Raw genomic sequence first — 144,179 nt, 5'->3', positions numbered from 1 at the left:
TTGAGGTGAGTGCATTACTTGATGTTGGTGATGCCTCGGCAGTGTATCAAATTTTCATATGCTGTGATAAAGTTCAGCTAGTGGATGACTGTGACTGTGATGTAAGTTTTGATAAAATGATTTTTGTATTTCATTCATTTACATTCTTCATTGAGTGCATTCTGGCCATTTCTGGGCCAATGCATGATTGACCACTATGTAGAGTTTGGTTCTATTCTTTCCTCACCTTGATTGATACTTCTATAGGCCTGCAAGTAGGGATAGAAAACAAAGTGACAAAAAGAGTATCTGATCCTGTCCTGAATAGAGAGTTAAGAATAGTGCCTTGACTTGTGTGTTCTATGAAGGAGGTTAAAAAGAGAGAGTGAGAGAGAGAGATTGCATTGACATTAAGATATAAATTAATAGACAGGGGGAGTGGATGCTTTGCTCCTAAAAAATTGACAGTACATTTATAAATTAATGTTTTGCTTTATTGGAAAAAAGAGAGAAAAAAAAAATGTTCAACAGGCAGAAAGAGGAGCAAAATCAGATAGAGTAGTCCCTATTAAGTATTTCAATTCTTGAGTAATTCTCGAATATTATAAAGTTGTACTAAATTTGATATAATTTCATATTTTACTTTCACTTTTATAACTGAATTGAGAGGGGAAGGGAGAGATTGTGGAGAAAAGAGGGAAAAATAGGGATAATTAAATAAACAATTGTATTTCACTAACATGTTTGTCTATCATGGAAAAAGTCCACTGTTAAAATATGTTACCAATGAGCACTATTGGTATGTGTAAGAGAGATATTGCCTCGGTGAAGCATCCATGCAAACAATAGAGATCAATATCAAAGTTTTATGCTGCCTAAAGATTAATTACAATCCATCCAGGCGATCCAGCAATACATATCAATGTTGACACAGCTTTTCAGAGCAAGTATGCAGAAATGACAATGTTATGAACTCTTAATTTGCCTTATGTGGCATTTTTATCTTTTTATTTGTAACTAGCTAGAAAAAAAGAGACTTTGATTTATACTAGTCAAGTATATAGGAACTTCACAGATTAATTTCTCAAACAATTTTATAATTTAACATGTTTGATTTATATCACTTGAAATAGAATCTTTTTCATTATATAAATGAACGGTTTAGTTCCAATTCGTCTAATGCCAAATCATCCTATTGCCAACTCGTCTACTATCATTTGGTCTACCATCAGTTCATCCCCTATCCACATGGTCTAATTGCGAATTTGTCCACTCATCATTTCGTCTAATAACCAGTTGGTCCAATAGCCATTTACATGTAGTCCATATACCATTTCCAGATAAACATTTTATGACATAGAAAGAACAAGGGCAATTGGACAGTCATGAGAAAAAAAAACATTATTGTGAAGACCAAGGAGCTTCTACATGCTACAGATGAACATGTACTGTAGACCAATTCATTTTTATTTACAAACTTATCAAAGCTGATACATGGTGAATTTAATGTTGAAATATTTAAAATGTCATATTCTAGGTGTTTGGTTTCCAGATTTTCATTGGGGATTGTGTACATGTAACCCATATGAGGATGTTCATAACTCTCATAGAAAATTGGTATGTTTAATTTATAAGAAATGTGAAAAGTGATCTTTGACCAAGCAGAGTAATTGACCTCTAGTCAATCATTATCTTGTTTAAAATTAAGGTACATGAAATAGATTCAAATTCCTGAAGTACCATAGTAAAATGAAAGTGGAACCATCGGGAGATTGGTGTCTTTAATTAAGAATTACCCTTTATTCCATATGCCATTTGTCGTTTTCTTATATTATACAAAAGAAAACTTTCAATTAAAGAAAATGAGATCTCTAAAATGAAAAACCCTGCTCATTAAAAAAAAAGGGGGGGGGGGGGTTCTCTAATCTAACAGTCTCCTTTTTTAAGTGATTAGTTAACATTGGTTTGACTTTTAAAAAATCTGAGCTAGAAGGTCACACTTGTCACCTGTGTCTGTGATATGTTACAAAAATGAAGCCCAGAAAAAATTTTGTTCAAAAATAATTATTTAGTGCTTCAAAAATTGAAATATAAAGTGACCGGAAACACCATCTTAATTTTCATCCCATACACTTGTGTGTACTATTTTAGGCGTCTATAAGACACCTATTTGCAATATCAGGGTTTGCCTTGTAGTTTTAGCTTTTCATTCTCAATAATGGTTGTTTTCAGGGTTTATTAGTTCTGATACATGCACTTGTACACATGTTTCATCTTGGTTTGAGAATTTTTTAAATCGGCTGCTCACAAAGTTAAACAATACCTTTAATAAGCATTTGAATATTTGTCTAGTATGTTTACTGCATTGGATTATCAGCATGGTAATTTCATACAATGTACATTCATTCTATTCCTAATTATCACTCATTAGCATTTGTTAATGGTGTAATAATTAATTGATTGAAAGTTGTGCACATTTGAGTGGAAGTTCATATTCATGAGGACAATAACTCTCTAAAAAACAGAGCCAATTCAGCTCTTGAGGAGCGTGTATAGTGACTGCACTTCTGAGTGCTGATTTTTCTCATTCAAATTTGACTTAGACAAATCAGCACTCCGAAGTGCAGTCACTATACATGCTTTTTAAGAGCTCAATTTATCTCTCTTTTTTTTTTAGAGTGAATTAGTTTTTTATGATGGGAGGATGGGCCTGGTTTTTATTTATTTTTTTTGTGGGTGGGGGAATCAAATGCAGATCTCTAATAGACATCTTTACTCAGTCTTGTTGTTTTTTCTCTCCATTCTACAATTAAAAAAATGTTACTCTGAGTGTATTCAAATCCAACTGAATCAGGGACTTCTTGCAATGCAGTGACTAGTAGGAACTGTGTGTCTTTTATTCTGAAATCCAATGATTAATGGAAGGATAAGGGGAGATAGGGAGAGTAAAATGTGAAGTGGGATGACAACAAGTTTTTTTTTTAATTGATTGATTTAAAAAGTCAATAATATGTCTTTTTTACTTGTTTCAATGTTTTTCGTCTTCATTTTTTCTCATGAAAGCATTACAATTTTGTGTTTAACTTCCTTCTTGCAAGGAGACAGCAATATGAACTAGTAAATGATTATCCAACACAATAGTAATCAACACATATCAAGTTATTAAGACCATTGTGTGAAATTGATTATGAATTCCTTTGGTAATGAGTAGTAATTGCATTGCTATTGTTCTATTGAGGAATTCATCAGTTCTATCTCCTGTGGAATGCTAAAAAACTTCAATCACCATTGGCTTTATAATGTCACCCTGTCCTTGCCTATTGTGCACAATACATAATGAAAATTGAAATGATAATCATCAATGCACAATGTCAACAAATGTCACCTTAGCAACTGAGCACATCATATATTGCTCTTATTCTCAAGTCTTTGTGTTTCAATTCCTTATTGTGAACGATGAGCCTATAGTTTGCTGTTGATTATACAACACAATACTTTTTCTATGCATTAATTTGGTGAAGGTAGAGTTCTTGCTAAATGTTCATTGGTTTTCATTGATGCTGCTATTCCATAAATTGTGACAATACACTTCAATACTGAAGTTCAGTACCATCTTTTTCACTCTTTTATTGTAGAATTTAATTTCATCTGATGTTAATGGATTTCATTTGAGAGATTTTCATGGATGGGGTTGAGATCAATTCTATACTGAATTATAAATGAATATACTCAGTTCAACCCAATAGGCAATATACATATAGCCAAGTTGAACTCAATTCCATTTCAGGGGCCATATTGTTTTTGCAAAATAGTCGACCCCTCAAAACTATTGTCTAATCCAGCTGGATCTTTGCTTGAACAACTCATTTATACATATTCTGTTTATTTTGTTATTTCGAGTCTATATAAACATTGATTTTCCAGCAAAGCACACTGTATGAATCCATCTTCATAAGGATTGTTGTTAAAAATCAAGTGAGAAACTGCACCTAAAACAGTCTGTGCTACATCTTTGAGCAGGAGTCTCAACACCTTTCACTGTGACTTTCAGAGTTTGTCAAAATGCTGAAATTGGAGTAGTGGGAAGGAAAGGTTGAACTGGATGTGTGCATAATTGCATATTCATTGTCTTGTTCAAACTTGAAAATACATATGTTTTGTTATCGTTTTTCTCTTGCACTTTTGTTTTATACACAGAATCTTACATTTGTTATAGCTGAAGTGGATGCGAAAAGGAAAGCGTAGAAAATGAATCGTCGGGCCACCCTCCAAGTGGAGAGTATAAACATGCCTCAACGGTCAAGTTTGTTTGATCTGACGGCGCGGCGCCCCAACGAGATGGGAACGAGTTATTTGGCCTTGGGATGCGCTCCAAGTGACCATGAGATTGAAGAATACAACGTGAAACATACTGTGGAATATGAGAACACTTACCGTATGGAACCAAAGAAGAGGTTTGTTTAGATATGGGAACATTTTTGTTGTTTATATCACAATGTGTAAATATATTGTATTTTGTTTCATTATGTAATGTACCTGGAAATAGAAATCAACCCAATGCTGGACATCACTTACTCTTTGATTCTTTAGGTATTTGTGACAATGATGCAGTAACAATTACATGTATCTATCACGGTTCCCACAGTCATGGAAGATCCTGGAAAAATTTGTAGTCAGGGTAAAGTCAGGGAATTTGGAAAATTTGTGAAAAGTCATGGAATTGCATTTGTCTCTTGGCTATTGCAGCATTCCAGTTTGTTGTGTCTCGCAACTCTCATACTCTGCTATTATAATTGCTGTTCATGTTTTCCATTTTTCCCAGTTTTGTGACATCCCAAATTCTCCTGGGAAGTCATGGAAAGCAGCAATTTAGTCATGGAAAAGTCATGGAATTCTGTTCTGTGGGAACACTGTCTATATCAAATTGAATAGTCATTATGTATGAATAATGTCAGTAGTAATAAGTAGAGCTAAATCCCCTCTCCCCTTCACTGGAATTATTTGTCCAATGTATAGTGTAAGGAATTTCCTGACTGTGTAGTTCTTACAACTGATGAAACACTTCTTTTGATTGGTAAATAGATTTGTTGCAGAAAGGGTAGAACCAATCATGAATGATGTTCTAGAGAAGCATCTGGAGAAAGTCAGCTATGAGCCTATCCAATGCAGCATTTTAGCCAAGACCATTGTATCAGAGATCAAACTCCAAGTCAAAGAACTTGACTTTGAAAGATACAAGGTAAGACCCCAAGAAGACTCTGAAAACTCTGTGGGATGGATAGGAGCACCCCCTCCTCCCTCTCCTCCCTTTTCCCTCCTTCCCAGTGCGAGGTTACATCTTCATTAGATGTGAACGTAACATTTCGCATTTTAGATGTATTTATAAACATGTCTTGTATACAGTAGGTAGAAATGTGTTGGGTTTTCTTTCACTTATCCTCAAATTAAATGATAACAGAGATGGTGGTGGTGGTGGTGATTACGATGATGGGGGTGATGGTGATGATGATGATGGGGATGATGATGGTGGTGGTGGTGATGATGATGAGAATGGTAATGGTGATGATGATGGGGATGATGATGGTGATGAGGACGATAATGGTAATGGTGATGATTATGATGATAATGATGATTATGATGATGGTGATGATGATGATAATGGTAGTGGTGATGATGATGATGGGGATGATGATGATGATGATGGGGATGATGATGATGGGGATAATGATAATGGTAATGGTGATGATAATGATGATGATGGGGATGATGATGATGATGGTGATGACGATGATGGCATTGTAATGCTATGGTGGTGATGGTAAATGATATCAGAAGGTCAAATAACCCAAGATCAAACATTATTCAAGATAACTTTTTTTTTCTTTGTACAAAATATAGAGGACTTCATTGTACTATTTTATGTTTCTTCCCTTCCCACTCTGCCTCCAATTCTGCCAGATTATCTGCTTGGTTGACATTGGTGAGAAGCGAGACCAGGACATCCACATGGGAAGCCGTTGCCTCTGGGATCATCAGCGGGATACCTTCGCTTCAGCTACCTACGAGAACCATTCCCTCTTCGCTGCAGCTATTGTCTTTGCCATCTATTTCGAATAAACTATCCTATACAGCTGCCAATTAGCATAGCAGCGCCACACAGGAAACCGCTGGACAGGGAGGTAACGCGGGGTTAATTAAGTGCAGATACTCTGTTGATTGGGATAGCCAGGCAACCTCCCGCTAATGATGTTTTGATTAGATCTCCAGTGTATTTAAGCATTCCACTCAGTGCCTTGATACTTGAAAGCTTCAATAGATGATATTCATGTTGTTTATGATCTGAAGAAAAGGGGGTTGGCAGCATTAGTTTGCATAATGTGTATGGGACAGTGCACCTAATTACTATGTTTATCTCTGCCCCCCCCCTGTAAGTCTTTCTCTCTCCCACTCCTACTGCATTTCTTCCTCTCTCTCTTTCTCTCTACAACTCTCCTCTCACCTTGTATCCTTTCTCCTTCTCTCACCTACTCTCTCTGTATTCCATATTTCCATATCTCTTTCTTTTTCAGTTTCTGATATTTATTTTTAAATCTCCATCTGGAAAATTTACCAGAGTCCCATATCACAAAGTTTAGTTATTAATCATACACCTGATATTCACGATAGATTGTACATTGTAGTCAATGCAATCAATCATAGGAAAGTGTTCTACGATCATTGCTATTGCTTTGTTACGGCTTCTTATGTTTTTCCTCATGAGCCAAAGGTTATTTCATAGCTTATTTAAAGCTAGCATTAAAGATCAACTACAACCACTATGAACTTGTATTAAAATCCTTCTCAAACTATATACTTCATTTAAAAGTGGGTAGTACTTGAATGATATCATAGTTGATTCCATTTTTTACATCATATTCTTTATCTTAAAGACTGTTAATTGTTGTATTCATGTTTTTTTTTCTCTAGATAGGGTTTTTCTTTTCTTTTTATTGAAACTTGTTTTGTTTCCTTAATACCTTATCATTTTTGTGAATTTTAATGGAACTTATTATTTTTGAAAGTTTTTTTTTGGAAATTAGTAAAAAAAAATTATAAATGGTACTATTCCTCAAGTTTTAAACATTTTACAAATAAGTCTAAGTTAAATTTCTTGTGGACTTTATGATTACATGTCACCTTTATTTAGATATTTCTAAACTATTCTTGCCAGTCAAATATTCTTCTAATTACAGGAAACGTAATACAAAAGGTTTTTTTTTTCCTTTCAAATATTTAGCAATTAGAAAGATGCAATAGTGTTGGTAGTAGAATAGGAAACATAATACTCAAGTTTGGTTCTGTATGACTTTATTCTATAATGTAAGATAAAGATGCAATAGTGTGCTAATACTAACATTTTTCTTCATCCAGTGGGTCATTATTCACCAAGTGTATTGTTTGTATTGTATTTCTATTTTTTCCACTATTTTTTATGTCGTCAGGTGAAGTTGATATATTATTTTTGTAAAATGACATTACATACATTTTTCTGTCTGTTTTTTTTTCTTTCTTGCAAAACTTTGGGACTAATGGATCCATGCACATTCACTTGAAATAACAAGGAAATCTTTGGATAGCTCATTTAGCATTTCATAATGAAGTCATTAATAAACTTATAAGCAGCTATGATCCCATCAGAGTGTCATAGTTAAATTTTATGAACAGCTTTTCATATGAAACAGTCCCGATTACTAGAAGCATTGTAAATATTTAACATTTTGGATCAGAAGTCGTTTTCTCTACACTCTTTAGTCGTCTGTAAATGTTGTTGAAGTTTTATGTATTCATTTAATTTCATTTATTCATCAAATTTGAATGCCATTATTCAGTATATTATCCACTAGTTGCAATAGTGTGATTCTATTATCAGTTTTTGTAACCATCAAATAGTACTTATGTTAATAAATAATACTTTCATACAACTCACAATGCACAATATACAGTCGCAATAGTGTGTGTATTATCTCTTTAGTTTAGATGTTAATGTCATACAACTCACAATGATATACATGGTTGCAATAGTGTGTTTTACCATTTGTTTAGTTCATGTTTCATACCCAAATAGGTTAGATTGAGATTATTTATCTGTCTTCAGGGTTCTCATTATTTTTCGGAGACTGACCACCATTAGGCTTTCATACTGTACATTATGTATTTTCCAGTTAACTACAGAAACTGCTCATTAAAACAAACTAATGAAATAAGACAATGTTAAAAAAAAATCAAATACCTATTTTTACTTTGCAAGATCACAAGCCACATTACTTTAGGTCATTTATTGTGTCTGGGCAAGGAGACTACGCAGAGATTATATTGACAATTTGGATAGTATAGGTTTGCAACCTCAGATAAGGAGGGTTAATAAACACGAAAATGAAGTAAAGTAAACCTCTCCAATATCAAAATTATAGGGGTTTTCTCATGGATTTTTACATAATACTCGCCTATATGTATGTATATATTGTAAATTTATATAAAATGAAATGTACATTTATAATTAATGTACGGTGTAAATGAAATGTACATTTATGATTAATGTACGGTATGCAATGTTTATGAATTTTGTTTTCTGTTTTTACATGTATTTATTGGAAATATGTAAATGTTCACATACAAGTTTAGAGCCAGGCAAGTTTAAAGGACAAGTCTACCCCAGCAAAAACTTTATTTGAATAAAAAGAGAAAAATTCAAGAAGCATAACACTGAAAATGTCATCAAAATCGGATGTAAATAAGAAAGTTATGGCATTTTAAAGTTTAAATTCATTTCACAAAACAGTTATATGCACATCTCGGTCGGTATGTAAATGAGGAACTGATGACATCACTCACTATTTCTTTTGTATTTTATTATATGAAATCTGAAATATTTTTATTTTCTCGTCATTGTCATGTGAAATAAAGTTTCATTCCTCCCTGAACACGTGGAATTCCATTATTTTAACATTTTGTGCTTCAGGCAAGGAGGTCCTAATCATCAAATTCGTAAAAATTGAAATATTGTATAATTCAAACAATAAAAAACAAACGAAATGGTGAGGGAGTGACATTGACTCTCTCATTTGGATGTAACTGGCTCGTTCATATAACTATTTTGTTAAAAATAGGCGAAACTTTGAAATGTCATAACTTTCTTATTTTACATCCGATTTTGATGAAATTTTCAGCATTGTGCTTGTCTGATTTTTCTCTATTGATTCAAATCAACATTTTTCTGAGGTGGACTTGACCTTTAAAAGATGAAATACACATACTCTATATTCATGTCAGTAGCCTAACAAATAACTGTAAGTCAACAATAAATATATATTGTATCTTTAATCTCTCTGTAAATTGTATTATTATTCAATGGTGTATTACAATTTAGTGTTTCCATATATACCGGTATATATATATATATATATATATATATATATGAGAAAACAACAAAGATTTTATTCTGTAACTTTCAGCCTATTTAATTCTTCATGGGTTTCATACATAAAACAGAAGCACATTTCAGTTTTAGTCAGAATCCAAACTGATTTCCTTGTAAATTACAAAATAATCCTTTTCAATCAATTTTGTCTCATATCATCCGCTCAATAATAGTTTTAGGAAATACGTACGTAGTTAATGTAGTAATATAAAAAGCTGCAATAGTGAACATCAATTTTTGTGCGATTTACCATGATTTCACATCTATCTTCAGTAATGGTAAATCTCACAAAAGTCTATGTCACTATTCCATTTTATTACGAAGTGTGTGCCCTTAAAGCAAATATGTGTTGTATTTAATAAATTTACCGGTTTCACATGTACATCAAAATTTATTTATCCGGGAGCTGCATCAAAATGGAATATCTGCATATTTTTGTCTTTAAAAAAGTGCAATTAAGTCATTCGAAATTAGAAAGGTAAAAGTAGGAAATCTTGATTTCTTTTAGCCGAATCGATGCTTGAGAAGAAGTTTCAACTTTCAAGCATGGATTTGGGCTAAAAAACAAAATTCAGGATATACTACTTGTACCCTTCTAATTTCAAAGGACTTCAAAATGACTTCAAATGACTTGTAAATTTGTTTAAAGGAAAGCAAAACCCAAGAAGTGAAGCAGTCTTATTGGAAATAGTAAAACAAGAAAAACAATTTAAAACAAGTTTCATCAAAATCAGTTGTGAAATAGGCAAGTTATGGATGTTTAAAAAGTTTTGTACTTTCTGTGGGGATCCTCAAATTGGCAAAAATGCTTCAAAATGGCTGATTTTGTGGACAACCCTCCATTTGTTTTGTACACAAATTTTCAGATTTCCCTCTTTATTTTACATATTTCACATTATTTCCTCCTGACCTTGACATATGTGGTGTGAATTATATTTTCCTATGACATACATTATGCTCAGAATGAGGCAATATGCAATTTGAAAGATAATGGGGAAAATCTAAAAAAAATGTGTACAAAACAAATGGAGAATTGTCCACAAAATTAGCCATTTTGAAGCATGTTTGCAAATTTGAGGATCCCCATAGAAAGTATGAGACCTTTTACACGCACATAACTTGCTTATTTCAAAACCGATTTTGATGAAACTTGTTTTAAATTGTTCCTTTCCTTTTATTCTTTCCAATAAGATTGCTTCTCTTCTTAGGTTTTGATTTCCTTTAAGTTAATGCTCAAAGGGTAAACACATTGCAGGGTAAAGTTACTAAAAAAGTAAGGCTGAAAAAAATGACCCACTACACTTCTGCAATATTCTACTGTTAGAATATAACCAATTATAATTCATGTTACAAAACCTTTACCAAACATTAAGACAGGCTTTAAGAGAGGCTTCTAAGTAGAGAAAGATCACAAAAATGTAAAAGTGAAAATATGATAAGACATTTCAGGATAATATACATGTATGTATAACATTGGCAAATGAGTTATCTGAGGATTCCATTCACTTAACATTGAAACTGGAAATGTTGAAATAGGAATTTCAAATATTCAATCTCTATAGATGTGATAATAAAATTGCTATTTGGTTTGTCACACAAAAAGGGTTACAATAATAATTTCACATGTTCAATGAGTAGTAAATATCCATGTATGTTATAGATTATTAGAATGGAAAATTGAACTCTGTAATTATAGGTCAAGTCTACCCCAGAAAAAATGTTGATTTGAATAAATGAGAGAAAAATCAAACTAGCATAACATTGAAACTTTCATCAAAATTGGATTATGTAAAATAAGAAAGTAAATGACCTTATAAAATTGTGCTTGTTTTTCACAAGACAGTTATATGCACAATCCAGTGACATGCAAATGAGACAGACAATGATGTCCCTCACTCAATATTTTTTTGTTTTCTAATGTTTGAATTATATAATAAGTCAGATTTGACATTAAGGACCAACTTGAATGAAAGATATAGTATTAAACAATGCTAATTCCACATGTTCAGGGAGGAATTGTTGTTTCACTAGAAAATTAAAAATTATAATATTTCATATATTAAAATACAAAAGAAATAGTGAGTTGATGTCATCAGTCTCCTCATTTGCATACCAACCAGGATGTGCATACAACTGTTCTGTGAAATTAAGCAAAACTTTGAAATGTCATAACTTTCTTTATTCTACATCATATTTTGATGAAATTTTCAGTGTTCTGCTTGTTGGATTTGTCTCCTTTTATTCATATCAACTTTTTGTTGGGGTAGACTTGAAAAAAAAAGGAAAGATATGAAATTAGGAATAGAGAGTGACGTCATTAGCACATTCATTTACGTACCCCCGTTTATATATATATATATATATATATATATATATATATATATCACCTTTACATGACCTGTACAATGATATGCTTGTTTATTTTTTCTTTATTTATATCACCTTGATGTTAGCATTGGCTTTGGCTTTTCATAATTAATGAATGACAAAAATGTCATTTCTTGGGCAAGAAACTGGAAAAAATGAAACAGTTTTGAAAAGTGATCTATTCATAAAAAGATACCGGTAAGTCTTTATTAAGTCATTTTCAAAATGCTTTCAGATTTTCATACATACATCAACATCAACGTATACCAAGTAATGACCTTCACATTGCACTTCAAGAGTGACTTTAAGAATGACTGGTGATCCTTTCTCACACCCTAAAACATTGCCAATGAACATTTTGGTGTATACCATACCACATGAAAGGATCACCAGTGGTTCTTAAAATTGCTCTTAACTTACGAACAGCTTTATGCAATGAAACGGCCCCCAGAATGAAAAGTGCATTATCATATGGGCCAAATTGTGGTTTCGGGAACCACTCGTCGATTTGTATATGCGCATTTGTGTACAAAGTGAATGGAGGTGCAAATAGGGAACCTTGCCTGTGACTGAATAAAGCGCTGCTGTATGAAGTGAACGGTGGTTCCCAATATCACAATAATGGCATATGTGTAAGAATAGACCAGACATACATACATGCATGCTTGTCCAACCTAGCAACCAGTATCAAAATCTAATTTGCATTTCCATTACTGTAATTTATAATCATTCAATACCTGTAATGCAATTCTCCTGTTACATTTAAATTCAGTACTACTTAATACAGGGCTGCCAAGTCTCTCTGATTGTGAGAAAGGCTCTCTGAAAATTAACTAATTTACAAGAGAAAAAGCACAGATTTTCAACATCTCCCTCATTCATACATTGATTTCTTTCATTGGACTGTGTGTTAGTGGGAAAGATCTCCCTTCTCCTTCAGTAAATTTCCCTGAAAGATGAATTTTTCAGTTGGCATCACTGCTTAATAGATAAAATCATCTGCTAGTGATGAATGTCAATTCGTCGCACGCACCACGAACCGTCCTCGTGGAATAGATACAGTGCGCTATCGCGCCTTGCGATTTCACCACGAATCGTCCTCTCTGTTACGATGCCAACTGTGGCATAAATAATTCACTTCAAGAAAATATAAAGATACAGGATGAAACTTTGGAACCTAAACGATCGAACGAAGACACCGGCAAATTATTTGCTTTTCTTGTAGGTGCACTTATTGTTGGTTTTAAAAAGGCTTCTCTTTAAATGCGTTTTCTGCGAAACTAACTTTCGCATCGAAGTGCGCAGAGAGGACGGTTCGTGGTGCGTGCAACGAATTGTTACATTAGGAGAACTGTAAGGGAAATCATCTTCATTTATTTGGTTGTTCATTAATCAAGAGATTGAATACAGATGAGAAATTGCCAGTTTGATAAGTTAAGAATTGTTCTGCTAGATAAATGGTTTATTAATAAAAATCAAGACATCATCGCGGCTAAGGCCGAATTGCGATGTATAATTACAGAGTAATAATGACACAAAAAATTTCAAACCATAACACAGATAATAATTACAAAATAAATAATACGGATAAAGTATGGAATTGAAACTACTTGTGTTGTAGAATTCTAGAAATGAATATTAACTGAAAGTAAATTGTGTGTCTGGGAAATGACTTTGCAGTATTAAACTTTATCATAATAAAATCGGAAATAATCAACAAATTAACAGATACATTAAACAAATTGGCAGAAGGTATTTTAAATGACGAAAACATTAAGAGATAAAAGATATGAAAACTAAATGATTCATGCATGTGCTATGATATGAGTAGTAGAAAAGCAAATTCTAGATGTCACAATTAAGTCTTATTAAAACACTCCATTCAATGGCATGTGATAGTAGCATATTTAATGAGGCAGTAGAACTTTAGCTATTCTGAAATGTACTTTGACCTTGTGTTAATCTCAGTAGAAAATAGTGATCACTGGAAAGGAAAAGGACAATAGAGAAGGTATGTTGTTTAAATGTGTTAATTTCACTGAGGTCAATCAAGATTTTTATATCACATGTAGAAGTGGAATTTCCAAGAAGAAAGAATGATATTATGACAAATAAAATTGGAAGCTTCGAGAATACTGGAAATTTATATAAAAGGCTGGGAGATTTTTCAGGAGAATCAGAACTTATCAGAGCCCAGAATTTATCTCTGTGCACATCAAGTTTACCTCCATGTGGAATTCCACATTATTAATGTGGAATTTCAAATTCTGAGGAATTATTCTCACTTCATTAACGACCTGTTTGCAACTCTTCTTAGAGGAATTCCTAGTTCTCATCAATATCATCAACCTATTGTCGAGAACATTCTTCAAATAATGGATTGTTGTATGCCCATGCAAGTAATACAAACAACAAAGATGTGTTTAGACTTGGAGCATATAATGTATTTTTATTACCACAAGTGCGGCAAATCATCATGTCCCAACTGAATATGAACTCAATATTGCAGTTGAGCATTGTCACATTAGTTATTTACATGGTCTACAAATCTCAGATAGTCAAATATGAACTTAAACATTTGGTCCTTAATCAATTTGGTCTAATTACCATTTGGCCTTATACCCATTCAGTCTTATTCTCACAGGCCTGTATTCCGGAGTTGGGTTTAACTTGGACCATGGTCTGACTTTGTGCTAAAATTATGGGAAGCCAAATGTGTAAAATTTGTTTAAATTACATGATTCTTTTGTTTACTATGCTGTTCTCTAATTCTTTAATGCTGAAGGCAATTTATCTTATTAATCTTTCCAAGACAGTTATGAATGATTTGAGTGTGTAATTAGCTGATACATTGAACCTCTAGTGTTAGAGATTTATGTCACGATTGGCTGTCCACAGTTAAACCCCAACTTTGAACCAGAGATTAAATCAAACCCCATTTCAGAATACATGCCATACAGCGCGTCCCAAAAAAAATGTCCCTCTGTCATAGGACTGGATTAATTCTAAAATGTGGAAGGATTCTCAAATAAATGTTCATGAGTAGAAAGCTCATTTCATGATCTAACTTCTATGAAAATTTCATTGGTCGCGCTTCAGCGGTTTTGAATACACACTCTGTTACGTAACAGTGGTGCATTTTAGCCCATTCCAAGTTTGCAGTATTGATGCATTTCTTCATTTTCTGTAGCATGTTAACCCCCATTCTTACATCCAGGATCTGAGCAGGGATATTTCCCTAATCATATCCAGGCTCATTAAATCATAAACTTTAGCATGTTCAGAAGGACAAGAAACTTAAAAATTAAATTTGTTTGATGATTAATAAGGGGAATCAGTGCACCAATTTGAAAGAAAATGTGAATGATGGATGAGTAAAATAAGCTGAAAAAAGGGGGAAATCCACAAGTTAATCACCCTTTGCGTTTACAAACAAACTTTACCATAGAAAATTTTGACTTGTCCTCAGTAGCTTATTAACTAAAAAAATAAATTAAAACAAAAATGCAGTATTGTTGGAATTATGCATGAAACAGACATGACCTGTTGTCTCAATCATTGTGCATATCCCGTTTATCAAACATGAAACGTACTGTCAAATACTGTTTTTGCCCTTCTGAACATGCTCCAGGTTGTGATTTGACGAGCCTGGTTAGATCATGGAGATTTCCCTGGTCAGATCAGGGAATTCCTTGGTCAGAACATGGAGATAGAGTTAATATCTCCTTGGTCAGAATGGTCAAAGGGGGTTGATATGCAAGAAAATGCAGAACACAGAGCAGTGCTGCATGCATGCAAACTTGGAATGGGCTGAAAAGCACCACTGTTACATAATAGGCTGTGTATTCAAAACCACTGAAGCGAGACCAATGAAATTTTCATAGAAGTTAGAACAAGAGATGGGCTTCCTATATCCATACATTTCATTGAGAATAATTTTTATTTTTGGAAGTTATTCAGCCGCATATCAGAGGGACATTTTTTTTGGGACGCGCTGTATAGTCTAATGATAAGTTAGTCTAATAAGTACTTTGTGTATTTATTACATTTCAATTTTTCTCCAATCAAAATATGGTTCATATACAGTTTATCTAACCAAATAGATTAAGTAGTGTTAGACCATGTGGATATTAGTCATAAAGTTATAGCTGAACTGGAAATCATATGAAATTGTAAATGGGCTAAATATCAATTAGAATAAATGGTTTCATAAAACTTGTTATAACAAATTTGACTTAACAGTTAAAAGCTACTGAAATCCTTCAATCTGATTGGCTGATCATAAATTTGTAAATATAACATGCCTTTATGAAACATGACCCAGGTGGGAGGAGACCACATGTTAAGTAGACAAAGTGGGTGAAAACTAATTGGCAATTAGCCGTCACATTATTCATATCTGGGCCCTGTCTTACAAAGAGTTACAATTGATCCAATCAATCATAACTATGGAAATCCATCAGTGTCACGATTTTTTCTACAGGAAATTTCCACAATGTCATTTGTAAACAAAGAGAAGCACAGTGAATTTTCAAGAAGACAATGAATGCATGAATATAAATCACAGATTGAAAATATTTTGAACAAGCATGCATAATAGATGTTGACGTTGCTGGCCGTCCATAGTTGCGATTGATCAGATCAATCACAACTCTGCGTAAGACGGGGTTGAAACAAGTTTTAAAGGTTGCATGATCCCAGAAATCTTGCTATGGTTGTAAAGTATAAATAAAAAAAATTGATATGGAATTGGATCAATCAAAACTTTTCCTAAGGCAGGAAAAGGGGCCTGTTTCATAAAACTTGTTATAATAACAAACTTGCAATAACAGTTTAAGCTAAGCAATTAACAGTTAAAAGCTATTGATATCATTCAATTTGATTGGATAGTAGCAAATTTGTTATAGAAATGGTGAATCTATTATTATTACAAATCTTTATGACACAGGACACTTGATCTTTACCTCGTCTATGATTGCATTAAAAAAATCCTACAGACATTGGCACAATTCTATAGGACAATTCGCTACCCTACTAAACATTACTGTTACCTCTCTCTTTTATGTCTCTTCTTTGATTTATGTTTCATGTCTTTATGGTGTTTTTTCTCTTTCCTATGCTTCTTATGGTGTCTTGACTCTTTCTTGCGCTTTCTTCTTTCCTCCTCCTCACTGTCTTCCGAAGAACTATCTTCGTCTTCTTCTTCACTGGAACTAGTTTCCTGGCGCGAGTGCTTTTTGTGTTTCTTTTTCTTCTTGTGTCGCCTATGTCTTTCGTCTTCTGATGTATCTTCATCTTCACTTGAGGTCTCTTGTCTCGATCTTTTCTTGTGCTTGCGTCTTTTGTGGCGATGATACCTTTCGTCTTCGGAAGAACTCTCGCTGTCATCATCTAAGGAGTGTGTTGCTTTGGAATGACTTCTTCTGCAATGAATGTAATCACATTTCAGAAAGAAATATTAGTGATAATATTCCCTCCATATTGTATATTTCAATTTAAACATGTCCATTTTTATTCATATTATTTCCAGGCAAAAGACAAAAATATGTACAAGAGGAAGAAATTACCACATATTGTATATTTCAATTTAAACATGTCCATTTTTTGAAATTTATATTATGTCTAGGCAAAAGACAAAAATATGTACAAGAGTGCCTGAGGATGACTAAAAGAAAAACTGGTTTCTGTTTTGAAGCTCTCCTAACTAGTTTAGGCTTACAAATATACAAATAATGGTATAAAATGGCAATATATGTTTAGATGCATTACTTATTAAACATAGAACTTAATAATAAAAAAGTGTTTGTTTCCAAGTGCAATTACAATATCCAGCCATTATGAAATGTTTATGCATTCAAATAACCAACATTTTGCTATTATCAGATAGTAAAGCCTAGTCAGAAAACATAATAATCATTTACATATAGTAAAAATGTGAGAACTTCATTTACAATCTTTCACATTTTCCCTGTTACACAAGTCTGTACAGATGCAGTGTCTATCTTAGCTCAATGGTAGTAAAAATGGAGCATATGGCCTAAATTTTGGAGTTCAAGGGTAGGAAAGCAATAGTGTCAAAGACAAAAGAGAAAACCTGAAAATATGTACACAAAACGCATGTGAAGTTCTCCCTAAAACTATATCATTAAAGTATTTCATTTCGTCACAGATTTCCAGTTCTCGAATTAACTGCTTTTGACCAGAATTTTACTTTTCTGCCGAAGTTTTACCCTCCCTTGATCTTTCATTTTGATGGGAAAATTTTGGTAAGAAAATTGTTGATACCAAATGAAGGACTTTAAACCAAGCAAGAGCTTTCAAGATAAAAACTGATGGAGTTGAATGATGAGAGGACAAAGGCGGATGGGAAAAGTTTTAATTTGGATTAGAAACATAACTACTCCCTAAAAAACACTTACCTTTCCCGTTTCTTCCTCTTTTTATGTTTCCTCTTTTCACTTCTATCGTTTTTATGTGCATCTTCATCTGTCATAAAGATATATTCAAGAGTTTGACCATTACTACTTCAAACCATTTTCCTCATCCACAAGCAAGTCATTTCATTTTTCAGTGTCTTTTTCTTAAAAAAAAGGTTTTCAATGGCCAGTAACAAGCTACATCTAGGCCCCGCAACACCAAGGTTAGGGATTAATGGCTAAATTAAAAGGCCAGTCAAGTTCTTTGTTGCATGCGTATTTTGTTCAGTAGACTAACTAGGAACCAATCAGAATTGTTCTTTCAAATCAGCAATTAATCGCTAACCTTTGTGTTACAGGGACAAGGTAGTGTATTTTATTGGCCAATTCATCTCCAGTTCGCATATAATTTTGATTCTTGTATATTATATTCAATTAACAAATTAACAATTTACATGTAGCACAAGTGATAATGTTGCATTGTTTACATCAAAATTTAAGCCACACAATGATTATCAACATAACATCAACAATCAAAATGACAAAGAAAAATTTTAATTATGCCTTATAGGTTTCATTAAATTGGTGGCGAGTCTTGCTGTAAGCTTCCTAACAAATGCAAAAACTATGCTGGAGACAAAGTCCACTGCAATGACTTACCCCCTCCTTCGTATTGTAATTTCTTTATGAAGTCAAACTATATTAAAGTAAAATGTTGTCCAAGACCATCCAAGGGTTCATTACATGCAGCCGCACACAGAAAAATCAAGCAATACATGTAGAAGTCGTGTGTTGTGGACACCAGAAGTGGGATCGCAGCACGCGCGACCCACTAGTTAGAAATTGGTGCGAGGTTTGTTTACTAATACTAACCTTGCAATACCTGTGAGTGGTCTGAGACAAAGATATTTGATCAATTCCTGCAGAATCAACTGCTCAGGCAATGCCGAATGTATTGTGGTTGTACTTACCTTTTGGTTTTGGTGGTAAAGCCGGCATCATAGCCGCATCCTCTTCGCTGTCATCACTGCTGGTGCTACTGATGTCAAGGGTCACATCACGCTCTGGGTCGACCCTCACAAAGTTACGGCACTGGAAGGTGAGATGACCCGTGTAGCCGCATCTCTTACAAGCAATGCGCGAGTTCTCCTTGCTGGGATTCAACAGACCTGAAATAATATTGTACAGTCAATTCATCATTGTATGACACTGTCCATTTCTCACAGACTGCATATTATCTCAAAATTATCATCTAAAAATCATGTTATCGTTCTTATCAATTGACCTGAGATTACAATAATTTTCCAGAGAATCAGATCAGTGATTTAGGAAATATTGAGAGAACATCATTAGCACATTGTGTTTCTGTTCCATCTAAGCATACTCTCAAGCAACATTAACAATCTTAATCTTTCCATTTTCAATTTACTTTTTGCATAGATGCCGACTTTATATGGATCGGCAAGTGAAATGAAACAATATGATTAGATTTTAGATTTTGTTAGAAATAATTTATTTTGTGCAATCGCATGGAAATTGGAAGTATTTTATCTCGACTCCAGGAATCTCAAAAGAAGTGGAAGGATCAGCTCATAGAGCGAGCTGCTAGTTGCATGTGTCATGTCTTGATTTCATGAAATGAACCCCGGCTTGACTGAGTGAGTGGGGTGCCTGGCCCCGGGAGCTGGGATTGGGTCTACCTTTAGAATCCAATGTCATGAATCGCTCATATGAGTGATGCCTCAGGAAAGACTAAGAAGAGGGCGCTTGGCATGGGTAGTGCATTTTTTTCTAGCTTGCAGATTTTTGGTATCAAACTTCGTTTTTTCACAGGAAGGATTCCATTTTTTTACTTCATGTTGGGATATTTTGAGGATTTTAACATACATTTACCAATAATGTGATTTTCAACGTTTGATGATTGTGGATGTTAGAGATGTTTTTGGATTCAAATTTCAACAAGAAAGCTTCAGCCTCAATGCCTTCCAGGATGTGTGTGTGGGACTAGGTTTAGTCAGAGTCTCAAAGAGCCCATAGACTTTGTACATGTATGTAATCACACTCAGTCTCATTCAGATAATGTAAGTCACCCTACTTCAGTATTGATTTTCCAAACCTGAGATTTTCAACCTATGCAGATGCTACTTATGAGATTGTGCAAATGGAATTTTACTGTCAATTACTTACATTTAGCTTGATTTTGGTTGAGTTTTGAGAATGAGACAACCTATCCTTTGAAGTTTGAACTTTGATTTTTTTTAAGCTTGGCCTTGAGTTTGAACTGTAAGGGACATTTACAGGCTTACGGTTAAAACATTTCCTAGCCTAACTTAGGAGTGAAGCTGATTAAGTAATTTTGTCTGAGATATTCAGTTGCTAATAGTATACTGCAGTACTGTCACCAGCTTTACAATACAGTCTCAGACTCAGAGATGGAGGATAGAGGAAGGGTGAAGGACAGAAGTCAGCGAAGTAGTGGTGGCAGCCCTGAGAAACGTTCCCAGAGTGCTCCTTTGACAGGATCAATAATTCCTAGTATCAGTAGTTCGGAAACAAAATCCAAAAAGAATAAGAAAGGAACATTATCAGGACTTGAAAAGAGCAAAACTAGGAAAAACTCAACTAAAACAAATGATCTTTCTCATCAAAGTGAATCAGCCTCTACTTCTGGATGTAGTAAATGTAAATTACCATTCATAGATACCAACTCTGACTGTATAGAATGTGAACGTTGTGAAGGATGGTTTTGCATGAATTGTAGCAGATTGTCATCTTCGGATTTCCGATTATTTCAAGAAGTTAGAGCTGCACACTGGTTTTGTGCTCAATGCGAATCAAGAGCGATTGAAGCCATTAAAACCGATCAAGTTGTTGAAGAAAGATGTAGCAAATTCTTAGGCGAAGCAAATGATAGAATTTCAAAACTGGAGTTAGAGAGTGTAAAGTGGAGCTCAGTACAGGATCACTGTTATGAATTAGACCATAAACTCAAGATTTTGACTGAATCAGTCAATGAAGTACAAGCTGATCTCTCTCAAGGTTTGATGTCAGCTTCAGCCAGTGCTAAGAGATACAGTCCAGATGATCTGAAACTGTCACAATCTGACGTTGTGTCTATTTGTAAAGGCTGTATGGAGGAAGAGAGAGAAAAGGCTCGAAGGCGAAATAATGTGATACTACAGGGGATACCAGAAGTAGATTCGGATGATTCGTCTACAAGAAAGGATCAAGATACTGGTTTTGTAAAAGACATTCTAAAGCAGCTTGACATGTCTGATGCTCAGTATGTAAGAGTTATCAGGTTAGGGAAAAGAGACCCTGAGAAAGAAAAGTCTCGACCTGTACTTATGGAGTTTAAAGAGGCGAAAACAAGAGATACTCTACTGAAACAGGCAGCAAATCTAGCTAAGGCTCCTGATCGCTTCAAGAATATCTACATTCAACCTGACAGAACTAAAAAGGAGAGAGAGGAAAGGAGTAAACTTGTGAAGGAACTGAAATCACGTCAATCAGAAGGTGATTTAAGATGGAAGATTGCTAGAAATAAACTAGTGTTACGTGAGACTCAGAGCACAACAGGTTCTAATCCAGTTGAGAACCAGCCCTTTCGGAAATAGTGAAGGGAGAAGGAGCACTGTAAATACATGCACAACAACAGCACAAGCACCTATTTGCACCAGTGATGCACCATCAGTAGTTGATTTAGATAATATACAATCATCATTTTCTGAATGCGAGGTGGATTCATCAGCAGGAACTTTAAGAGAAATTTCTTCCTCCACACACACTGTTCGGTCTGACGCTACTTCTTCGGCACGTGTTTTTTACAGTAATGTTGACTCATTGTTAAATAAAAGAGATGAACTGCTTATCAGAGTTTCAGCAGAAAAGCCAGATATCATAGCCTTGACGGAAATACTCCCTAAGAATGTTCATAGTACCATAGACAATTCTGAATTCTACTTACCTGGCTACAATATGTTCTTGTCTAAGGAACCAAAGCGTGGAGTAATAATTTATGTCAAACACGGATTGTATGCAAAACAAGTTGAGTTTCCTGACATGAACTTTGTGGAGAGTGTATGGTGTTCAATTGTAAATGACTCTGGTTCTACACTATTTGGCTGTATATACCGCAGTCCAAATAGCGATTCCAGGAATGATGAGGCGCTGATATCACTTATGAAGAAAGCAGAGAATTTAAGGTACGATAATCTGGTTATTACAGGAGACTTTAATCTTCCTACAATTGCTTGGGATTCGCTGGATGTTACACGGCCAGATCAACAATTTGCACAGAGATTTCTAGACACAACTTTAGACTTGTTTCTTTTCCAACTGGTGAATCAGCCTACAAGATTTAGAGATGGCCAGCAGGCAAACATTCTGGACCTGATACTGACAAATTCTGAAAATTCGGTGGATAATGTGTCATATAAAGCCGCACTAGGAAAAAGTGACCACATTGTGATTCAGTTCAATTTGAGTCTGGAGTTTAAGCAGGCTATGTCACACCCTCGATATGCCTATTTCAGAGGAAGATACAATGATATGAGAAACTTTGTTCAGGACCATCAGATTTTCGACTTTGAAGAGGATCAAGATGTGGAAGACAAATATAACTTGTTTAAAGACAATATTGACAAATTAACCGAGGAGTTTGTACCCAAGTCAACTGCATCTTCAACTACTAAAGCAGAACCATTATGGATGAACTCAGAAGTCAAATCTGCAATTAAGAGGAAGCACAAGGCATGGAATGTTCATCAAAGTCAAAGGTCGGCTCAATCTAGATGTGTTTTCAATCGAATTAGAAATGAGACTACAAGAGTTATCAATCAAGCCAAAAGAAAGTTTGAGTCCAAGTTAATCTCAGAATTGAAGACTAATTCCAAGAGTTTCTGGAAATATGTTCAGAGTAAACTAAAAATAAAGCACGACATCAGTCTTCTTTCAAGACCTGATGGATCCTTGACGTCTGATGATGAGGAGAAGGCAGTACTTTTGAACAATTTTTTCAGCGGACACCGTTGGCTCTGTGTTTACGAAGGAGGATTTGATGACCATGCCAGATATTTCTGACAGAAGTTATGCCAAACCTTTGACATCTATCAACATTGACACTGACAAAGTCCTTAAAGTGTTACAATCACTGGACCAGTCCAAGTCTCCAGGCCCAGATAGGGTACACATCAAAGTACTCAAGGAACTCGGTGAAATGTCACCCCAATACTCTCAAATGTGTTCAATGCATCTCTAGAGGAAGGAAAAGTTCCCTCTAAGTGGAAGCTAGCAGATGTAGTTCCATTGCACAAGAAGGGAGATAAGACAGCTCCAGGAAATTACCGTCCAGTTAGTTTGACGAGTGTGGTGAGCAAAATAATGGAAACCATGGTGAGGGAAGAAATAGTGCAGCATATGAATGAAAATAGTCTGTGGTCAGAGCACCAGCACGGTTTTCGCAAAGGAAGATCTTGTTCATCTCAACTTCTCGAAGTGATTGAAGATTGGAGTAATATTCTGGACAATGGTGGTAATGTGGACTGCATTTACCTCGACTACCAAAAGGCTTTCGATAGTGTTCCGCATGAAAGACTGCTGAAGAAATTGCATGCTTATGGTATCCAAGGGAAGATTCTGCTTTGGATTAAAGCATTTATATCTAATAGGAGCCAGAGAGTAAATGTCAATGGATCATTTTCACATCATGTACCTGTTACCAGCGGAATTCCTCAAGGGAGTGTGCTCGGCCCCGTTCTCTTCATTATTTACATTAATGATCTCCCCGAGGTTATATCTGGTAACTCATCGACAGTCAAAATGTTTGCAGATGATACCAAACTCTACTCTTCTGTTAACAATAACAATGATGGTGAGGTGTTGCAGCAAGACTTGGACAGTCTTTCAAATTGGTCCAATACATGGCAACTCCCCTTTAATACGTCAAAATGTAAAGTGATGCACTTAGGTAGAAAAAGTTCAGACAGGATTTATAAAGTGCAGAAAGATGGTATGATTTCCGACATCGCATCAGTATCGGAGGAAAAGGACTTGGGAGTCACTTTCGATGATAAACTCAAGTTTAATCAGCAAGTCGGAAGAGTTGTCGCTGCAGCAAACAGAAAACTTGGAATGATCAGACGTACCTTTTCATCTTTTGATCAAGAAGGATTCCTACTTCTGTACAAGACACTAATAAGGCCTGTCTTAGAATATTCCTCATGTGTATGGCATCCTATCTACAAAAAAGATATTGAGAAGCTTGAAAAGGTGCAACGAAGAGCAACTAAACTTCTGACTCCATTAAGGGACCTCAGCTACCCTGCACGCCTCCAAAGCCTGAAACTGCCTACACTTGCCTATAGGAGACACCGAACAGACATGTTGCAGATCTTCAAATTATTGACCGGTATTGACGACTTCTGTGCAGACCAATTCTTTACACTGTCTAGATCAGAGAGAACACGTGGACACAAATTAAAAATTCATAAGAATCGGGTTCGTTCAAAGCTGAGACAAGGTGTATTCTCTCAGAGAGTTGTCACTCAATGGAACAATCTACCAGATGAAGTTGTGAACAGTCAAACTGTCAACATGTTCAAATCACGTTTGGAAAAGGTGTGGAAAAGGTCCTTGAACATGTACAATCCAGATGAAAATTTTCTTTGTCCATGCTCTACCCATGCCACTCAACGCCAAATAAGTTTTAGGTACCAACGTTTGGATACAGAGGGGCAAATAAGTTGTGTATAACTTTATGCCTACTTCCAAGGTAAATTCCAAGGTAAATTGAGTTATGTCCCTTCCACTAATTAAAAAAAACCACTTCTCCAAAACTCCCTTCTTTGGTTCTCTTTTTCTTCTTTTTTTTCTTCTTACTTCAAGTTCTGGTTGGAACTTAGATTCGAACCTCTCCCTGCAAGACGAGGCATTTCCAGTCTGTCGCCTTATTCACTGAGCTACTCAGCTAGCACTTTGTTGGAAGACATGGCATGCCCATGGTTATCATCCGATATTACGACCACTCATTCAATGAACAAGTTTATAATATAACCTTGATTACGACTAGGTCTAGTCTACTAAAAATATTTAATTGGGTATTTACTTTTCTGACTAAATACACCAATGCCACTTGGAATTACACACACTCGAAATTTTGACAGAATGAAGCCATATTAATGTATTCAACATTTCCTTCTTCTTAACTTCTACTTAGAATATAGATTATAGTAAATCTCTATCTAATGACTAAACCTCCATATTTTTGTTTTCAATTTTACTTTAGTGGAGGGAAAATATGGAAGTCTTGCCATGCCTCTTTCTAAATTCTATTATTACCATGATTACAGTTGGTATCCATGCTCTCATAATCAATGAATAGATGACACTGGATAGTAAAGTTTACTTTAAAAAAAAACACAAAACAAAACCGAGAATTCAGCTTAAGAACTTACAGTAGTTACACAAAACCCTTTATGTGGGGCAATGACATTAAAAATGCTATATTATTTCAAAATCCGTCAAAAATTTATAGCTATCGCTATCTTAAAATGAAACAAAAATACAGTGAGCATGCGAAAATATCAAAAATACAAACGTAGTAGACCAGAAATTATTACCTTGTGCTTGGAGCATTTTTCCTCAATTTTTTATCGTTGACGTTGGTTGACGTTGTCGTCGATTGTTTTCTTCGTTGTAATTGTACGCAGGCTCTTGAATTAAAATTAAAACGCCATCAACGACAATGGACTGTATATCTCTGTCATTGTTGTTTTGTTCTGCAAAAAAAAAGTTATTTAATTTATTGGGACATAAACATGATAAAACACCAATAAATCAAACAATATTAAATAGATGGAACATAACAAGAGTCTTTGTTCCATCCTGCAAATGCACTTTTTAATTGAACAGTCCCTTTCAAATGTGTTTGTGGCTTTTGTGTTTTTTTTTTCGAATTCAAATTCCCCCTTTTTTGGCAGTGTGTCCCTATTTACCTCTGACCAAGTGTTATGAATATGCCTTATTTGTATGTGATAGATGTACCTTTTCTTTTCTAGTGTGTTTAAAGTTTTCAGTCAGTTGTAAGGTATTTTCATTAAGCGCCTTTTCCTTGGCCGGGGCGGTGGGAGCAGCCCCCCCAAAAAATAATAATATTAATAATAATTTTTTTAAGAAATAATAAAAATATTAATAATAGCAATCATGAAATCCCTTAGGAACAAAATAAGAACAAAAAAACTATTTTTCGTGAAAGAACTTCCCATGCTCACTTTCTCTTCAACATGTTCAACTCGGAACAAAATCATTTCAAGGGAGGAATTTCATTCACCTTTATAACAAGAAGACACGCAGTCTGATGGTGAAAATAATTTGTATGTACCCGATTCCACTTGTGACTTAAATAAGTGCTTTTTCTGCTTCGAAAAAGCGAAAAAGAAAAAAAAAGTTGACGAGATGCATAGTATAATATGTTGCGGTTTTAATCACGTTTACTTAAAAAAATGACGACTGAAGCCCCTTAGCCCCCCCCCCCCCCCCCCCCCCCCTGCATACATGGTCTGCATCCTCTGGGCTTCGATGTCACTACACACTACAGGAAATAATAAAATGTCTTTTCTTTCTTTTCATTTTGTGGAACAGGCACTTCTGATGCCCGATCCTGAAGATGACTCTTCATTATATAAAATGCATGCCCATGCATCGCCTGTAATAGTTCATATAGTTTTCGGATATTTTTTCCACTCTATATAGGCCTAACCTCAGGAGCTGAAGAACTCAACTCTGCAACATCCTCTAAAGGCAACCTAAAATTGCATTTGTTCACCAGCAGGTAGCAGGTTTGAAGACAGACATTTTTTCTCATTTGCAATTTACCCTTTCCTGTACTTCTCTTAGTTCTCTTTACTTTTATGTTTTGCTCTCTTCTAAGCGCCTTGAGCATTTAATTTAAAAGACACTAAATAAATCATATGTAATATGATCATTATTGTTATTCACATGCTAAATAATGAGCTAGATTAACTCATCTGCACACAAAGCATGCCGGACAGGCGTAAGTAAAGATCACATGACTTTATTGATTAAAATAATTCATTAAAAATAGATCAAATGTTTTTATATCAAAAATGAAAAGCGATAGAGATAATGCTATGTTCATACTCTCATAATCAAGGCGTTTGGGGTGGCTAGACTGCATTTCTGGATTCTGGTTTTTCTGGCAATAGTGACCTGGCCGAAATTATGGTTAGTCCTATTTCAGGCCATTTAACCTTTGATTGAGCTGGGCAAGTACCTGATTAACATATCAAGTCTTAATGTACTGTTAATTGTGACTAATGTCAGTGAATCTATTGAGGGATTGATTTTTAATGATTTTTTGATGAGCTATGATATAACACGTGAGTGAATGGGGGTCTGTAATACTCAAGATCATCCCATCTATGCGATTGACCACAATTTATCGCTAATCTCCGAAGACTGGAGGATTAAAACAGAGACCCCATTCAGATCCGCGAGCATTCAAATTTAATATTTCCCGGAAACCTATTCTTGCATATTTTTTTTCCACTGTAAATGTGAGATCCTGGCTTGACTTGCGCGCTTTTCATCACCCAAACCACGCGGGAAAACACGTCACCCTAAACACAAGGGTTATATATCCATTTTTATTTCTTTTCATTTTTTGTTGTTGATTGTTTTTTACTTTTCTGAAAAGATTTTAATAGCATGATGCTTACACTCTCATTTGTTTTAAATTAACCTATGAGTTAGTTAGAATATGCACGTACTAACTGTTGGCTAAAACAATTTGCATGTTATATACTAAATGAATTGGATTTTTTTTAACGTAAAGATCGTATCATATTTGAACCAACTTTTGGGTTTAGTTGGTTCAACCAAGTCTTAGAGTGCATATTTATTAGTGTAGTGATCGAGCAAAGAACAATAGTTCCAAAAATTCTGGTCAATTCATACTAATAATATCTCAGGAAAGGGAATGTGAAGAAAAAAAAGAAATGAATGCCCGGGAATGAATGTCAATTTATAGATGTTAACGAACACAAATATTTGATTTACTAAGTCAGTTATAAGCAAATTATTGTGTTCAGATTTCTAATTTATTTTACTTGAGCAGTTTATAGAAAATAGATCTTTATCTTTGAGTTGTGCAAGATTGTTGACCTTTTTTAAAGTGCATCCATTTTTTTGTGTAAAAGTGAACTACAGATTGTGCAGATTTCTTTTTACAACTATATTTTTTTGTTCAGTTACATAACTATCACCGTAGAGGGAGACTGCTAAGTTTACACGACCAAACAACGTTCTCTTCCCCCAACAAGTTTTTATCGACAGCAGGGCAGCAAATAACCAGCCGACACCCACGTCGAATTGAGGGGCTTTCATCGGACCACACACATCGTTTCTACCCAAACTCTCTGGGTGGGCTGTGTTCGACATGACGGGGGCCACCCCGCGCGTTTGCTGGTGTTGATGTTTTTGCTGGTGGTACTGTCCATTTTCTCGCTGTTTTATGCCTCCTATCTCAATCCCAATTAAACACCATTTGGCATGTTTGGTTCGCTTTATATCGAACCATATACCAAAAAAGTTAACAACCATCGAAAATGGTTGAGTGGGATTTTAAAGCTCTTCGAACATGTTCTTTCGTATTTTTTCACGTCCTTGCTAAGTGTTTGTACGCTCATTAACGCAGAATAGGCCTATGGTGCAAGCGAACAACATTTCGTTGCCAAAGCTGTTCTTATAGTAAAATTACTAAAAGATAAAGGGTGTAGTGATCACTTCAAATGATTGTGCATTTTGTTCGCTTTATCAAAAATAATAACTCTGAAGAAAAATAGAGAAAAACGTGGTCAGTGTAGAAAACAAAGGCCCGTATAAAGACACAAGAGATATTTAAATAAATGTTATAACTTTATAAAAACTATTACAAAACAAAAACAAACTTTGGCGCAAATATTCACTACTGAATGACACGCGCCATATAAGCCAAAACAACAACAACTGTACAACAAACTCGAAGTAATTAGATTATCCGCAGAGATTTTGGATGCGCATGATTACTTTTATAACAAATCAGTCATTTGTAATTGTAATTCCTTCATTTTTGTTTTAGTGAAGCTATGGATAAATATATTATTTTGATGCCTTTTAATTATCTGGAAAATATACCGTTACAAAAATATAACAGCAAAATAAAATCAACTAAAAAATCGGTTTAGCAGCTGATACATGTATTCCAAAAGAAAAACACACACGATTCTTTCGATTCTCTGTTTTATATAGTTCCTTTAATTCAAATTTACGCCATTACAGTATATTTGAGCTGACAAGATATTCCTGAATTTGACTACTCGTGGATTGAAAGTGAAGATTTCGATTAATGAAGAGCCAAGCATGGGGGAAATATGACGACTTTTATTGTTTGTTTTGTAACTTATACTGCCAAGAAATTATGGAAGAAATGATGACAAGGAATTATATCTGCGAGAAATAAAAATAATAGTAAAGTCAATCATGTATGCATGCCACCCTGAATATGATTACAATAAACGTGATAAGGTCATAAGTCTATCTCACAGCATGCTATTATTTTATTCAACCTAATTTTTTTTCTCCTTTCCTTCATTGATACACTTTTAAGTCGGCAGTATCTCTGGAATCTTTGCATTACTATATCTTTTGACTTCCACATAATATTATAAACTCAATTCAAACTTTCTCAAATGTTAAGATAATGTATTAATCTTACATCGACTTACACTCAAACAAATCAGTCAAATTGACTAGACCAGTAGTCAGCTGGGAGCAACTGATATGGCAATCACTGATATTCACATTTCTGACATATATTCTAGTCAGAAATAACTCTTTTCTAGTAAAATATGACTAGAAAATAGTTAAATATGACTAGAATAACAGTTGCTCCCAGCTGACCCTATTAACCAGTCATTTTTGACTGATATAGGCCTCAATTGTTTTTTTTTTTGTATATAGCACGTCAACTTAATGAATTCACGTCTTCATGCATCGCGTTGTGAGTTTCAAAACATGATGAAAAATGACGACTTATCACCAATATCATTGACTAATTCCTGCAAGTATTATTTTTTCCATTTTTTAATCTATTTATTCAGTGACTTGATAATTTATCCAGATTGATTAATCAATTAATTAATTCATTTATATATTTACTTATTTGTTTATTTCATTTATTCATTCCATTTATTTATTCATTCATTATCTATTTTTTATCAATTAATTCATTTATTCATTATGTATACAATGTTTATCTGAAATTAGCGAATACCCATAACTTTCAATTTTCCATTGGATTTCTATGAAATTTTCAGCATTAATGCTTGTTGAATTAATAGATTTATTTATATATTTACTTATTTGTTTATTTCATTTATTCTTTCATTCATTTATCTATTTATCAATCAATTAATTTATTGATTTTGTATACAATGTATGTTTTTACTGCAATTAGTGAATACGCACAACTTTAAATTTTCCATTGGATTTCTATGAAATTTTCAGCATCAATGCTGGGGGCGGGGGTTAGGGAGAGAAAGAGACAGTAAGGAAAAGATAATATATCCCGACCTTTCGAAGCCCCCATGAGATAGTTGAAATAGAAACTGTTTATCTCGTTACCCTAGATTACCAACAGGGTCAATATTAACCTAGATCGAAATGGGTTTCTGGATCAAACGGGGGTACATGTGATGGAAAGGTAAACGGAAGATAGAAAAGAAAACGTAAAGAGAAATAAAAACATCGAAAGGGAGTAAGGGGAAGAAAAATAAACAAGGATAAACGATTAAAACGCGCAAAATGATATAGAATGTTCCAATTATTGCTTTTAATCAAATCGCATTCATAACATTGTTTTAATCAAATCGCCTTCATAACATCGACAGGAACAGCACTATTTATGTAAATGACTTCTTACTGAGGGAAATCGATCATGTCGATAAAGGACTTATCTCTGGTGCTTTATTCCTGGACTTAAAACGCGCATTTGACTCAGTAAATCATAAAATTTTGCTGTATAAATTAAGAAAATATAAAGGACAGAGAATTTGAATGGTTTGAAAGTGATCGAGTACAATGTAATGGTGCTCAGTCTGGGTTTCGATCTATTAATTCTGGAATTCCACAGGGATCAATATTAGAGCCCCTTTTGTTTACAATTTTTATCAATGACCTTTGTAATTTGCCCTACTGTGAAAATACTAAAATTTGTTTGTACGCTGATGATGCAGCAATATTTTGCCAAGGCAAGGAAATTGCAACTGTTGAAAAAACACTTAAACATGAGTTCAAAAAGATAGTTGATCACATTGAAAAGGATGATTTAACATTGAATATCAAAAAGTGCAAGCTTATGCTATTTGGAACTAGAAATCGCATAAGAAATAAAACTGTTTCTCTGACCTATAGAGAAAGTGTTATTGAGGTTTGATAATTATTTGATAACTGTCTAAAGTGGGATTCACATAATCGAAAATTGTCTCTAAAATATCGAGAACCATCATGTATAAAACGTATTAGATTTTATTTACCAAAAAGAATTTTAAAATTGCTATATGATAGTTTGATATTATCACATATTGATTATGGTATAATTTTATGGGGCTTCAGCAAAGTGCCATCTGGATAAATTACAAAAGCTTCAAAACCGGTATATATGCACGTCTGATACTTAACGCACATTATTTAACTCTCCGAATAACATTATTATCATCTTTAGGATGGCAATCCGTCACAGATAGAGTTGATTACCAATTTAAAATATGGATGTATAAAGTGATGCACAATATAACCCCCAAATATATTCAGGATATAGTGCGCCATAGAACAATACATTTCGAAAATAGATATTCAATAATTAACTGTCCCCTTTTTATTGAGAAACCCCAAACCGAATATTATAAAAGATCATTTTGTTATCATGGCTCTAAAATATGGAATACGTTATCCCCTTCTCTCCGTTTAGCAAATTCACTTAATTCTTTTAAAAAACAATGTAAATCGATATCCCTCACACAAATATGTTTTTAAGATATCCATGAATACTTTTTGTTATTATAAGTTTATAGTGAATTTGATTTTTTTAAACTTTTATATATTACATTTTTTTTTCTCATATTATGTTCATTTTGTTGACGATTTTTTTATGTGATATTGTTTTGTCATGTTTTTAATTTATGTTGATACAGGGCCCCTTGGTCGAGCAGTTCTTGTAACTGAAAGGCTATACCCTGTTAAAATAAAACGACAAATAAATAAATAAATTGTTCTCACTGGTGACTGGTGTCATCTATGATTTTGCGGTGGAATACTAAGTTTTGGACATGGTATAGCACTTACAAGTCCCCCCCCCAAAAAAAAAAAAAAAATCAAAATAAGTAAATTTTGATGAGAAGAGAAAAAAAATGAAAAAAAACATAACGCTGAAAAAATCATAAAATGAATTTCATTTCATGACATTTTGAATTTTCGTTTAGTTATAATGAAATAATAATATTATTATTATGCACATGTTTGATATGCAAATAAGAGAGCCGATGATACCACTTTTTGTCTTGGTGAACTTGCCCTTTGAAATAGAACGCGAGTGAGGGAGGCAAACGAGTAAAAAAAACATTTACAGCATTTTGTGATAGATTTGGCATGTAAAAATTAGAACCAGATACACAATCTAAGAAATTTTGATGAAGAAAAGTTACATGATAAAATTAAAAAATGCACATATTGTAAAGAAAAAATATGAGAATCATCAGCTCCCATGAGTTCCACGAGTAAAAGTCTTGCTATCATAATTATGCATTCATCCAACATAGTTTACATATTATTTGGAGATTTGGGATAAAATATTATACCATGATGAACGAGACTTGTCATTAATCATTCTAAAATTAATTAATGATTAATGAAATAACATACGGAAAATCTGTTTTACCTCTTGTCCTCAGGCAGGAAAGGAAAAAAATACATCAAAATATAAATATTCTCAGTAGATAGAATAGTTTTATAGATTAATTTATCCTATATATGAATATCTTATTATCATAAGTTTGATAAGTATTTTTTTTGCAGGATTTTCTGCATTTATTTATAATATAAAAAACAAATTTACAACGCTTGAGACATAATCATAATATAGCATAAAGTACATAACCAAGTGACAGTCTTATTGTAGTGACTGGAGAAAGACATAAACAAATATGATGAGTACAATGCAGAGGCAAACTACTGTATATAAGCAAATATATGATTGAAGTATAACAGCCAAATAATATATATTTAATTAATATATATGTATAACTTCAGTCTGTTTTAAGAGAAATGCGTAAATGACCGAATCTGATCATAAACATATTTTTTTTACTTCAAAAGGTAATGCAGAAAAGCAACGTCGATATAAGTGGAATATCTTGACACGTCGACTTCTAAAAGGTCCTAAAAAGTTACATGTTGACATGGCAACACATAATTATCTTACCTAGTAGAAAGTATGTCGTTAAGACGACAAGTAACATTTAGAGGTTTATTTGTTAAGATACATTATCCTAATATGTCATAATCCCCCTTTATGTTTAGACAAAAATAATAATGATAATAATCGATAAAATAAAAATAGAAGTAACAGAAGCAAAAAAAAGTTTTATAAGAAAGAAAAGAGAATAAAGGAAGAAAAGACTAAGAAGCATATCGATTTTATTTATTTATTTATTTATTTTTATAAGGGGAGCCAAAGTAGTAAAAGAATAAAGAATAAAAATGAGTATAGGAGAGGAAAAAAAACACTCATAATCTCCATATCAATATGAATTAAGAAAGAAAAAGGATTTCAGATTGTTCACAGTCATCGCAAAATACCAGATGAACCCTTTTTGTTGGGGCGTTTTATCAAACTCTTCGTATAAGTTAAGAGCGACTTTATAAGAACGTCTGCATGGTGAACCTTTCTTACGCGCTCAACCATCGCCAATTATTTATCATTTACCACAAGAAGGGTGCAGAAAGGATCTGATTACCAGTCGTTATTAAAGTCGATCTTAACTTAAAGGTATTGTTTAATTTTGTGAGCAGCCGATTTTAAAAATTCTCAAACCAAGATGAAACATGTGTACAAGTGCATGTATTAGAACTAATAAACCCTGAAAACAACCATTATTGAGAATGAAAAGCTAAAACTACAAGGCAAACCCCGATTTTGTAAATAGGCGTCTTTATTATATAGACACCTAAATAGTACACATAAGTGTATGGGATGAAATTAAGATGGTGTTTCCGGTCACTTTATATTTCAATTTTTGAAGCACTAAATAATTATTTTCGAACGCAATTTTTCTGGGCTTTATTTTTGTAACATATCACAGACACAGGTGACAAGTGTGACCTTCTAGCTCAGATTTTTAAAAAGTCAAACCAATGTTAACCAATCACTTTATGAACAGCTTTTTGAAACACCCTCCTCAATGAGAACACACACGAATACAGGTGTTATGCATGTGTCATAGATTGAGATTCTCGTGCTATCAATGTTAAATCTTCTATCTTTCATCGCTTGCGAATAAACTGTCGATATTTTAATACAACATGTTCGAGACATCAAACCACAGGGGTTGCTTTGTTTCAAAATAAAAACAAATGAAGAAAAAATGCCTGGCGTAGGCCCTATTCAATAACAACAGTCATAATCAAGCAAAAATGAAGGTTTTTGATTGATTTTGTTCATTACATGTCGGTCTTCTTCGTTCATTAAGTATTATCGTTTTTTTTTCAAAGAGTCAAGTTATGCTCACATTAGTTTGTATTCATAATTTTTCATGATTATAATGTATATGTTTAGGATTATTTTGTATATTGCGTCACATTTGATATTGTATTATTTGAACGCAGACATAAACGCATGCAAACAAAATATATAGACAGCAAAAACTATGGTGTTAACCAGTGTACATAGAGGACCACACCAGTTATTTTACACCGGTGTTAAATTGGTGGTGTTAGTTTTACATCTATAGGTGTTATTTCAACACCTTTGGTTGTTACATTTACACTCTTTTGTGTTATGTTCAATCTTTAGGGTGTAACTTAGTAATTTTAACACATCATGGTGTGGTCCTCTATTAACACCAATTGATGTCAGTTTTAATACCACAGTTTTTACAGTGTACAATTCCAACCACGAAAGCTTTTCAATACCCGGCAACATTATAGTAGTTTATTTAAAAAATACGCAGTTGCTTTGATTTTTTTTTTGGGGGGGTCAGCCTCGATCCCAACTTAGAAAAGATCAAAATCACAAATGATATCACATCGACGCATACAATTTATTGTATTGTCATCCACATCATAATTTTTTTTTGACAAACATATTCATTACAATGTATATTAATAAACTTGAATAGCGATCATCGTCAATGGGGGACTTTATCGAATTATGTTACACCGGACATGGTGGCTCAGTGGTAGAGCGTCCGCCTCATGAACGGGAGGTCGTGGGTTCGATCCTCGGCCGAGTCATACCAAAGACTTATAAAAATGGGACCTTCTGCCTTCTTGCTAGGCGCTCAGCATTTAGATTGGAGAAGGGTAATAATAACATATGTTATGCAGGGCCCGCTGGTAGAGCAGTTTTCTAACTGAAGTGGCTACCCTGGGTAAATAAAACGTTATTATTATTTATTATTATTATTATGTTCTAAGCCCACCCAAATTTAAGTTTAGTTGAACAAATCAGACTAATAAAGAAAATTTATTCTAATTAGTTATATGTTTGTCTAAGTAATAACTCATCTCATCTGTTATAATTTGTGGAGCGTTGTGGCCCAGTGGATTAGTCTTCGGACTTTGAAACAGAGGGTCGTGGGTTCGAATCCCAGCCATGGCGTAATTTCCTTCAGCAAGAAATTTATCCACACTGTGCTGCACTCAACCCAGGTGAGATGAATGGGTACCCGGTAGGAAGAAATTCCTTGAATGCTTTGAGCACCTAGGCAGCCCAGCTAAAGCCGGGGTAATAATAATAGCAGGGCCCGCTGGGAGAACAGTTTTCGGAACTGAAGCGGCTTCCCTGGGTAAATATACCTATATTATTATTATTATTATTACAATTTGTATCTGATTAATAATACTTTGTATTTCGGTGACCCGGGTTCGATTCCCACTTGGTACACTATAGTGCCCTTTGGTAAGGCATTAATCCTCATTACCAGGTCCTTCAGAGAGGACCTTCAGCCGTCGGTCCTCTGGTTGCTTGCTTACAAGCATTCATGCTTTCTTGGCAATCAGGTAAAAAAAAATTGGAAACATTTGAAACAGATGACTTTCTTTCTTTATTTCTTTTGTATTTTTTATGGCGTCAATATGGTCATTTTGGACAACGAAAACTGTTGAATGCCTGCCAAAAGAAAGTGCCGAACAATATGTGAAAATGTTCTACCCCCCCCCCCCCCCCTCTTACCCCTCACGAAACCCTGGTACCGCCCATGCATCACGTCCCAAACAGATACATCTTTCGTCAAGGATAAGCTCCTTGACTTGTGTTTCAACCGGTCAGGTGTGTACGGAACGTATCATCTTTGCCTGGAGAATGTTACTCAATCCATGTGAAATGTCTGATGACAGAATAGTGCAGTGCAATTGCAAGAAGAAAACGATAGAAATAGAATGATAGATAGAAAGGAAGGAAGGAAGGAAGGAAGAAAAAAAGAAAGAAAGAAAGAAAGAGAAAAGGGAGGGGAGAGACAAACGGAGATAGACAGGCAGAGAGGGAGAGAGGGGGAGGAAGAAAGAAAGAAAGAAAAAAGCAAAGAAGAAAAAAAATAAGAAGATAAAATGGACGAATGTGGAACAGACATAGGCGGCGGAAGCAGGGGGACAGGTCCCCCCCTGAATTTGAGGTTGGGGGGGACGGTCCCCCCTGAAATGTTTGTTGAGAACCTTTTTTTTGGCTTGTCAGTTTGTCAGTTTTGTTTACCGTGTCCCCCCTGAAATTTAGACTGATGACCTTTTTTTTTTTTGCTTGTCAAATATTTTACCTGTGTCCATCACAAAATTTCAGTGAGACCCCCCCCCTAATTCTTTGGGCTTCCGCCGCCAATGGGAACCGAGAAAGACAGAAGCTGAAATAGAAAGCAAGAAGAAGGTAAATATAGGAAGTGTCTCCTTGTCCATGTTTTTAAATGAAAATATGGAAAAGAGTTACTTTGCCTTAAAAATGGGTCTGGGGAAGCTTTGATATTGAAATAAGAAATAAATCAGGAAGAGGGAAGGGAGAGCGAGAGGGAAATAAATTGAAACTTGTGTGGTCTTAGGCTATTGTAAACAAAATTATGATCTTCTTAAGTTCGGGGAGAAGAGTGGAGGGATAAAAGTTCTAGTCGAATACAAGATTGTTTTTCGAGTGAAATGGATAAACGCTAAAGAAAACAATTGATCTAAAAGAGAAATCGTTTTCTAAAAGTGAAATGTATAATTTATTAGAGTTATAATGTATATTTCGTTTGACTGCCCCTTTGCTTGTCATAGACCATGGTCGCTGGTTTACAGGGGTCGCGGGACGGTTTTCAAAGTGGGGGGGGGGGCTGACCATGCAAAAAATCACAATCCTATGGTATTTTTACGTTTTTGTACACTGGTTTTGGAAAAAAGTGGGGGGGGGGGCTGAGTTCCATTTCAGGAAGATTTGCTATAACACAATTATTTATATGATAGACATTATGAATAAAATTATTATAACAAGTTTTTTTTACGGGCACCAGAAGTATCTTGCTGAAGTCAATGTTTGATGGCAAGACTGGTTAGTATATATGCATGCCTACCCACTACATTAGACTAATGTGAACAAATAAATAACGAAAGTAACGCGCGAAAACATTTCCACGATGGTTTATTTGCGCATGCCCGGTGGTAGTAAATATTTGCATCGGCAGGAATGTTTGATATTGAAGCAATCTTTTTAATGGGGTATACGTGTTATCCCTCCATGCCAAGTCGAAAAAAATATGAAATAAGATTTTTGTTTAAATGCATACAATAATTTTTGCAATGTATTAATTTCTCTTTAAAAGACAAGGTGTAGACCTGATGTTTGATAAATTTTGAGGTATCTGCTATGCCATGCATCCATTTTCTGTCTTCGATTGATATGACAATGGATTGGTGTATCGTTTTTAATCCGATTCACTTTTAAATCATGGTAGAAGACAAAGTCTATGCCGTGGAAACTAGTTACCAGGGAAGAAAACTATATAACAGGGAAATCACGGGGTTAATAAAGTTATCAAGTTTTATAGGTAATATTTTGTGAAAGACTGGTCTCTGACTACATTTCGTTGTATTAAACGATTATCACAAAATGGTGACATTGATTTTTCTTGTTAAAACAGAATAATAGAAATAATGAAGGCCGACATATATTCTTGCGAAATTTGGCCTCTGAAAAAATAAATTTCCATTACGTTCAAATATAATCAATAAAAATAATGCAGTTAGTCAGCATGATATCGTTGATTTACATTGGCTTTCGTTATCATAAATATTCAATCCCAAACATCATTCATAGAAATATATCAAAATATTTTGTTTTTTTCAATCACTGTTATGAAATTGTCAATGTCGCCCTCATTGTTGAGATCGCTTATTTCTCTTTCTGATGTTGGATGTTCAAGATCCCTGGGTGAGAGATAGCGCTCAAGGGCGGACCTCGCTGATTTTTCCTGACACGTCAATTTTGTATTTCGATGAAAAGATAATAAAGCACGGCGATGTCCGGATATGGGAGTCATACGAGTCAATTTCGGAGCATTAATGTTTGATTTCTCATATTATTCCTCTCCTGTTTTCTCACATTCAGAATAGTTTTATGTCCCCGTGTTTTGTTTGATTTTTCCCTTCTCAATTAAGTTGATATTGAGAGTAATAGAGTGGGCATGAAAATCAAACGACACCTGGGTTGTAATACGCCCCTCTAGAAAATCATAATTTTTATTTTGTCCTTTGGGGATTCTTTTTTTTTAATAACTGTTCAACTCACTCGCGATCTTCGCAACGCTTACCAACCTCAGTAGATCGACGAAGAATACTTCTTCTTCTGTTTTGTAAAATCAAGGGAAGTTTGAAATGTCGTAACTTGCATATTAATCCAATTTTGGTGATGTTTTCATTGTTTAACTTTGTTTGATTTTTCCCTTTTCATGCAAATATACCTTTTTTTTGGGTGGTCCTGCCCCTCAAAATCTTGTCTAAATGATTAGATCGTCTTTGTATGAAAATGACATGATACTTGCATTTTGGGCAAGAAACCTATCAAATTTTTCATGGAAATCCCTTTTATATTTTCTTACAATATGGGAAGATTGTCCTAATACGTGGTACTACTACATAACTATGTGTGGAAATGGTTACTTGTTGGCAGTTGGCATCATTTACTCCACTGGGTGACAAACGTATAGGAGTTAAACGACCCAGACCAATTATTTCCATGTATTCTTCTCTTATGTCTTTCACTGCTTAAAAATCACAGAGGGTGGTACCCCCCTGGGTCGCCCTCTTACAACCAGCTACCTGAACCCAACCCAGGCTCGGATCCAGGGGATGGGGGGCAGGGGCATGTGCCCCCCCCCCCTTTGAGAAGAAAAATACAAAAAATTGTAATGTGTTTTTTTTTTGCTCGTCAATTTTTCTTCAGGTACGAAATATCCTTAATTTGTGGTTGAAATCCTTTTTTGTATGGCTTGTCAAAAATTCCCTCCGACAAATTCGACCCCCCCCCCTTGGAAAATCTTGGATCCGCCCCTGACCCAACCCCTGTCACAATGATCCTGACAGCAGTAAAATACCATTGCCCTTGATACAGGACGGCCAAGGCAAAGAATTAATTCGGACCTCCACCATAGAATGTCCGAGCGATTCCATTACCGTAATTCTTTCATTTTCCCTTGAACTTCAAGTTCAATTTCATTTTCATTTTCAATGAGTGCGAGGTATAGCCCCAGATTCATTTCAAATTTTTAACTAAAAATTCTAACTGTCGGCGAGCAGTCCATCTACTATTATTGTCAAAAGTGGTACAATTTTTATTTAAGTATACGAGACACCATTTTGCACTATAATTTGACCAAATCGCCGGATAATATTGGGCATAACAATAAACTCTTGATTAGATATTAGAGGGAATATGAGAAAAGTTTATTGAACAAGAACCCACCAACGTTATGTGGCAATACAACCTTCACTCGCTACGCTCGATCGCCAATTTAAAATAACTATTAATACTTCATTAATTTTTTGCTCGTTAGCCACACGTGCACGTTCCAGCTCGATTCATTCATGATCATAAAGTGGATGTGCTATCATGAACAATAATGGATATTGCTTATGAATAAACTATTTCTATCGAATATAAACCCACCACCGTCTCTCTTTCAAAATGTTTTTCGCTTGTCAGTAAGTCTAAACATCCAAATATTTCGAAAAACAAATATTGATGAGTGATTAATTGCATTTTCAAAATCAAAGTAGATCGAGAGTGACGAAAAACGAGACAAAACGTTTTAGGTGTGAGCTTACAGAAAGATCCCGGGCGAGTGAAGTAGACTAATCCCCCAAAATGTTAGATTTTTGCATTAAAAAGTTTTTAAAAAATTGCTCTCTCCTCGCTTTGCTCGCTCGTATCTTTTAAGAACTTTCGTTCCATTCGGCCCTCTCAAATGTTTTAAATTCATTACACCACTAAGAGAATGGAATCGGTCAACTATAAGTTCAATGACGGTACTGGTACAATGATTTATGTATATTAGCCGGGGTCTCCAGTATCCCCCCCCCCCCCCTCAAAAAAAAAACCTTTGAATTTTGAAAAAAACTTTGAAAAAATCTTGAATCATCGTTGTTATGATGATTCCAATTCGTCTGTAGAATCATCGGACCTTTCACACGCGCATTCGAAAACTGTGATTTGACTTTGATTCCCGTGCGAAGGCGGTATGTGTCAATGGTGACTTATCAATCAAAGCTCTGCATCGCAAATTCAAACTTCGAAGAGGGCATGACAATTGTCTTATCTACGGAAGTGCTTGAAAGGTCTATAAGCTCCGCCCTCCCCCCCCAAAAAAAAAAAATTGGAGGTCAAGCATATCACACGCAAAATTCGTACCGCAATTTGAGTGAAACTTAACTAGAATTCACATCCGGAGTAGAATTTGAATTCGTGATTGTGATAAGCGTTCGTGACTCTAATCATGTTCTAGTTTGGTTTCAACATGCTAAATATTCGTCATAAGCCTTATTTTTCACTGGAATCATCATTCAAATTACGATTTTTTCACCGTGTGAAAGGGCGGTTAGTCTCCTAATAAAACTATTCGTACCAGTTTGCAATGATGCCAATCCTCGGCCCTTTTGATGTGTATTATTTATCATTATGGTTTTTTTCAGTCCATCCATCGATATTATCAGTAAATTGGCTCGACCCCATCCCCTCCAGTGACTCTACCGTCTATCCCATCACCAAAAAATGGTTGACTTCAGTTTTATAATTTATCTTACATGCCTGGTGGGTGCGTCATAAAGTTGTTCGTTAGTTAAGAACGACTTTAAGAACGACTGCATGGTGATCCTTTCTTGTGGAAAATGGTATATTCAATAGTAATGAATAAGTGCGCAAGAAAGGTTCACCAGTCGTTCTTAAAGTCACTCTTAACTTACGAACAGCTTAAAGTGATTGGTTAACATTGGTTTGACTTTTAGAAAATCTGAGCTAGAAGGTCACACTTGTCACCTGTGTCTGTGATATGTTACAAAATGACGCCCAGAAAAAATTGCTTTCGAAAATAATTATTTAGCGCTTCATAAATTGAAATATAAAGTGACCGGAAACACCATCTTAATTTCATCCCATACACTATGTCTTATGTGTACTATTTAGGCGTCTATAAGACGCCTATTTACAAAATCGGTGTTCGCCTTGTAGTTTTAGTTTTCATTCTCAATAATGGTTGTTTTCAGGGTTTATTAGTTCTAATACATGCACTTGTACACCTGTTTCATCTTGATTTGAGAATTTTTTAAATCGGCTGCTCACAAAGTTAAACAATATACCTTTATGAAATTGTCGCGTACAGGAATTGGCAACAACCTAAAACGGATTCTTAACAAAAAAGTTCAAGCATCTTTTGAAAAACACAATAATATATTAAGTCTTTCAATATTGCTCATTACATTACACTTCAGAACTTAACAAAATATATTAATTCACACTTAAGGTTGTTGTTTGTTGCTGTTTATGATTTATTTCTAAATATGACATCGTGTTAGATTTTCTTTGTCATGTGTATCTTGTAGGTGATGCAGGGGTGGTTATACAATGTGGTAGGGCTCTGGGAACGATTTTTTAATGGGGGGCAGTTTTTAATGTGAAAAGCAAGAAGAAAAAAAAAAGAGTTTTCACTGCAAAATGGAGTGAAACTTAAATGGAATTCACGTCATCAGAAAAAAAATTGACAAGGGGGTGCAAATCTGCCCCCGCCCCCCCCCCCTTAGGTACGCTAGTGACCCTACCCCTCCCTCTCCCATGCATGCCCTTCGCCTGATTCGATCGGATTTGATCGATCTTGAACCAATTTCGCAGTGTGACTGCAACTGTGACAATGAGATTGGATTACATGTCTCGAGTACACTTTTCACTCGAGAATGAAAGAGTAATGGCAATATTTCGAAGAATTTTCAGGTTGAAAGAAAATAAACAGCCCAGGAAAATAGAGAATAGCCCTATAGCTAAGGGTATAGGCCTACATACGTCTAAACAAGGAGCTTCCATTTGGTCTAAACTTATCGTTTGAAAAGGGAGAAAAAACGCTCATTCAAGGGGAAAAGAGTTGAACAGTTCTGTGAAGAGCTTGGAAGAGATAGACATGGTTGAGAGAGACTTTGTTGGAAGTGCGGTGGAGGGGGGGGGGGCGACCCGAGTCTTGGCATTTTTTGTATTTATTCACCTGATCCCACATTGCATTAGACCCGCACAATCGAATTCATCTTCAATAATAAGTTTCAGAGATTCAATTTTGGTCTCGGGCTGTTATTTGTCAAGATCTCCGTGTAGAAAATAGAAGGGGAAGAGAAGAGAGGGAGAAAAAAAGTGGGAGGGAAATAAGCGACCCGCTGGTCTTCATCCCAAAACCTGCTCGCTCGGCATGCTCGGAGCATGTTGGAAGGTAACGGCTGTACTAACTGGCTCGGTATGGCAGCGGGGCGGTGGTGAAGACCACACGGGTAGAGTTCGGCTCAGGTCAGCTTGACGCGTCGCTATGACAAATTCGTGCCCGGTTGGTGTTCCGCGATTGTGAGTCGGGGGGTAAAAAATGTTCATGACATGACATGTCATGTTCTTAACAAATTTATGTTTATTATGTTCCTGAAGAAAAGGTTGATTTAATTCCCCTCCATCTGTTCCCGTTTAAAGAGGTGCTGCAGAGGAGACGAAATACCATCTTTGACTACACGACTCGCACTTTTAAAAATATTTTTAAAAATATTTGTTCTCTGGTGGGGAAGGGGGAGGGGCAGTGGTGTAAATCCATGACGTCATACTATTCACCCCCCCGAACAATAGTTCACCGCTTTGGATTTACGCCAGTAAGGGGGGGGGGGGGCTGATTCCTCATTAGCTTTATAGTATACATTCCGGCATAATATATATATATATATATATATATTATTCAGCTGCCCAATATTACAATTCGCGAAAGTCAGACATGAAAAACTTATTTTGAAGAAGTGGGAAAAAGATAAAAATGTTTTTCCAAGTTCTATCTATCGCCTATTCTTCGCCCCTGTCCAAACCACCTCGCCCTTCGTCCACGTGCTTCGGAACACAGGAAAAGCACGATTTCTGAGATAAAATATCTTCACTTTTCCATACGAACTTCCGAAAGAGAGTTATATTGTTGATTTCAAAAGTGAATTTATTGTGTAAATAAAATGAAACATTGCTGCTTCCTTTCAGTTGAGCTATATACCGACGGAGAATTTGAAAATAAGTTCATCCTAAAAACAATCTAACCAAATTGAAGAAATATGGCCTACGTCTTATGAATGTACGGAGGGGCACTTACTACATTCATCTAAAAGTTTATTAAAATTCTAGGAAAATAATGCCCCTTTGTTCATTTATGTGTGTATATATAAGAATGCTGTTTGTGTATGGTTTTATCAATATGCTTTATCAATGTAGTACAGATCAGATATAAATTTGGGAAACATGATGGATAAAGAGATATTGAGTTGAAAAAAACGAAACGAAATAATTCGATGTAATAAGGATCAATGAATCATATTCAAAATTTTTAATGGATTTATCATTCACTAAAAAGCGCTTATACTATTTTTTTTCACTATTATTTTTATTCATTTGGTGACCCGATTTCGGGGGGGGGGGGCAAGATGCCTTAAAAACCAGGGAAGTGTTATGTAGATAACACTTCCCTGTTAAAAACAATGGAAGATCTGGAAATCAAGGAAACGAATAGACCGAGCTTGTCATGAGACGCTTTTGCATTTTGTGAAATTGAAGGATATCGTGCAAAAGACACTTTTGGTTAGATTTGTGAACTTTTCAGTATCATATAATGTAAGTTTTCTCAATTTTCAGAGGGGGTAGGCGACTGCCCCTTGTCCCCACCCCGCTGCGTACGGCCATATACCTAACTATTTGGTACAATTAGCCATACACTCTGAGGATTTTTTGGGGGGTACCTTTCTTCTCTGATAGCTACAAAGTATATCAGTAGGTCCATGGTGTAACCTATGTAGTCCACCTACATAGCTATAATAAAAGTCCACTTTAATGGGTTGAGAAAAATTAAACGAGCCCAACCAACCACAAAAGGTTTATTCAAATTTGGACGCGGAATAAAAGTATGACAATTTCAGCTTTGTTTAATTAAAAAAAAATTGATATACATTAATATGAAGAAACCGATGATGTCACACATTATAACTTTAGTTACTTTATTATTAAAAATGAAATGCTTCCATTATTCTCAATATCTTAAAACTTTCCATCATTACCTCCACTTCAACTTCGACTCCTCACGAAAAAAAAACTACCAAAAAGGAAAATGTATAGTCTATGTGAATAAAAGCCTGAAAAGAATATAAAGACAGAATTCCAATAAAGCATTGTACAAAATAACATCAGGTTCTTTGTGAAAAAGTAAAATCTTTCTCGTCAATAGGAGAAATGGCAAGGATGTGCCATTGCATTGTCCACGCTATGTACTTGCTAGTAGGTCCATGGTACTTGTCACCAATCCTTTCTGCTGACACAACACTCGTCAAACCACCAAAGCGTATCACAGGCGGTCAATGCACTGATGAGCTCATAGCATCCCGGGTGTAGCATATCCCTGCCAAATTTACCACTTTTCAAAGAATGCCGGATAAAGGGCACTTGCAAGCAAAATCTTTCCCTCTTTCTTGTTCTTTTCACGGAGGAATGCAAAGAGGTTGTGGAGAGAGTGTCTAACACAAAATAACAAAAGGGAAACTGTTAAAATTGTGAGTTTGATGTTAGAAACGGCCTGTTATATAGGGAAAAGAATAGAAATATATTTGCAAGAAACAATACTGCTCTGTTCTGAAAATGTGTCGTCTTTCTTTTGATTCTTTACTTCAGTTTGAAAAACTTGATGTTATTTCACGTTCAAAAATCCTTAACTTTGCAAAATATGAGTTTGGTATCAAACTTAAACAAGTAAGGGATTTTAACGCAATTGTTGTATTTGGGGAACAAGATTAATTTGTGGAATAAAAAGACATCGCATAAAATATTCAATCAACATATTTTATCAACATATTTGTAAATGTTCTTGGCATGCAATCTAACACTCCACCGTTACACGGAAATCCAGACCAATATGAGGGAAGAGATAGCCTAAATGCATATCCAGAATACCACTTTCCCCTTTTCTAATGCCGCTTCTCTTATAAAAATTGCCCTTTTACCCTCTCGTATTGTTGGCACTCTATAGACTAAAGCATTTATGGGCCCATTCCTATTCTGATCGTATGTAACTGTACTAAATAGAAGTAATTAAATGTTTACTTGAATTGAACTGACATGTTTAAAGGGGGGGGGGGGATAGTGAGGTTACTCCAGTGCGCTTTTATGTTTCACGTGTTCGCAGTTGCTCGTTCGTTTTGCTCTCTCGCATGGTGTTACTGGACTGCTCATCATGCTCAATGCAGAAACGTATTGCGAGTCATACTTATACACAAAGACATACACAAAAAAGGCAAAAGCCAAATGCAATAATTGTAATAGTAGTCAATAATACTCGACTTGGACCTTATATACGAAAAATATTTTTTTAATATTCTATTTATTTATTTATTTATTCATTATTTTGATTGTGTTACACGTGGATGTTCCTTCAAAATAAGAATACGGGATATACATACAAAGCGGTCTTCACAAGATCGAGAGGGAGAGAGAGAGAGAGAGAGAGCAAGAGAAAAACAAAAAGGGTTAGAGGGGGAGAGTGGGGGGGGGGGTGAGGAAATGGCAGGACCTTTTACGATTTTCGCAGAGGTGGTGATTGTTTGGAAAAATAAAAAGGTTGTTACTAAAAAAAAAAAAAAATATATATATATATATATATATATTTTTTTTTTTCGGGGGAGGGGTCAAATTTCTACTTTTTAAAACATACCAACCTCCTTCCCATTGCCATGGAAATGGGAAAGGGGTCAGAAACGGTTCAGGGATGATAAATGTTATCAATGATCGCATTATTTGATCAAAAATGCAATTATGTACTTTGATAATGTGATAATAAGGACACTACAGGGAAGGAGAAAAGAAACCTTAGAATACGATTCTCAACAAGTTTGTTCTTCTTTGTAGTCGTTTGTTGAATGAAGGAAGTAAAAACCTCGATAATGATACATTTTCGACCTTAAATTTTTTATCCTATATTTATGTCTCTTACGCGATTTCCACCATTCGTTTTGAGGTGAGAAATTCAATGTGCGAGCAAGACAAATTATTGAAAATTCCCCTATTTGGAAGGGCTTCGATAGGATCGTCCAAGGAAGACCATGGAATATCTAGGAAAATTACAATTCCCTGGAATATTGTGAATTAAGAAGGACATACAAATTAGTGGTCTGGGAGAGAAACATGATGGGAAGACATCAATTTTGGGAAGAATCACATTGATGAATGAGTAGAGGGGCGGAGCCAAAGGGGGGGGGGGGGGGGGGCGGGGCGACCACTGTTCCTATGAGCTTTAAAGTAGCTGTTCTTCGTAGTAAATGTCATTTCATTTTTTTTTATATTTATATAATAGCATTCTTCTAAATTTATATCGCACGACGATGTCATTTGTGAACTTTAAATGGTCATAGCTTCTCTTGTTTGGACAGATTTTCTTCAAATCTTCACCAATACTTTTTCTCATTTTTCAGTTTTTATCAAAAGTACCTTATTATCAAAGTGAACTTGCCCTTTAACATACCCCTACTATTCAATTGAGAAAAACAGCCATGAACTTCTTTTATATCTATGTTTTTATTGTAAATCAACAAGAATTACAATATTTACAAAATATTGGCTGGATAACCCCCCCCCAAAAAAAAAAAATATAAGAATAAATAAAAAAGAAATCGGACAGAGTATACTATAAACAAAGTAATTAAGAGCTAACTTCGAGACTGACAAAAATGCAATGATCTTTTTTTGTGTTACACCCTTATTTTCTACATTTATTCAAATCAAGTTGATGTTGACTGGTGGCGCTGCTGGGTGCTCACCTCAGGTATGGAAGATCATGGGTTCGATCTCCGTCTGAGTCATTCGCAAAATACCTTTTTTTAAAGGTATTGTTTAACTTTGTGAGCAGCCGATTTAAAAAATTCTCAAACCAAGATGAAACATGTGTACAAGTGCATGTATTAGAACTAATAAACCCTGAAAACAACCATTATTGAGAATGAAAAGCTAAAACTACAAGGCAAACCCCGATTTTGTAAATAGGCGTCTTATAATAGACACCTAAATAGTACACATAAGTGTATGGGATGAAATTAAGATGGTGTTTCTGGTCACTTTATATTTCAATTTTTGAAGCACTAAATAATTATTTTCGAACGCAAATTTTTCTGGGTTTCATTTTTGTAACATATCGCAGACACAAGTGACAAGTGTGACCTTCTAGCTCAGATTTTTTAAAAGTCAAACCAATGTTAACCAATCACTTTAATGGAACCTTCTAGTTTCCACCTTCTGTTATGTACTAGACGTTTTTCAATGGAAGTAATGATATGGAGTTTTCGCAAGCACAGCGACATACGACGGATTCGAGAACACAGTAAATATATTGAAAATGCCCGTCAAATGACAATGAACAGCTGGGAGGACTTTGTCGAAAATTGGTGCACCGCGGAACAGCAGTTTCGTCCGAAGTTTCTGTGCTGACGAAAAAAATGGCAAGTCATAAGATTTCGAGTTGACGAAAAATTGTCGAACTCCTGGACGAAATTGCTGTGTTGATCCCCAAGGCCTTCGACAGACTTCTTGGCTGTTCATTGTCAAGAAAGACATTCGACAAAACAACCAGCATGAGAATAAGTAGAAATTCAATTAAAGTAAAAGGATTAGACAACACCCCCCATGATAAACAAAGTTAAGGTAAATAAATGTGGATATGCGAGGACAGTCTGTAATTGTGATAATGATAATGTAGCTACACTTTTAAAAATCATGTACCTTACAGAGAGATAATGCAATCCAATTATTCATAAAAATTAAATCTTATAAATAATATTGTACCAAAGGCTAAGGCGACTCGAACTTATAGACTAGACATGGACCACACATGTCGGCTTATGTTCTCATTCGACCATTTTTCTTTCCTTTCTTCGTTCCTTTTTCTTTCGTCTTTTTGTTTTGTTTGTGTGGCAGGGCGCTCACACAAGGCCATAAACATTTCTGACAAAGGCCAATAAATTACGCCCTATTTTCAAGAATAAGTCAAAATTTGGACGAGTATTCTTGCTCTTTCATGAGATATTCAAATCAAGGGATTTTTCCCGTTCGATTGATGGCCGAAAAACATTGTTAATTCCGTAATGTCCCTTATTGTGCTGAGGTTGAAGCTTTCTACTGATGATAAAATACATATATTTTGTCATTCATGTGCGAATCAAGCGATTGGGCACTCTATCATTGAACCACAAGATTTCATTATTTGTACGAACAATAATTCCATCTCCCTGTGAAATTTTATTCTAATGTCTCAATTTTTATCGTTATATTGCCATGTCAATTAATTATTATTGTTCAAAGAAATGCCTCCGTTAAAATATTTTTCTCAGCTTTGTATATATACATGTATATACATTTTCATTTCTTTACTTTTATCGTTATTATTTCCTTCATCCATTCTTTTTTCTCTCTTTACTTTTTTCCTTTCTTTCTTTCTTTCTTTCTATCTATCTTTCTTCTTTCGTTCTCTCTTTCTTTTGTCTTTTCCTTCTTTTTCTTTCAATCTCTCTCTTTCTTTCTTTTCTTAGTTACTTTTTTCTTTTATCTTTTCTTTCTTTCTTTCTTTCTTAAGAAAACACAGCGCCCGTGTGGCAAGCCGATTTAACATTAATACTGTTTCTTGATATTAAGAATTCAGTTCTTGATGTCAAGAAATCGAATTCGTGATATCAAGAAATAGGATTAAATGTTAAAACGGCTTGCCATAGGTCCTTATCCACATGTAAGCTCACCGTGTTCAATCGACAATACTTCCAACGGTAAACCGACCCATGAACAGTAGGCCTATTATTGCGCGCATGAAGCAGAGGGGGCCGGGGTGGCGAATGTATTCTAATACCCGGATCTGCAACACTTCTTGAAAAAAAAAGTAATTAGTACGGATGGGGTTCGAACCCATGCGGACATTGCGTCCATTGGAACTTAAGTCCAACGCCTTAACCACTCGGCCACCGTACTGGTTGATATTGCACATTTGTCTCAGTTATTTCATAATGTTTTGAAAATGCTCGTGCTGCTCTCCGGAACTGATAAATTATTTATGAACGATAAATTGATGAAAGGTATGTATCATCTCATACAATCTTAAAACAAATCAGTCAAATTGACTAGACCAGTAGTCAGCTGGGAGCAACTGATATGACAATCACTGATAGTCACATTTCTGACATTATATTCTAATCAGAAATAACTCTGTTCTAGTAAAATACGGTTATAAAATAGTCGAATATGACCAGAATAACAGGTGCACCCAGCTGACCCTATTAACTAGTCATTTTTGACTGATTTGTTTTCAGAGTGTATTGAGATGAAAAACACATTTGATTCTCCCTTTTTTTTGGGGGGGGGGGGCGGTATAAAAATCGATCTTCGGAAAATGAAATGAAAACCGTATACTATCATACATACAAATCAAATAAGATTTTAATTTTCCTAGTTCATTTTCATTCCCGAGATGAATTATCAAAATCGAGCGTTCACAAGCAGAAAAGTATTGTTTCTTTTTTAACCCATTTTTTCATAATTCTGTTGAATTTTCTCCGTATTGGAAGACATAAAACGCAAACGATCTAAATGATACGCCCCCTTTATTTCTGCAATCTTGTCTGAATAGCCAGACTAGCAACACCGTGGACCACCAAAGATGAGTATGATATTGGGAATCCTGGCCCGTTAATCAACGTCTCAATTAATTTTCATCTTTCTTTCTTATTTTTTACTCCTACCTACATAAACAGACGTGCTCTACGATCACCACTTCGGGGTGGCATGCGCTCGCACTACCGACTACTCGCTTTGGACATAAGAATCCAGAGGAAGGGGGCAAGGTCATTAATTTTGGTCTAATGTGTGGTTTGATAATCTGCGTAGCTGTCTAGAGTTTCCTTTGTTTTAATTCTATATTGCCCAATGAAAATTATATACCATATTTTTGCAATTTCTTCTTAAAATTCAAATTATTATTTTTTTCATTTCTTATCAATTTGTATACACAAGCCTTATTGCACCACGCTGGGGCTTTGCCTACTGTCCCCAAATCCTTCTCGCAATACAAACATGATAAGCAAACAAAAAAAAGCTTAAAAATTAGAAACTAAGAAATGAACAAATCTGTCGATAAAATTACATGATAAAACGATGTTATGATAATGAGAAACTGAACATCATCGATTATCCGAACAATCATAAACACACGAGTTAACAACATCAAAAACAACGAATCAAGAAGCACATAATGTCAACCAAAACCATCAAATAGTACACCCTTATCCACGTTAAAGGGATGGTCTAGGCTTGAGATATTTATATATCAATAAATAGAGTAAAATTCACAAAGCAAAATGCTGAAAATTTAATCAAAATCGGAAAAAAATAACGAAGTTACTGAATTTTAAAGATTTGCATTATTCTAGTGAAACAGATCTAGGCATGTCTTTACAAATATTCATTAGGTGGGCTGATAAAGTCATATCCCCAATTGTTCTTTTGTATTTTATTATATGAAATTAGGTTTATTCAAGTGTTTTCTTCCAAGAACTAAAACAATTGGATTGACAACTGATTAAGTGCATTAGTTATTCACTGTCGCAACTTATTTCATCATAAAGAAGACACATCATTTACACATGTAATACTATGAAAAAATTAAACATTTATGATTTCATGTAATAACATAAGAAAAAAGGAAAGTGGGGATGTGACATCATCAGCCCGTCTAATGAATATTCATGAAGATGTGCTTATAACGAAAGTATTGATTAATTTTAAAATTCATTAACTTCATTATTTATTATCCAATTTTGATGAAATTTTCACCATTTTGATATGTGAATTTCAGTCTACTTATATAGATATAAATATTTACCGCCCGAACCATTCCTTTAACAGAACATTAACAACATCAACCGTACTCCCACCCTCCATATAATAAACATTCGGGAGCAACTCCAGGGTATTTCGATTGGAGGGGGGGATGAACGAATACGAATTTCAAATTTTGAAGATTAAAAGAATGACCCAAAGGTAACTTAATTTTTTCTCAAATGGAAAACAAGAGTTATGAAGTACACCCTGAACTTTCTGGTCGTTACCCTGTCCGTATATCACCGACCATGTAACGATGCCCCAGACCCGGCCCCAGACGAAGTGTGGATAATCTATTTCCTCATGCATTGCCAATGGCTCAATATTATTGAGCCAACATTTCGAGGCCGCATGCCATCTTAGATAGCACATGAATTAGATAATCCACATTTTCATATATTATACAAACACCGCGTTATTTATTTTTTTTCCATTTCTCTGAAAAACAAAAATAGACACTACGTATTAGCAAATTTGTAGATTTTTTTTTAGATTTATTGATTTATTTCATTTATTTCTTTCCATTTTTCACATACAAATAAAAAAATACATAACAAAAATGAACAAAAGTAATGACCTTATACATTTGCAAAAATTGGGTAATGTAAATTATACGAACAGATACGGATACTTATATCATCATTTTTTAAAACTAAACATTCTTAAAGTATGAGTATTCGTGTGTATAGAATGTATTAAACATGACAAAGTCAAGATATTGGAGTGAATTATTTCGCTAGTATGTCCATGGTATTTGTAGAATGTATATTGTACATGATGTAAAATTATATAGGGTCTACTCTGAATTTTCGATATTTTAAGTTAGGAATTATCATTAGAATAAAATTGAAGTAAAGTTTCTGTGTCAGTATTTTAGTTAATGATTAAATCACATTTCCTTTGATTTAATCATCACAAAATACTTTACCATCATCTCCAAGGTCTTCATCATTGTCACCATCGTCCTAATCCTTATCATCTCATCAGACGGGTGTGTTGGCTCAGTTGGTAGAGCGTCCGTCTCATAACCGGGAGGTCGGGGGTTCAAACCCCGGCTGCGTCAGACCAAAAGAAGATGGGGGTTGCTGCTACCCCGTTTGGTGTTCAACAAAGGGATAGAGCCTTGTCGATCAGGCGGTGCACAGTGGCTGCCGGGCCCACGATCTATAGGGCAAAGCAAGTTTTCGGAGTATTTCAGTTCATGTCTATTTCGAACAATAAATTATGGATTTTCATCTCTTTCATTTTCATCTCCATCTTCATTATTGAAATTATGAACAAATATTACCATTCTGCTTAATAAATGTATTTAATAATTTAATCCAGGGTCGTCATTTTTTTCAAGCAATCTGCTTATAATGACAACCCTTCTCCTGCAAATTGTAAATGGTAGAATTATTTGGCAGAAGATCATATTTGATATGGAAGACATTTTATTTCAAGTTAGTCCATATTTTTTCTATGATTTATGCAAAGAAAGCAGTAACCAATATATTATGTTTATTATATGTGAAAATGTATATACGAATGTTATGAATGCAGATGAAAAATAAATGAAATGAAATCAAATCAAATAAAAAAAGATGCTTATTCATGTTATTATTTTGATGTACTCTCTCATTCGGCATAATCGACCATTTCACATTTTGTTTAGTAAAATTGCACTTGATTTGTATTGCTTCATATCACTTTGCATTATGTTTTGAATGGAAATGAACTAAAAAGAATTGAATTCATCCTCTACATGTATACTTTCAGCGCTCTTCCTGCATGTCCCGTGTTACTATATACTCTAGAATTTCTGACTAAAGAAAATCTGTACCAACCGCCATAATCAGGCCTAACAAAGTTTACTTTCTTTCATAAGCTCACTGGTTTTTACCAAATTAGAGCTATTTGGTGCTATTATGATTATAAACCAATGAAAAGGGTTATTGTGGAAGTGAAGAATAACCTGCCATTTAACCAGTCAAAACACTCCAACTCTCCTATTCGTATTATAAAGCTTTGCACCAGCGCCCTTTTTTTTGTTGGCTTTCATTTCTTTTTTCCTCATTCTCTATCATATCTCTCCCCTCTCGCTCTACATGCTCTGTTCGTTGCCCTTTCCCTTGCGTAACTCTTCTTTTACACCCCTCTTCTTCAATATTCTTTAGCTCCATGATTTTGAGATCAAATTATCATTGAATGAATGAAAAAAGTGAATAAACAATCAAACACATCCATACAACTCAAATCGTGCCGCCGCCGCCGCCACCATCACCACCACCACTTCTACCATGTACAAGAACCATAACCTGACACCTACCTACCACTATCCAAACTTGCATCATCAACTAGCACCACAATTCACCACAGTCATGTATACCAGCATGCAGAGAATGGTACCAGTACCTGTTATCACCACCGAAACAGTCTATTATTCAGTCACTACACCTCGGACCACCATACATGCAACTCAACCACCACCACCAAGCACCATCAAGCACCACTCAAACCCTCACACCACTCCCACCAACACTATACACGAATGTTATCATTTTAATATCAGCGACACCACCAAACATGCACCAGCACCATCATCTTCACCACCACCACCACCAGCAAAAACAATGAGAGTCATTACATCATGGCTGCTCTGTACACCAAGTACCAAATGATCAGCATCACCATTTTGTCTCCACAAACAGTGAAAACAGTTCTAGGCATGTCTTCATGAATATTCAATGAATAACTTGATGATGTCATATCCCCACATGTTCTTTTTTTTGTATTTTATTTATAACTAGAAATTAGGTTTATTCAATTTTTTTCTACCAAGAAGTGAAAAAATGGATTGACAACTGATTTAGTGCATTAGGTATTCATCGCTGTAACTTAATTCATTATAAAGGAGACACTTTTTTATATGTATGAAAAAATACGATTTCATGTAATAAAGTAAGAAAAAAGGAAAGTAATGAATACTCATGATGACGTGCATAAGAGCTATTTTCACAAAATATTGCTAAACTTTAAAATTCAATAACTTCGTTATTTGTTATCCGATTTTGATGAAATGTTCAGCAATTTGCTCTGTGAATTGAACTCTAGTTATCTAGATATGAGTAGTTTCAGCTAGGAGTGTCCCTTTAAAGGACAAGTCCACCCCAACATAAAGTTGATTTGAATAAAAAGAGAAAAGTCAAACAAGCATAACACTGAACATTTCAACAAAATCGGATTTAAAACAAGAAAGTTATGACATTATAAAGTTTCGCTTAATTTCACATAACAGTTATGCACATCTTGTTCGGTATGCAAATGAGGGAACTGATGACATCATCCACTCACTATTTCTTTTGTATTATATTTTATGAAACATTCTAATTTTCTCCACATTGTCCTTTGAAAAAAGTTGTATTTCTCCCTGAACATATGGAAGTACCATTGTTTAACATAGTCAAGTTGGTCCTTATGGTCAAATCTTTAAAAACTGATATATTGTATAATTAAAAAAAGAAAAGAAATAGTGAGTGAGAGACATCATTCATTCTCTCATTTGCATGTAACTTAATTGTGCATATGATTACATGTTTTTAAAAGGAAATACAAAACATTTTTATTGTCTAAGTCTTAGATTAATTTTTGCCCCCCATTCTCATTCGGTTAAGGTTTAGTTAGGTGTTTGCTTGTTTCTGTTTTTTTTTACATTGAATTTGTGATTATATGTTTTTGATATTTCTTTAAATACAATTTTTGCTATGGGTTGGCCTCACACAAGGTTTTTTCCTTTTTGCCCCCTGCCTTCCTCACTTTCTTTAAATTCGATGTTCATTGTATTCACATTGTCTATTTTTTATGTATTTTTATCTTGATCTCTTGAGGAAAAAATAAATGAAACATGATGTATTTTGGTAAAAGTAAGGGATTCTTTATAAAATGCCGTAAATTTCTTATCTTACATCCGATTTTGATAAAATTTTCGGCATTGTGCTTGTTGATTTCTCTCTTTTGATTCAAATCAACATTTTTCTGGGGTGGACTTGGCCTTTAAACTGTACAAGCAGCATCATCATCATGTGGCACCACTTTCAATCACAACTGTCACCGCTATCACCACCACACCTACCGGCACCATCAGGGGAGCGTTTCATCAACATTTTTGTCCGACAAGTGGTCAGATCTGACAACTTTCCTTGAAACTGATTGGCTAAGAGATACTGTTGCTATGGTGACTGTCGGATAAAACAGGACTTGTCGGATAAAACGTCCGACAAGTCATTTCATGAAACGCTCCCCTGTTCTACAACCAACATTACCAGCGCCAATTCTTCCATCACCACTCAACAACACATGAAACAATATTATGTGTGAAAACTTTGGGTCTGGTAAATTTTGTATGGCGCCAAACTCATACAGGGAAACGGCATTTACAAGGTTCTTGCAGAATTTCCTTCTCGGTGTTGGGGTTAGGGTTGGGAGTGTTTTTTTTCCTTCAAATTATAGCAGTTTGGTTGTATGTTTGCCAGAGTTATGATTCAGGATTAAAAAAAAAAAGTGTAATCATTGGTGTACTGAAGTCCTTGGGTGATTCGGGGAGGGAGGAAAATGCGATAACGAAAGTTTCGGGAAGATTCAAGATTCAACAGAAAGGAGAAAAAAGAGATAAGAGAAGGGAGAAAGGGGGAGGGGTGGAATAAAATATATAGAGTAAAAGAGAGAAACATAAGCAGAAACAAACGATCGAGCAGGGGTAGGAGGAGGAAAGCGGATGAAATATTCCTTGCTTGTTGACATAACGGTGAGAGTCAACTTCACAGCCAGTCTTTCCAACCTCCTCACAATATGTTAGACACCCATAATGTACACATCTCGATAGCCAGACCACACCTGAAGTGTATGTTTTTGCTTATAGGCCCGAAGGAACCAACCAGCTTGTAATCTCCTCGTAAAAAAATGAAGGGGCCGAAATAAAACGTGAAACGCACACACACACTACTATACACACACTCAAAAGCATATAAATGCTGTGAACGTTTTGATGTGTCGCCCACACCGATTGCGCTTCATTGGTTCCAAGTACGTCGTGTGACGAGGAATATAATATTTTCGCTCCACGCTGCGCAATCTGGCTCCAGTAAATTAGTCCAGGAATTCGGTCCTCTCTTCGCATGCTTTGTGTTTGATGATTTTAGCCATTTTAACAATTAACAAGAGACTGTATTTTTGTTTCTTAAGCCAAAACAAAACGTAACTCTTTTTTTCTTTCGAGCTCTGACAAAAAACTAAACTTGGTCTTGAGAACTGGAACTTGTGTCGAATTTTTAATCAAATATTATTTAACGAGATATCTTCTGACTTCTGTCAGCACTGCGCTACCTTTTTGTCATCACCATCATCATCATCAGCAGCAGCACTGAATCTTTGGTAAAAATATGACTGCTTGTGGAAATTAAGGAGAAAATATAACCATACCATAAGTGTTGAGATATAAACGCCTACCGACTCTTACTACACGAGAAACCAAGTGAAAGTGAGATTCATTGCTGTATGGGGATTTGAAGCTAAGCTCCACTTGCCCGATCTTCTATTCTTCATGCTCATGTTCAACAGTTCATTGACATTATTGATCGTTCTCACTTATAGTGCTTTGTGAAGTTGGAAATGCCCTTTGTGTTTTTTTTGGAGGGTAACTGAAGAATACTGAAGGAATACACTGAATGCAGAACACCCGAACAGGACCAAGGACACCTGATTTGAACGTAAAGAGGGCGAAAGACAAGACCAGAAAGACCATGACTGACTTTGTAAGTTTGTGCTTTTTGTGGTGAAAGTATGAGAGAGGAAGGACTTCATAACGTATCCTACAACATTTCAGTTTGGCGGGAACAAGAAATTTGATGTTCTTCTGGCTTCGTTTTAGTGTTGCCTGATCAGATGCCTTACTCGTCTGTGATTTGCAAGAGCATTTCCTAATTCCATTTATGTCATTGGGCATGTTAGGAAACACTGAATCAACCAATGACAGCCATACGCGATCCTCAGAAGTGGATCTTCCATGAACCGATGATCTGACTCGACACCAGTCAACAGTCAATCACCGAATAACCTATTGGATTTATTTTACTTGGGGAGTATCTCTTTGGCATGCTTTTGACTTGAGTGAAATCGTCTCTTCTTGATCTGTTCTTTAGCTAGCTCTACCAGGATGTATCCTAAATTTGATATACCCACGATTCGAGTGGCTGATGGAGTCAAGTTTCTCAAGAAACAGTTCGAACCGCCCGGCAAGGTGAGATAAAGGATTCCTCGAATTTTCATGCTCTTTAATATTCACGGAAATTCATGCTTTACTACAGTTGAAAATTATGGTGAAAACCCTTCCTTTTCAACATCCAAATGTCACAGGCACACCCTTTATAAATGATCATCTCGCTTTGCTCCCTCGCTTATGATTTTTAGGAATATTTTATGATTTTATCATGTTATTGAACGACCTTGAAGACCCGGAAATCATAATCACTCAGTTAATAACAAGTGGAGTGTTTTTTTTACGCATCATGCGTATATTGTTTGAAATTTCCACAAGAATTTTAATTCATTTCACCAAGGTTTTATAATTATAAAAATTTATTCAGTCAAGAATAATAAGGAGTCATTTTTGGGGGGATTTGATTTACGTAACAAATAATGTGGACAACTCGGTATAAGGCAGGGTGTAAATCGTGTATAATTTGTTGTAAACATTTTCGCCTTTTTTTCTCAAATTTTGTATTGAAATCTCCGTTCCTCCACTAACAAATAGCTAAATGTACAGAGAACAAATTTAAACCTAGGAGAAGAGGCATTTGCCTCTTCAGCTCCATCTCTCTGGAAGATGTGGCATTTTGAAGTTTGCACGGATTTATTTACTTTAATTCTATATGACAAAGAGCTTAAAGGTATTGTTTAACTTTGTGAGCAGCCGATTTAAAAAAATTATCAAACCAAGATGAGACATGTACAGGTGCATATATTAGAACTAATAAACCCTGAAAACAACCATTATTGAGAATGAAAAGCTAAAACGACAAGGCAAACCCCGATTTTGTAAATAGGCGTCTTACAGACACCTAAATAGTACACATAAGTGTATGAGATGAAATTAAGATGGTGTTTCCGGTCACTTTATATTTCAATTTTTGAAGCACTAAATAATTATTTTCGAACGCAATTTTTTCTGGGTTTCATTTTTGTAACATATCACAGAAACAGGTGGCAAGTGTGACCTTCTAGCTCAGATTTTTTAAAAGTCAAACCAATGTTAACCAATCACTTTAATGGAACCTATAGCTTCTACCTTCTGTTATGTACTAGACGTTTTTCAATGGAAGTAATGATATGGAGTTTTCGCAAGCACAGCGACATATACGTCCCAGTAATTTTCCGACACTAGACGTATATGAGATTGCAAATATTTTAACTTCTGCCCCAAGAAGTCTGAATATGTAAGAACATAATTTCTTCAACTCAATTCTGTTACAACTTACAAGTAGATTCTATATTAATAGGAAGGTCTTCATCAAAATACACTCTAAAAAAGTTTACCTAAATATTGGGTAAAATGGAAACATGCAAGTTTGTCGGGTAAAGAGATACCAAATATTTTGTAAATTTTACGCACTAGTGTTACGTTGAAATTTACCCTTCAAAGTTTTAACATGCATTTTTGCCCAATATGGGGGTGGGGTGGGAGAATTACCCCCGCAAACAAGCATGTTCCCTTTCTACCCAAGATTGGGTAAATGTTTACTCTCTGTTTTTAGAGTGTAGTAATACAAAAGGAAGGGCGAGGATAAGTGACAGAATTCAATAAGAATAATCATCCCTAAATAGGCCCATGTGTTTGTGAAAGCTGTATGTATGTGACAAATGATTCTTGAAGAAATTGTTTAATTATTAAAAAGGCAAGTAAAATAAGCATGGGATTTTTGCCCGGTGTAGAAAATTTTCTCCAAGCAATATAATAGTACGGGTTTAAGGAAATTTTAGCCTGTCTAAAAAGGGTATTAGATAGTGACACTTTCCCACATGTGCTAAGTTCGGTGATGATCTTTAGAGTTTAGCATGGATCCTACTAGCACTCATGAGTTTAGTGAGATCATTAATATGTGCATGGTGTTAAAGGTAAATGAAAGTAGTTGCAGCAAACAATTATTTCATGAGAAAATCTTTAAAACATGGTGAAATATTATCATCATAGATCTTATTGTGGTACATTGAAATAAACTTCTCTTTGTGAAATCATGAAATCTTAGCTGACAACCAATGATTCTGATGATCAATGCCACAAAAACTAGGCCTATGTGGTACAGGGTATTAATATAATATTGTTCGGAAAAATATCCGATATTTTATAGAATTCCTTGCTTATTTTGCTAATTTCTCAGCAATTACACATTTTTTCTGAGTCATTTGGCACATATTTTTTTTTATTTATGAATACAAACACTTGGGTGGTCATTTGAAGCCATTTTGAGATCGTTACTGCAACTGGTATTTATCATTAAGTAGATGACTTTGTTATTATTGGTAGACCTGTACTGCTGTAGTATTTAGCAAACGTGAAGATATATTTTAAGGTCTTTGAAACGTCGATTTGGTTTAAGTCTGAGTAAACTTTTTACCAATTTCAAATTAGGATTTATATGAAAGTGCATTGTCTAGATCTAGATTTTTGATGATGATAAATCTTTATTGTTTGCTGCAAATACATGGGTAAAGTTACTATTCCATTCCATGTTCACAAATGATAGTATGCCTACTGATTCGGGTTGCATTTTTGCCCCTCCGTGTACGTGCAAAATCATAATTGAAACTGCATGGGATTTCTCAAAATGGCGTCCTGATGACGTCACGGTTGTGTGACTTCGCCGTAGCAGCCGACAAACTTTCACAAATCTTTTCGTCAACACTATCCGGTATGGCGGTATGTCGAATTTCTTTGACAACCAGTCAAAGGTCACCTTTGTCAATTGAATATTGATAATAATATCCTAATTCTGATCGTGAAATTAGTTGAAGGGAAATGGTCCTTACCAGTGTTCATTTCACATGCTAATTGGTTGATCAGGGAGTTCCCTGTGTAAACTGACGAAGGTTTGGCGCTATACGCACTGAGCTTAGTGAGCTACTGTCTGGGCTATTGCTAGTTTTGAAAATGGCCCTGAGTGTAATGTGGGTGCGAGGGGATCTGGAGGTTGTTGGAATAGACGAGGTGTCATTCACTAACAGTTACCATAGTAACGGTATACTTCTCAGGTGATCCCAACCAATAATTTCACTGAAATTGTTCGTGAATGATAACATTCGTAAAACGCCATGGTGCCGTGTTCTCCAGATGAACTAGTAACAGGTGGCATCATAATTTTCAAAGCGTTTGATCCCCTTTTAGGTTTGAAACTTAACCCTTTGGAATTCGAAGTGAAACCCGCGCTTTCGTTCACGAATAAGTCTTATGGCGGAAGAGGGCGCTAGTGGTACTATCAAAGTTGTAAAGTGCTGAACATTGTCGAGGTAGTCCAGCGGGATCAGTTTTTCCAACGTTTTCCCCCATATTTTTTTTTATTCGTAGCACGTGCAGATACCTCTTTAATCAGCCAGCAATACGTGGACTTGTATTTTTAAAAGTCTCGCCTAAATTTTAAACAGAAAAAAAGACAATCTCCAAAATGAAAGGATTAGAATCTGCAGCTTTGTCAGTGAAGCGCAAGGATTTTTGTCGCACATTATAACTTCTTATACGATCTGTGTGTATGAATATTCAGAAGAGTATAGTCTTTAACGGAAATTGAAAAAAAAAAATCCGCTCAATAAAGTCGAAAACATTATAATTGCATTATGCGAACTTACGAAGCAGTCTCCTGCACGAGCTCTGTCACACTTTGTGGTATATTCAATATGTAAAAAAAATCCCGAGTCAAATTGACATTTAAACCAGGTCCGTTGGTGCCTCGGGTTTCCGGGTCGAAAACAAAATGACCGGAATGTGATCCGAAGTCTTACCGGGTCATGACCAGGGCTCCATAACACAAAGATTAGCGATCATTTGCTAAATGAACTGACCAATCAAGATCAAGTTTACACGCAAGATACTGACCAGGAACCAATCAGAAGTGTTATTTCATATTTGCAATTCATCGCAAACCTTTTGTGTTACGGAGCCCAGGAACGGAGTGTTGCACCAAGAGAACAGTGATCAATTGATTGCTTCATCTAGAAGGGTCCATGGATCGCTTTATTTCCGATTCGTCTAATGCCAATTCGTCAAATTGCCAACTCGTCTACTAACATTTGGTCTACCATCAGTTCGTCCATTCACCACACGGTCTACTTTCATTCAGACTAATGTAATTCCGTCTAATAACCAGTTGGTCCAATAGCCATTTAGTCTAATTGGACTAAGTGTTAAATTGTGCAAAATGAATGGAAATGAACCAATTGGTTTTTAGACGAAATGGTCATAGACGAAATGGTGATTAGATGTAGTGATAACTGGACCAAATGGTTGTTAGACGAAATGGTCATAGACGAAATGGTGATTAGATGTAGTGATAACTGGACCAAATGGTTGTTAGACGAAATGGTCATAGACGAAATGGTGATTAGATGTAGTGATAACTGGACCAAATGGTTGTTAGACGAAATGGTCATAGACGAAATGGTGATTAGATGTAGTGATAACTGGACCAAATGGTTGTTAGACGAAATGGTCGTAGACGAAATGGTGATTAGATGTAGTGATAACTGGACCAAATGGTTGTTAGACGAAATGGTCATAGACGAAATGGTGATTAGATGAAGTGATAACTGGACCAAATGGTTGTTAGACGAAATGGTCATAGACGAAATGGTGATTAGATGTAGTGATAACTGGACCAAATGGATGTTAGACGAAATGGTCATAGACGAAATGGTGATTAGATGTAGTGATAACTGGACCAAATGGTTGTTAGACGAAATGGTCATAGACGAAATGGTGATTAGATGTAGTGATAACTGGACCAAATGGATGTTAGACGAAATGGTCATAGACGAAATGGTGATTAGATGTAGTGATAACTGGACCAAATGGTTGTTAGACGAAATGGTCATAGACGAAATGGTGATTAGATGTAGTGATAACTGGACCAAATGGTTGTTAGACGAAATGGTCATAGACGAAATGGTGATTAGATGTAGTGATAACTGGACCAAATGGTTGTTAGACGAAATGGTCATAGACGAAATGGTGATTAGATGAAGTGATAACTGGACCAAATGGTTGTTAGACGAAATGGTCATAGACGAAATGGTGATTAGATGTAGTGATAACTGGACCAAATGGTTGTTAGACGAAATGGTCATAGACGAAATGGTGATTAGATGTAGTGATAACTGGACCAAATCGTTGTTAGACGAAATGTGTATGGACAGAATGGCATTAGACTAAATGAAAGTAGACCATGTTTGTTAGTGGACGAGTTGGCAGTAGACGAATTGGCAATTTACCCATGGATCGTGGACCCTATATTACAAAGTACACTCTTTAAATGTTGGGCAACATACTGACTGTCCACACAACCATTGGTTAAAAAGATTATCCAACTTTGGGTGATTTTCAACCAATACTGTGTAGTTTTCACCCAAAGCACACATTATTGTTTTAAAACTACCCGAAATTTAACCATCATGACCATTGTTGTGTGGACAGTATGTTGCCCAACATTTTTAATAGTGATAGGGTCCATGGTTCACGGACTCTACTACAAAGGGTTAATTGCCAATTTGTCTACTGCCAGCTCGTCCACTGACCACATGGTCTACTTTCATAGTCTAATGCCATTCTGTCCATCAACATTTCGTCTAACAAGCATTTGGTCCAATTTATGTCCAATCATCAATTCGTCTAGTCATAATTTCGTCTCTGACCATTTCATCTGGTAACCAGTTTAGTTGGTTTACTTTGTTTGCTAGATTAAATAAAAGCTATTGAAAAGTTTAGGCACGAACCAATGAAATCCACTCTACAATTCCTGTCAAAACAATCATACGATATCATTCTCGTTTTGATATGTAATCCTTCCAGTTTTATCGTGTGAAAAAATACGAGTCGATAAAGTAATAATATGGATAATGAAAGAAAGGAGTATTTTTTGCTAAATGCTTCTATAATGGTTTCACTCATTGTTTGCTACATTTGAAAAAAAAATATTGAAAACCCAAGTCACAAACCACTGAAATCCACACTACAATTACTGTCACAATAATCTGTTATAACATCATTCATTTAACATTTATCGTTTTGATACGATGCACTTTCAGTTTTCTCGTATCAAAAATACGAGTCGATGAAAATAAAATATGAATGCTGAAGAAGTCTTATTTCTTTTGAAAATTTTTTTCCCCAATGGTTTACCTCATTGTTGGCAACATTGAAATAATCTATCATGTCTATGGAAAAATCAAAGGTACAAACCATTGTCATCCGCGCTACAATCCCTGCCAAAATAGATCATACTACATTGATTTAAAATTTTCGTTTTCGGACGTTACAAACCTTTCAGTTTTATCGTGTGAAAAAAATATGAGCTGAAAAAAAACAAACGATATGGATACTGTAGAATAGATGTACTTTTTCTTTTGAACAATTCTTCCACCATTTACAATCTCCAAGGAAAACCCAAGGCACTTACTATTGTGTTCCTTGCTACAATTCCTGCCAAAATATATTACACGACATCATTTATAATTATTTTATTTAACATTTTTTTTTCTTTTTTGGGAACCTTTCAGTTTTATCGTGTGACAATATAAAAATAAAGATACTGCGTAAAAGAAGTCTTATTTATTTTCTACAACATTTGTACGTATCGTGCTATGGGGTCAAATAAATCATTATGTGCATTTATCGTTATTTTGATACAAAATGTATACAAACAAAGGCATGTTCAATTTTCATTTTTCAATTTGTGAATATCACGTGTTAACCTGCTTCCATCATCCCACACTGTCAGAAACATTTCGGTCATAATTTATTTTTCTTTTGAATGTTACTTTATATTCTCTTTTATTAAAAAAGAGAGTTTTGAAGTTCAAAGTTTTGCAGGTGTCAACTCGTGAATGGGGCACGGATCGCACGATAATTTTCTTTGACACGTCACATTTTGAATTGATCTTATAAAGCGACATAATTGAATTCGGCTTCCATATGAATTATGGATTAAGATGCCCTTTACTTTGGAATTTTTTTCTAAATCTAACTTTGAAAAATCATCACAGGTTTGTTCCCCATTCTTCAAATAATGCATTCAATCTCTTGAAAAGGAGAATTGGATACCTTTCTTTCTAATCGCTATGAAGTTCAACAATTCCTGATTGATTAACCAATATCGAGATTAACAATATACCCACAGATCGGAATGATGAAAGAGCATTCTTATTTTTTATTCGACCTAATGCAACGATTTAATGTCAACTTTATATCGAAAATTCTTTGTGACGTATTTTCTTTAGGAACGTTGAATAGAAAATAATGAATTGTAAGTGTTACTATAATCATGTGCAATGCGATAATCAGAAGCGTCACAACTATTCCAAAATTTTAAAAAGAAATAATAATGTATGGTTCATTGTTACAATGCATTTTCTCTAACAACAAAACACATGTTTGCGAAGAAAATATGGAAGAAACAAGCTATTGTGAAAATGTCACAACGGATTTAGTTGAATAAAGTAGTGATTATTGTTGCCGAATTCAGAATCAGACATCGGACTCCTTTGAAGTTATTTATTTGTCCGGATCATGGACCCCTCTTCCTAAAATATATAGTTCAATTCCATGGCCATGCCAGGCGGTTGGGGTTATTGGAGCGGTAATGTTGTCCGTTTCTTGCTACAATGTCCTAAATTACAAAATAAAAAAGTTCACCGAAATTGTCCTCTTGATTATATACAAAAGTTTTATCTTAATGATCTCGGTCGCCTTCCTCACTTACACTAGTAGATTTCATATACCCCCCCTGGAAATGACCCATGGGTCATCAGGGTCTGACCAAGGACCAAGAAGGGGAGTACGTGTGTGTTTTTAAACTCAATTTAGTGGAACTTTTAAAAAAAGAAAATGTTTCAAATTTAGTCTTTTTTGATGGAAAAAGGTAAAATAGTAAGATAGTGACGAAATAAGAAAAAAATGAATAAAATCAGCAACCAATATAAAACAACAAAAACATCAGAATTCCGTGGTTCTCAATGTCCTTTGACATTTTTGTTAGGAATTATATTTTTGGGTTTTTACTCGGAAAGTGGAGGATTCGAATGAGTTCGAATACAACCATACGAGTGAGCGAGCGAAGCGGCCATGTTGAATTTTATGGTAATTTGTATTTTTGGATTGAAATCGGATGATTTTATAGTCCTACACACTTTTGATGTATGATTGTGAGAATGTTTATGAATTATAATGGATTTGATTATAGGAAGCCCCCCCTCCCCTTTCCGTTGCTTGTATGGCCATGTTACTTTGTTTACAGACTAATATCCTTGATATGTTATTCGTGTGGACATGCAGGCTTATGCACTCAGTCTTGTCAGGTTATGTGGTGTTCTTGAGGATAGCTGATCTTTGCTCGAACTTGAGGTTTGGTTTTATCTTTTAATCGGATTTCAAACGTGTCGTCATGAATAGACACTGAACAATGGCGCGATCCAATAAACGCAGCCATTGTCAATTCTATTGCAGTGGGGAAACCCATATCAAACCCCTCCTTTTTGAAGAGGGGTAATAATCTACCCCCCCCCCATGAAGGAAGCTTTAGATTTAGCCATGGACGTAATCGTAAGTCCACGATTTAGCCATGATTTAGCGATGCCATCCTCTCTCTTCAGTAAACAATGAGCAAGGTTTCCCCCATTTTGATAAAATAATCAAGAGTCGACGGGGACAGGCGACCACCCGTGGCGAAGATGTCTTCTCGAGAATATTGTTTAGACTAAAAGATGAATTATTGCCAACACTGACAATAACTTATTATATAATGGGAAATCAGTTGATGGACTGACAGGATGGGAGGAAAGGACAGAGAGAGAGAGAGAGGGGGGAGGGTGAGAGAGGGAGGGAGAGGGGGATAATGTCTCTATGCGCTTCCTAAGGACTTGAATACTCTTACCCCAGCTGTAGCTTGGCAGCCGTAATTACTAAGATTACAGTAAACACGCATTTCAAGGAATACATTCCTGCTAGGTACCCATTCACCTCACCTGGGTTGAGTGCAGCACAATGTGGATAAATTATTTGCCGAAGGAAATTATACGCCATGTCTGGGATTCGAACCCACGGCCCTCTGTTTCAAAGTCCGGAGACTAATCCACTGGGCCACAACGCTCCACATTAAAATGGAATATTTGTATCATTTTGTGCAGTGAAAAAAATCCAACAACCCATATCATTCCCCCTCCCCTCCCCTTTAATGGTTTGCATGGCCGATTACAAGCCTCTCGGGAGGAGCGTCATAATTTCGATCTTTTCAATCTCGAACCGTAGAGGTCGCCTTTATACGAGCTGGCTGCAATGGTATTAATAAATTGTGTCACGCTGTGTCGTTGCATTACACAACGATTCCATGGTCGCTGCATGGACCCGGTCCATGATGGTCGCTGTGACAGTCAGGAGCTTTTGACGTTTTTGCAAGGATAATTTCAGGAACTGAAAAAAAAAATGATGTAGGTCTGTAATAGCTCTATGGTGAGAGAAAGAGAGAGAGCTATAGGATCGAGCAATATATAAATTTTTGATATTGATTCCTGACATTAATTTTGTCAAAATTGAAATGAGCAACAATGATATACTGAGCCCTATTTGTAGGATTTGTTTTTCATCGATTCACTGAATTTCGATCCACCCCAACAAAAAGTTGATTTGAATAAATCAGGAAAAATCAAACAAGCGTAACACTGCAAATTTCATGAAAATCGGATGTAAAATAAGAAAGTTATACGACATTTTAAAATTTCACTTAATTTCACAAAACAATTATATGCACATCCTGGCTGGTATGCAAATGAGGAGACTATGATGTCATCCACTCGCTATTTCTTTTGTATTTTATTATATGAAATATGAAGTATTCTAATTTTCCTCCTCATTGTCAAGTGAAACAATGATTATTTCCTCCATGAACATGTGAAATTAGCATTGTTTATATACTACATGGTTCAAGTCAAGTTGGTCCTTTATTCAAATCTGTAAAAAATGAAATATTCAATCAATAGAAAACAAAAGAAACAGTGAGTGAGGGACATCATCGACCGTCTCATTTGCATGTCACTGAGTTTTGTGAAAAAAAAATAAAAGTCATAACCTTCTTATTGTACATCCGATTTCGATGAAATTTTCAGCATTTATATGCTAATTTGATTTTTTCTCATTTATTCATATCAACATTTTTTCTGGGGTAGACTTGACCTTTAATTAAATCGGCAAAGTGGAAGTACGCGGCATTGATTCTATGATTTCCCATATTCCATATTTTTTTCATGAGCATGTACTGTAGGTCCATGGTATGAACAGTGATGCCACCTCCTTGGTATGACCATGCATATGACGATAATTTTGCATGTTTATCTTGGAAGACAGTCACCGCGTACAGACCTATATCTCATCTTCTCCTTTGTTTCCTGAAGCGCCCTGATTTTTATCTGGGTGTTTATATCATGATAAAAACGGGAATGAGAATATGGTGTAATCATGTTTACAATGCATATGGCGTACATAACTCCATGCAGGTCCCTTTTACTCGAAATTATCCTTCCACGGACACGCACCATAGAAAGCATGTGTTAATCCCAGCACACGTTTCAATGGGTGGACTCGTGAAACCGCTCCTTGCTTGTAAGAGCAGATTACGGTAAGGTATGGCTGCCATTCGTGGAATAACAAAGCTGAGACTGACCTCAGTAATTACCGAGGGGGACCACCCAGCTAGTGGACTCCTGGCTGAATCGTGGGGAGGCCGCCGGGTAATAATACCATCGATCCAAGGAGGAGTCAGCAAGAATGATCGTGGACTTGAAAACTATAAAGATCGGCGGATCTGGGCATGGGGAGGACAGACGTGTACAATGAGGGCTACGGGGAGGGCTACTAAAGAACAATAATAGATTAATTAGAGTTAGCCTATATTCATTCATTTTCGTTCTATGCTATATGCAGGGAAGTCTGTATATGCCATTAAGTATCAATGAACTGGTTTTAGAGTAAGTTTGGGCCTACACTTCTTAAAAAAATATTGAAGATAATTTTGAGCCTCGAGTTTACTCCTAAGCGTATACCAACATCGTTTCTAAAGATTTTTAGCAGTAATACCTGCAATGTCTATTCATCTTGGTGTTGACCGAGAGCCGAGTGCACTGGCCCTGCACAGTCTTACGAAGCTGTTTACCATTCTCTAATACCCCCAAGTTTCTACAAGTTTCTTTGCTCATCATCCAAATGACAAGAAAAAATTATGAAAACAAACTTCCCCTTCAAACTATTCCGGAAGAGGACAAACGATAGTTTCCGTGCTTGACCAAACTGTACCCAAATTCAAGGGACACGAGAAAATATTTACTCAAAAGTCAAGGAATTATTATTCTTTCTTCAAAATGGCAGCTCGTACTCCGGAAGCCTTCGCGCCATCTCACCGAGTCAACATTCATCGGGAGTGCAGGTGATATATGTCAAATCAAGGGGGTTTTCTTCCTATTTACTCTACTTTAGCAATCCTAGTCTTCTGTGCATTCCAGTACAAAAAAATACCAACCGCCAAAATGAATCAAACGCGTTTTGACTATTTAAAAGAGCACTCTTTGAACAACCAGTGTTTCACTTTCATATACATTTTACGTTATCAAATCAATTAATACAACATGCAGTTTAGATGTAATGTATGACGTCAGAAATGGAAATCAGAGTTATGTAAACTTCACAATGCCTGAATAGTGTAGACTAAGCTTTTGGTCAAAGTATTTGACGTCCATTCCAAAAAGGAGTTATGTCCACTTCTGATGATTTAGCTATCGTGCTGAACAGGGCGGATCCAGGATTTTCCAAGGGGGGGGGGCATATTTTCCCCGAGGGAAAATTTGACAAGCAAAAAAGGTGTAGTGTGTACTTTTGTATTCTAAATTGTGCAGAAATGATCACGGAAACTTGTACAGAATGGAGGCCCGACTTGTCTCCTTATTAAAAGGGCACGTCCATCCCTCCCCCGTAAATAATGATTTCAATAAAAAAGTCAAAGTGTCTAGTTATGACATTATGACATTATATTCCGTCGAAATCGGATGTCGAATAAGATTAAGAAAGAATATGATATTCAACAAACTACTTAATTTCACCAGTTTTATGTATAGGCCTACATCCTGCATGGTTCATCCTAGTATAGGTGATCGATGACGTCACTCATTCATTAAATATGTATTTTTCATGATATGATTTTTTTCTTCATAATGTGAAATAAAGTTTGATACCTATATTGCCATTGTAATAGTATATACAAAAGATAGAGTGAGTGTGTGACATCATCGGCGACTCTCTAATTTGCATGTACATGATTTTATCACATTAAACAAACTTTTAAAATGTCAATTTTTTTTTTAAATTTAGGATTTTAATGAAACTTTCAAAAACGATTGTGCTGATGGTTAGATTAAAAACTCCTTTCTTCAAATAAACATTTGGTTGGGAATCTTTCATTATTACATTTCGTAGACGTAGTGTATATACAATACATAATTTGCAAACAGATTGTGTATACTATTCTCTATAAACGGGAGTTATTACCTTGTAGAAATGAACCTTGCGTTTGGTCGTGTTTTTAGAAAATAATACAAAATAAACTCACAGGGGGTGGTTCGGAAATACACACCGCTGTATATAGGGCTCGCGACACTGCGTGAGAAATTTCAAATTATCGTTCTTTATTCAGTCAGTTTTCATCTATAAAAAAATACCTCCATTTGGATATATTTCTTGAATTCTTTTCAGAATTAAAAGAAAGAAAGAGAAAAGAGACTGTACTACATGTTACTTAATTACTTACTTGATTTCACAAAATTGTATGCACATCATGATCGGTATGTAAATGAGGAGACTGATGACGTCATCCACTCATTATTTCTTTTGTATATTATATGAAATATGGAATATTCTCCTCACTGTCAAGTGAAGTAACGATTAATTCCTCCCTGAACATCTGGAATGAGCATTGTTTAATACTATATGATTCAGTCAAGTTGGTCCTTGTCGAATCTGTAAAAAATGAAATACTGTATAATTCAAACAAACAAAAGAAATAGTGAGGGACATCATCGACTGTGTCATTTGCATATCACTGAGTTGTGCATACCACTTTTTAACGAAAAATAAGTGAAACTTACAAATGTCATTACTTTTTTATTTTACATCCGATTATGCTAGTTTGATTTTTCTTTATTTATTCAAATCAACATTTTCCTTGGGTGGACTTGACCTTTAATCGCCAGTTCGTCTGTGACGACTTCGTCTCATATACCAGTTATGTATTACGCTTTTTAAACTTTCAGAATTTTCTCATTCGAAAGAAGTTTCGTATTTCATGACAGGTCTAACTTCTAATTGTAAGGTTGGCCCAAATAAGTATCTGCTTTATTCTAGTATAGAGTTTTATGTCTCATGTCAACTTTCACACGTTTATTGTAATGTGACGTTTGGAGGGCAAATTTATCATGTTTTTTTCATTATACATTTTTTTTAAATTAGAATGGTATGACTTTTCATCCGGGCAATTAAAGACGAGAATTCATCATGATGCTGAATTCAAGCAGTCCGAATCAAGTAAAGTTCAAAAGTATAAAGAGACCAACATGGGAGATCTGATTGAGGTTGACCCTGAAAGGTCAGAGGTCATACGACCGTATAGCCCTAAAAAGTAATGAAAAAAGTGCACCCAGCGACATAACTTGGGCATGTAGCCTACATGTTTTGACTTTCGACCAACCCTTCTATTTATTATATTGTTTTCACCGTTTCTGTTAATTGATTGTTTTTTTTCTATGTGCTATCTATATTTCTCCTGTTATATATTGTATGACGATTGTATGTTAACTGTGCAGGGCTCTCTCGTTACAGAAGAGACTACCCTGGGTAAGTGAAAAAGAATAAAATATGAATAAACAAATAAATGAATGAACAAATTAATAAATAAATATATAAATAAATAAATGAATGAATGGATAAATAAATGATAAATGTACTTACTAACTGCTGGTTAAGAATCTCTATTCTTTTTTTTTTATAAATTATATAAAATTTGGTGGGTGCCAATATATATATATATATATATATATATATATATATATATATATATATATATATATATATATATATATATATATATATATATATATATATATATATACATGTATATTTTTAATGAGAGTGTACTTTATCGGGCGATACAGTACTCACAGTTCATTGCGTAGATCATATATCATTTTAATATGACAAAATAAATAAGTGAAAATATTGTTGAAACTATTGGAAGTTAGAGGGGAGAGAGGGGTAGTAGCCTACACATAACGTGATAAATTTAAATCTCGTGTGTGTACGCAGAACGGTCAAGGTTGATTAAGAAAATCCACCAAGGTTCCAGAAATCTCCGATAAGACTTGTCTCCTCGGAATTGTAGCGGGGGGGGGGGGGCGTGGGGGATGAAGGGAAAGTTTTATGACTTTGCTTTATTTTCGTGCTAAATTGAGATTGTGTTCGGACAAAGCAATTGGGATCACCCTGTGCTGCGATATTCAATAACAATAAGAACAGCAAAATGGTAGAAAAAACCGCGGCCAACCATACCCTTTCCCAAATTTCTTTTTGCAAAACAATGAGATTTTTTTTTATTTAGTGGCTAACAGTTGGGAGCTGACAGTGACTAAATAGGTAAATTTTCAAAATTTGAAGAGTGAAAAATACTACTTTGGAGCACTATACAGCTTGAGTAGGTCGATTATTACAGCATTTACTATACATTTTTTTTTTAGTTTTCAAAATATAATATGTAGGAGGGGGGGGGGTGACGATCCTTACTGAGGGGCAAATGCTTTGTCCCCCCCCCCGATGCCGCCACTGCTCCCTGTTTTTTTGTCTTTCTTCATTTGTGTCGGTCGTTAATGCGGGCCCCATGGAACGTTTTTTTTTACTGGGCACAGTGCCCCAAGCCCCCAGACCTACCTATATTAAAAAACGTTTATGACGTCACAAATAAAAAAATGATAACTTTCTTAATCTTGAGTGGATTTTCCTCAAACCTTCATCAATATTTATTATCATTTTTTCTACTATTTTTGCAACAAAGTTTTTGTCAGGGTGAACTTCCCTTTAATTGAATACTCGATGTACTTGCAGGTATTTCTTATGTTCATATCGATTACGAAAGTCCCTAGAGAACTATCATGGACCTATTACTATCCAGTCTTTGACGCCACGATGGGGAGAGAGAGAGAGAGAGGGGGGGGGGGGGGTGGGTGGCCACCCAAGTTGCTGAAAGTAGAATCGAGAATGGCATAATAAACCATCGAGCTAGCATAGCTCCATGAATAAACACAACATATGGACATCTGGCTGAGAAGGAATGCTGGAGCATTATCAACAATCAAGAGACACTGGATGTATACACATTTCAAAATACTATATTATTTTGGTACTCTTTATTTACAACAACCATTTGTTCCATGTTTGATATTAACATAAAAAAGATGATGACAACAGGCTTTTGCGTAAATGTGGTTCGAACTGATTGTGGATAGGATTTATGGAAGTTATTGCGGTTAGGGATTTATAGGCTATGATGGTTAGAAATGAGTCTGAGATTGATTGGCCAACGAAAAACAAAAATCATGGAGTATTATTAACTCCCCCACCCCAACATTGCTGGCTGACCATTTCCGGTACGAATAATTCCATACCGCATGCAATATGGGAGGCCTGGCAGGGCCAGAGAGTGGTCAACTGCATGGTTATGTCATGTTTATTATGTTGGATTTAATTTTTATCCTACTAGAAATTTGCTCAATTTAGGTGCATGTCATGATCTTGATGAGATTGTTGAAGCAAAAACGGGAACAATGAAATGAATAACAACCCCCACAAGTCAAATTATGACGAAAAATTAAACGAATGGGTTTCGGCCGTATATGTTCAGCATTTTAGGCTTTGATCGGTGTCTATATTGAAAACTTGATATCTTTTAAGGGTCACACCGATTTGACCTGTTCTTCCCAGTGGCGCTAAAAACTGACTGATATTGGGTTTTTTTAATAGAAATATTTATAATTCCGGTCTCAACTTTGGTGCTTGCCGTAGACGTAACTGTAACACCCCTCACACACACACACACCGATCTACCCCACTGCCTCACGAACTTCCATCAGGCTCATAGTCCAGTAGAACTATATAGAAGACATTACTGCGAAATTCTTTCGCACAAAAGTTTAAAATGGTCAGAGAGTGAGATATTTTTCACTATTCTGTTGATGCCATGACGGCTATTTACTAGTGAATAGCGCCATTTCATCCCTTTTTCCATCCGTCACTGCTCTCGGAGAGCACCGTTGTGGAGGTTGCAGCCCGAAGTACAGAGGGTGGCCCAACGCCGAGACCATGTGTGTGGTCCGGGAACTTTCCCCCGACTTCGGCTGCGATGGTGTGCGTCGCTAGGCTACTAATGACACACGTTGTAGAAGGCACAATTGGAGGTCCTCGAATCGACCAATGGGAGGCAGCGAGCTTGACCCAGCGCTGTAATGCTAGTGACAGGTGGAGGCGGGGCCTGCTGCGCTGCGAGAATGCAGCGGTGGAGAGAAACTTGCCTCACTGCACCGTACAGTGATAAGTCGGCAGACGAGAGAGAGCGAGGCCAATCGTACCCGCTCAACGACGATACCCGTTTGAATGAGATTCTTACTTTTCCGTACAACGCTGCAACATGCGAGTTTACGTGTAAACATTGTGGACGACTGTGGCAGGAAACCTATGTATCCCGTAATATGGAGCGTTGGGCAGTACCTGCCACACCGGATTCTGAGGTAAATCACAACTTTCCACACGTCCATCCGCGAGGGAAATATGGATTTTTAAGGAGTTTTAGCGTCGTCCGGACCCCAAGGAAGTGAAAGTTCTGTTGTGGTCGAATGGTGTGTTACACACTCGGATTACACACATCACAGAAAGGGTTGAAAAGTCCACGCATGCCTGGCTCCTACACCAAACTTCAGGGGTGGTCCCGAATCTAAAACCGCGGCTGCAGAAGGCATTTCTCAAGAAATAGGGAAATAGTGGTCTATAACCCCCCTATTACGGATATAGCACGTTGGCGCACATGCAATACATGCTGGATGATATCTTTTACCATTTCCCAAGCGGATGATCGCGTATCCATCATGTTTCTCAACTGAAAGTCGACCGTGATTAATAAATGGATCATTCTGTTTTGTTTTTATCTCAATTACAGGACGGGAGATTGTCGACGCCTGGATTACCGGAGGACTATGTATATGAGGAATTGCTAACAAGAACTAGTTGGTGCAATGCAGACTATGCCTACAAACAAGTGGATCGGGTATATTTTTGTTCCACTCTATTTGATGATTGTTGAGGAATATAACCATTAAACAGATGAAATATATGGAAGTGCAAAAGAAGCTTTCCGACGTGAAAATGTATCTGCAAAGAGTATTTGGATGATATTAGGGCCTATAATGTGTCTATTTTTAAGATTCCGAATGGACTATTTTGATTGAAGTATATACTCTGCATTCTGCAAGATGATTTATACTCAAAATGGGAGAAGAGAAGAATAATTACCATTGTAATACTTTGATTTCAGTGCTTCTATAGATTTTTTTTTCAATTATGCCTTTCAAAAGTGTATGTATACTACATGTATAATATGTTGACCTGTCCGTGATCCTATAAACAAGAAAGCAATATTTTTTATCAAATTGAGTTTGATGGTCTAATACTTGGTAGAGCTGGATAAGAATGAAAGATTATAGGTCCATATGATGAATATCCGACCACATTGTTAATAATTTGAAAATATTAATAATTTGAAAATATTGTTTGAGATGTTAACTTGTGATTTGTGAACTTGTCACTAACAATACTCATCATGACAAGTTTGAAAATTGGTATGGGAATGATTTGTTCAAGAAGAGATGTTGAGCCCCTAATCTGATCTAATTTCACCTTCAGGAAGTCATAATTTTTTTTTAGTTAATTTTCTCATTCACACCTACGTGTATATGGTTCATTTTTTTACCCGCACATGACCCGTATTGACTATTCTTGCATTGCGTCAGCTATAACTTGGGTCTTTCAAACAAAGAATGTAAACTCAAGGTACAAGAGAAGAGAACATGAAATGGTTTATTGTGTTGCTATGTCAGCATTTGCGTTGATTATATTTTGAGACTAGAAACCCTTGAAAGAAAATAGCAAATATCTGAATCGAATACGTCTCTCTAGTAGTTATTAGACACAAGAGAGCAAATCTTTAAACATGCTGATATTGTTGAATGAAATTGTCGGCCCACTTGCAGTATAAAGCCCCCCGCACCCCCACCAGAAAAGTCTGATGTAGAAGTAGCAAGAGTTTGTTGATAAAACTTTCTCACAACTCCCGCGCTTGTAACTTGAAAAGAAAAGTTTGAGGCTCTTATAATTTTATCTTCGAAGTCCGACTGATGCCAAAAGTTTGCAAACCTTGTCCGTCCTTCGGAAAATGAAACTAGTTCGTGAAACCTGGACATACGGTTAATCAAGTATTACTGAAGATCCTGTCTTAGTTTCAGGTCACATGACCAAGGTCAAAGGTAGGGTCAATGAACTTTGGCCAAGTTGGGGTATTTGTTGAATTACTATCATAACTTTAAAGGTTTATGGATCTAGTTCATTAAACTTGGACATAAGACTAATCAAGTATCACTGAACATCCTATGCGAGTTTCAGGTCACATGACCAAGGTCAAAGGTCATTAAAGGTCAACAAACTTTGGCCGAATTGGGGTATTTATTGAATTACCACCATAACTTAAAAAGTTTTCAGACCTGGATCAAAACTTGGACATAAGAGTAATCAAGTATCACAGAACATCTTGTGCGAGTTTCAGGTCACATGACCAAGGTCAAAGGTCATATTAGGCCAATGAACTTTGGTCATGTTGGGGGTATTTGTTGAATTACCCTCATAACTTTTTAAGTTTATGGATATATTTTATGAAATGTGGTCATAGGGGTGATCAAGTATCACTTTCAAGTCTTATGTCACATGATCATGGTCAAATGTCATTTTAGGGTCAATGAACGCAGTATTATATATCATTATATAAATGGTGTTTTTTTTTATAATTATTTTATTGTAGTTTTCCAAGTCAGCACTGCTGCTTTATTGAATCGTGTAGTGCAGGCGAGACTGCCAGAGGCGCTCCACTTGTTTTAGTTTGCACTGCAAAGTTACAGAATAAATTAGGGACTAAATCAATATATTTTTACTTGATATGTAATATTATGTATTTGACCAGGGAATTGTTCTTGAATTCTGTGATCTGATAACTTTTTGCACATGACACCCTTTATAGCCATTTTCTGTTGTTTCCTGCCCTCATCCTGCAGGGCAAGGCACAGGGGAACAAGGCGGCATTGTGGCTCCGGAGCAAGCTCCAGGGGTTCCTCTTCTCTCTGGGGTGTTACCTGCAAATCCACAGCGGCAAGGCACTCTTTCTTGGACTGGTTATATTGGGCGCATGTGCCGTTGGACTAAAACTCACCAAGATAGAAACAAATGTGGAAAAACTTTGGGTGCAAGGTAAGTCTTATACTCATTTTGTTTTCTCTCTCAAACAAAAAAATCTGCATTAATTTTCTGTGTGAATTTGATTTCTATTTCCTAATTATTTTTAAATATGGTCATTAAATACATTCTTGATTTCACTTTCAACTTTTTTCTTCTTCATCTTAACTTGATGACTTTGTTATTATTGGTAGACCTGTAGTACTTCACCAATGTGAAGATATATTTTGTGGTACAATTACAGGTCTTTGAAATGTATTTGGTTAAAGTTTGATTAAACTTTTATCAATTTCAACTTTGAATGTGAATGTTTCAGAATTCAAATTGGTTATGTGTACTATATAATATTCCATCACTTTTTTATGATAAAGTAAGTTATTTGAACAACTTGATCCTTATTTGCCCTGGCTCTTTTGCCTCAGAATCGTATCGTGAGGATGGGGCAGGGCACCCTGAACCCCACCCCACCCCCAGAAATTCAAAAGAAAGCACATGACATGAAAATGACTCTTCCATGTCAGAAATATGTTTCCTCAATTATAAAACTTCCATGAAATTTTTCATTGTCAGACCAGTTTTCACCTTATTAATGACCATTTGTTGTAGGCTAACAGATGAACTAATTTGTGTTAGAGTTAGACTATATGAACTGGGCCTACATCACAACACATTATTTTTCTGGATAAAGGATAGTCCATGTGTCAACTCAAGTGGTTTGTTTAAAGTACAGAATAGGACTGGACTTTTTGGATGACACAACAGTTCACTCATAATATGATCATCATCATGAAACACAAAAAATATGTTACATTATGAATTTACATGTTCAATTAAAAAGATAATTCACTAGTTCATATCGATTCCTCTGGCTATAAATCTCCCCCACCCAGCGACTGTCTTCTGACCCGGTCAGCCGTATAGCCTTTAGTCCAACTTGGCCTACTTACTATGACTTCTTGCCCTCTTATGGCATTCCTCCCACCATATTTTAATGTCATATTTGGGCGGTGATGCATTCCAAAGACAAAGAATTCAGTGTAGGTGGCCAAATTTTGTTGCAGTTGGTATCTGCTCTAATCTAGTTTCTTCATGGACCTGCCTTATACCATAATGGTTTCTTTATCATTATTTTGTAGTCCAAGTACTTATACAATTTTAGCAATTAAAGGAACCATTTACTCAAAGAAAAACCTCTACAACTGTACGATAAAATGTTGTAGATGTCAGACAAGTTGTCTTTAAAGAAGTAAAAATTAGGTGTATGGGACAGTATACATTTGTACATAGCAGGTTATTGGCATACAGATATGGAATCTAATAAGTTTCCATATTCTTTAAAATAAAATCTAAATGCTGAAAAAAAACTATTATCTATACCTTGGCCTTGACAGGTGGTATCTAAATATGGAATGGGTTGAATATTATGAAATTTTATAGTCTCAGTTGTGATGGATCCAATAAATCTCAAATATAGAAATTAATTTCATATACAGGCCTAACTAGTAGGCGGTATACATGCATGTGCACTGTCCCTAATAAAGAAATTGGTCAAAGTAATTACCAAGCATATAATACTATTCATCAGTTTCAGAAAACACTTTGAAAGAAAAGGACATAATTAATTCTTGTTAATTGATAAATAATGGTGTTCTTGGCATTCCTGTATTTTGAGATTTATTGGATCAATTTTGCATCCAACACTGAGCTCTCATCTTTTTCATATAATTTATAGGCCTACATCCTTAAAATGGGTTGATCTAACCAACCTGTTGGTGAAATTTGTCTGATAGATTAAATTAAGATAGATTAACCCAGTTCCTAGCTATTCTAAATAGTTAAAGTTAACCAATGAATTTTTTTATTTCGACCATTTTTGTCGGTCAGATAAATGCATTGGATATTTTGACCAATCCTAAAATAAGTTCTGCTTTTAACTGAAGTGTATAGGCCTATTCTGATGAAATAGGATAAATACATGTATTCACCATGGAGTAGTATGCTGATAGGAAAGATATATCTATCAATGAATTGAAGTCCCCCTTCCTGCCATTGCAGTGGAGATCAATTGTAAGAGATTCCTAGTATTGCCATCATTTCTTTATTTTCTGCCATTGGCTTCACCCATAGTTCACTCAGGAAGTTGATCAAGTGTGTGGACCCTTCTATTGTTGGCTCAAGAGCTGAGCTAACAGGCCTAAAGTGAGCTGCGGTGGTACTCGTCCCAAGAGCGGTACATGTATGTAGAGACGTTCTGATCCCCTGTTAACGGAGGCTCTGTACACAGAGATTACAATACTTTCCGTTGGGCGATCACCAATTGTGGAAATGGAGTGTGGGGGTAGGATGTTTGTTCTTGACACCCAAGACCCTTATTCATCTTCTCTAGGCTCTACATAGTTAGGAAGGAAGTTGTACTGACCAGTGCAGTGCTTGTATTTGGAGCCTGTTCATTATTCGTGAATATGTTCAAATCTGCTTTAATAGTCTTGGGACTGATTGATAGATTTGACATAGTTTATGTAACTTGTCGAGAATTTAATCAATGAGGCCCAAAATATCACAATAATTTGATATTTGATGAGAAAATTGCTTACAAAAATAAAAGAGAGAAATAACAAGCACAAGCTACACTAATTTTCATCAAAAGTGGATGTAATGGAAAGAACAAAGTTATACAAATAGCAATGCAACAGACTCACAGTCACTATTCCTTTTGTATTTTTTTATTTAAAAAAAAAAGCTTGGACATCTGGTTGGTCATAACACTTTAACAGTGACTTTTGGTCATAAATCATACTTTGAATTAGGCCCGTTTCGGGTACACGTGTACACGCACGGTCAAGTCAGTGCACGTGTACTAAATTCCATCACCGTGTACACGGTAGCATCTGCATAAACAAGCTCACAGCCTCACATTAAATCTTAGTTCTCAGACACTGCACATGTTTTAATTACTAATATGTCAACATATTTCAATTAATCCAGAGTGAGTTCACTTCCAAAATCGCCAATTTAATCCACATTCTTTCTGGAGACTCACGTTTTTGTACCACGAAATCGGCACGAAATGGGTCTGCTCCGGTCTCAAAAGCTCGAAAGCGTTGCTCAATCACACTCAGAGTCAATTTGAGAATCACCAATTGCGATAGCGATCATCGCTACAACTTATGTGTTATACGCTCGCACACAAGCCTACAAACAAACGCTCTTCAAATTGGCAACATAATAATGAAAATTAATCGATAACTTCAGTTACACTTATTCTGCAGCGATCTGTGCATGCATGTACGGTACAGTATACAAAATGCGCATCCACCGAGCGTCGGCGATAGCTAGGGCCCTGCACTGATTTTCTTTTGCATTCTTTATTAATTTAATGCGCTGCTAAGCCGAGTAAACTTTTAATTTGCACGAATTTTTGTGGATTGATACTTCAAACTTCTCAGGTAAGCTTTAAAACCGTGACTTAGGCTATATAGACCCCTTTTTATGACATATTGATTCGGGTCCGTGTCGACATGAAAACAGAACTCGCTCTCACAGTGTTTACAACGTGTACACGTGTACACGACCGAAAAACACGCCGTGTACACGTGCATCAAAAATGGACTTTCAAAACGGGCCTACTTTGAATTATAGTATTGCTAGATCATGTAATATCCCTGGTTCATGTTCGAGAGGTTGTTCTTTGAGTTTTATTTGATTTATCATGTATCAAAGAGGTCAAAAAAGGTTTTTATATTGTTGAACTCAGTTGAAGTGAAAAAGATGATTTCATATCTTTGATTTGATATACCATCCTACCTATAATTTATTTCTCCTGACAAGAAATTCAAACTTTTTTTATTTGTCAAAACTATGCAAACTGACCCTCAGGAAATTGGTAGAGCCCATTTTTTTTTGTCGACTCTTTCCTCGCTCTCAAAGCCTCTGAGGATGAAAAGAAAAGTTGATAACTAACTGTATATCAGGCTAACATCCGTATTGATGGCCTCTCTGATGACAATATGTAAATTTGTAATAATATTTTTAGCATTCGGTTGCGAAGTTTGTTTACTGAGATCGACCCTCCCTCATTCAAAAAGCAGTTCAGTGCACAAATTGCGATAGAGGACCTATATTATGCGCATGATTGTATGAAATGTGATGAATTGTATTAATCTATCCCTGTTCATGTGCGGTCTCAATGAATGCAGTCTGTCCCTATTGTTGGACATCCTTGAGAAAAAATAGTCATTCTTTATTTACCCTTTCATCGAATGAATACTCCAATACTACATAGCACAGGGGGAAAGGAGGTTTGCGTCAAATGCGGGGATGGCATTTTTCCGGCTGTTGGAATGTCTTTGAGATTTACAAAGAGGTGGTCTATCTCTCCGGTCAGACAATTAGACAAGATTCATAGCGAGTGTTTTTAATCCCACCAAGAAGACTGGTGTGTACATAAATGTTTCACCGATTCTCTAACATGTTTCAGAGTCGTTGAATGCAATCTAAACGGATGGGAGATTGTGTAGAGGTGTGTTAGAGCAGAACAAGGTTACATCGGCGGCGGATCTGTAGTTACTGATTTGGTGATGACAAAAGCTTACTTTGACTGCGTGAAATTAGTTGATTTCTAACCACATTCATCCTTGGCTAATTGTAAGGACATCAATTTACTTCTTTTGACGATTATGATGTTCTCAAAGTTCTCTGAGGTTTATTTGGGATAGAGATGAATTAGTACGTTTAAATAAAAAAATATTGAGTCATATTTGAGGCATTGGGCTACATATGCCTACATCTCTGCTTTGAAACATGGAATTAATTTCAGAACTAATAGTGTAAAAGATGGATATAACCCATGACCCTTTCTTTAAAAAATGACTTCAGTTTCCTTTGGCTACAAAATTTTATTGGCATTTGATTTTGTGAAGATTCTACATTACTTGGAGATAACTAGTGCTTCATTTGTAAGCTGTTGAGTGAGAACTGGATTTATTCGCGAACCATTTCAACTTTCCAGCTTGGTTGATCCTTACCTTTAAGAAGTACACTTTGGAAGTAAATTGTAAAATTCCTGTGCCCTAGAATGTTCACAAACTCCTGATGGGAGCACAATTCTGTCCAATAAAACCTTGCTGAAAAGACACCCCCCACCGAGGAGTGGAGTCCGCCTGAACACTTCCCAAAGCCGTGTTTATATGCACATGCACACTCATTCAAGGGGTGATATTATTCCTTGATTTTTTTGTGTGTGTCAAAACTTCAAATGACAATTTTTTTCCTTTTTGTACGGGTGCCTTGCCTGACTTCGCAACAATGCACTAAAACTAAATGCTACAGCATATTAGATAGGATTCTCGACATCTTCAAGGCTTGTTTTCAGGGAGCATTTCTTGAAGAAGCAAATATTCGCTCAATAGTGCTCTGACTAGTCTATTTGTATAAGCTATGGAAATTTATAAATCTGATTGGCCCAAAGCAAATAATGTTAGTGAAAGTTCCTGACAAGGTGCTTTCAGAAACTCGCCCCAGGTTGTCCAGTGTACCATCCTTAGTCTGTGTCCACTTGTCAGGCATCTGTCTGTCCATCCATCCATCTGTGCAAACTTCTTTTGCATTGTCCCTACTCCCTATTTACCAGTGAAGGTGACTTGTATGGGTTATGAGATCAAAGGTTCAAGGTCGGCTGGTCAGCCCCACTGACTCATTTTAAAACCATGCATGCAGGAAATGCTTGAACTGAAGTTTAATCAAACTTAGATTTTTAATACCTTTTTAATACCTGCAATGAGATTAGGGTTTCATGACATAAGGTCAAAGGTTGAATGTCAAATAGGAGGCACAATGACCTTGAGAGATCATGGGGTCACTGACCAAAAGTTCAAGGTCACATAGATCTGTGAGTTACACATACAATGTATTTCAGATCTACCTTGTCAAGAATCTGTTTGGAGTCGTTCTCAAAGCACTGATGATCGACATTAATAGCTATTCGTGCAGACATTTTCTTCTGATATCAAATGACAATTTCCCCAAGCATCCTTGACGGTTTGATCCCAAAATAGCGAATTATCCACAAGTGTGAACCCTTTCCGATTGTGGAGATGCGAGGTGCTCCCAAATTGCATTAGGGTGAGATTATTTTAGCCCTCTTTAGAGACTCTCTTTCTTGTCGGTGAGTGAACATTTTGAAGCGGCACGACACCATGGCCTGTGTCGAGATGAATTTAGAATGGGGAGAGGAGCGAGTTTGAATTACAGGAAGGCCGGGAAGACTCCTCAAACTTTAAGAATGATATCATGTTCAGCACTGTAGATGAACTTTGACTTGAAAGTACATTGCAAACATTTTCTTCAATATTATGTAGTGCTAAACAGGCCCCACACCTGTTTCTGTTTTAATGAAAACAAACAAAGGAGATGATGCAGAGGTATGTTGTTCTATGGGAGAGACCCCTACATGTATCTTGGGCTCTACGGAAATAAACATTAAATGGCGTAAAACTTGTAATTTCAGTGTTGACATTTGTAATGACTACAGTTTTGCAGTGACACTGACAAACTGAAAATGATTAGATTATGCTGCCTTGCTCGAAGCATTGATGGTAATTGATCTTTGAGCTGGTTATTGCTATTTGTGATTCTACAATGTCCGCTTTGCCATTGGTATTGCATGGTATCTTGTATTTTAGTTCCCTCTGCTTTTTTACTTTAAATGAGAGGGAGAGGTTCATTAGTTTAAAATTGATCTTAGTCTTTAAAAGTATATAGGCCCTACACCTTCATCTCAAGAGGAGTTAAGTAAATATGTCCTACTTCCAAATTTCCATTGCACCACTTTCCAAAAAGCATACTTGTATGTTCTTATATTACCTGCATGAACAGGTGACATCACATTCTTGGAAATCTTTAAGAAGCTTCAGAAAATTCTGTCTCAGAAAAGACACATGATTCCTTGTAGTTGTACAAAAAAGAACCAAACCAACTGCATGGGCCCCTTCTCCAAACAAGTGTGGCAGTCACAGTTACCCTATTACCCCACAGAAAAGGTATTCTGAAATGGACATCCATTAAATAATGCAGGAATTTATGGCCATTCTTGAAGTAGTCTGACCTTGATAACTGAAACCCCTGCAAAACAATGGACCCTTTCAGAGATGGTGTTTTCATTAGGCAATACCTCTGATGGAAGTGCAGTTAAAACAAGTCAAGGCCCTACCTCCAAACTCCCTGCATTTACTGAACAAATGTACATGTGATATACCCTCTGGCTGTGTGTTATTAAAGGGAAAAGTCCACCCTGTTCTGCTCTTAGTTTGAGCATGGAGGGTCCATGGTTTGAGTAAAAACAGAAAATATGAAATCAAAGTTATTGAGTGTTTGGAGAAAATTCCTCACTGAATCTTAAGAAATAATTTGTATTGCAAGCAGCAACTGCCTAAAAACAACCCAATGTTATGAATGATGAATTTGTAAATACCCATTGTAATGGTTCATGATGAGTGTCGATGGAAACAGCTTTCTTATAGAGGCAGAAAAGATGTGCATGATTATATTTTGAAATCTTTTTGTTTCTGAAAGAACATTGCATTATTTTATATCAATATCACAGGACACAGGGGCCTACTGTACATTGTAATTGTCGCTTCATGCTTGCATGTGATATTACCTAAAGAATCTTTCACTTTGTTATTCTTTGGGATTTGAACCAAACCTTCGTTATATTTTGTTTTCTCATTAAACATGAATTTTACTCTCAGGTTGGAGTTGGACTTTCCGTTTAGCAATTGTCCAAAGATTTATCAAGATTTTTTTGTAAATGTAGGCCTATAACAATTCAGGTTCATTTTACAAATGAAGGAACGCTTTGATGTTTTAGAAGAGTATCTCAACTTCCTATTAGTTTTACCCCCACTTTCATTGACTGACACACAAATGTTTGTATAGTCTTTCAACCTTTGGTTGTAAAGTGTAAACATAACATGCTTCTTGATTTGTATAGTATGCATGTCATATGGTTTGATAATACCTGTTAAAGCTCCCATTATCACCATTCTTTCCTGTACCTCCAAGAGAAATCTGGTGGAAAAATATAGATTAACAGCTGCTCTTTGACAGCGGTCCCACGCAGTGGTCCGTTCAGGAGCTAAGCGAGAGACATTTGTGCTTCCCAATGCAATCTGCAGTGCTTTCCTTGGCCCCTGTCTTGGGGGTTTCGATCCAGAAAGATCAGATGGAACGCATGCCAAAAACCAAAGGCAGAGGCACAACTTTCTGGGATAGAGAGCACTAAGAGAGTAGTTCGCTCAAAGTTCAGTAGTAGAGACGAGAGATAAGTATGTCATGTTAAGCCATCATCTAGCCAATTTGAGGGAAGTTTTTTGGCGTCTTCGGCCCTGCTGGGACGTTGTGAATCGGGACTATGACGCAGATAGGGCACACAGAGCCTAGATTATTGTGAGTTTGTGCATTAAAAGGATGTTAAAATGAAATATGCTTGAAATTTGAAAATTTCCCCCTAAAGTTTTGATATCGTTCCCGGTGACCTTGTTCCTGTTGCCCTTGTTGTCGCCCCCTACTTTGTTACCTTGAAGATAATGTTTCCTGCGATGAGTCCATGGAGGATTCTTACATTTTAGAAATTAAAGATGCTCTTTCAACTTCATAAACTAATATAATGTACAAGACTACAAGTACAACTTCTTACATACACGTATGTTAATATCTTCGTTGGCATAACTGTTATCCATTACAGAGCTTTGAAAGAGTAATACCCTACTACATCTGGTTGGTCATAAGACTTTAACATTGACTTTTGGTCATAAATCATACTTTGAATTATAGTATTGCTAGATCATGTAATATCCCTGGTTCACGTTCGAGAGGTTGTTCTTTGAGTTTGAGGAAGTCAAGACTTTGAAGCCCCACACTGCCAACATCCGAGCTTTAAACAGGCTTTTGTTTATTCATTTGGATATTAACATCCTGGAAATTATTTGTAAACATTAAAACTTGAACAAATGAATAATGGGATTATTATGTTTTGATACCTATTTCTCTCTGCCTTGTACATGTAGCTCTTTTCTGAATATTAACCTGTTGATGATAAGGGCCTACACTTATTTTTCCTCAAAAAAAAACAAAGCAAAACCTGAAACATAATGAAACAAAACTGCAACAGCACAACAGCAACATTAGTAATATCAAGGATATGTCTTATTTTATCTAACTTTGTCCTATGTAATATCCTTTTTTGTACCATAATTTACTTTTTGGTCCATATTTTTGATTGATGAGAAATTGCAACCTGGCCTTTTCTGGCCTGCACTGGGATAAAAGAATACTAGACCCACCACCACCTCCAAACTTTCTCTTGGTTATTTATTCAGGCATGGGCCAGTGCCCGACCAAAGAAAAAACCATGATCGTGTGTGGCATGTTTAGGAAAGCTCTATCATTTATCAGACCAGGGTTGTAGGCTGTTTATGAAAGCTAAGCTGGATGATAATATTCATGTTTTTCTATGGGAGGCATGGTCGCACAACCTCCTCCTGTGTCATGTTGAAAACAGTTTGGAGATAGTAGCAATGTTTTCATCCTGCCATCGCAACCATTACAAGAGATGGGATGGGGGGAGGAGTGGGGTGCAGCTTTTTAGAGTTTGTGTATGTTGAAAATGCCTCAAATTTTACTGAAAAAAATGATTTATCATTACTTGATATTTAATTCCTGTTTTAGAATACATGTCCTCCTTTTCTTGTTATTTTACAACCCCTCCCCCCTCTTCTCTTTCTCCTTCATCACCCCCTTCACCCTTGTCTTAATGGAGAATCTTCTTACTTGTGTAAAAGTATAATATTGAATGGATTTAGGTTTACTTTCTTGCACCTACAAATGCAATGCATGAATACAATTGCAAAGTTATGATGAAGTATCAAGGGGAAAGCCTTTTTATCATGGACATTTCTTTTTTTTAGGGGGGGGGGCGCAGGGGAGGGGAGTTAGCCTGCTCCTTCGACTTGTCACAGTTTGCTGCACTTGTTGCTTGTGACTGCTCATCTCTTTATTTCTATTGTTGTAATTTCTGGTGGAGAATTGCTGCTATTAGCATACTTTTCAGAGTCAAAGAAAGGGACCTGAAAAGCAAGTCAATTCGAACGAGGGGCCAAATAGGCAATGGTGCCTCCAACCTTTTCAGCCCAGTCTACTTTTCTGTTCATTCCTTTCTCCGAAGGTATTCACTCCCTTCTTGCCCAATAATAGTCGAAACGGTCTTCTATCTGGTTCCTTCGATGGGGTTCTGCTGCATCCTGATTATTTGGCAATAACTGCCTGGTCTTTTGATGATCGAGGTGTCATTCAGTGGAGAAATAGTGTTTTTTTCTTCCCCATTTTCATTCAGGTTATTGTTCCATTTGATGTTATTTGTTCTCACTCCAATCAAATGCTATTTTCAAAATAGACTTTGTGCTGGGAGATAGGACTATATTGACAGCCCTGTTTGTTAAGCTATGGCTTCGTAAAGGGAGAGTGAATGTACAGGTTTCTTTATTCAGAACTAGAACAATTTTTGTCTTACTGTAAATTTCCTACTTTTTCTTGCCTTAAAGTTATAATAGCCCATGTTTTAAGTTGACCCCCCCCCATCATTCCACGGTGCTCACCTACAAATGATGAATTGCACTGTATTTTAATGTGGAGGTCCATGTCCAAATGACAAAGTGTTTTATTAAGGCAAACTTATCCCAGTTGTGATGAGTAACAAATCACCATCATCTTTAATGTAGCTCTAGAAAGTTCTGACACATTTGCCCAAGATAATTACAAATTTGAGATTTTATTGTTTTGGTGATCTCATCTTTCAAACAGCCATACATAGGCCTATGTCCGATTTCTTTTGAATTCATGTCCATTCTGTCCTTTCTACTTTCTCCTTTCATTAAAAAAATATTACCCAGGTTGCATTGCACTTTTAAGCAGTCATTTTCAAAACTTTTCTTTATTCTTGTAAAGTTTGGAAATGCTCGACATTTCATAAGCTTGAATAAGGTAGACAGATGCACTTTGGACACACTTCTTTGCCCTTCTCTTTTTTTAAGCTCCCCTATAATTACAATGCCAGTAATAGAATATTTCAGTCAATCTTTCACTCAAGTGCCATATAAATATTCTTTAACTTGATGTACCGGTACTCCACCATTATAATGTACGTACTCACAATTCCCTTCTGGTGATGTCGGTCTAGTGTACATTTGCTTTGCAAGTTGATAAAATGAAGAGGTCAATTGAGAAGGCAAGGTCAATGTCATCTCCATCTTTCATTCTCTATTCAACTCTTTTGTTTTGCCATAAAGTAGGCCTATAGGGCCTACACATTTTACGTTTTGACAGTTCGCACTTCAGGTTGACACTTTCAAATAGGCCTACATTTTTTTCCTAGGCTGTCATATAGGATCTTACGTTAAACTTAATTATTTATAATTGGCTTTTTTTTTCAGCCCACAATGCATTAAAGTTGCAAGTAATGAAAATAATTCATAATTATTGAACTTGATTTTATGTTGTTTTTTAAGTTACATGTAAGGGTTTAACAGCTCTTCTGCGCTTATCCCCACCACTTGAACTTGAAGGAGGATTTCATCAAGTTTTGGTCAGTGACTTTCACTTATGTTTTCAATATCAGTGAAATCCACTGGCTGTTTCATTCATGATATGCTTAGCTTAGCCCTTACACTATCCAGTGCCAACTTTACCTACATGTATGGCAAATGAATGGCTGTCTTTAGTCCCATATACTGAGGACTTTGTGGTGGTCCTGGTCATTATAGGAGATGATCCTTGTTTTGTTGTGCAGGCTGTTTGGTAATCTTATTCCCAGCCTATCCCCCATTGTTTGAGGGGTTTAGGGTGCAGGGGATGAGAATGGAACCCATTCTCACCTTCAAAATACACCATTTTTGACAGTGTATGACGTATGAAAACCAGATAAAGGGAAACAACCTCTTATGGAATGCTCTCTTCTTGCTAAGTTCTTGTGTCTGTGTGTTTAAGACTGTAGAGGCTTTGTGCCATGAATCGTAATTTACACCTGGGTCCATCTTGTAAAGAGTTCTGATTGATCCAGTCAACATCAGCTATATGGAAATCCCATCAATGTTACAATTTTTCTTTAGAAAATTTGCACTACGTACTTTGTGAACAAAGAGAAGCACACTGAATTTTCAAGAAAAACAATGAATGTATTGATTTATCATATCTAGAAATTATTTTGAACAAACATCCTTTTTTTAATTTTGATGTTGCTGCTTTTCATGGTTGTAATTGATTAGATCAGTCATAACTCTTTAAGACAGGGCCCAGATCATTGCAGTTTTTCGATCAATAACCACTTGACCATGGCATTGGTCTACATGTAGTAAGTTGTTGATATGGATGTAGAAAAATATGGTTCTCTTCTCGATGATGGTTTGAAAATGACCTCATGAGTATTGATATTTTTCAGAATGCCAATATGTGTTCATATTTCTCTTTGATTAATTTCAGTTGAATTACAAAATTGTTCCTTTCCGAGTTGAGAGGAATAATGAAATGTACCTGAGAGGAATAAAAGGTAGATTGCTATGTATAGCCTATAGTAATCTTGAGGAAACTCCTTTTTTCCAAATGCAAACTTTGTCATTACTTCAAGGAAGTTCCAGAAAGGCATGATACACATGATCATTTTTTGGATGATCACTTGAGTTTTTTATCAGTGCTCCATGATCTGTGTGTTTTTAACCCCCTATATATTCATGCAAAGAAGAGGAGTGCCCCCTTTCTTGTGCTTCAGAACTCCATTACAGCCTCCACGCTGTTCCCTCCAACTAAAATAACATCGCCTCGGCTTCCCTGCATGCTCTTATTTTGTTGTTGGTGGGGCTGATAATGAACTTCATGAAGTTCTCCTCTCACCCCCTGTCTCTTCTTGCTCTCGGAAGAGGTTTTGTCTCTCATCGCCCGGGCTGTGGGCTAAAGGTACAGCGGGGTTTGTGTTTGTGTGGTCCCCGGTTTGTTGGGCGAGTGTGTATATATTGGGTAGAAGTTCAAGGGTGCAGAGATAGAGGATGGGAGAGGGAGAGGTGATGGGAGCGGGGAGAGATGGAGCTGGGGGTAGAGGAAGGGTGGTGGGGGGAGAGACAGAGATGAAGGGAGAGAGGGAGTAAGATAGAGTGAGAGGAAGAATAAGGAGGAAAGTTCAGATGATATGGTACTGGTAATTGGTAGAAGATGGGGAGAAGAGACTTCTATTTATATTAATTATATTTCCTCTCACAATGTTTGCAGTAAATTCTAACATTTTGTAGAGAGATGGTTTCTGGAGATAGGAGAAATATATATTGGATTACGATAAATAATGAACTAAAAGAGGACCCTAGAAAGAGCTGGTCAGTACAATATTGAGCAAAATTTTTGATGCATGGAAATTAGAGGGGTTTTTAGGTTTTAAATGGCCAAGGTCAAGCACAAATTTTGAAAGTCCTGTCTTGCGTTTCTCTGATCAGCTTTTTAAAAATCACATCCTTGTTTTGCATCTGCGCTAATTCTGTCTTCTTATATCTGTGGATCCCACTGTTATAACTAAGAAGGTTAAAAACAATCTTTTGAATGGTTTGAGGTGGCTTTGGCTTGGTTCTGCTAATAATTTTAACACCCCTATAAGTTCACTGTCACTGAAGTCTTCCTGTTTCTGTTGGTTCTCCTAACAGGAGGGCTGGAAAAACAATGCCCCAAGCTTTGTGTACAGAATGGCTGACATCTCCCACTCAAGAAACTCTTTTTATTTTTCTAGCAGTATCATGGTCTTGACTTCCCTCCATGGTTGCAACCGTGATCTTTTTTGTTCATTCTCTTTTAAATCCTCAGACCATATACCCACTGAGACCATTTTTTTTTTGTTTTCTAGATATTGTGCAGTCACTCTTTATGAAACCCATCTCAAAGTAGAACTTATTTGGAAAAGGAAACTGGTGGAATATCAAAAAGATTAAACTGCTGTTATATTTTCTGAGGCTTGTTCTTGTCTTTCTTTGGCAAAGATTATAATTTTGTGAAATTGTGATCCACCATGTTTTGGCTGTTAATATGTACAACTTTATAAAAATCGAAGGACTAATAAGCGCGAAGTGCTGTACAGGGTTGATTTTGTAAAACACTTGCACGCATTTCTAAAAAAAGCTCTTTGATCTTGATCTGGTTTTATGTAGGACCAAAGGTCTCTTTCCCTGTGATCTATTAACACCATTTTCTGACCCCCACCCTCTCTGCTCAACCTGCCCACCCCCATGGGACACAATAGGATGTTCTGGCATTGGCATCTGGTAGTCATGACTAGAGGGGCACCAGAAGGCTATAAAGTATGGCCTCTGCCAAGTTTATTTTCTTAGGGGTGCTGCATTTGAGCTTATTCACCATAACTGTGTTCACATGTGCCAGTGAACTTGTTGGGTACTCCCAAAATTTGATTTGAATTCCACAAGCTCGGCATAGGCAGTCACCTTTACTATTGTTGGCAGTAGGCCTTTAAAAAAACTCTGAAAATTACAATATGTTTATGATGAAAATTTAAGATAGTACAGGTGATGATGACGTTGAAATTGATGATGATGTTAATGATGGTGGTGGACGGTGGTGGTGGTAGTGGTGATGATGAGGACGATTATGATGATCATGGTGATGGTGGTAGTGTTGGTGATAAAGAAGGTGATGATGATGATGATGATGGTGATGGTGATGATTATGACGATGGTCTTGATGATGATAATAGTGATGACGATGATGATGATTTGGTAATGATGATGATCATTATGATTATTGTGATGATGATAATGATGATGTGGTAATGATGATAATGATGATGTGGTAATGATGATTATGATGAAGCTGGAGAAATTTGATGATAGTGATGATGGTACGAGCCTGTTGAAGTTATGGTGAGGTTGATGGTGATGATGGCGATTACGATGAATACATTTTTTATGGGGAGAAGGGGAGGGGTAGAAAATATGATAAATAGTCTGTGATATTGATTCTATAGTGAACAGTTGTGTTACTTGATAATAATATGAATTCTAAGTGCGTTTAACCCCCTGCGCTTTCCATGACATCTTGCCAAATGTGAACAGGCCCACTCCCCCTTCTTGAACACTGTTTATCCATGAGTGGCCCTGTCAAACAATGCTGGTGTTTTCTGATTGAAGGGAAATGTGATGAATTAGTTTTGTTTATCTCAATACAGCAGATTGGTAGAAGATGGCATCCAAATAATGTATTGTAGAATAGGGCCGAGCTGCCTTCATAGATCTTGAAGGAAAGGAAGAAATATGGCCCAAAATCTAGAATTTTCAGGAGAAAAGGTGGAGTTTTTAAAATTTAAATAATACATTGACTCGGTCAAAAGTTACCAATCTATTTCATAAAAGGTGACTGGGCTAGTTTAACTTTCAAATCAAAAGGTTTTTCATTGGGTGAAAAAGATAAATCATCAGTTTTTCATTATCTATCCTTCCATCCATCCATCCAACAATTCCACAAGGGTATTAGTGTTGTTGCTGTGTTACTTTTGTGGTATTGTTGGAAAAACATGAATAACTTATCATTTAGTGTAACTTTCATTTTTGGGAATCTCATTTTCACCTGAATTATTGGGTGCCGTGTGAATGTTCAGTAGTACTAGCCTATTTTTTTAAAATGAAGTAGTAAGTAAATAAGATTTTTTTTTATAACATTCTGTTAAATGTATTTCCAAGTCCACATTTGTACTTGAGTTTTTACTTGGCTCTAAATTTCTGCCATTTGACTGCAGCCTCTTAGGTAGGACTTGAAGCCAAGATTATAGCCAGGAGTTGATAGAAGAAGTGATCAAAAAATTGTCATGAATTCTTGAAGATTGATCATCAGGATAGCCATTATTTTATTAATAAAATGTCATCAATCATCACAAAAAAAATGACCGCGCGAGGGTTTTTCGTTCAGCATTCATTTCACTTTGTTTGGCAATCAACTCCATGTTTCCTGGATGAGAGGCTAGACTTATTGAACTGAACATTTTGTTTGGAGGTCATCAGTTGCATCTGAGACAAAAACAACAGTTTTTTTGAAGAACATAATCCCATTCCGGTGCAATGTAAGCCAGTTATCTTCCACTCAACCTGCTACTTTAATACAAGAAAACATAAACATGGGACATGGTCCAAAGAAAAGAAAAAAAAGAAGGAATATAGAATGTTAGGAATGTAGCCCCCCCCCCTTGCCACCATGTATTCTTAGAAATTTTTTAAAATGCTCGAGTTGTTTGTAAAAGAACTTTTTTTAGGGTTGCCACAGAGTGATAAAACTACATGTACATTCGAGGTGTAATGGTCTTGTAATAGTTGTAAATGATATGAAAATTAGTATTGCAAAGTAAAGAAAAAATATTTGCAACCAAATCTAATTATAACATGTAGGTGAATGGACAGAATGGCTATAAGACCATGTGGATAGTGGGCTAACCGATGGTAGACCAAATGACAGTTGACAAGATGGTAATTGGACGAATTGGCATTAGACCAGTTAAAAATAAACCATTTTATTATTTGCCTACAAAGTCTAACAGGCGAGCCACGAGCTATTCACTTTCCACAAATTCCAGCCAGCCCCCTCTCCTGGCCCTCGCTCTGCTATGCCTATGGGGTTTGAATCATTACAATTATTGTCGAAACAGTCCCATTCACAAACTGGTATGAAGCCCGGCCTACACACTTGCACACTGGCCGTTACATAACTGAGTATATAGTGGAAAATGGTGGCCTCGACCTTTTGATCACACAGCCTAGCCAAAAGGGCAATCTTCAATGCACATTCCTGTTTGAGAGAATAAAATAAAAAGAATTTGCTCTTCTGTCAGATTTTAAATTAAAGTGAAAACTTTCTTAATTCTCTGTCACTTTGCTTAATAATGTAACTATTAATATTTCAAGAATATTACTTTTTTCCACCTCCAATTACTGTCTTGCCAGTATTATATATCATTCATATAAATTGTACACTTTCAAAAAGTTTTTTTAATACATGTTCATAACTTTTTTAGTACAGCTTTTCTGTGCATTTCTATTTTAACCGTTGAAATGAGCTGGCTTTAGGCAAATTGGAGACTCAACCGAATTTGCCTTGTTTTTGACCATAGTGTTTCACCCACTTCCCTCAAAACGTCAACAACTTTTTTTAATAAGAAGAACCCCTCCCTCTTGTGTTTGCGGAGAAGATGACCAAGCAGTCTTATGGAATGTGATGTCAGAGAATGAGGTGTCTTGCATCTTTTGTTCCGTAGACCCCTGTCACAATCTGCCTCTATTCATTCGTCCTGAATTCCCCTTGTCTGCTATTCACTCTGCCATTCAGGGGTGCACTATAGCCCCTCTTTCAGACCACCTCCGTTACTCTGCCCCCCTTTACAACCGTTTGTAATTGTAGGCCCGGGTTCGTTAGGTCTGCTGGCAATGGATATTACAGTGGCTCTCGGACCACATCCCACTTTTAGTCCACTTCTGTAACTTTTTCCCCCTTTAAAATGGTTTGAACTTTGTACAAACCATTGGTGCCAGTTGGTACATCCATACTTTACTCTGGTTCTGGAACCTCGGCCCAACTATCAGTCCACTTCCGTCATTCCGTACTCCTTTACTTTATAAAAGTTTGTAGATCTGCTACCTGCAGTTACATATACATAATGAAGTGGCACCTGGACCACATCCCCCTTTTCAGACCAGATATACACTCTGTCCTTTATAAGAATTATAGGCATAATAGTTAATAGGTCTCTATGCCAAGTATATCACAGTGAATCTTGCTACACGTGTATTTGTCTCACCTGCATGGCAGAGCGGGACTGTAAGCGTTGTTTTCTGACGGCGGCAGCAACATAATCAAGATTGAAATTTAATTATATATATATATTTTTTTTTTCTAATGATTTTTTTAATGTAAATAATTTGATTATGTTTGGTTTCTTATTTTTGTTTATACTTGGTCTGTATTGACCCAATTAAACATATAAATACAAAAAAAGAGATTGAAATCTTAACCAAGGTTGAATTTTTTTAAATATCATATTTGGATTATTTCATGAAACTTGGAAAAAGGATTACATGACTGAATTCATAAGTCATGTTAGGGTCAATGAACTTTGACCATGTTGGGGTTCAACACTGAAATCTGAACCAAAAGGTTCAAGGTTAAGTTTTTGAAATGTCTTCACTTTGTTGGGATCTAGTTCATAAAACTTGGACATAAAGAGTAATTAAGCATCACATATCGTCAGCATGAGTTTTAGGTCACATGATTAAGGTCAAAGATGGGTCAATGAACTTAGACCATGTTGGGATATTTTTTTGAAATGTCAGAACTTCTAAAATAATTTTTATGGATCTATTTCATGAAACTTTGACATACATAGGGTAATCAAGTTTCGCTGATAATTTTGCACAATTTCCAGGTCACATGATGAAGACCAAAGGTAATTTTAGGTCAATGAAATCTGACCATGTTGTGAGGTGAACTTTTTTTGAAATGTTATAACTTTTGAAAGTAATGGATCTGTCCTATGAAACTTGGTCACATGGACAATCAAGCATCACTGATCATTTTGTTAAAGTTTTATATCACATAATTAAGGTCAAAGGTCATTAGGGTCAATTAAAAATGGTCTTTTTTTATAGAAAATTGAAAGCCTGAAAAGTGACAATGAGGGTCAACAATGTAGAGGACAGTCGATTATTTTACTAGATTATTCATTATAAAATCTGTGAGCAAATAGTGATATTTTTATTTTTAAAATAGTACGGGGTTAAGGAGAGTACAGGATTAGCGATAGTCTGGGGCTAAGAAAATCCTGTGTAAAAAGGGTATGAGTGTAAAAGGACAGTCCGATTTTAAAGTTTTGTCTGTGCACCAGAAGCAATCATCCAAACTTGCCAAACACAATAGGGCAGTCTGCACCAGCCCAAGTTTTCAAATTAGCGCGCTATTGTTGATCGGGCAAATTATCTTGATTTGAACAATCACAAGATTATTTGTAATGGAGATGCGATTGTCGCGCTAGTTCGTAGGATTAATCTCGTGATTTCAATCCCAAGTCAACTTGGGATTTTTTTGCAAAAATAGCACGCTATTTACGAATTATCCCGCTAATTCACAGGTGCAGACGCACTCGGGATTATTTATTCACAGCGTCAGACCATAATGCATCGATGCCTTGCACGAGCAGGAATCGCTCTTCTTGCGATGGTGGAGACGGGGGTTTCTTGAATCTCGAGATTAATCACGAAGAGGTCCGTTCCGGCTAAAATCCCTAGATAGAGCAAACTCGGGCTGGGGCAGCACCGCCTAATGATAAATGTTTCTTTCCTTATGACAACCACGCATCACTACCAGCGCTTCCCATCTTGGAGTTGGCCATCAATCCTCGTTGTTTATCCTACATTTACACCCCGTTCTCCATTCCTTGCTGGAATAAGATTATGTAAGATTTGTTCTACTGACAGCAAAGCAACTATGGAGTTAACATTAGAGGTATACACCCCATTGATTTTTCTCAGAGAGGATTTCCCATATTGAACGAAGATCGATTCTAAGGGGCTTCTCTGAGCCCCTCCGACAATGGCCCCTGCATTCATCCGTATTTGTGTTTCCCTCTTTAATTGACACGGTAATTATTTGCTCCCTAGGCCGAGTGAGCTCTTCTGCTTGGCCATTGTAAGAGGGCCTATTATGTCCCCCTCCAGCCCCCTATCATTGAATGGCTCTCTCTGGTCAGTGGGAAGGCTTGATTACAGTCATTGGTCACTCCTGATCAAGGTAGGTGGTCAGCTTGTATTGACCAGAAGTGAGAAAGTGAAATGAGTTTTCTTCCTCAGAATTCACACCTCAAAACACTCGGACCCCGTTCAGAGTTGAATTCTAGGACCGATCTGCTCCTGATGGTAATGTGTACACATGGAGCAATCCAGGTCTTCAGGAAGCAACCACCTGAACCATTACCAAACCACTTGGTCCAGGAAACTATTCCTGTGACCCATTTAATAAAGACTAATTTCTATGTCACAATTTTTACTATCAGCCAATCAAATGGAATGATTTCAGTAGCTTTTAACTATTATCGCAAACTCGTCATTATAACATAACAAGTTTTATGAAACAAAACAGGTTCCTGGAATGCTTTACCTTGTCGCCTGTTTCATGATGTACATGTATATGGTCAGAAACCATTTCTGGGGCCGCATTTCATAAAATGTTGCTATTGTGGCAACTTTTCAATTGCCATCCAATGTTGACTGCCATTTGATCCTTGATTTTGATTCGCTGTTCAGTCTTTTGTGATGTTTCTGTGGTATCATGATTTTTTATCAGTGTTAACCACTTTCTATTATCAGGGATATCATTTAGGCCCTATTATTTTATTGGTTTTAATTCAGATGCCAAAACCTGTTATATTTGCATTATGGGCCACTATACCCTTTTCCACACGTTGAATAATGAATGCCATCAGTCATTGAAATGAAGCTATGACCAATCAATTAGCCTCAGACTAGGGGGGGGGGCTTTGTGCTTCAACTTTCACCACCAGACCTCAATTGTACACTTGTGAACATGTTGTTTGAAACCTTGCTCCAACATGGGTTGACCGTCTCTTGGAATAGTGCATTATTGCTTGGTGTATGATTCTATTCCATTTTGATGTAGTCCAACTGCAGACTCCACAAGGAGCGTGGGTGCCCTTGACCCATTCCTGGACTAGGGATTACATTAGATAGTCCAGGACCTTGGCCCCTGTGGGTCACTTGGTTCATTCATTGGAGGGTTGATTTGTGGGCTTCACCCAGGGAGGTCCGGGACCTTGGATGTCAACTCCCCTATCCTCACTCTCAGTTTTGATGAACTTGATGGCTTGCAGTGCTTGAAATACCAGTTGTTATACTAGTCGTTGTTTAGGTGTAATGACTTTTATCGCTCAGGATTATTATTTATGCAGAATGGTTGTGTTATTATCATTATTAAAATGTCCATTTATATTTGATGGACGTTAGTGGAGTCGGTTTCTTTGAAACTGACTTCCGAGGTTTCTGTTTTTCTCGATTCATTTTATTTATTTATCTATTCAAATTTGTATATATAAGCCTGTCTTATCATTTATATTTTGTTTATTCATTAATTTTTGTTAAATATAGATTTTGTTTATTGCTATTGGTTTTTTTGGGAGGGGTAGTGTTTATTTCAATTTTTGTCAATCACCAGCAAAATTTTAATTCCTATTTTCTGGGTATGTTCATTAATATGGGGGGGGGAGGTTGACATAGTTTTCATAAAGTGTTGTATGAATTACATTCATATTAATGGATTCGCACCGTTTCCTTTGTTTTAAAAACCGCTCAATTCCAAATAATTATAGGGTATAAATGTTATGGTAGAAAATATATTGTATTGTAACTTTGATCACATTGTTTTTATGCAATTTTTTTTTCTTTTTTTGTTTGTGTAGTTGGAGGGAGGTTAGAGCAGGAATTGGAGTACACAGAAGCAACATTGGGAACGGGCTGGGGTGCAACAAGCCAAATAATCGTGCAAACGCCAAAGAAAGACGGGGAAAACATCCTCACACAATCGGCCTTACTGCAACATGTTAGGTCGGCCGTTCTTGCGACGCAAGTTGAAGTCGACATGTATGGAGTGTAAGTAGCACATTTTGTTATTTGTCAGTCCTTAGAAAGAAAGTTAAGGTTTAAATAGATATACTCTGAAGGCCTAGCTTATTAAAAATACATTCATGTTATTATCTTGATTTATGATATTCACTTGTTTTCATTCTTTCATCCATTTCTTTGATTCCTTCATTCATCCATCCATTCCTCCATCTATTCATTGATCTATCTTTCCATCCATTCCTGAAAATTTTATAGCGTAGATGTTCCTGTGTGTTTTAGTGATACTTGCAACATCAAAGCCTTGTCTGTGTTCTGAAATTCCAAAGTTTTACAATTATGTGTGAAGAATCATTAGATATTTTTACATACAATGTCTAATTGACACTTGAATGAATTCTTATAAGAAATAAATCTGTAATGGGCTATGTTTTGATGATTGACCCCCAAGCCCCCCCCCCCCATCGCCCCCTTCTTCACCACACCCATCCACTTCCAACCCACATCCTCACCATACCGGAGCAAGACAGGGGTAATAGAGTCGCCCCATGGTAAATAGCTGGCTGGGTTAGACGGGCACTTTGATCCTTGTGGTGGCCCAACCAACAGGCAAGCACTAACTCAATTACGGTGGATGAAATTCTCGAGGATTGTACCCCACTAATAGAACCAAGACTAGTCAAATACTTTTGCGGAGTGGTTATGATATCCTGTATTTACAGAGGTCATTTTAATGTTGGTTTGTGCAATTGTGCTCCATATTCATGCAATGTATAGGCCTACATGTTAAGTAGGTGCTCTCTCATTCATGATACAAAAGTTGATGTTATCCATGTAGTTCGAAACCCTTTAAATTAGAAGATGAGTTGGTTGTACATGATGAAATTAACAATGTAGAATAAGTTTTTTAAAACTTTGAGACTTTGAGTACATTATCTGATGGTAAATTTCTTGAATGGAAAAAAGTGAAATAACTGTTTTTTCGTAATTGATCATGACAAGTACACAGAGTTTTATGATGTTGAATGTTTTTTAGTTAAAGGGATTGTTTAACTTTGTGAGAAGCTGATTTAGAAAATCTCAAATTTAGATGAAATATGTTTATGAGTTTATGTATTTGTTCTAAGAAACGCTGGAAATCATCTTTATTTTGGATGAAAAGTTGTTAGTAGGTGGGAAAAATGTAATTATACATATATTGTAACACATCTCCGAGACGCTTTCCCAAATAAATGTTGACTTCCATAGTAGTAGCAAATAATATGATTCAACTGTTAACTATCTTTATTTTGAATTTGATATGCACTCATAAAAGTGAAATGAAGTATAATAGTAACAAAAATACTTGTCTTTAAGAGACACTAGTCACATTTGTATCATAGCCTTTGCAAAAAGTTACATTGAATGCAGTAGAAGATAATATTAACATAATAAAATCACGCAACAAAAATAAATCATGCATTTAAGAAATTTGTCACTCACGCTTAGTGCCCCTCAGACTCTTGCATGATGTCAGACTGCGGGAGTTGTGGTCAATCCAATCAACACCTTCCAAGGGAAGAACTGCTTGGAATTGTTTGGGGGCAAGCCTAGATCATGATAGATGATAATGCTAATGTGATGTTCCAGATGGGTGTCATATTGGAGGAGGCAGTGACGTCCAGTATCACATTTCAAAACAGAGAACACCCAGAATGCTACTCCTGTTCCATCACTGATGCCATCAGTTATCTCCTTTCCTTTCTCTTGCAAAGCGCTCTCTCTCTCTCTTTGACACTGTTCTCACTACCTTCCTAAATCTAGTTTACTGGAAAGTTGTTTAGTTGAAACTGGTTTAACGTTTAATGAGTACATTCGAAACGATCTTCCAAACTGGTTCATAAAACCACCTCGCGAAGTAGATTTCAAGATCCCTTTGCCTCGTTAAATCAGTTTTAGCGTAAGTGAGGATACAACCATCAATCGGGAAGCGATCTTCGCACATTTTGATTGCGCTACTGACTCCACACGATAGGTGTAGAATGCCTACGCTTCGGTTTCGAATGTTGCCCCACTGAGAGCATTTCCATAGCAACAAGATCAATCTACGTGAAATGATTTTGAAAACCACTTTCGTGTGATCGAATGGGATTGCTAGCAAAGCGATCTTCCAAACTGGTTTCCTGAACCGGTTTCAAGTAAACTAGTTTTAGAAAGCGTAATGAGAACTGTGTCTTTTTCGTACTTGCTATAAAGATCTTCTAATTACTTGCCATTTATTTTCTCTCTCTCTCTCTGATACCCCTCTTACAATAGTTGGTGCAACTGCTTACAACCGGTGCGATTGTGTGCAACATATGTTATGACCAAATGATCGCAAGAGCAATTGTGAAAGCACCTTTACTCTCCTGCTTTTGCTCTCTCTATTTTCTTTCTCTTTCTCCAGCTATCACTTTCTCAAGCTCTCAAGTTTGGGATTGGATTTACTTAATTTGATTGCGTAGCTCTGAAACCATTATCTGTATATCACCAATACAACACCCTCTTCACATCCGAAGCACTATCTCAAAAAAAATGTGCATTTTCATTAAATTGCATGTTTTTCTTTCATTTTTATTTTTTGCAGTACATGGAGTTTTAAAGATGTATGTTTCATAACAGAGTATCCTAGCTTTGAAGACCATTTAATAGATAGTGTGAGTATTTGATTTACAATATTCCATCATTTTGATATAGTCTTTTTTATCATGAATTTTGAAGAATTGTTCTCAAATTTATCGTAAGAATTCATTAAATTTGCTCTGGTTTCTCTTCATTTGCAGTGAATATGAATGTTTTTATCCCAGGCAATTAGGGTTTAGATGAAGACAAAAGTGCATTATATCGTTGAATTGATATCTCTGGATTCTGTTGCATTGAAATATCGATAGCAGGGCTTCATATCACAAAACTTAGCATTGATTCATGTATTTATTGTTTGATCACATCCTTCACTCCTTATGTCAGCGATTTTGGAAATTGAACCTTATTTTACAATATTCTTTAGTCTACATACAACAACAACATTTTAAGATCCTTTAATGTTCCGCCTTATATTTTATGTATTTCAAATGTTCTTTTTATTTTGTTTTCTACAGATTATAGAGAACATTATTCCTTGTACAATAATCACGCCATTGGATTGCTTCTGGGAAGGAGCCAAGTTACTTGGGCCTGAAAGGCCTATTCAAATACCGTAAGTACCTCCTATATTATTACAAATAAATGAATGAATGTATGATCAAATAAATAACTTTTTAAAGTCATGTAATATGCAGATTTACAATGGGGGGGGGGCAAATTTTTTGGAGGAAAATTTTGACATGAAAAGAAATTAAATTTCAAAACAGCGGGCACACCTCTGTTTTAATGGCATTTATTTTTACATTACAAATTTGAATTCTGCTTCTCAAGGGGGGGGGGGTGTGCCTGCTGTGCCCCCCCCCCTTGATCCACTAGTGTCCTTATCCACATAAAATTTTAGTGTGATGGGTTTATCATTGCATTGGAAATGTTCCTGGTATAGTTGGGGCAATATTTTGATTTTGTGGGTAACAAAAGGTTAAAGGTCAGAGGTTATTCAGGACCCCCCTGAGAGCTGCCAGTTTATCCAATAAACATGGCCAAAGAAATGCAGCTTGTGCAAGAAGAGAGTCCTTTCCAAGTCCCTTATGCCCTTAATAGAGAGAGCATACTACATATTTGCTAAAAGAAGCAATAGCTTGTTGGATATTTGGGTTTTTCCCTCTTTCCTATTTTTGTTTTCTTTTTCAATTTTTTGTTGGGTGTGGTTGAGATTCAAAATGACTAAAAAGCGTTTTTAATAGAAATTTTGTGATGTTACTTGCAGTCATTAAATTGGCAATGCGATGTATAGTTTGTGGAGAGGCTTAGCAAAATAAGAAAGTACTTTATAAGGGTCATACATATATACAGAACCTATAAGATGTAAGGGGTGAGGTAAAGCCCCTCAAAGTCCCCCTTGATTAGCTAAATTTTAATTTTCTTGGACTTTGTAGATTGTACTATGTTGGTAAAGGCGCTTATACCAGAATACATAAGGCCTATGTAATGTTATCAAAACAAGGTAAAAAAAACCCCATTAAGCTTGACTATCTTGAAAGATAAAATCGTTGGCACGCAATTATTCGCTATTCAGATGTAGAATTAAAAAAACAGATTGCCCTATTTTGAATTTCTTTTCTATGCAGAGTTTGGGAGTTGCCAAAGTCAATTTACTTCATCGATTTTTCACAGAATGAAAGGACTTTGTGCACCTGTTGAGTTCTTTATAGCTTAGGTTCTTGTAAAGTAGGCAAAAAAGGGGAGAATTCATGTGGATCCAATTGATGGTCATTCACCCTGTCACATTTTCACATGTTCCTGGAATTCGACCCATTTTTCAGATAATAAACAGAGAAATTCCACACGGATGCGCATTGTTTCATGGTGTTCTCGCAGTTTAGATCATGTACAGTTCATTTCACATCGAAGTTTATACTTGCATTGTAGTTTATACTGACAACGTGATTCCTAAATTGTAAACAACTTTTCAATTTTGGCAGAATTTCATAAATGTTTCACCTTGTTTGATGGGGATTTTATTTTAGCTCCTAATTTTGATTCATTTCATCTCATATATAATTTGTTTTTTTTTCATATTTTAGTCATAAATTCATCTTATGAATCTGAGTTATATCTATCTTGTTTGAGTAACATTTAATCTCAGATCTATTAAAATTCATCTATTGATGATTACAGTTTTTGTTAATGTAACTGTTTTTTATACAGAATTTTGCTGCAATGAATGAGTGAAACTGGTGAAAGAAATTATTATAAAGATCTCCTTACTAGTTGGCTGAAGCTATGAAATGTGGATTATGAAAGTAGCTATTGTCAAAAATATTAGCATACATTCATTGTGAAAATAAGGTAATGAAATGCTATTCCTTGAGATTCTGAAAAATGTGAAAACTGGATTGGCCCCGAATTGGAGGAGAAACAGCATTGGAATGAGGGTCTTCTAAACGCTGATTCTGTGGTATTGTGATTCATGTTTGTGTTTTGAATCATGATTCAAATCATGATTCAAGTCATTATTCAAGTCATGATTCTGGCTTGAGGTCGCATAAGTGCAGCGCCTTAGTTTCATAGGATATTCCCTTTAACCTCCTACTGTGGGTGGTAGGAATATGCAAATGGGGTGCGAGTCAGTGAACTCAACCCTGCCATTCGCTTGAGGTGTTAAGGGCATTCCAGGTCAAAACTGGTCAACCAAGAGGTTCCACTGATTGGACTTTTTTTTTTAGATTAACAAGATGGATGCCTTGGGAGAAAGGCTCCAGAGACACTGTTTGTTTTGACTTTACAATTTTTGCTTTTAATTTTCAATATTTGTCAGTTGCTGTTTTCTTTGTTGAATCATATTTTGCAAATTAAATTATCAAATTTCCATTGTCTGAAACAAATACTAGGGCTTTTCAGCAAGATGTTTGTGAATTTACAAACAACTACTTTCAAATGGCTCGAACATCACATTGAGTGACTACATTTGAAACTTTATTCTCCACCGGCCTTTTAAATTGTTGACAGATTTTTGTCACATTTCCATTGAGGTAATAAATTGGAACTACAGTCATTTAGGTATTACAATTGTTCATTACGCTGTGCCTTACTTTGAAATTAGCTTCATGAACCTTCCTCTAGGACACATGTCCATTGTCAAAACACTGTCTTGCATTTCTCTCAGCAAATTGGCAACATGCCCCATGTGATCAAAGTGGTTACATATGTACTGGATGATATCGAGAAGGCTATGACAGACTTGTCTGCTTTGAAGCTTTAACAAGGATGAATCTTCATTGCCTATAGTTCCTGTCTCATAAAGAAATGTTATCAATGTTGTCGATGACACATTGCAAACTGTGACTGAAAGGTGTCTTCTAATTGGTCAAGAGCAAATCTGTGATAGACTGCCAGTTTCTTTAATCAATGATAAGTTATGTGAAACTTGGTCTTGTACCTCGTTTCACAAAGATGTTTGAATGTATTAAGAAAAAAAAATTCAAAGTGACTTTCCTCTTTGCCTGTGATTTGTCATAAGAAGTTAGCTTCTGTCGCTGAGAAGTTTATAACAGGCATGTTGGATGGAATTTGTTATCACTTGCAAACCGATGTTAGTATAGGCTACTATAATCTATCAAAATCCTACCATGTTATGGTTCAAGAGAAATGTCTTAACTTTTTATTGACAAATACAAAACTCTTTAACTATATGTAGATGATCACCCCCCATGTCAAAGAAGATAGAATTCAAATAAGATTAGCAAACTAATTCTTAAGTCTAATTACCAATTTTCTATAATGATTTTTATCATTTCAGAAATTATAACAAAACCCTAAGATGGACCACCTTGGACCCTCTTGGGCTTCTTGAAATTTTTGAGGGTTACGAGGAGTACTTCTCACCGGAAGCCTTCAGAGATATTATTATTAGAGTGAGTATTCTAATTGGAGTGAGTATTAAGTAGAATAGAATATTAAAGGGTGAAAATAAGTTATGCATATTTTTAAAGGTACAATTTTTTTTACATACTCACACATTTTTAAAGTATTTATGAAGAATTCAGTTGATAATACGTACCAGTCTAATCACTAACTAAAAAAAAAATATTTCTCAAGCAGTGATATGTAGTTAGTTGAGTTAATGTCCACAATGCTGTAGGCATGAGTTCATCAGTTGTACCATCTTCGGTACCGATTTGTTTTGAAGTGTTCCATTCTTTGCAAGTCGGTCTTCTCTGCTAATTAACCATCTATGAATTGCTTGTTTTGTTTTTTCTTGGAACTTTTCAGATTACATTTTCTAAATCGTTCTCTTTTCCCTTTGTTTTTCAGACGGGTATTGGGCATGCCTATCAAGTAAAACCTTGTCTAAATCCTTTAGATCAGGAATGTCCTGACATGGCACCCAACAAATTATCGGGAGAGGTAAGCAAGATTTTTCTTATTTTCGTCCATTTCTGAAAACTGTCCAGAAAGGTCTTCTTTTGGTCTCTCTCTCTAAAATTGTGTAATATTTATATTCAGTCACTTCTAGATACATGATGATAACATCTTCCTTTAAATAAAGACCTTTTAAGAAAAAAAATTATTTCATGGAAGTTTTGACTTAAGAGACCACTGTAATTCATCTGGCATGCAATTAATTTGAGATGAACATTGTTTAAATTTATTGATGTAGTTCAAATGAATAAAGATATAAATTGCATGAATTTGTACAAAGTTTAGATAAGAACTGGCAGAATAGGAATACTTGAATCCAAAATAATTTCATTTGTGTTGTTGCAGATCCCGAATATTGCAGCTCATTTAACAGGTGGCTGTGCGGGTTTTGCCAGCCGCTACATGCAGTGGCCGGAAGAACTCTTGATTGGGGGAGTCTCCAAGAATCAGAATGGCTCGGTACAGAGGTGAGTTGGACCCATCATATTCTTAGTCAAGTTTGGAATTTATCAAAGGCCAAGTTGACCCAAGTTTATTAGATATGTTGAGCTTGAGAACAATCAAATAAGCGTACTGCTGACAATTTAATCAAACTTGGGTGTTAAACATTAAGAAAGATATGACATTTACAAGTTTTACAGATAGTTATAGGGACTGCATTATGTCACACACTCACTATAAAATATGAAATATTCAGGGTTTTTTTAAATCCTATGATGCAAAACCTGTATATTAATAGACCTGATTTAATAGTATTGTAGAATCACATTATGTGATTAGATCTACAAGGTAAACAAATGTATTGTACTTTCTAAAATTTTCTTTATTACTATATGATCTAGGAAATCAAAATGTTATTTCATGTAATGGAATGATAAAGCAAACTTGCAATGACAAGTATGTCTATTTGGTGAAAGCCAGCTTCTTATTTCCTTGGAAATGAGTCAAAAGCGGAACGAAGAATCGTTACATAATAGACAATCCACCCTAATCCCTTTCAAACATTTTATTGGCGTGATCATACATTGAGTCTCGAGTAGCTTCCTTTTTATAATTAGAAGCATTAATTGTTGATGGTTAGGGGCTGGCGAGTAGCATTATTTTCCTGATTGATGAAGGCTGGCTGAGGATTTGATTTTAAACGAGAACAACTTGCCGTCTACCCTGTCAAAATGAAGGGACTAGTAAGGAGGAAATTGATGATGCATACTGCCCGAAGTGAAATAATGAATTATGTATGTATTGTTTTTGAATGCATGGCAGCAGTTCAAGGATAAGCTAACCCCTACCCCCTCCCCCTTCTGTCCCCTTCCCCATTCAACCCACCGTTTCCTGTGAAAATCTATTGTATAGCAAAAAAAGTTTGAATTGGGAACCACTCCACTTGGAGTTGATCTGTAAATATGTACTGTAATCCTTTTTTTTATGGTTTGCAAATCCTGCACAAGACTGATGACCGACCTCAAGGTCCTTCCATGATACTCAGCTGACCGTGACCCGGACGAGACAAAGCATTAGGGGGGGGGCACTGCATTGTCTGTGAACAATGCTGTGCCCCAACCAATGCTTTGTCTCCTCCGAGTCACGGTCCGCCACTGATGATATTCATGTTCTTTATTTTTTCTAAATCCAACAGACAAATAGGCATTATGTTTTGGAGAAATCATCGCCTCCCCCCAAAAAAAAGAAAAGATCTAAGGTATCTGCCTGGTTGAAAGGAACTAATAATATCTAAACAAAATCTCATCATTAGAAATTTGGGTTGAAAGCCAAAAACTTAATATAATTCACATTTACTGTTCATTAGAATATGTTAAAATTGCTAAAGCCCTTTAACAAATGTTCTTTTTGTTTTCACAGTGCTGAGGCGTTACAAACCATTATTCAGCTGAGAGGGGAAAAAGACATGTACGAAGCATGGAAAAATAACATTAAGGTCAGTGAGGTCACATGGACGGACGAAAAAGCGAAGGCTATCCTTAACGAGTGGCAGAGAAAATTTACTGATGTGAGTATTCAGTTAATATTTATTGGTTGATTTATTAAATCCACAAGTCATTCCCATAGAATTGTTTTCAAGAAATATATTGAAAAAAAGGAAATATTGGAAAACTCAAAGTTACAAGGCTGAGAGGATTGCTTGAGGAAGTACTTAAATAGTTGCTAACTCTTAAAAAAGATATGCAATCTTTAAATGCATTTTGTGTGGAACATTTTAACCTGTGTTGTGGTATACAGTACTTTCACTGGCAAATCTGACACAAGATTGAAATGACATTATCAATCTGCTTGGAGTCAATTTTGGCAGTATGGCTGTAGCATTGAGCCCAATCCTGAGTGCATCAGACAGATGGAGAGATATTACTGCGCCTAATCAAATTCAAGTTTACCATAATGACCAGATAAGGATTTAAAGGTAGATCTCATGTGAATGCTTTGATTCATATGAGGTCTAATTATGATGATGAATCAATTGAAAGAAAGAGACCTAATCAATTAGTAATAACCCATTCCAGTCAGGTTCTGTATATCTTTTCTTTTTCTGTTTTACTTGAATAGATTGTGAGGAATAGCACAATAACCAACACAACTCAGAACGTCAATGCTCTCTCGTCCGCCTCGTTAGAGGATCTCCTCCAAGACTTCTCAAGGACTAGTGTTGTGCGGGTTGCTATGGGTTACGCCATTATGGTGAGTGTCATTTCTCAGTAATTGGTCATTTTACTTTGATGTTATTAATGACTAAAAAAGTCAGTTGAAGAATGAAGGCACTGGTAAAAGTAATACGGTGTATAAGGATTTACCTTTACTTGTACATGTATTTACTTTGTGCAATCTACATATGAGTTTGATTATAGGAAATGACATTAAACCCAGGGCTCTTAACATAAAACCTTTGAAATACGGTCACTTGCATAGAAAGCATATGATTTTTATTTCCGTTTGAGCAGTATGTATAACCATGATAAAGTGGCCAATATTCTGAACTAAGCTAGATTAACAGTGTAATTCAAACTCTGAATTGTGGTTAAACTATGGACACCCAAATGTGACAATTGTCAACAGTAGGGATTCAATTTATCAGCACATTTTGTGCTCGAACTGTTCATGACTACCTGGGAATAATAACTAGAGTAGTTTTCTTTGCCATTCAGGCATATGGAGTAACACAAGAAATATAGATTTTAAATGTGAACAATATGTCATGAAGTTCGATCTCCCATAATTCAAGCACAGTCTTGGACCAGGTATGGCCTCAATTAAACCTGACTCCAGAATGTTGGCTGCTGTATGAAAATCAAATTTAATCTTTAGAATAAAGATTCTCCTGTGAAACATCCTCAGATAACATCAATTGAAACAATTTACTAAATTTTCCATCCTTTATTCATTTCCTAGACCATGTACGCTACCCTTACGATGATGAAGCTTTATGATGGTGTTCGGTCCCAAGGAGGACTTGGTCTTTTCGGGGTCCTGCTGGTGGCAGGCTCAGTCGCGGCAGGACTAGGGTTCTGCGCCCTTATTGGCATTGTATTCAATGCATCTACAACTCAGGTTAGCAAAGTTCCTAAATTTTTTTTTTTGAAGCTGAGATAAGAATATGATTAATATATTATTATGTTTTTTTCTGAACGATAAATGCCATTGATCCAAAACAACAGCAACAAAGGTTTGTAAAATGCATATGTGTTACATCGTGTCAAATGATATGACCGTTTCTTTTGTAATTTTGTATGATTAATAGCATTAATCATTGAGGAGTGAACTTGATAAACTCTAAAAAGTTTGAGTGCATATGAGTTGCTTCATTTAACGATTCTATTATGTTTAAAAACTGGTTTTAATGAGTTTTTATGTTTGATAGTGATGTGTCCATTGTTATGAATGATTTTTTTTAATTTTAAAATTGGTGTTGTTACCCACTTCAAGAACATTATGTGTGTGGGTGTGTGTTTGTGTGTATTTTGACTTGATTGATGTAACTGTATTTGATGACATCTGGTAAAAATATTTGTGTGTGTCTAAAATTTGTTGTGGAGAAGAGGGAACAGATATGTGTAAATACCAGCTGTCCAGAATCCAAATTTTATTTTTTTAATAGAGATATTTTCTATCTCTCTCTCTGTCTTTTTCTCTCCCTGTCTTCTCTACTCTTGTTTTTTTCTTGGGGGGTCTTGGATTGTGCTGTAATGAGATACTCTTCACATGTTTAACAAGCTATTAAAATGATGTAATATTGCATGTTACTCTTCATATTGATGAGCATTGAAGAATGTTGGGGGGGGTCATGCAAGGGGCTTTTCATGGCTTGTATGATATATGAAGCCTACGTACATGCCAGGGCCCATGGGGGGGGGCGCTTCTTGGCTTGTGTGATATCAGAAGCCCACCTACATGTCAGGGCCGATGTGAAAGGGGGGGGGGGGGCTTCTTCGCTAGTATGATATCAGAAGCCCGCCTACATACTGGGCCTACATATCAGGGCCCATGGGGGGATGCTTCTTAACTTGTGTGATACCAGAATCCCCCCTACATGCCAGCCCGGGGGGGGGGGGGGGGAGTGCTTCTTGGATTGTGTGATATCTGAAGCCCACCCACATGTCAGGGCCCATGGTGACATGTTCTATTGTAAATAGACCTGTGATGGAAGTGACATGTGAAATAACATTACATGGAGGCAAGGATCCTCTGCTAATGGCTGAATGTTTGGACTGCTCTGTGGGAAGATTGGAGGCAGAGAGAGAGAGGGCTAAGAAATGTAAGGGGGGAGGGGAGGGAGAAAGAAGAAAAAGATGAGATAACAAGTAGTTAAAGAGAAGAGAAAGAAGATGGCGCACTGAGACAAAAGCACTCATTAGCATTGGACATTTTTTTACTAATATGCGGTAAAATAAGGCTAAAGAGAAAAAGTATATTAAAGACAGGAAGGATAAAAAGAAGAGAAAGAAAAGAGAAATAAGAAAAGGATAAGAGAAGGAGAGAGAGAAGAGAAAAAGTCCACTGTTTGAAGAGTATACTCATTCAAAACAGTGGACTCGTGAATAAAATAGTATGGATGACCACGGCAACAGCCGTCAATTAAGCGCACTGAGACAAAAGCACTCATTAGCATTGGACATTTTTTAATAATACGCGGTAAAATAAGCGTAATTTATACAGAAAATCTGCATAAACCATGGACTCGACCGTGGGTTTTCAAAATCACCTTTGTGAATTCGGGCCATCGCATATGAGACCTTTGGTTATGGCGCAGTCACGTTTCCCCTATGGCGGGTGTACGACACCGAGTCGAAACCGCCGTTTTAATATATTTTTTTATCAGATACATATGTAGGTGGTTTGAATAAAAATGAATGAAACAGCTTTTTTCAAATTGCCATACAGCCGTCGTAGAAGAAATGTGACTGTGTGCACTGATTGATATTAAATCATGTTCTGTTTGTTTAAAGAAAAGCACTAATTTTTCAAAACGGGGGTGGGGGGGTTACATGTAGGCTAAGGAGTATATAGTTCACAGTACACAAGGAACAGTTTTCCAAAGTGAAAATGATATGTTTTATTTAATAAAGTGGTAATGTGATCCTAGACATTTACTGAAGAAAAAGAGATTGATGTCTTGGCTGGATGGAGGATTTTTTCAGTTGGAAGAATTAAAGGACAACGCAGAGGAGAGAGAGAGAGGGAGAGAGATGGAGAGGAGGTATTCAGCCAGTAAAGTGCAAGGTCGTTTGGTAGAGGGAGCCTTGCATCACTCAACGACCCTAATGAGAGAGGTCAAGGGTTGACGTACCACATTGTGTGCTGGTCTTTGGCAGTGTGTGTTCAGTGGGGGGAAAGGTCAACATTTTCTGGGTGTCAATAAAGGAGCGACACCCATGTGGTCTCTTGAGTTATGAATGTTCCTGCTTGTACCCAGGAATACATGTCAGATTAAAGGACAAGTCCACCCCAACAAAAACTTGATTTGAATAAAAAGAGAAAATTTCAACAAGCATAACACTGAAAATTTCATCAAAATCGGATGTAAAATAAGAAAGTTATGACATTTTAAAGTTTCGCTTCATTTCACAAAACAGTTATCTCGGTAGGTATGCAAATGAGGGAACTGAGGACATTACTCACTATTTCTTTTGTATTTTATTATATGAAATATTTTTATTTTCTCGTCATTGTCATGTGAAATGAAGTTTCATTCCTCCCGGAACACGTGGAGTTCCATTATTTTAACATTTTGTGCTTCAGGCAAGGAGGTCCTAATCATCAAATTCGTAAAAATTGAAATATTGTATAATTCAAACAATAAAAAACAAAAGAAATAGTGAGTGAGCGACATCCTCGACTCTCATTTGGATGTATCTGGCTCGTTCATATAACTAGTTTGTTAAAAATAAGCGAAACTTTGAAATGTCATAACTTTCTTATTTTACATCCGATTTTGATGAAATTCTCAGCATTGTGCTTGTCTTATTTTTCTCTATTGATTCAAATCAACATTTTTCTGAGGTGGACTTGACCTTTAAAAAAAAAATCAGTACTGGTAGTTCATTGGATTCCATGGAGTGTTTGTTATTGGATGAAATGTTTATCACAATTGGATGGAAGTCTAGTCATGGGGAAGAAAAAAAATCAATTTTCAACTTCTATATGCTTTTCATGTTAATTGTGAAATAGATAACATTATATGACACCTAGGTAGATCCCTGTGATTTGATTGGTTGTTTGATATCTTTCATTCAGCCCATTTTGCAATGATGTCAACTGTGCAATTTTGGATCCATTCATTGTACAATTTTGGATCCATGCGATTTTGTCCATTGCACGCGCGCACCGAGACTGTGCAGGCACCAGCAGTGCGCATGTTGTAATGATGTAACAATGAACAAACCAAACTCGCACTGCATGAGCATGTTTTGAATTGAAATTCATAAATTTCATATGAAAAAAAAAATTAATATTTAAGTGCCATATAAACCAAATGTTTTTTTCATTCTTGCAATGGACAGAATACTTCATTTGGTAAAAGATGAAATAATGATACTTTCATCTTTCACTTCATGAAGTATTCTGTCCATTTCACTCATAAACATTCAGTATTTGTATAATAGCTCCTCCTGGTATAGCTCTTTGAATTCTCTCACCTGATATCATTATAAATAATAGCAATTAAATTGTTTTTTATTTGAACATTTTTATGCATTTCTATGTATAGTAAGCGTGACTCCAAGCAGATGTCATTCTTCATTGACTGTTTACTGCAACTACTAGAATTTCTCTTTAAATTTGTGATGACCCTTCTTCTTGAACTTCTGTTGAAATCTGTGGATTAATACCAGTTGTGGTTATGACCTGAAAATGAGTTTGAACAGAATCCAATATAATGACCACCCAAGTGTTATATGTATGAATATAAAGTATGTGCCAGTGGGCTCTGGAAAAAAATGAGTAATTACTGAGAAATGAGCAAAATAAGCACTGAATTCCATAATATGTTGGGTATCTTTCCAAGCAATGTGTCCCACATTTACCTTTTTATGTTAGTTATAAGAATTATTGGTTTTCAGCTAAGATTTCATGATTTCACAAAGATGAGTTGATTTCAATGTACCAGATCTAGATCTATGATAATATTGTGGTAATTAACCTTGACTTTAATCAAAGCGTTCTCGTGAAACATTCGTTTGCTGCAATTATTTTCTTTAAACCTTCAATGTTCTTTCATATTTTCTTGACAGGTTTTACCATTTTTAGCTCTAGGAGTCGGAGTGGACGATATGTTTCTCCTGGCCCACACATCTACCTCAATACCCTCAGAAATTCCACTTCGGGTAAGTTGAAAAATTCATTCTCTGCTCTTCTACGGGGGTTGTTGCAAGAACATATTTGCAATCAATGGCATCTTTGTGATGCTACTTTAAATGGATATACCAGTTGTAACTACATGCATCAATTTTTTTTCTTCTTCTTGTTGCAAAAAGCTGTCAAGTGCAAATTTGCGATTAATTACCAGACTTGAGAGTGATTCAGAGACCCAAATTTGACTTGCGACTGATTAGCAAGTTTCTTGCAATGCTTCATAAAAGACCTGGGGGGTGTTTCACAAAGATTTAAGTATGACTTAGAGTCGCACTTAAATGTCTAGTTTCGCGTAGTATAAAAGGCATGGCAGCATTGGTCAGATCATGCCAAGAGGACGCGCACTACTGCGTATTGATCAATAGGATTGCGCGTTGCATATCATGTACGCGTCGACATTTAAGTGCGACCTAACTCATACTTCAATCTTTGTGAAACACCCCCCAGAATTATTTATTTTAGTGATTCACTCATGTATAGATTGTCACTTGGATGTCAAATCAATATTGTCTGAAAACAGTCTCCTGAAATCGCAGCCCCCTTTTCACTAACTGCAGAAATCAATTTCAAGAAGCTGTAGATCATATACTCTATGCTCTGGAACAATTAAATATCTGAAATTGATTTCTATCTTGCCTAAAATTGATTTCAAGTATTAGTGAATATATGTTTGGGTGATTGATTTGTTGGCTCTTTTTTGGCCGGAATGTTGTGTATGTTTTTTGTGTGAGATGTAGAAAATGGATGAAGGATGAAAAATGTAGATTTAAATTATCACAAATGGAGTACCTAGTTTCGTCTTGATAAGATTTTGTTGTGGAAGCTGGACAATATGGTCTAAAGTTGTAGTTAATCTATGGCTGGCTATCTGTGTCAAAAATCTCAAACAAATTGAATTTTGTCAGCTCAGTTGGTACTCAACATTAAAAACTATTTGGGAATGATAACTAAAATAGTTTATTCACCATATACATGTAGGAGCGCCTTGAGCACCTAACAAGGTGGATATGTGTGCAATATAAATACCCTATATTATTATTATAATTATTATTAATACAACTTTAGCATTTTTGGGCTTCTCATAATTTAAACACCGACTTAAATCAAAGTCTTAATTTGAATTGGACAACAGATTAAGGGCTGGTCACGATGATGCTACTGAGTTTGTAATCATTTCTACTCCAAATCCATTTAACGTCCATGTTTGATCTGCATCTTTAAATCTTGGGTCGTATTGTAATTTTATTGTGAAATCATTTCTGAGAGAGAGTCGGACTTTCTTCTTATTTCTCACGTGAAAGCTTTAGTGGATCGGTAGAATTTAGAAATATCTCTGGTAACACATGGCCCCCTTGAACTCTACAGAGGTAGAAATGCGAGAGAAACAATACTGGTGGATGGAATTGGGTCTTTACCCCATTCCTGCACTGTGGATCGACGTGTGTGGCTTACAGTCTATGCCATGAAGCCGTCATGGAGTGGTATTAGATTACACCGCTATTGTAGACCTCAGCCGTAGTAAGGCATCGTTTGAAGAGAGGGATCATGGAAGAAGGAATGTGATGTGCTCCTGTTGAAAAATGGAGTGTTGAATTTGTTTCGCGGAGAAAGGAGCCAAAAATATGGTTGTTATCAGAGATTGTGGTATTGGAGAGAATGAGAGGGGGAAAAGTAGGGGAAGGTTGGATGGGGAGGGGGCTGCATGGGGTAAGGATTCTGTTTTTGCAAAATTGAGTTGGTTGCCAGTAAACCAGGAATCATACGGTAGATCTAGGTATGACATGATTAGGTCGACTTTCAAGTAAACTTGATAGCGACTTACACCAGGGAGATATTGATGTGTCGCTGAGGTCGGAGGTCACTCTAAAGGGTTCAGAGGTCACACGGTGTCAAATGTTTAGAATACTTGCATGTTTCGAATTTACAAATAACTTTGGGTTTAATTGCCTGATACTTGGGAGGCAGGTGAATTAGGGGGACTCTCACATGCAGTGTGGGGTGAAAGGTCACATGAAGGGGTGAAAGGTCAAAGGGGGATAATAGATGGTTACTGCTTGAGAAGATTTAGAGGTGGCTTTGGATTGAAGAGCAAGAAGTAGATCCCCCGGGACTGCCGTTATTGGTTTTAATTTCAAGCTAATGTTGGGGTTACTCATTATTCTAGCATTTTCAGCCATAAAACGATAGCAGGCAAGGAAAGGGGGTTCGTGATGTTAATTTTATTATTGTTGCAGTTTTCATGGCTTTTATGAGGGGGAAGAAATTAGAGATGGGGGGAAATGATGTCTGAAATCAAGATTGACAGGTTATGAAAGAGATGAGGAAATTGCACATGAAATGTGGCCCATTTCCAGGGGAGGGAGGCCGGGTAGGCAGTGGAAAGGAAATTGGTAGAATGGGGATCCAAAGTAGAGTTGATGGAAGAAATGTTCAGTTATTGTTCACACAAAGTGCTGCTAACTTAAAAATTGATTATTTATCCTTCTCATAGTTTTATGAATTTTTATCATTGTTGCCCTTTTGTTTGATAGGAATATGAGTGACTTGTATTGTGGACATTTGACCAATCAATCTATTGGTGCAGTTGCAAGAAACTTTTTTTTTATTTCAACTGGAACAGCTGGTCTAAAAATCAAACACAAGTTCTTTCATTCAATGCAAATTTGCAGTGAATTCCAAGTCATCTTTCTTGCATTTGCCTTAGTTCATTTAATGGTGAAGAGAGCTACAATTTAGTTCTTATGCTCACTACTATTTTCAATCATGCTAATTTCTGGAATATGTTTCAGTACAGTATTTGTGTTCAACATTTATTTCACATTTAACCACTCATAGTTGAACAACAGAATTAGACCAGAATGTAACTTGAGGCATGGTCACACCGCCCGAGCGTTGTTGGAGCGGTCGTGGAGTGGAGAGAAAAAAATCATCACCGCTCGCTCCCGTTCACAATTTTTGATTTTGACTGTTTTTATTTTGTTTTTGATTTTTTCCTCGCTCGGGCGGTGTGACCAGGCCTTTAAACACATTTACAGGATCTCCTACCTTTGTGAAAGGGGAAGGGGGGGGGGTGGGGAGGGGTGGGGAGGGGTTGGGGCGCTTGTCTTCAATAAAGTCCTTCCTCTGAAAGTCCCCTCTGATGTCTTGATTGACGTTATAACTATCAGCCCAGACATACACTACCCTGGTTTTGAATGCCTCACTTTGCTCAAGCTTTATGATTTTTAAATATCTCTTCTGCAACTTTCTTAAGATAATATCTCTAGCTCACATGCTGGAGGGTATCAAGTCTTGAGTTAAAGCAGGCATTGTTCAGGTATTATGAAAGAAGTAATAAGAAAATATCGAAAAAGTTAAAGGAAAATATCCCCTTCGAAATTAATCCAGCAATGTGAAAATATTTAACTTGCCAATTTCAACAACAAAAGCTTATCAATTAAAGGCTTAAAAAAATCATTGTTTTTAAATGAGTAAAACGTAAGCCTGGTCATACTTTTTTGTGAAAATGTATTCAAGACCTCAAGTTGGCAATGTTTAAGCAACAATTTCTGCTTTTGACATAGGAGGTAGTTTGACAAACATGGAGGCCAAATTTACGATTTGTTTATCTCCTCCTGCCCGTGGACCCATCTAAAAGCTGAAAGATTGTTCTGTTTATATCTGCGGTATGTCTGAAGATAAATATTTGCACCACTGATGCTAGGATTCCTGACTCTAGGTAGTTTTCACCCCCGGACCTTTCCCATCACTGCCCCAAGTCGTGGGATGTGATTGTGAAGAAAGTGAGAAAGGGTTCGAGGGTTACTATCACAGGGGTGAGATAGGGACGTGTCAATTTATACCCAAACAAGAGATTGATATGAAAATTTGTAGGTTTATAAAGCATACAAATCAATCCGCATTCTGTTCTATTAGGTCGTCCCCTAGAAGTTATTCCTTTCATGTGTAATTCCTTTTTTTCTTTTAATTTTGCTATTCCGCTGTGACGTTTGGTCTAAAAATGCTATTAAGGAACTGTTAGTCCTGCCATGACATTGAGTCACTGATATCGTATTTTGAGCTCATGCCAAATCTTCTTATGATAATGATAGTAATTATATACAACGGTCCTCTCCACTCCTTGTATATGGAACCATTTTATTTCCCTTGCTTTACCCGTGCTTACTTTCTTGGGTTTTTTTTGGGGGGGTTTCTTTCCTCTTTTGTTTTTCCTTACTCTCTTTTTTTGCATGCTTTCCCCCATTCTTTCCTTCTCATTTTTGACTACCTTTTTAAAAGTTCTTTCTTTTTATTTTTTCTTTATAATTTTCCTCCTTTTTATCTCATCATTTCCTTTTCTTTTCTTTGCCTTATGTGTGCATTGTAATTTCAATCTATCTTCTGTTTTCTTGAAATCATTTAAAGTAAATTACCAGTAAGTAGGCCTATACATTGTCTCCTTAATTTGAAATAAGAAATTTGCCAATATTGTGATTAATTTGTGATTTTAATCATCCATTTTTCTCTTGTCATTGTCTTTTCAGCACAAAACCGGTGAGATCCTGCGTCGAGCAGGAGTCAGTATAATCCTGACGTCAGTCAATAATATCTGTGCCTTCATGGCAGCAGCCATCATTCCAATCCCAGCGCTTAGATCACTTGCCTTCCAAGTAAGTCCTTCTCGCTCTCATCCTGCCTTCATTCCTTTTAGCTCTCATGATGATATTTATTCAAACTAGTTGCAACAATTCAAAGGAACCTCAAAGTTGTGAATATAGCTTTGAATTTGGTATTGAAATAAACTGTAAAGTTCAATGGTGACTCTTTGTGCATTTGATTAATTCTGTAGAGATAATTGAATCTTAGATATACATGTATTTATTCTATTTCTATGTGTTTATTTTATTTCTGCTCTTTTTACTGCAGTTTATTACATGTAATCATTTAATAGATGGTACTCAAACGCAGTAGTTTTTTTTTCCTATACAAAAACTATGAAGAAAATTCTTTAAATGTACGTTTTTTTATTTTGCACAATTATTATGTATTATGTTTGTTTATAAAGTTTATTTTATACATACATGTAGGCCTAATATATTTTCACTACTATGCAATATCTACATATTGGTAATTGATCAGTTAATTTCAAGGACTTCTTTTTTCATAATAACTCTTTTCATTGAACTTTTATTTTTCAGCTTGTCATAGTATTGACCTTTAATCTCCTGGTCATGCTGCTAGTCTTCCCAGCAATCCTTGCCCTGGATGCAGAAAGGAGAGAAGAAAAGAGGATAGACCTCCTTTGCTGTGTCCAAAGGTATCAAAGAGGGCACTATTTATATACCCTTTTTTCCCCTATATATCTACTTCTTTGGCTTTAACGTTTCCCAGAGTTTTGGTAACACAAGTTCAGTAATGAATCTACAAGCTTTTTTTATGAGTATATTTTGCCAAAAGTGATCAATGTGATAAATTGTAGCAAAAAAGTTTGTATTTTCTAAGCTTTGTGTTAGTGGCCCGGATCATATTGCGACAGGGTCAATGTTGTTTCTGATATGGACTGAAACTGTATTAATGCAATATTCATCTCTAGAATATGTTTCATTGAATAACAAATTACACATAAAACAATACTGATCCTGGAGATAGCATAAGAAAGTATGCAATTCAGTTGATGTCTGTTTTACTGAGAGAAGTTACATCACAAGAATTCACACAAACGGTTATTTCTTTAAAAAAATCTGCTTACTTTAAAAGTTGGGTGAACTCAGGAGGGGGGAGACTTTATTTAATAAACATTTGTAAGTTTGTATATCCTTTTAAGAACTTGATGTTGAGTTCATCTTGATCTACCTTATCTTTGATTGCAGTCAACAAGCACACAGAGTCATCAGGGTGCAGCCTCGGCCCCTCTGTGGTGGTTCAGACCCCTACAGGGAGTCACCTCTCCCGAATCGCTTCTCAAGGAAATCTCCTCGACGCTCATCTCCTAACAGGACCACAGACGTCACCCTCCATTCCACTGTCCAAACCATCACACATGCACCCACAGACGGGTACAGCGGTCAGTGCGTCACTGAGGTTATACCAACTGCTTCTACCACCACCGATAGGACCACGCCCCTTCCTCCGTACGACTCGGCACCACCCAGCACGGCAGCGTCGGTAGCATCGATGAGAACGTTGCTCAAAGCGCAGAAGATGTCGTTTGGGGACTGTCTGAAGAAGTTACGGTTCTGGAGGTGGAATTTCTCAGAGTTTGCTCGGGATTGCTACGCTCCTTTTCTCCAGCAAACGTTTGTCAAGGTGAGAACCACCGTTTGGTTTTTCTTAAGGAATAAATTTAGACTTCCTTCATTTTTTGTTTCAAATCTTAAGAATATTTTTTTTTTGAAGAGCAAGTGAATGATTAAAATATGGTTTATTGACCACCTTTGTAGTAAAAGCACTGGTTCTTTAACAAAGTCAAGTATTTTATATTTCCTTAGTATTCGTATAAGCATCCTGCTGAGTTGCCTTTGAACCACGACTTGGCATGATGTAACCAGGCTTTGTGTAAAATATGCAGTATGTGGGGATAGGCTGCAGTGTGATCCTGACACAGAGTTGGTGGATAAGCAGAATTTAATTTTGAAGTAATGCATGAAACATGGCATGTCTGACTACTTTATCACCAAACTCTACTTTATCTTTACTAGGTGACAGTAATAGTCCTCTTCACGTGTCTCCTCGGTGTCAGCATCTACGGCGTCCTGATCATGGAAGATGGCTTAGAGATCACTGACGTCGTACCCCGCGGCACCAGGGAGGAGGAGTTCCTCACTGTCCAGAGCCAGTACTTCAGCTTTTACAACATGTACGCCGTGACCCAAGAGGACTTTGACTATGCCTCTCGTCAGAAGCAGCTGTACGCCTTCCACAACGCCTTCTCTGCCATCCCGGAGATCATCAGAGAAGCCGATGGTAGTCTACCAACGTTCTGGCTCCAGATGTTCAGGGATTGGCTCTTAGGTATGGAACAAGAAAGTAATACCCTTCTTCAAATCCTTTAATGCTATCACAAGAAAGGCATTGTTGTGCTACCATCCCTGAAGATGGCATCGAAGGGGTGTTGACTGTTCATCATCTTTTGATGATTGGTGATAAAATGGTGCAGTGTGTGAAATATCAAGACCCTACATCACCTAACCTACTGCATTCCATATTTTTAAAACACCAAATGATCTTGAACTTTTCTGTTGAAGAATGAAAGAATATACATGAAGTACTTTTTCTTCCTGAAATCATATTGAGTTATCTTTAAAAATTTTGATGAAATATTATGAAAATCAAACTTGCAATAGCAACTATGCCTGTGATTAAAGATGAAATGTGTTTGCTGTTCATTTCACTAATATTCCCTCAATGAAATGTATCCAACTGCATTGTCCATTTTCAAGCCCCTTGCTGTAAAAAATCAATTTCCAGCTGGAACCACAATTCAGTTTTCAATTGGTTAAAAATACATTTGTTTTCTTAATTTCATCAGAAATGCAAGAAGCTTTTGACCTGGAGAAGCAGAGGTATAGCATCAAGACAGACCGATGGTACTCCAATGCAACGGACAAGGGTGTGATAGCCTACAAGATGATCCTTCAGACCGGCATTCCGGAATCTCCTGCAGATATCAACAGGGTGAGTTCCTTTCTGTATGTAGCATTCTGGAATGGGAGGACATGATCTAAAGAGTGACAACTAGAGCTTCTGTTTTGATAAGATTGTCCTATATATCGTTAACATCTTACATCATACTCGTGCATTATTTTGTGTATGTCTCTTGCTCTATTTTTGAGCAAATGTATTACTGCTATGTAGTTTGATAGCTAGGATAGTTGCATGACGTATATTGCTAAGCAAACACATACCATTACATGACCATCCAGATTTTGCTTCTGAAGTGTGCCTCAAGGGTATTTAAGAGTAGATAGTAGTTTTCGTGCCTGACATTCACCCCCTCTACTTCTTTTTCTTCCCTTTTACACCTCTCTAGTATCATACTGGTAGATTGGTTGATGAAAATGGTGTCATCTATGCCAATGGTTTCTACAACTACCTGACGGTGTGGTACAACTATGATACCATCTCCTACACTGCATCTTCCGGCAATCTGCATCCTGCTCCGCCCTCCTGGACACCAGTCGGCAAAGCTGATCTCGATGTCACAAGTAAGTCCTCAAATCTGACATGCCAGCCATCACACCAAAGTAGAATTCCTACTTATCCAAGACAAATATATATTTTTCTTGCAATAGAAGATTGGTTTTCATTTCCATAAGTGTGCCCACTCTTGCTGCATTTTCCTTGATGTGAAATGGTCGAGGAGATGTCTTCTACTGCCCTTCTTGCGAAGATCATGCACTGTTGCAGTTGGGGGGTCAATGTTGTTAAGGTAAATGGGCAATTCCATAAAATGAACAACCTTTTGTACATCTGACCCACGTTTTTATTTTTCACTTTATAATCTGCTCAAGCTAGGATTATTTTGAGAGCTTTACACATTTGATATAAACTAGTGAGCTGAGAGACTGAGTCAAGCCATTTCATGAAGGTCCCAAATCTAGGGCATTGGACCTACACCCGAAAGTAGACCTGTTTCTTGCCATTTTTTTTTGCACCTTTTTGTTTCTAAAAGTGACCATTCTACACGGTTTTCCTTCACGAGAAATGATTAGGGAGATATCTTCTGCTGTTCTTGTGAAGAGTAGGCACTCTTCTGGTTGGGATCAGTGTCTTTCGGTATACTAGCAAGTTGCTCCAGGATATGCTACATGTACCCTAATCCCGATTGCTTTTAAGATCAATGACAATTGAAGCAATATACTTTGTTTCTTTTCTTTCCAGTCCCCAAGGCCAACCCACTGAACTACACCCAGCTTCCGTTTTACCTCAACAATCTGAACACAACCCAAAAAGTCGTCAGCGTCATCAAGGCCATTCGCAACATCTCCGACTACTACACGAGTGAGGGCCTGCCGAACTACCCCCTCGGTGTGCCGTTCACCTTCTGGGAACAGTACATCCACCTTCGCTTCTACCTGGCCCTCTCCCTCGTCAGCCTCTTGGGGGCGTCCTTCATCATCGTAGCCCTGATGCTTGTCAACCCCTGGGCATCTCTGATCTTGGTAAGTTCATGGTTGTCCTCTTGGCGTAACAAGCAATTTTTCAATGAGATTCCAATAATATTCGCATTAGATACCTCTCGGTCATAGGGGAAATGGAGGGGGGGTGTGCATTGACTCTGGTGACATTGTGCTTTTCAATTGAAACGTCCCTTTTAGAAGATTTCCTGATTTACTCAAGTTTTTACATTACTTTGTACTTTATGTAAAAAAATTCTTGAATAAAACCATTTCCTGCAGTATAACTTGCTATACAGAAGACATGTTCGAAAGGGATTTTTTTGGCTGAAATCTTGCCTTTAGTCCTCAATATTCTGCTGTCTTTTATATATATATTCATATATCTCTATTATATTAAAACCTTCAGTGTAACACAAGGACATAAGAATACATTGCAGATTTCATTATTTTGAATGTTGTTCTCTTTACAGGTGTTTGTGCTTGGGATGATCACGGTGGAGCTGTTTGGTTTCATGGGGTTGATAGGTCTAAAGCTCAGTGCAATACCAGCTGCTACTCTCATTGTATCCGTGGGCATCGGTGTCGAATTCACCCTTCATACTTGTTATGTAAGTGCATCATTTTCATTGGATCGTTCTTTGTGTGGAAATTCATGCTTGAAGCAGCACCTTCAGCCGAAGCAGGGCTAATGATAGTTGCAATATTTATCCACTCGAAAGGCTCTGTCTATATTCAGCTATTATTTTCAGTTACAGCATATTGCAACATTTAGTGATTTGTGTCGAAAAGAGGGAATACGTATTTGTCTGGAGTCTTTTATTGGTATGGTTTATTAGGATAAACCGGAAACAAGCAATCTGAAGCCTGATGAGTGTTAGATGTATAGGTTTTTCAAAACACAAAATTATTAAATGACTTCTTGTCTGGTATCTATGCTCTACCCAAATTACACATGATAGTTAAGATTAGCCATCCAATCACTTATTACTCAAGACAAGACTAGGCCTACTTCACTGTATATTTCTCTTTTTTTTTCATTTACGTGACAGGCCTTTTTGACAACCATTGGTAACCGAGAAAGGAGGGTCACATTCGCCTTGGAACATACTTTCGCACCAGTGCTAGATGGCGCTGTTTCAACCCTTCTTGGTGTTGTTATGCTTGCTGGAGCAGAGTTTGACTTCATCGTGAGGTAAGAAAGAGTTGTTAAGAGGGCGTTTACTGTAAATTTTGAACAAAAATAACAAAATACATAATAGATAATGATAATGTAGGATTTGTATAGCGCAGGTATCCACGTTGCTAGGTGCTCAAGGCGCTCCTATATTATATCCTAAGCTGGGGTATAATGGAATGTGAGGGAGTAGCAAAAAGTCAAATAGGCCTATCTAGGCTACTCTGTGATAAGTTTTCTCTGGACTTGGTTAAGCCTGTGTAGACGTCATAGTGTATAAGGGGCATATCTGATAAATATTGCATTCAAATTAATCATTCTTGAGGCTCGCAAAAAGATAATGGTATTTACGTATTAAAATTGATGATGGTTTATCCTCAGTGGCAAAGCAGCACTCATATTTTTAGTTTGTTTCAGAATTTGAAATCTGACCAAATAATTACCTATAATTTCCCAGTACCCTTTTCTGAATCTTGCAAAGCCAGGCAATGTTTACAGCAAACTTACTTTATGAACTCAATATAGAATATGCCTTGTGTTATTGCCATCTCTGTTCAAGATATAAACCCCTCTTTTTAGTAATAGATTGATCCATTGACCTCTGACCCTCACTGGTGGTCGCTAATGTTTTGACAGCTGTCCAGGGTCCCCACAAAGCTAGCGGAGGCAAACCAGCGAAAGACTTTGGGTTTTTGAAATTAGTTGGAAAAAACCACCCTTTATGAATTCAAGTCTTTAATTTTGGCAATTTATTGCATTAATTAGACAGTTTTTCTTTGATAGAAAGTAGCGGCATGGCTTTCAAACTTGCCTTCGAAAAGGTGGTGCTATTAGTCACAGTGTCTCTGAAAAAAAACTTGCTCACTTGTATTTAGACAAGCAGCTCTGGGAGTGTGTTCTATTGCTCTATATGACAGTCCGTTTTTTGGATAATTTGTTGCAAAATTGATAATGAAAAAAGTCAAAAGTTGGGCCTGTTACCCTCCAAATCACTGGAGCCTTTGCTTCATTTAGAAAATGAGAGTGAAGAAAGACAGAGAAAATGAGGTTAAAGCAAAGACGAGCCCCAACCGCACATCTTGGTTTCTTCTATTAGAAATGCGACACCCCTTAATTTGGGTGAAAATTGCTATTGCACCCAGCACGGATGATAATAACCAATCCCCATAGTTTTTTTTACAACATGATAGAGAAAAGGGGGGAAACGGGAGCCGAGCCTTCTAGAGCTTCGGGGAAACTCTGCTCAAGATACCAACAGGGAGAAGGTCGGAAAGGGGATGGAAAAAAGCAGGGATGCTTTGATGGTAATTGGTCTTGGCATATTTGGGTCGGCCCGACACACAAGGCTTCCCTAGTCTTTTCCTAGAGAGACCTAGAGAGGCCGGTAATTGTCAGAAATGTTTGTCCTATTTACCGCGGGACCTTTCCATTTCTCACTCTTTTGATCTCCTGTACCTTATCTGATGCTGCCTGGTATTTTATTACGTGGAGAGAGCGTGCACAGACCGGGAGGTTCAAAGGGGGGCGGGGGAGTTACCCCCATACATGACTCTATTAGGGAGGTTTATTTCAGGGGGGGTGTCATTCTAGACAAAATAACCTTGCTCTGCTCATAATTCATCTATTTACCTGTCTACCTCAATAAGAGAGCATATCTGGACTAGGGGAACATGGGGGGGGGGAATTCGCCCCTTTTAATTTTACTTTGCGCGTATGTTTCAGGGAAAAATTATATATCATAGGCTGAATGAATTTTAGAAATGGATGTGAACGTGAATGAAAGTATATTATATGATAGTAGAAACAATGTGCTGATATCATCAGTCCTTCTGTCTCTCATATTTCCAGCTACTTCTTTTACGTTTTTCTGGCACTCATCATCCTGGGGGTATTGAATGGATTAGTCTTGTTACCAGTCCTTCTGTCATTATTTGGACCACATGGTGAGGTAAGTCATACCAAAAGTTCAGACCTTCTCAGTTTTGAATTTTTAAAACGAATTTATTGTACATTGTATCATGAATGTATTTCATGCTTGTGGATTGATTAATACTGCTTTTTTTGGTCTATGCTTTTTTTTATTCATTGTTGCTTACATTAACTCTGATATTATGAAGTTGTTCATTGGTGCCCTGTCATTTACCTTATTCATGTAAAACCTTAATATATGTCTGGCATGTTAAAGAGATACATTTGGGGAATCATGAAAAATAAGGGTTTTTTCCTCAGCTTCATGTTTTACTCAAAGTCTGTATTCACAACTTAATGAACAAAACAAGACAAGTTGTTAAGAAGGTAAACAAGGAGTGCTGGTAACTCCTTGATGTAAATAAGAAAAAAGTGATATATAGATGAAGACAAATTTACAGTTCTTTTCATTATACATTAGTTCTATTCAAATTATCTCCAATTTACTGAATTGAGATTAGCCTTCTTGAGTAATTTTTGTACTCTACAACACCTTTGCTTTCATAATTTAGCAAATTGATGAGTGATATAAATATTTAGAGAGCTTACTGATTGATCGTACATAATCATCAATGCAAGCAAATGTGAAAATCAACTGTATGAACAGTCACTCTGTGCTTGTGTAACATGACTGGTGGGATTGCAAATCACACCAAGTAAATCATGATTCAAAGTGAACTGTGAACAATTCCACAAATGATCTCAACCCATGTTGCTTTCATTTCCATTCACAATACAGGTTCAACCAGTGGCCAATGCCAACCGGCTTCCCTCCCCTACCCCACCCCCTACTCCCCCCACCGAGCGGGCTACGAGGTTGAGGCACTGTAGGTGGGACAGTGAGCCCCCTGCTGGGTCGTATCCAGCCGCTATTGTCAGGGAAGACGTGTGTAGCAACTCAGAGCACATAGAGATACATCCACCGGAGGTTGTCGTGGAAACCAGTGTTCATCATCCGCATCTTGTTACCGAGGTAAGCAGCATTTGACTTTGTTCTGCTTAATTGCCCTGAATTGTTCTGATTTTTTTTTTTGGGGGGGTTCAATATCTTGATACCTCATTTGTTGGGTTTTCGTTCACTTTGAGAGGAAAAAATTCTCAATTGCAAATTTATAACAGCTCTGAGTATTCAGTGAAAAGGGCTAGAGTATCCAAATCTTGATAAAGATAGAGAGATAAGGCTAAAGATGAAATTTAATTTTCATCATTAGCCATCAAGTTGCATTTCATTCTCAAGAAAGAAAGCATTTATGTCTAGGGACATTGTTATGAATCTCTTTTTTCTGGTGACCTTTAACGATTTCTCTCCTCTTTATATTGAATAGATGATTCATCGCACAAAAGGCCACGCCAACTCGCCCAACTCTCAGAGGACGCGACCCCAGCGGACATCGTCCAAGTACCCCCACCGACAGCATCACCAACACCACCACCATCCTCACCATCAGTACCCCCACCACCACCACCAACACCCCCACTGCTCCCGCCAGTCGTTCCCCTTCTCAACCAACAACTCTTCCTCCTCCTCATCCTCCTCGTTAAATAAAGACTCGCCCCATCTAGCGAGACACGTCACCACGGTTACGGCAACCGCCCGGGTGTCGATCGTCCACGGGAACACCTGCACTGTCGGCGAGGAGCGGAGGTACCCTAGGAGGGGGAGACGGGGTGAGGATACCGTTTTCTCAGAGTCCAAGGAGAGGGATGTGAAGTTGGAATGCATAGAGGGGGGAGAGGAAGAGCAGAGGGCCAAGAAGACGGAGGATAGTGGTAGCGATAAGATCCAAGACTCAACGGTTTAGCATGGTGAGTCTTGGCAATACCCTCCTGTTGCATTCGCAGTATGTCTTGATCATTTCTAGATAGATGGCGCTGTACAAATTAATGCCTATCATTATTAGTAGTAGTAGTATTACTAGTAGTAGTAGTATTATTATGTCTAAACTTATCAAACCCATAAGGAAACCACGTTTTGTATTATGACGTGAGATCTTACTTTGAGTTTTGCTTTGTTCATTTATCCAAAAGAACACAACAAATTATATGATAATGGAACATCTCACATGAACTGAATGATTTAAATTATCAATTTTCTCGTTGAATCTTGATATTTTTTTCATTCTCAGCTTAGATTTGAAAGTACTTAAGGTTAGAACAATTTCTGTTTGAGGATGTTTCACACACAGATCCTCAATTATGTAGTTCACAGTTTTGGAGTCCTTTATTTCATGGATATCATTTGCATGACATCGTAGCAATAATATAAATATATTTGTCGAATCCCACCTGTCAAGAAATGTTCAATTCTTTCTCCTTGATGTCATTTTACAGATCGGGAGCTACCAAACTCTTCCTAGCCATTGTGACGACCTGCAATCGAATCAAGCAGCTGTTTTTCCTTTTTTCGACTTTGTGGATTGAATGCCCAAGTCCCTGCTCTTCGTATCTCCTTCTCAACAAGGTGGTGGGATTATGGACTCGACTATCATTTAAAAAAAAAGATTTGTAAACTTTCTCTCTGAATATATCTTTTACGATTGTGAGGGAGAAAAACGGACTAAAGACATGTACTAGTGGTGCTAACCTTCGATTCAAAGGAAATCGGAACACGACTCGACCCGTTGCCTGCCGTGACCGAGTCGTCCCTGTACAAAGCCTATGGGAAGTACTGGTTCAGGAGTCGACGGGTTAAATGTATTATAATTAAAGATATAGTACAAAGGCCTGAAAGAGTTATCTATTATTTATTTATATACGGTATTTGGAGTGATAACGGAAAAAATGTGAATCAGTTGTATGATTTATTTAGGTTTTGTATTCACCGTTACACTCATCATATTCTTGTCTTATGTCATGTTTGTATAAAAGATGTTTTATGCAGAATAAATCTTGTACATACCCTTCATGCTGAAGATATTTTTGATGTCATTATTATACAATCTTTGTATACAGTGCCAGTATTTTACAGTAATTGATACGATAACGAACCATGTACCTCGCTAAATATTTTATATAATGTGATTATTTTATGTATAAGGATATGTTGTATTTATACAAAACAGATGATTTTTTTACCATGTATATGCTTTTGAGTATAGTAACTGTACAATTATGCTTGATATTTTGTTGATGAACAGGAACACAAAACTGCCAATTTTCCTTCGTAGACCTCTTTTTTTTCATTGTTATATCTCTTTTTTAGAAGAGTGCTTGTATATACATGTATAGTGTTATATTCATGTGCCAAAATATGCTCTTTTATGTCGTAGTAGATGACTTACAAGTGCAACTAAACTGGGGTAGGTAATTGGCGCTTTGTAACTTTTTGAAAAAGCGCTTAATAAGAAGCAGTTATTATCATTAACTGGGGTTGAATTTAGTTTTCGGGGTTATTATCGTCAAGTTACATGCGGGATGGGGTATTATTTGCTGATCTAAAAATTATAAATAGAACAGGAAAATATTGATAAAGTAATTCTGATGGAGAACTGCAAAGTTATCCCATCAAAGTTATTCCTCAGCCTTAGCTGAGTGTAAAATGCAGTATGTATCATTTGTGCAGAAACGTTTTCTACCCTGGGTAATTCACCACACCTGTTACACTGGTATCGTATTCACTGTAAAATTTAAGATAACATATTTTACTGGATTCGGAAGTGGGGCCTGGCCTGTGGACCTCCATCTGATAAGCGATCGCCATGACCGACTCAAATATTAGGTCGGAGTGAACTTCGGAAAGGTAAAATAAGGATAATGTAGGACCATTTCTAGGAAGTTAATTGTTTCAAGGATGTTTCTTATGGCATGTGAGGTGAAATCTAATGGGGTGTTGCAAGAAACTTGCGATCAATTTGCGAGCCTATTGTCGGTCCCTAAATCATTCATATCTCTTGTATTTATTGTAAATTTGTGATTGAAAGCTGATCAGTTAAAATTGATCTGTTAATAGTAAAATTGTAACCAAATATTTTCAATTGATTGCAAATCGTTTCTCGCAAGACCTCAAGTGTATCGTTCTCGGGGGGGGGGGGGGTGTCTAATTAAAGACACTGTAAAGTTATGGGAAGATCTTATTAATCCCCATGTTCAAATGACTCGAATTCCACCTAAATACATCTCTAAAAGGTCTCTCAGGTCTTGATTCAGAAAAAATATTTTAAAAATTAACGTGAAAGGATGGTTGGATTCTTCATTACTTTTGGTCGAGAATTCCATTTAGTCTCTTTCAAAGAATGTTCACTGCCAAATGTACATTCTTTTAGATTTAATTTATTATTTGGAAATTTCTTCCAAAAATCATTTCATTTTGCTCGGGGTTCTCAAATTCTGTAAAAAAGTACATTTACATGTTTGTGGCATGTATGGAATTAGCATAAATCATCATTTCAGGCATGGTATATATATATATATTATTATTATGTTTGTTTATTTTTATGTATACATTCACAGTTGTATTAGAGAGAGAGAGATGTGTGACTGAGTGTGTGAAGATGTGCATGCTGGTGTGTGTGTGAGGGTGTGTGTGGGGGGGAGTGTGTGTCGTGTGACAAACAACCCTGCATGAATGTATGCTGATAATGTATTAATGTCTTCTGAATGATATGTTATATTTTATGGGTCCTAGCTTATGTTCAAAAGAGGCAACTATCTTTTGAATTTACTAAGAGGACATGCTGTATTCTAGTAGTGTACGCCCATAGAGAGATATATATATCTCTATGTGTACACCTTAATTTGTGCCAAAACCTCAGGAAATTATGTCATTATTTTGCTTTACTCTAATTATTATTTGATATGTTTGAATACGTTTCTGATATCTCAGTGAGAGCATTTATTTTTTATCTTAACTTTAGGCTGTGAAGTCTACGTGATTTTGGTACAACACCCATTAGCTTAAGGGTCTTCAGTATTACCAAATTCTAAATTTAATTGATGGCGAATTATTCAAAGATATAACTTATTTTTTTTTTTTGTAAGTTAATTTTCAATGATATGTTTTGGGGATATGAAATTTTTGGGTATTTATGTGAATTATTGATAATTTGTATCCAGACTTTCAGGAATTTGTCGTGATTGTGCCCATCAATAATTGCAAGTTTATGTAATGTCAATGTCACGATGAAGAGATTGATATTTGCAACATGTGCCACAATTATCTCACTCAGCAATTACAATTGCATTTTGTATTATTTTCTTTTATGTAGAGGGAATGGAGCCAAAATCATGAAATTGATTTTTTTTTTAATTTTGGGGGTACTTGAAAAAAGTTATTCAGCAAAATCCAAGTTTTCCACAAGTGATATACCATTCAAATTCTGAAGTAAAACAGAATCACAAAAATGAATGAATTATTTTCAGATATATGACTTAGTTTAGTGCCTTTTCTCTAAAAATTGCCAAATTGAGTGCCTTCTGAATTTTGCAGCTCAGTTTTTTTAAAATGTTGTTTTATTAAAGAACTCATTCTTAGTGTTTACTCTTTCTAGACAACCTTTCAATTAATTAATTTGGTGCTTCCATTTGAAGGTGTCTCAATGATGATCTCATTTTTAACTGTCAGGCATATATATATATATATATGATCGGCAGAAATGTTGCCAAATTATTCACAGGTCTGTCGTGCTAGATGATGGTTTTGTAGAAAGAATGTTGCCAAAGGTATTTCTTAAAAAATCAAGTTGATGTATAACTTTACTTTAAGTGAACAGGTTATTTTGGCAAATGGAATTATTCAGGGTTTCAGATAAAATAACACTACCAACATAACCTGTTAAATATTGAATGCTTTGCTAAACATACATATTTCTTGCAAGGATTAAATATATTTCCAATTTTTGATGGAAGAGGGTTTAATTCAACTCAAATCAAAAGAAATAAAGAATTGATTTACCAGTAACCCAGTATATCAAATATAATCAAGAATGGCTTATCCATAATATGTAACTGCAGTACCTAGGCTACCCCAATATCTTCTCTCAAGTAGAAAAACTGAAGATGCAAAATCGACTATTGTCAAGTTTTATACTCTTCTTTGCAATATGAAAATATTTCAAGCTAGTTTGTTGCATGAAAAAAAAAATTCATTTTTTGTGCCATAGTTAAACTTGGTTGTTGATCAATTTATGCAATTGAAATATGTAATTTCAATCATGGCCGTACACAGAAATTTTCTGCTGGGGTGGCAGGAACTTTAACTTTTTTTACAGCGAGGGAGCGAAGCAGCCAAGCTTGTAATTTGGTCACTTTTGCATAAAGAAAAGTGAAATTGAAGGATGTTATGCACACTTAGGGTTAATTTATGGAAAATTATCAAAAAATGTTAAGTTTTCAAAGTTGCCCCCCTCCCCCCCCACGTATGGCCATGATTTCAATACTTTTAAAAATGCATACCGGTACTGCAAAGCTAAATCTTGTTTTGAAAAATAAAGGGAAACTATTTTTTTTCTTGTCATACATACATAGATGTATGAAAAGAATATTCAAATTTGCTCAGGTATATTCAATGAGAGTGTCAATAATCCACATTTCTTTTCCTTCTGGTGATTTTAATTGTATTAAAAACAATTTTTTCAGGTATAACCAAAATTGTACCATTATCGTGTACCCATAACATTGTTTACATGAGCACCAGGAGGGGCAGTTATTAAGCTTTCTATGAGCAAAGTTGATTTAGAATTGAAAGAATTTGTTTTTCAAATTGTTAAATAAAAGTTGCCATTTGTATTCGATGATTGCATGACAGGATATTAGTATTACCACCAAGATATATCTTATGCTCCTCATTTCTATTTAAGAGAAAATCATATTTTTGTCCAGATTCGTTGGATGTACAAGAATCTGAACCAGTTTGTATTTACCTGTATCCATCTGTTGATACTTGTCACGAATATGGATGAAATTTTATTGAAAATAAAATATGAAACGTAAACAAACACATTGGTCCTATTTGTTTGTATAACAAGTTCTTGATTTTGGGTTTTGGTCATGGGCTCCATTTCATGAACCACTTACAATTATGGTAACTTTGTCACTATGACAACTACCACGATTACATAGTAGTCTCCTGTGCAAACCCTTCACTCGAGTTAGTGGTCTGAATATGCAGCCTACAATGGCTCGTGTTGCGAAGGCCCTTTCACTCAAACAGCCAATTTTGTGTATGCTAGTCTTGTGTGAAGACCCACTTCTTGATCAAAGTTTCAATCAGGGTCTGTGCCTTCAGACTAGATAACATGGCTCAACCAATCAAAATAATGGTACTTAACCGTAATTGCAAAGTTATCATAATTGTAAGTTTTTATGAAATGGGTCCATGTATTTACATTTTATGCTTATTTCATTCATGGGAACCAAGTAAGAAGGATTTTTTTTCAGCAGTTAGTAATAAATAAACTGCATTTGTTGATGCTATGTTAGGCAAAGTTATATAACAAGCTATTTGGTTGCAATGGACAACCTTTGTTCGAAAAAAAATGCATAAAATTTGAATATGTGAGTAAACATGGGATGTATTCACATGTGTAAGGGGGGGGGGGGGGGGTTTGGGACCAACAAAAAAAGGAGAATCAGGAATAAATGACATTCTTTTCTAAGTATAATGTCAAAATCTATTACAAAATTAGCTTTCTGCATTGAAAAATCAAAATATTGCTTGTTCACATAACTCGCGAGCACCTTTTAAAAAAAAATTGCCCAATATCCTACTACTGGCCCACTCAAAATTTTGGCTCATAACACTACTGCCCATATTGGAAGAACAAAATGAGAAAATGAAAATTATGTAATTTCGCATAATATAATATGACGTCATGAATTCATCTCTTTGATTAAAAAAAATCTCTTACTATGAGATAGATTTTCATAAGATTTTTCTCTATTTGTTCTGCCTTTATTGATAATCCTTTATTCAATTCAATTCAGTTTATTTATTCACCATATAAAAATACTTAAATACAATGTAAAATAACATAATATATAAATGCATAAATATAACAACACATACAACAAATAAATATACAACAAATAAATACAATTTATACATTCATGTAAAAGAAAAATCAACATTTGGTAAGAGGCAACCAAAAGATTAGAATCTTGTAGGCAGTTGCCCTTTTACAAGTACCCAACTAATCATTATTAATCATAACGTAATCAAATATACATTCACACATCAAGAGAGAGAGAGAGAATAGAGAGAGAGGGGGAGAGGAGGGTTTGTTTAGAAAAGGGGAACAAATCAAGATGAATAGCCACTAATTAACTGTCTTTTAAGTAAAATTTTAAATGAAGAGGCAGTTGAAGAGGAACGAATTATAAGATCTAAATTGTTATAAATTCTAGGTCCTGCATGTTTAAAAGAATTATGAATTTGATTATTAGAGGTCAGTGGGAGATGAAAATGAGAAGCTGAACGAGTATTATACTGGTGAAAATCATTATTATAATTTTAAAAATTCATAATGTTTACAGGAGCCATTTCCTGTTTGATATAATACATAAAAATTGCAACTTTAAATTCATAAATATGATAAATATTTAGTGTTTTTAATTCAAAGAGGAGGGGGGCAGATGATGCCTAATAAGAAGATTTGGTACAGATACGTAAGGCTTTTTTTCCTGCAATTTATGAAAGGGTTCTAATTGATTTTTTCCTATGTTTCCCCAAGTAATTTTCCAATGTTTCCCCAAGTAATTTTCCTGTTTCCCCAAGTATTTTTCCTATGTTTCCCCAAGTAATTTTCCTATGTTTCCCCAAGTAATTGTTGTACACTCAAGGTGACTGATTATTTCGTTGGACAAAAAAGTTTTTCCTCAAATTCTGGTGTGTGCGTGCGTTTGTGTGTGTGTGTGTGTGTGTTGTAAACAAGTGATTATGATATAACTTCATATTGTGAGGCAAGAGGTCACCCACTTATTTTCTTTTTCAAAGGAGCTCATTATTTTAATTACCTAATTTGATTCATTTTCCGGAGATATTGAGAAATTCGTTCAAGTGAGAGGGGAGGGCAACATTTTTGAAGACACCCTAAAGCGAATTAGCAACTGAGCTTGACACGGGGCGCTTGTGCATTTTCTAAAGTGAAATTGAAGGATTTCGTACACACTTTTGGTGATTTTTATGAAAATTATCAGTAAAAAAATAAATGTGAATTTTCAAAATTTATGCCCCCCTGCCCCATACTGTGTACGACCATGCCCATATATTAGATTCAAATATAGAGATGTTTCTTTAAAGGAAAATTAAACCCTTGAAACAGGATAGCTTGTGCAATAACAGAAAAGTCAAAGAAAGTTTGAGAAAAATTGAATGAATAATAAGAAAGTTATAAGCATTTGAAGTTTAGATCATTATTGTAATGTAGATCCTCCCACTGGCAATGCGCAAAAGATGTGTGATGTCACATGTGAACAACTTTCCCATTACTTTTCACTTGAAACGCCTCTTGTATCACATCTATCAGTAGATCATGTATTCTTTCTATAAGAGGGCATGTAATAAAAAGTTTGTATCACCCTAAGAAAGAGAATAAAAGATATTTTCAGGGTATTTTATAGTCCATCAAAGGAAAAGTTGTTCACATGTGACATCACAAATATTTGTCGCATTCCCGGGGTCGCATTGCCAATGGGAGGATCTGCATAAGATTTAGTGATCGCAATATTCAAGTGCTCATAACTTTCTCATTGTTTTTCCAATTTTTCTCTAACTTGCTTTGATCTTATTCTTTGATTTTTCTGTTTCCACAAAAGCCAACTTGTTCCAAAGGTTTCTTTCCCCTTCAACTAGGAACCTAGTTAAAAGATGAATAGAGTAGTTTCATTACGTTTGGTGAAAAATGACCCTTTAAAAAATATATCGAGCGGTAAAAACAATCAAATGATATTGAGGAAATAAATTGTTACAAACAAACCTTACTGTTTTCATTCACAAAACTTGCCGAATATAATGAAATTAAAGACACAATCAGTGATCTGTATTTCAAATTTATTGCACTTATACCATTTCCATGAATATAATGACACGTGACGTAGCCCTCATAAATTTGTTGTTGATATTGTTCATAGTTCATTTTGAAGAAGTAGCATACTTGTCTTCTATTTTCCTCTAGTTTGGCAGGAAGTTAAGATTTGCATTGGATGTGGGCAAGAAGACATTTGAATTGGATTTCGCAGAAAGTTTGGTTTGTTTGGATGTCGCAGAAGGTTTTGGTTTGCTTTGGATGTCACAGAAGGTTTTGGTTTGCTTTGGATGTCACAGAAAGTTTTGGTTTGCTTTGGATGTCGCAGAAAGTTTTGGTTTGCTTTGGATGTGGCAAGAAGTTTAGATTTGCTTTGGAAGTCGCAGGAATTTTAGGGTTTGCTTTGGATGTGGTTCTGCAAGTTCAATTCACCAAGAGTTGCATTCCTTTAATCCATTTTCAACCCATCACAAAACAGCAGAATAATGTCTTTCATGTTTTATTTCATTGATCATAAAATACCCTCAGATTGTCTTTCATGGCCTGTTGCTCCTTCGCCAGTGGTTCAACTCTTCATTATCAGAATTGGCAGTGTTTTCTGGACGTTTCTTGGTTGCTTCCTACATATCAATCACCCTGGAATGATTTCGGCTCTTGAGACTTCCTATCTTCATGATTGATAGCCTAATATTGTTTCTTATGTTCTGTTGCAATGTTCTAAAGCATGCAACGGGAATTTATTATTTCCAACATCGTGGCAATGTTGATGTTGCCTGGAAGCTTCTCTTGAACCTCCCAAATGCTGATCGACTCAGGATAATCTTTGCTCCAGATACTGTCCATATTCCTATGTGCTACTTGATTATTTCCTAAGAGCCATTGCATCGGCCTGAAGCATAATGGACACTGTAGCGATGCTGTTGTAGATTTCTGGATGCTTTACCTGAACCTCCTCCATGCTGATGGACTCAGGATAATCTATACTCCATGTTGAGACTGTCCATCTGAGTAGAGACTGTCCATCTTACTCAGACTACCGGGATGTTTCTTTGTACCTGCTGCATCGGTCTGAAGCACGTCCAGTGAGCATTTATAATGTTCAACACTGAAGAAATGCTGTTGCAGTATTCTGGATGCTTCCCTCGACGTTCTTGCATGCTGATCACCTCGGGCTGATATCTTCCGAATACAACCCCACAACAAGTCGATCAGAGCTTCATTGCAGCACAACCAGTGAGCATTCATAATGTTCAACACCGGGTCACTGCTGTAGTGTCCTTATTCTCCATCCTCCTCGTAGATGGTCTCCTGAATTCGACCCTTCAACTTTCTGGTGATTACTTTGGGATAATCTCTGCTCCAAAGTTTGTCCATCTTCCGAAGGATGGCGGCATGACCTCTGCGCCAGTCACGAGGTCCTCTTTGTACCATGATGGAAGAGAAGAAGCTGTCCTGCTGGACACTGACCTTGTCCATCTGCTCCATGACGGTGTAGAAGGTCAGGAAGTTCTTGTTCATTTCTCCAAGGAAGTCTTCTGTTTCTCCAAGAAGTCTTCCGCACTTGAGGTCGATAACCTCAGATTTGGTGAAACCCGAACCAGGAAGCCGAGGGAAAGGACCACAGGAGATACGAGCTGCTCGTCGAAGAGCCTTCTCAAGTTGGCTGGTGGTATTCCTTGAGAGCTGGACCATGTCTCTCAGATTCTGGAGGACCTCTGTTGGTGGGCATTTCCTCAAGACCTTGTCCATATCGAGGTAGTCATCACCGTCTTCGGTGTTATCCTCATAATAATCCAGCTCTTCCTGAAGTTCAGAATCATCCACCAGTTCCTCATTCTTGACCCATGGGGTTTCTGACTCGATATCATCAGGCTTGCTAAAGTCCACAGATGACCCGAAGCCAACGTCCTCTGTCATGTCTGTAACTTCTTCAACTGGGGAAGGTGTCACTGGCTCTCGACCTTCCCAGCATTCCCTTCCCATTCTCGAGAAGGGCCTTGGCTGCTCTACCCCATCCTCATCCGAGTCATTGTCTTGCAAGCTGATGTCAACATCGCTTCCGGTTTCACTACTTGGTGATGTTGGGGGTGAGTGAGTAATGGCAGGAACTTCCACTGAATGTTGAACTATGTCTTCTGACTGCGAATCACCACATTCAATGTCTCTTTCAATGTTTGAGTTTCTGGTCGATTCATTGTCAAGCACAGAATCCATGAGTTCGGCCTTTGTGCCAAGGTCAACAGTGGTGCTATCACCATGGTCGCTGTCAAGATTCCTTGCTACTGGTGTTGGGTAGATCAAAGATTCACAGGCTGATTCACTTGTGACAGATCCATCGATATTGTAGAGTTCACTCTCACCGACCGCACCAGGGATGGACAAACTACTGGGCATGCCGATATTACGAATCCCACTCATCAAGGAACCAGGTGGCACTGCTGAGCTCTTGTTGCCGGCAAATGTCTGCAGGCACGTACCGCTGGCTGAGAAAGCAGCCGGCCTCAGTGGCTCCACCCTGTTGCTCCTGCGAGTTGGTGATCTCTCTGCAGTGTTGGCCTCACTGTCTTGACCATTTGGTTTGATGATCGTCACGGGTGTGCGTCCACGAAGTCTGAAGTACAGAGAGCGGAAGACAGAAGCGATGTGGAGTTTGGGGAGTCTCCATCGCCAAGGACCACACGTGGAAGTCGGGTCGATGTTGTCGATGATGGTTGGACTGGTGGTTGTCAGACCGTTCGGTGATCGAGCGTGCGATCGATGAACAAGCTATAACACAAAAGATATCGGGCATATACATAATATACATAAATAATTGTTGGAACACTACTCATTCTTATTTCCTATTGTTATCTCGTGTTAATGCTTTTGTTATATTTCCTCACTGCTTCTTCGTTCTACGAATAATATTTCCCCTTATTCTTGATAAAAATATATAATAATTTAGTATTATTATCGATATTAATTTTGTCTGTCATTGTCATTACGATTATGTTTATTGTTTTTGTTAAAGGCCAAAGTATAATCCGTGGATTTTCTCTTAAATTCCATCGACTTTCATCATTGTGGTGGGTTTTTTTGTGTATTTGTTTGTTTGGGTGTTTTTTTTTTTTTTTTTGGGGGGGGGTCTTTAAAGTATGTCCTCTTTAATTTTCCTCGTCTGTTCTCTCTTTTTAGAAGTTACTCGGATACTATTCTTAAACTATTTCTTTTTTTAATCTCATTTTGAGAATGTTCCTTCTGATCGGCCTTAATAAAGTTATATAGTGTTGAAACAATATATGCCTATTGCAACTCATCCACGAGCCCCCATCCCGCACCCTTCTCCTAAATACACCCGAAGATATGAAAATTGATAGTAGTTAACTCACCAAGGTGTTCATTTTTATGAACGGTGTACAAAATCTTGGTAATCTTCCTCCAAATTACGAGTCAATTCCGATTGGAATGATTTCGATTTTCCTAAACAAAGCTAGGAGATCACGAACGTTTCAACTAGATTGAAAAGCGCCAATGATAATAATGATACAGATACTGTTTTATGTTGCCAGCGCCAATGGGCATGTTGCTCTGCGCGCGCTTTCCTTGTGACGAAACAATGCTTTAATCGCGCGTCAGATTACGTTTGTGCCCTTGCCGATAATTCATGACGTCATAATCGGACCAGTCGAATGGTGGACATCGCGTGATCATAATTAGATAATAACTATCGAACTTTGAATCATAGAAAAGAAAGAAAAAAATATTACACCTTTAAAAAGTCAATCAATGAAAATCAACTCAATAAAAATGATTGAATGCAAAAATGTCAGAGGCAATTTCTTAAAGAATCTTTCTTACAAACCCCCAAGATAAAAAAGAGAAAAAGAAGATAATTTCTTTCCCTATCTTTAGTTTACCCCCCCAAGAGCGCATGTCACTAATCACGTTAGACTATATCAATGAACGGTATGTGTCCCAAAACGATTGTGGTGTGAAGGATGGATGCCGATCAAATTATTAGGCATTTTTTTGGCTTGTTAATATGTTTATAAATTATATAAAACATCCTCTCATGCAGTGAATTACCTACTAGTAGCTGAAATTTCAGGATGTTTGTCAATAGCATTCTAATATCCAATGACTAAATTGTAAAGCAAGTGCTCAAACTGCAGTTTTTATGTAAATAAGAAAAAAAAAAACTACTGTACACTCTTTTGTTCGGGCATCCGATCGAATTGAATTCGATAAATTTATCAAATAAAACATATTTTTTGTTTATATCCTTAACATCAAAACCGTTTTTGGCATTGATGTTTTTCAGTAATGAAATGGCACAGTGACATCCCCCCTTTTTTTTTGGGGGGGGGGTTACCAAAACTAAAGATAAATAATGAAAAAAGTATACAAGAGCGAAGTTCCTGTCGAATGTATCTTTTCTATAAACCTAAAAAGATGCGACGTTATATCTAGGGCAATTCCATACATGTCGTACGGGACATTTCGGCAACAATATCTTGTCTCGTTATGATTGAGGAATAAAATTTGATTTTTTTGTGAATGATAAAGTAATAGTTGGTCGTCATATGAAAAACTGATAATCACTTGAAAATGTTTGATTATGGGTGAATTAAAGGTGAAGTTGTTGTTTGCCATACGGGACTCAGAATGTCCCGGACGACTACACAATATTTTCACCTCTTATCCACCCAGTGGACGACATATTCTTGTTGGTTGTAATTATTTTTTTTTAGATTTGTACCCAGTAGTACTTTATCATTACCGCAAAACAAATTTAAGTTCCTCATTTGTTTTGACAGCAAGATGAAAAAAAAACATACAATCAAGAAAGAATAACAAACAGTCCTTTTCAGGACTACTTACATGGTGTTTACCGTAAAACCTTCAGTTAAGATGAAATTTTTTTTGAAAATGGCTGATTTTTCTAGCATGGAATCGCCCCTTATCACTTTTTGTAATCATGAAAATAATGGGTATCTATCTTCAACCTAATATGACCGTGTGGGGCGTGAACTGAACATTTTTATATTCTGACCTGACAAACCGGAGAGTTAAGCACGTCTATAACAAAGGACAAGTTAAATCTCAAACAATTACTGTGAGCCGACATTTTTGAAGATTTAGACGTAAGACGAGACATTCTATGTACCTTTTGAAATATACATAAAAAGAACGGGTAAATAAATGATCATCATGAGCCAAATTCCTCTGCTATTCCGACCTGAAAGTTGCATACCTTAATTAACAACTGTGTATCTCAATGAAGAAAATAAGAAAGCGAAACGCGAGTTAAAAATTTTGGACATACTGACCAGAAAGGGAGAATGAATGATGCGAGCGCGTAGCCCCAAGCGATATTTCTTTGAAATTTAGACCAAAAAGGGGGACATTTAAAGCACTTTCTGTAATCATGAACAGGATGCACATTTAACAAAACAAAAATATTCGATATACCAACTTCAAAAGGACTCATTTCAGGGACTTTTTATGTGAAATCATGTAGTATCTAATCTCAATCAAATAATGAGAGCCGCCGTTTGACCCTTCAGATAGGGCCTCCACGTCATGCGTGAATGAGAGATCTTCTGGGTCGTACCAAGTGAAAGAAGAGATTGTACAATGTATAAGCTCTACAATGAAAAGTAATAATGTCTACTGTATTCATATTATTAAGTTATGATCAATCATGAATAAATCTCGGTTTCTTTTTTTTCTGGGACACACTGTAGGCATGTTGCTGTTTACGAGTCATAAACATTGGGGACATGATCGACGTACAAGATGTACAGAATGTTCAAATATCCACATTTCATAATCGTTTCTAAAATTTCAAGTTAGTGGTCGGTAACATCCTTGGTCAGATCTGCCAACTTGAACAAGAACATTTTAGTATTTTCAAGGCTGAAAATCAGTATTTTGGTAAGGATAGTAGTATTTTCACAGGAATACCATAGGACAACACATAAACTGAAACTTAAAAGAAATCAGTATTTTGCATGAAACCATCAGTATTCTTCTCTATTTTCAGTACTAAATACGGAAAATCAGTACTACTTGGCAGCTCTGCTTGGTACTTGTCTGTGCTTGGAGATTGGACCCCAATAGGTATCAATAATTATATATATCCCTCGCCTAAGAATAGTCCAGAACAAAAATAATACTACATTTATTGTAACTTAAACAAATGATATAGAGCCCATGGCTACTCTTTTATTTTATATTTTTCAACTACTGCATTTGAAGATATTGTACCAGTACTGGACATATACTACTATATTAACGGACTTAGTAAATTTATTTCCTTGATTATGATATCAGTAAAACTATTTTCTTTACTATGAAATCAGTATAGTGAAATCTCATATGCAGAAAAAATTAAGGGCAATTTTTTTCAGATATCATTTACAGATATGTTGAAGTCTCTGTACATTTTCCTTCTCTGTACATTTTCATTGGTGTTTTATTATTTAAAATCCACACGAAAAATCAAATACAACCGATTTTACAGTTCAGGATTTTCTTTTTTTGAACAAGACCTATATATTGTTAACCAATGCATTTAAAATGATGTATGACTTGGAATAATTCAGTGCATATAAATAAAAACAATACATTTTTTTGGCAAAGCAGTCAAATTGTGCTATACCAGGTGAAATTCAAAGAGCACTGATACCTGATCTGAAATCTTCACTATCAGGAGCCGGGATCAGAAGAGAGAGAAAAAAAGAGCAAATATTTTCATTCATTCATGACCAAAACCCCAACTGTTTTGTCTAGGTAATCAAATACAGCTTGCACTACAATGAAGTAAACAGAACGCTGAAAACAGCATTCTGAATGAGTACTCACAAGGAATGAATTGTATTTTTTTTATATACTAGATTTCAGAGCACCTATCCACCTATCATATTAGGACTCTCTTTCATATTCATGAAGATATGAATTTGACAGTTTTCATAAAAAAAATTGATGTCATGTTTTTGTTAACACATGCTGTATAGGTAAACATGCAGGCCTCTGACAACTCAAAAATTCAACCATTTTCATGGCCATATAGATTACTTTTAGATAAATGTAGATTTATTTTCGGAAGGGGGGGGGGCGGACAGGACATGTAAAATTGTTTTTAAAAACTTGAAATCAAAGGAGGGAAGCGACGGAGCTTGTCATTGGGGCGCTTTTGTGAAATTGAAGGAGTTTGGGCACACTCTTAGTGAATTTTTGTTTATTTTTAAAGTAAAAAAGTATAAGTTTTTAATTTCAATTTTCATTTTCTATTTTAATAATTATCAATATTATTTATTTTTTTATTTTAATTTTTTAATTATTATTATTATTTTTTTTTTTTGGGGGGGGATGAAGCTGCC

At 36.2% G+C, this 144,179-nt stretch overlaps 3 protein-coding genes and 1 non-coding gene across 8 annotated transcripts in view; 2 read left to right on the top strand and 2 right to left on the bottom strand.

Annotated features, from left to right (window-relative positions):
* LOC121424527 (dynein light chain Tctex-type 5-like) overlaps positions 1-7,488 on the top strand; it is a 7,855-nt gene extending 367 nt beyond the window's left edge. The window contains exons 1-4 of one of the 2 annotated variants that reach the window (XM_041620241.1): positions 1-5; positions 4,177-4,433; positions 5,062-5,218; positions 5,938-7,488. The exon at positions 1-5 is cut by the window's left edge and continues 367 nt beyond it. In XM_041620241.1, coding sequence (XP_041476175.1) covers positions 4,228-4,433; positions 5,062-5,218; positions 5,938-6,096 — 522 coding nt within the window. In that variant the 5' untranslated portion in view covers positions 1-5; positions 4,177-4,227 and the 3' untranslated portion in view covers positions 6,097-7,488. Of the gene's footprint in view, positions 102-4,176; positions 4,434-5,061; positions 5,219-5,937 lie in introns of both variants that reach the window. The other variant, XM_041620242.1, reaches the window with a different exon arrangement.
* An 8,922-nt stretch (positions 7,489-16,410) lies between these two features.
* Positions 16,411-25,911, bottom strand: LOC121423910 (protein SREK1IP1-like). Of its 2 annotated transcripts, none has more exons than XM_041619456.1 (4): positions 25,839-25,911; positions 19,191-19,388; positions 18,223-18,289; positions 16,411-17,226 (listed from the first exon to the last, which is right to left on the bottom strand). In XM_041619456.1, exons 1-4 carry the CDS (start codon positions 25,852-25,854, stop codon positions 16,851-16,853), a joined length of 657 nt encoding a protein of 218 aa, XP_041475390.1. In that variant the 5' UTR covers positions 25,855-25,911; the 3' UTR covers positions 16,411-16,850. The 2 variants fall into 2 exon arrangements, with proteins under 2 accessions (XP_041475390.1, XP_041475391.1); XM_041619457.1 differs by having other exon boundaries at positions 16,411-17,223.
* A 24,268-nt stretch (positions 25,912-50,179) lies between these two features.
* Positions 50,180-50,263, bottom strand: TRNAL-UAA. Its single transcript has one exon. It is a non-coding gene; the product is annotated as a tRNA-Leu (tRNA).
* Positions 50,264-57,976: 7,713 nt separating this feature from the next.
* On the top strand, positions 57,977-129,327 carry LOC121424497 (protein patched homolog 1-like). 3 transcript variants are annotated; one of them, XM_041620206.1, is made up of 26 exons: positions 57,977-58,442; positions 75,697-75,804; positions 77,858-78,050; positions 99,577-99,766; positions 102,342-102,411; positions 102,853-102,950; positions 106,137-106,251; positions 106,652-106,744; positions 107,105-107,226; positions 108,620-108,767; positions 109,319-109,450; positions 110,159-110,317; positions 114,496-114,588; positions 119,140-119,265; positions 119,794-119,912; positions 120,466-120,901; positions 121,294-121,606; positions 122,124-122,269; positions 122,625-122,799; positions 123,476-123,756; positions 124,185-124,322; positions 124,764-124,906; positions 126,737-126,836; positions 127,596-127,829; positions 128,182-128,662; positions 129,188-129,327. In XM_041620206.1, the coding sequence occupies exons 1-25, from the start codon at positions 58,359-58,361 to the stop codon at positions 128,656-128,658; spliced, it is 4,293 nt and encodes a 1,430-aa protein (XP_041476140.1). In that variant the 5' UTR covers positions 57,977-58,358; the 3' UTR covers positions 128,659-128,662; positions 129,188-129,327. The 3 variants fall into 3 exon arrangements, with proteins under 3 accessions (XP_041476140.1, XP_041476139.1, XP_041476141.1); XM_041620205.1 differs by lacking the exon at positions 57,977-58,442 and adding an exon at positions 74,808-75,271; XM_041620207.1 differs by lacking the exon at positions 57,977-58,442 and adding an exon at positions 75,359-75,379.
* The last annotated feature ends 14,852 nt before the right edge of the window (positions 129,328-144,179 follow it).

The sequence above is a fragment of the Lytechinus variegatus genome, chromosome 11 (genome assembly GCF_018143015.1).
Source record: "Lytechinus variegatus isolate NC3 chromosome 11, Lvar_3.0, whole genome shotgun sequence".
NCBI lineage: Eukaryota > Metazoa > Echinodermata > Echinoidea > Temnopleuroida > Toxopneustidae > Lytechinus > Lytechinus variegatus.
The sequence above is the reverse complement of the archived record's forward strand: the minus strand, read 5'-3'. Positions and strand labels throughout refer to the sequence as shown.

Coding starts and splice junctions, on each gene's coding strand:
- LOC121423910 (XM_041619456.1), bottom strand. Junction 18,290..19,190: donor TTTACCACCAAAACCAAAAG/GTAAGTACAACC, acceptor TCTTTATGACAG/ATGAAGATGCACATAAAAAC. Junction 17,227..18,222: donor AAGAGGAAGAAACGGGAAAG/GTAAGTGTTTTT, acceptor CATTCATTGCAG/AAGAAGTCATTCCAAAGCAA.
- LOC121424497 (XM_041620205.1), top strand. CDS start 74,990: ATGCTAGTGACAGGTGGAGGCGGGGCCTGCTGCGCTGCGAGAATGCAG. Junction 119,913..120,465: donor CTCCTTTGCTGTGTCCAAAG/GTATCAAAGAGG, acceptor CTTTGATTGCAG/TCAACAAGCACACAGAGTCA. Junction 124,323..124,763: donor TCACCCTTCATACTTGTTAT/GTAAGTGCATCA, acceptor TTTACGTGACAG/GCCTTTTTGACAACCATTGG.